Below are 139,253 nucleotides of genomic sequence, written 5' to 3'. Positions count from 1 at the left end.
AAAATTAAAAGTGAAACAAATGAATAAGAAATAAAATGTTAAAAAACAAATTAAAAAAGGGGAAAGAGCAAACAAAAACAAACCCAATAAAATAAAAGTGGAAACGCTGAAATAAAAAGTGAACAAAACAAAAGCAAATACGATGTATGAAAGTGACTGATGCAACAACCTGGAGCTCTACAAATTAAAAAATGAAACAAAGAAAATAATAAAATCAAAATGGAAAAATGAAATAGAAGCAAAGAAGGAAAAATCAAATCAAAAAAAGAAAGCGATAAAAGTGGGGGGAAATGAAAAAACAATAACAAATGAACAAAGAAATGAAACAAAAATACAAAAATTGAAATATTTTAAAGACAAAACTAATAATGTACAAATGTGTTATGTACAAAAGTGGTTTCCCCACTTCCAAACCCCACAATGTGAAGCTCTAGATATTCCTTACAAATAAAAGTGAAAAAAGAAATGAGAAAAAATAAGTAAAAGAACTGAAAAAGAAAAATAAACTATAAAAGTTTAAAAGCTGAAATAAGTGAAAAGCTAATAAGTAAAAATGAGAATAAAAGTGAAAAGTTAAAATAAAGAAAAAATAATAGTGGAGAAGTGGAAATAACGGGGAAATAAAAGGAAAAGAGAAAAAAGGAAAAGAAAAAAGTGATCAAAGAAACAAAAACTGATATAGAATACAATAAAACTGAAAGAAAACAAAAGTATAAAAGAAAAGAAAAAGAAAAGAACAAAGGGAAAAAGGCAAAGAAGAAAATATAAAATAAAGGCAAAAAAAAAGGAAACCGGACGAAAGAAAGGAAGAAACTGGCTCTGCGTCCCGCGCTCGCGTCCGACTGACCCCGCGCTCAGCCGGGCCGCGGAGCGTCGCTAGGTGACGCCTGGTGACTCTGACGCCACAGAGCTCGCGCTGACGTCACAGCGCCGGCGGTAACCCGGCCCCTGTCCCCCCGGCCCCGCCCCCCGCCCCCCCGCGCTCAGCCGGGCCGGGGCGCGTCGCCAGGCGACTCTGACGCCACAGAGCCTCACGCTGACGTCACAGCGCCGGCGGTAACCCGGCCCCTCCCCCCGCCAGGCGCTGAGCCGCGGGGCCAGCCAGTTCCGCAGCTAGGGGCGGGTGGGCCAGGCTGAGAGCGATGACGTCCCCACTTGGCGCTCTTGTGCTTCCCCCCTTCTCCTCTCCTGCGCAGGGACCAGGCCGGTCCTGCTATCACGTGGGACACGGGGGCTCGGGGGATACTTTTGGCCCCAGTGATGGCGTTTGGAATCTCCATGTGCGTTTTAAGTTGGAGTTCCAACTAGAATTTGTTGATCAGGTTGCTTTCTTCCTGCCTCCCTTCCTTGGAAATGGCAAAGTAGGAAGGAGAAGTTGGTTTTGTTGTTTTAGTTGTAGGTCTTCCCCCACCCCAGTCGCACGCTCAGCCTTTTCCTGACTCTGCATGGGCCTAATCCCGCCTGCACAATTATTTTTCATACCTCTGCTGTAATGAGTCATCACAAAATGTCGAGAAATAGAACCTCAGGGCTGGGGATCTAGTGCAGTGGGTAGGGAGCGTCCCTTGCACGCCCACTGACATCCCCGAAACTGACCCCTGAGTGCAGAGCCAGGAGTAACCCATGAGCACCTCCAGTGTGGCCCCCAAACAAAACAAACACAGCTCTGGTGGGGCCTGACCCCCTCCCTTGCAGTTGACTCCGACTGGACCTCCCACAGCCTGTGGTCCCTAAGAGCCAGGGGTGACCCAAATACCAAGTTAAAAAAAAAAGTCTAATGAGAAGAACGATATGTATTTATATACCGATGATGAGAAAGTTTCAAAATACACAGTGAAGACCTGTTGCAAAATAGAACCTAGGTAAGCTGCACGTGCGGCAAGCCCCTGCTGCTGTACTCTCCTACACCATATTCTTTTTTCTTTTGTTTTTGAGTCACACCCGGCGATGCACAGGGGTTACTCCTGGCGGTGCTCAGGGGACTATATGGGATGCCTTGACCTGTGCAAGGCGAACTCCCTACCTGCTGTATTATTGCTCCAGCACATACACCACATTTCTTTACCCACTCTGTGTCCATGGGTATTTGGGAAGCAGGCAGGTAGATAGGGGTTTTTGTTATTGTTGCTGTTTGTTTTTGTTTGGGGGCCACACCCAATGGTTACACACTCAGGGCTTACTCCTAGCTCTGTACTCAGCAATCTCTCCTGGTGAGAGTTCAGGGGACCATATGGGATGCTGGGGGATTGAACCTGGGTCTACCCAAGATACTGTTGCTCTGCCCCCCATGCAGGCAGATAGAAAAGGGGCCCTCCTCCATGTCAATGAATTCTCGGAAAGTGATAAACCAACGAGCCCTAAGGCTGCCAGAACTGATCTTGTTGGACACATAAACTAAGGCCTGATAAGACCTTCACCGTGCCAGCACAGCCCCAGACAAGGTGGACCCCTTCCTAAAGAAGCTCCCACAGGAACAAAGACCAGGAAAGAAATATCACGGTCCATCAACTGCTCCCACACCCTTGGAAGCCCTAGCAATAGACTCTTACCTAAGTGGGGCAGGTTGGGAAAGACCCGACAAAAGCCAACTCAACAAAGGAAGCACGCAGGCTGCCGAGCGCACGAGGGGCCGCATGTGGGCCCCGCATCTCTACGCTTGAGGGGCAGACTTCATACTGTAGTACTGGGGCTCCCTCCCCACCTGGAGAAGCTTTCCTTTCCCCTTGAGTGCATTATTCTCTCTCCCTCTTCCTCCCTCCCTCTCCCCCCACCCCCTTCTCTCTTCTCTCTCTCTCTCTCTCTCTCTCTCTCTCTCTCTCCTCAAAACTTGTAAATAATACCTGTTACACTTCACTGCGAGTCTCCTGAAACTCTTTTCTGAGGGGAAAGGCAGTGGACTCAAAAGGCCTGGGTAGGTCTAGGACGGACTTTCCTTTCCTGCAAGGGGCAAGACTCACTGCAGACTCTCAGCAGCCCTATATTGTCTCAGCTATTCCCCAGGGGGCAGAGGTGGACAGAGAGAAAACGGCAGATTCCCTGCTGGAGGCTGTGGCCCTCTCTCCACTGAAGTCACCAGAGACCCATCTGGGTTGTTTCTGTAAAATGAACTGAAGCAACATAGGATGTATATATATATATATATATATATATATGTATATATATGTATATATATGTATATATATTTTTTATTTTATAAAGTAGTTCACAATATTTCATTACATTTAATATTCAAACACCAATCCCACCACCATTACACCTTTCACCACCATATTTTGGATGTTTCCATCCTGAATCCCAATCCCTGGCCCAAAGCAGAACCAAAATAATGTATTTTGTATGGTTTGTTATGAAAAACCACTGAAAATGCTACAAAAAACTTTCCGATGTGAAGATGATTGTATTTTACACAGGAGCCATTAAGCCCTTCTATAAGAGATCACTAATATGTCATTAAAGGGTGAGCCTCGTGTGCATATATATATATGCATATACATACATACATATATATACACACACAGACACACACATCTGTAAAAAAAAATTCCCTATAAGATTGGTTGCCTCCTTTTTTCTTTTTTTTATTTATTTATTATTATTTTTCTTTATTTATTTTTAATTAGTGAATCACCGTGAGGGTACAGTTACAGATTTACTCATCTTTGTGCTCTTGTTTCCCTCAAACAAAGTTCGAGAACCCATCCCTTCACCAGTGCCCATTCTCCACCACCAGTAAACGCAGCATCCCTCCTACCCTTCCCAATCCCATCTCCCCACACCCTGCCCCGCCACTGTGGCAGGGTATTCCCTTTTGTTCTCTCTCTCTAATTAGGTGTTGTGGTTCACAATAAAGGTGTTGAGTGGCCACTGTGTTCAGTCTCTAGCCCACATTCAGCCCGCAACACCCTTCCCCCACATGGCTCCGACCACATTGTACTTGGTGATCCCTTCTCTGAGTTGCCCTCTCCCCAGAATGTGAGGCCAGCCTCCAAGCCATGGAGTCAGCCTCCTGGTACTTATTTCTACTATTCTTGGGTGTCAGTCTCCTACTCTGTTATTCTATATTCCACAGATGAGTGCAATCTTTCTATGTCTGTCTCTCTCTTTCTGACTCATTTCACATAGCATGATACTTTCCATGCCTATCCACTTATATGCAAAATTCATGACCTCCTTTTTTCTAACAGCTGCATAGTATTCCATTGTATAGATGTACCAAAGTTTCTTCAACCAGTCATCTGTTCTAGGGCACTTGGGTTTTTTCCAGATTCTGGCTATTGTAAATAGTGCTGCAATGAACATATAAGTGCAGATGTCATTTCGACTATACTTCTTTGCATCTCTGGGATATATTCCCAGCAGTGGTATTGCTGGGTCAAATGGGAGCTCGATTTCTAATATTTTGAGAAGAGTCCATATTATTTTCCAAAAGGGCTGAACCAGTCGGCATTCCCACCAGCAGTGTAGAAGGGTCCCTGTCTCCCCACATCCTCTCCAACATGGTTGCTTTTGTTCTTTTGGATGTGTGGTTGCCTCCTACTTTGAACCCCATCAAGTGTGGTGCGGTACCTTGGAGTATAGGTAGGTGTGTAATATGAAGTGTCATGCAGCTGGTGCAGGAATAGGTTCACTCGTGGGTAAGACTGGGCCTGAGCGTGTGGAGAGTGGCCGTGAGTGTGGCAACGGTAGAGTTCTGGAGGTTTTCGGCTGCTGAGGCTGGATCCCTTGGGGCGGGCACGGGTCTCACCGCCCCCCTCCGGGCGCCCTGAGTGAAACAACTGCATATATTTTTTCACCTAGTGTTTCATGCTCTTTGGATAGACACTTCAGAATAGAATTCCCAGCAGACCTTTTTTTTATAATTTATTTATTTTTAATTAGTGAATCACCGTGAAGGTACAGTTATAGATTTATACATTTTTGTGCTCATGTTTCCCTCATACAAAGTTCGAGAACCCATCCCTTCACCATGCCCATTCTCCACCACAAATAAACCCAGCATCTCTCCCACCCCCCCATCCCATCTCCCCCCACCCCACCCTGCCACTGTGGCAGGGTATTCCCTTTTGTTCTCTCTCTCTGATTAGTTGTTGTGGTTTGCAATAAAGGTGTTGAGTGGCCACTGTGTTCAGTCTCTAGTCTACATTCAGCACGCATCACCCTTCCCCCGCATGGCCTCCAATCACATTTTACTTGGTGTTCCCTTCTCTATCTGAGTTGCCCTCTCCCCAGAATGTGAGGCCAGCCTCCAAGCCATAGAGTCAACCTCCTGGTACTTATTTCTACTATTCTTGGGTGTTAGTCTCCTACTCCAGCAGACCTATTTTTAATGTACTGAGAAATCTCCATGCTGTTTTCCACAGAGGCTAAATCGATTTACATAGTCTCCAACAAGGTATAGGTTCCTTTCTCCACACCCCTGCCAACACATGGCTTCCTGCTGTGTTTATACAGGGAAAGTGGGCGTTACATAGCCCTGGAGGCCCTGGACTAACCCAGAGGATGCCAGAGTACCCTCAGTGGGCAGCAGACACTCAGAGCTGAACCCTGATCTCCAGGTCATGTTTGGGAGCAGCCATCCCAAACTGGCACTGGCAAATTTTTACCACGCTGCCCCTATAGCTCTGAAGATCCGTTTGTGGAGCAGTTCTCATTCGGAACAGGTGACTCCAGTCTGTCAGGTCACTCTCAGGGAGACTGGACTGCGGTACCACATTACTGGTCAGAAACCAGCACCTGTGAGTACTTGGTGCTCCAGCAGTTACATGGTAAGCATGCCCCAAATTCCGCCTGTCATCCAAATGCACACAATTTAATCACAGGAGAGTGATGTCATCAGTCTATTATGTTTGATTATAGCTGTTAATATAGTTTTACATCCCCCAACATTTGCAGAGGATGGCTCCAGGATCTTTCACAGCTACCATGGTTTAGCCTCCCAGGAGAAAAAGAAGCCCTTTAAACTTCTAACAGCCTCATAGCGCCCTTCCCTGACCCTTGCGGCCAAATTAGAGATGACCCGAGTGACCCTATGTCACTGCTGGGCACGGCCCAAGAGACGTGACTAAGGGAGCTGATGGAAGTGCAGAGAGACGTCCTCGTTGAGAATGTGCTGCCCCTTCACAGTGAATGCTCTGAACTTCTCTCTTTAAACTATTTGTGTAAACCCTTTTGTTTGAAGAAATAAGACCAACTTTCAAAGCCTGGCTCAGTTGCTTGATTCTTCTTTTTTGGTTTTTGGACACCTGCCAGTGCTCAGGGCTTGCTCCTGGTTCTACACTCAAGGGTCTCTTCTGGCAAGCTTGGGGTGGGGGTGGGGGGATAGGGGTCGGGGACTGCACCTGGGTGGGCTGTGTGCAAGGCAAGCGCCCCACCTTTGTGCTATTTCTCAGATCCCAATTGTGTGCTTTTTCTCTCCGGTGCTAAGAGCCCACTAGCTGAGATATTATTTCTATGCAGTATGAAGGAATTTAGCATAATCATTAATTGGAAAGTTAGGGTGAAAGGAAAATCAGAAATGGTGTTCAAGCTCTGGGCAGCTAGTTCGATAGAAACTGTCATTTCGAGGAAGGGAGGTGTTTGGGCCACACCTGGCTAGGCTCAGGGGTTACTCCAGCTCTAACCTCTAGGATCAGTCCTGGCAGTACTGGGGAACCAGGGATCAAGGCCGGGAAGGTCCCGGGCAAATGCTCCCCCTGCTGGTCTGCAGCCCGGCCTCTCAGTTCTTGAGTTCTCAGCCGTGGTCGTGCATTCCTGGGGCCTCTTCTCGGGATCCACCCATGCCCTATGGTCTGGAATTCCGCATCACACACACTTTCCAGTTTCTTTTTTGTCAGGGGCACTGGGTTGGTTTGGGTTCCAGACAGTGTTTTTCCCAGGGCCCTTCCCACGAACCCTGGCAACAATTACAATGAGCTAGAGGGGCTGCCCTACAATTGCTCCTAGTTACTAACAAAGAGACTAAAGCTCCAAAGGAGATCTGAAGGCTTCTGCTGCTATAAATTAGGGTCCTGTGGCACCGGCGCCCAGTTCGGGCAATCTGGAGCCGTGCATCTCCCTCTGTGGACAGTAGCTAGCGCGGCCCACCCAACGCTCCCTTCGGGGAGCCCTCCAGGGACCCCTCTCAGGGATCCCGAGAACGCTGGTGCTGGCTCCCTGGCACGTCAGTGTCCTTAGGAGAGAGTTAACTGAGTGCATGGCTCTCATCTAATTAGAACCAAGCTTTTCTTTCGGGACACAGAGGAAGCCGCAGAGGGACCGGGAGAGCATTCCACGGGTTTCCACAGAGGACACAGAGAAGTACGGTCAGTATTGACAGGCAGGGAAGCTCAGAAGTGCCGCCTGAAGATAAGGAATTCTCGGAATGCTACTAGGGCAGGCCTGGGCAGTGCCAGGCCGGGCTGCCAGAAACCAGGCCTGACTCCACTTTCGAGAGAAGCTTTCCTGAAAGGGGGGTCACCTGCTGGGGGTCACCTCAGAGCACAGGCTAGCCCTGGGGCTGGTGAGTGCTTTGTACAGATCTTAAGCTGCGAGGCAGAGAGAGGGAAGCGCCCAGATGTGCACACCTAACTGGGGCGTAAGGGGGTGAAAAACACTCCACTCCTCTCCTTCCCAGAAACCCACCCCCCACATCTCTCTGCCCCCACAGGTGGTGGCTGGGCCCTGCAACTGTCTGGTGGCCCCACTTGACAGTTGACTTAGCTGCCGAATGACCTGTAACAGAGGTGACCAAATAATGTTGATGAGTAGTCGCCAGGAGATAATCTCAGTGTCCTCAATCTTGTTTCATCCATCCTTTCAATCAATAAAGAAATGCTCACTTACCTTCTCCCAAAAGGGAAAGGTTTTGCCTTTCTCTGTTAGGGTCTGCAGGATACCCGCTCCCATAATCTGGGAGTTGTCCCTCCTCCTTTCCCTTCCCTTAAATAAAATCTTTCCTAAATTCAGCCACTTGATCTACAGTCCCTTGCTTTCTGTCTTGGCTGCTGGAGGGCAGGAACCTGAAAGTCTGCCGCCTGCAACACAGAATGCAGGCCCTCAAGACCAGGCGCACGGGGCCCGGAGAGAGTCCAGCAGGTAAAGGGCCTGCCTGCATCTCACAGGGGCCTGGAGAGGTAGTACCACAGATAAAGCACCAGCCTTGCGTGTAACTAATCCTGGTTCAATTCCTAACATGACACCTGTGTCCTGCCAGGTGTGGACCAACAAAACCTCAATGATTTTTAAGAAGGAAATGATTTTAAAAGCAATGTTAGGTAAAATAAAGATGAAAATGAAAATGTTCAAAGCGGCTGTGCATTGTGATTTAAAGGAAATATACTTTGGGCAGTATATTTACTAAAGAGTTAAAAGAGAGTTTAAAAAATAACCACTATTGACATTAAAACAATCTAACAATGTGCCAATTCTCAGGAAGGGGCTGTCCAAACAGTAAGCCTCCGGCCACTGTTCTTCATTCCTTTAATCCTAGACAGTGCAGGTATTTCAGCTTTGAAGAGAAGTAAGGGGGTGCAGAATTGTTGTTTCTCTTGATTTCACGTGAAATTTCAATGAAAATAGAATGGGGAAAAAAAAAACCAAAACAGAATGGATGAAATACATTCCTGCAACAAAGCAAACATCGGGCCTAGAGTGAGTCACACCTGCTGGAAATGAGGGTCTAACATTGCACTGAGGGGTATTTTCAGGTCTGTGATCGTGTGTTTCAAAGAGGTGGTACCCCCTGGGGCACTGGGACTGTGGCAGCTTCAGGCCCAGCCTGGGGGTGGGGCTCCTCTCTTCATTCACTAAGAGAAGGTGTATTTTGAGCGGTGGGATGGGTGTGGACCCCAGCACTGTATGGTTCCTTGAGCATCCCTGGGAGAGGTTTTGAGGCTGTTGCTAGAATAGAAAATAGGCCCTTAGGTCAGATAATTTTCTCGCCAGGAGCTATCTCCTTGTCTCCCTGAAAAAGAGGAATTCACTCAATAGTGACATTTTTTACTACGAAAAGAAAGGAGAGGAGCATGTTCCAGGGCACTGCTGAAGGGGTGGGCCACGTGCAGGAGCAGTCCTGCCAGTCTGCTCATTCCCCTTTGGCTGCGGGTGACTGATGAGAAGCAGGGAGAGAGAGAGCTACCTATAACTTCGCTCTCTACCTGGAATATGGCTGGGGAAATCTAGGACTGATGAAAGTTTGCCATGAGCCCCTCAAGCTGTGCCTGATTCCCTGGGGTGCCATGGAGTCAGGCAAGGAGGCTTAACCCTCACCCATCTTTTCGGGTCTGTCTCCATTCCCTCCCAGAAAAGAATTTCAGATGAGTTGTGAAGTAAAACTGCTTCATTTAGGTTTTATTTAGAGATTGAAAATGAAGAAGAGAGTAGGGGAGGGAGGAAGAGAGAGAGTGAGCTGACAGTTTATATCTGATAGCACACATCTCAGCTGGCGTTGGGGGTCCTCCTAAAAAGGGGGGGTGGGGGTACACTGCTTGCCATTGCAAAGTTGGTTTTATAGGTCTTCTCCCAAGCTGCCCCCAATCTGGAACTTTCTACTTGGTTAGAGCGCTGCTGTCCCGCTGTCAGGCTGCCTGGTGAGCTGGTGTCCGCCTCCAGGGCCCTATTCACAGCCTTCATTCCAGAGTCTCCCTCCACCTAACTGGTGCCAGTTAGGGCCTCATTAGGTCTCAGTTCTTGTGTCCCCAAAGGATCTGGGAGTCTTGCATGTAGTTGCTTCAGAGCTAGTGACCGAGTCACCGTCACTGTCATCCCGTTGCTCATCGATTTGCTCGAGCAGGCACCAGTAATGTCTCCATTGTGAGACTGTTGTTACTGTTTTTGGCATATCGAGTACGCCATGGGTAGCTTGCCAGGCTCTGCTCTGTGGGCAAGATACTCTTGGTAGCTTGCCGGGCTCTCCGAGAGGGATGGCAGAATTGAATCTGGGTCAGTTATGTGCAAGGCAAACGCCCTACCCGCTGCACTATTGCTCCAGCCAGTTACTTCTTCAAATCCCATTTTGGATTATGTGCCAAGAACTCACTGCCAGGGGCTCCCCGCCTACCTGCATGCATCACTGTGTTCCCAGTTTGGAAATAATTCTTCCTATGCTATATTGCATGTTCGGTGGGGGAGCCATGGTACCAGCTGTACCCTCTGGTCCTCAGGAAGCATTGGTAAGAATCTGGGGTTTGGGTGTTCTTGAGTTTGATCCCAGGATGCTTGGTTCTGGGAATTTTCTCTGATTGTGCAGCACTCAGCAGGGCCCAGACCCCCTAAATTGCTTCACAGCCCCCCTGCCCCCTACCTGCTCATGCCTGACTCCCTACTCTGTCCATTTCAGCAGAGTTGGAAATTATAAGAAAAATCAAAGACAAAAAAGACTCTAATGGCTTCTTAGATGCGACATAACTAAGGAAAAAATTGAGTTTGATTGTAGATCTGTTAAAAATAATTAGACCAAACAGAATTAAAAGTGTGCAACAAATTAATACAAACAAGCCTCGGGACAGAGTCAGAACCAGTGAGGACTAAAAGAACAAGACAGAATAATATCAGAAGAAAACAACTTTTCAAAATGGTGACCTATATAATTACATATCTGGGAAGCTGAGAAGACACCAAGCAGAATTACAGAACAGCAACAAAAATCATGTAGGTAAATAATTGTCTAATTGATGGTGAAGAAAGATGGGAGAAACATTAAAGGGAGCCAGAGAGGAAATAAGTTATGGATATTATGGAAGCTTTTTTTTAATAAAAAAAAACAAGATTGCTAAGCAACTCAAACAACCAAGGGGAAATTAGAGACGGTAGCTACAGGGTTTCCCTCTGTGACACTAAGCAACCTTTCAGTGATAACAAAAAGAGATATGATTGCACATACTCAGAACTCAGTCTCCTGCTCAAGGTAAAGGAAGGGGATGAGACAAGGGGTCTGAAATATCGAATATACTAAATAATTGGAAGTAAAAAGTGAAATCAAAAGTGATAGAACTAAAGAGCATGCTCTGAAAAATTAAACTCAGAGGGAATCCTTAGTAGCAGTGAAAGCAGTTGAGGAATGAAATCAGTTACCTCACTCATATTATGCAGAAAATGGACAGTGCGTAAGATTAACACTTGGGGATAAGGGGAGGGAGGCCAGAAAGATAGTAAAGCAGGTAATAGGCTTGCCTTACACATGGTCAACCTGGGTTCAATCACAGCACTACAATATGGCTCCCCGAGCACCACCAGGAGTGATTACTGAGCACAGAGCCAGGAGTAAGCTCTGAGCACCACTGGGAGTGGCAAAAAAAAAAAAGATAAGCCATACCAAATACCAGGTGATGTTTCAGCCCTTTAAAAACTCCTATAGACATTTTACGAGTCCTTTGAGCAGGTATGAACTTTGTGGCGCGAAAAAAAAAAAATGTGTGCTTTGAACTTGAAACCGGGACACCTGGGCAGGCTCGGGCCGGGGCTGGAGCTCAGGCTCTGGCCGAGATTCGACCCGGGTGCCCATGCCTCTGCACAGCCATGGGAATGCCGAACGAGCAGGAACCAGAGGCAGCTATAAGACTTGGGGTTCCAGAGAGTGCTTGCAACCATGTATCCAGACTGTGAACTAAGCTTTTGCTCCATGCTGCTCCAGGAAGGGAAATGATTCAATTTCCAACTTTAATCTCCCTCGATTTAATTACTAAAATACAGAAATTGTAAACTTTTTATCTCTTCATTCTCATCAGTGGAAAACTCAATATCAAATATTTCCTTGTCAATAGGGCTGTATTCTTGGGGGATAAATTCCAACAAAAATAGTGAGTCTGTGTTGAAACTCCAACAACAATAGTGAGTTTTGTGTTGAAATATGGAATGTAATCAAGGTAAAGAGAAGAGTGAAATTTATCAGTTACCCAGGCGGGGGTGGGGGGTGCGGGTGGGAGGCATACTGGGGTTTTTGGTGGTGGAATATGGGTACTGGTGAAGGGACCGGTGTTTGAACATTGTATAACTGAGACATAAGCCTGAGAACTTTGTAACTTTTCACATGGTGATTCAATAAAATAAATTAAAAAATAAAAAAAATAGCTCCGCCGAGATGTGATCCCGGAGGCCGCACACATGTGCGGCCTCTCCGCAGCTGTACAAGCGTGAATCCAGACCCAGCAAAACCTCTTTTGGTGTGAGCAACTCCTCGCAGAATGTCTCCAGCCTGAGAACTAAGCCTCGGCCCCGTGCCCGCCCGGGAGGGGAAAGGTATTTCTCTCTCTCGCCTCTTTCTCTCCGGGGATGAAGGGCGCGGTGGCCGCCATATTAAGACGACCACAGATGGGATTTACGACAAAAACTGCAGCAAAAGGACACGAGGGTGCTCTTGGGAAGGTGGGAGGCACCGGCCCCTCCCTCCGCCGAGATGTGATCCCAGAGGCCGCACACATGTGCGGCCTCTCCGCAGCTGTACAAGCGTGAATCCAGACCCAGCAAAACCTCTTTTGGTGTGAGCAACTCCTCGCAGAATGTCTCCAGCCTGAGAACTAAGCCTCGGCCCCGTGCCCGCCCGGGAGGGGAAAGGTATTTCTCTCGTGCGCGTGACCGCCATATTAAGACGACCACAGATTGGGTTTTCAAGCCTGCAATTATCTAATATCTGGAAGAAATCTCCCTGGACTTCTTGTTAAAGTACAGAAATTCAAAACCTTATTTGTCTTCACAGTAGGTCTGAATCTAGTGGGGTACTCCTAACAACAATAGTGAGGTTTGTGTTGAAATATTGAATGTAACCAAAGTAAACAGAATGTAAAATGAAACTTATCAGTTACAAGGTAGGGGGTGGGGGGGCGGGATGGGAGGTGTACTGTGTGGGTTTTTTTTTTTTTTTTGTGGTGATGGTATATGGGCACTGGTGAAGGGATAGTTGTTTCAGCATTGTATAACTGAGACCTAAGCCCGAAAGCATTGTAATCTTCCACACGGTGATTTAATAAAATAAAATTAAAAAAAAATAAATAAATAAAATAAAAAATAAAAAAAATAAAATAAATAAAAATAAAAACTCCTATAGGTAACTACTGGCCAGGACAGTAGCCCCCGGACAGGAAGCTGCCTGGCCTGCATCCGAATCGCCCCTCTCCTCTTCTCTGCTCTGTTGCTCTGCCCCTCCCCTGCTCAGCCCTTGCTGGAGCTTCCCTTCCCGCCTTAGTTTTCTCCTTTTCTGTGTCTCTGGCACCATGTGATCTGAACGCCTGCCTCTCCAGTCCTTCCTACCTCTGTCCCTGTCTCTAGCACTCTCAAACAAGCAAGGTCACACCTTATGGAAGTAAGATTTAAGGAGGCCAGTTAGGGCCTCTAGACTGCCTGCCCAATACCTCACTTCCACCGTAGCAGGGGAAGCAAGCGTGAGGGGGGCTGGAGCAATAGCAACAGCGTGTAGGCCTTGCACGCAGCCAACCTGGGTTCGATTCCCAGCATCCCATATGGTCCCCTGAGTACCGCCAGGGGTAATTCCTGAGTGCAGAGCCAGGAGTAACCCCTGTGCCAGGTGTGACCCAAAAAGCAAAAAAAAAAAAAAAAAAGATGTGAGGGGAGAGAGAAAGCGGAATGTGATGTGTTCAAAGAGAATGCAGGCAGCAGAAAAACCAAGACAGGCGAGCAAGGTACATGTTCAGGGGAGAACAGGGGCCTTTGATTCTATAAGAGACGAGAGAGGTGTCCATTATTAGACGAGAGAGGTGTCCACTATTAACTAAGTGTGTACTTTCTGTGTGCATGGGAAAAACCTAACTAGCTGAAAAGTTTGCCTCTTGCTCTGAGGGTTTTGTTGGTGCTGTCTCAACATGTCACACATATTTGTGATGTTATTTTTTTACAGTTTTTAGTCACTTTAAGAAATGCAAACCGCTCTCAACCTACCCCCAGTGTCATCTTCCCACACTCAGCAGTGAAGAATCCTGGCTGGCAGGCACACAACTCCGGAGAATGCTCCGGACCCCAAACTGAGCCAATTACACCGGGGTGCCCCAGGTGGAGCAGGTGCAGTCTCCCCGCCTTCTCCAGATGGAATCCTGGCGACCATGAGATTCTACTAACATGGCTCTGGTAGGTGAACACAGGACTATTTCTCCCAACCGCGCAGCCTCGACCTTTCCTGATATACAAAAAACGATGCTCAGGAACAGCTCCTCCTGAGTGGCCATGATCCCAGGGGCACACCAACCAATCTCGGAATGCAGCGGCTGCTGGCAGAAATACCTCTGGACTTAATTACTAAAATACCAGAATTCCAAAACCGCGCAGCTGCTGTTGCAGCCTTGCAACATCATATGTTCTTCATTATCAGCAATAGAAAACAAATGATCTAATGCCTTTTCGGCAGGTCTGATTGTTGGGGGGACACTCCAAATAATAATAGTGGGTTTTCTGTCGCAAATTGAATGTAATCAAAGTAAAGAGAGAGTAAAGTGAAAATCATCTGCCACACAGGCAGGGTGGGGGGTGGGAGAAGGGTATACTGGGGTTCTTGGTGGTGGAACATGTGCACTGGTGAAGGAATGGGTGTTGGATCATTGTATGACTGAGACTTAAGTCTGAAAGCTTTGTAACTGTTCTCATGGTGGTTCAATTAAAAAAAGAAAAAAACAAATGCAAACCTTGGGGCTGGAGCGATCAGGTTTAACAATGATCAGGGTTCTTAATGCATGCAGTTGCCCAAGGTTCCCCCAGGCTTGCCAGGAGTAATTTCCCGAGTGCAGAGCCAGGAATAAGCCCCGAGTACAGCTGGGTGTGGCTCCCAAACCAAAATCAACAACGAAAAGACAAGAAATGCAAAGCTTTCCGTCAGTTTTTTCAGATCATAGCTACTCTCCAAGTCTGTCCCATTCTACTGGGAATGATTTAATAACTGTTCCTTTATTTTAATCTTACGTTGTTGTTTTTTTTTCCTTTTGGGTCACACCCGGCGATGCACAGGGGTTACTTCTGGCTCATGCACTCAGGAATTACTCCTGTCGGTGCTCAGGGATGCTGGGAATTGAACCTGGGTTGGCCACGTGCAAGGCTAACGCCCTACCTGCTGTGCTATCACTCCAGCCCCAACAGCTGTTCCTTTAAACTGCAAAGGAAACTGATTTATTTATGAAGATCATTCTGGGCAGGAGAGATGATAGTACAGCAGGTGGGACGCTTGCCTTGCCTGCAGCCAACCTTGGTTCAGTTCCCTGTACCCCCAGGAGTGATCCCTGAGCTCAGAGTCAGGAGTAAGCCCTGAACACCTCCAGTCATGCCCTTTTCCACCCAAATCCCAGCAAAAAGAAATTATTCTAGCTGTTCAAATGGTTCTATTATAGGTGACACCTGGCTGTACTCCTGGCTCTGTGCTCAGAAATCTTTCTTGGTGGGGTGCAGAGAACATATGAGGTGGCAGGGGTGAAACCCAGGTCGGCCACGAGCAAGGCAAGTGCCCTACCTGCTGTACTATCTCTTCAGCCCTTAACCTGTCCTCAGACTATTAACCTCAGTCTTTTCCTTATAATAGCTGGAATTTAGGTCAACAAAAAGCTTTTGCTATAATCAATACAACACTGTCAGCAGAACACCCCCCCCCACACACAAAGTACTGGAGCTTTAGAAGTATTAGTAGTATTAGTAAAGTACTAGTCATTTTCTCAGATTTTCTGACTTGTACGCAGAAATGCCTTTACTCCAAGGAGAGTTATGTCCACTTCAAGTAAATAATTATCGACTCATTTTTGTTCTGATAAAATGTCAGCTGTAACCTACCAGAAATTACTTAAATCACAACTAGGCTTTCTCCCATCTCCTGAACTCAAATAAAAAAAAAAAAATTGGTGGCTTTTTGGGTAACACCTGGCAATGCTCAGGGATTACTGTGGCTCTGCACTCAGAAATTACTCCTGGCTGTGCTCGAGGAACCCTATGGGATGCTGGGGATCGAACCCAGGTTGGCTGCGTGCAAGGCAAAAGATCTACTCGTTGTACCATTACTCTGGCCCCGGGCCTCATAGCACGCTTCCTTTTAAAAAGTATTTTTGTTTTTGGCAGTCCCCGGAGGTTCTCAGGGCTCACTCCTTGCTCTGTGCTGAGGCCTCACTCGGGTTGGCTACGTGCACAAGAAGCTCCCGGCCTCTCTGGCCACCAGCGTGCTTCCTTGAGGTGAATAAACAGAGGTGAGATTAAAAAAAAACAAAAACAACAACAAAAAAAAACCACGCAGGGGGCTGGAGTGATAACACAGCGGGTAGGGCATTTCCTTGCATGCGGCCGACCCAGGTTCGATTCTCAGCATCCCATATGGTCCCCCGAGCACCGCCAGGGGTAATTCCTGAGTGCATGAGCCAGGAGTAACCCCTGTGCACGGCCAGGTGTGACCCAAAAAGGGGAAAAAAATACAAGGACTGAAATTTGCATTTGTCTTGTCACAGCATGTGGTATAAAATAAAAATTAAAAAACAAAAAACCAAGCAGGGTTTGCTACTCAGGAAAGCTTTCCAAGTCACAAAACTCGACTTACACTACGTAAGATTCTACTTCAATACAATTAGAAAGGTAGCTCGTGGTTTTTTTCAGTAATGTAGGAGTACTGCTATTTACTCAGCCATTGATTAAGCTGATTGAATTGGCATGAACTCCTCATTACTTTTTTAAAATTCTATTCTGAATGTTAACTCTATTTTATTATTTCATCATTATTCCCCCCTTTTTTTTGATTCACCATAAGATACAGCTACAAAGCTTTAATGTTTGAGCTTCTGTCATATAATCATCAAACACCCACCCCTTCACCAGCGCACACTTTCCACCACCAAAATCCACAGTATCCTCCCCAACCCCCGCCCCGTTCCAACCCTTCCCCTGCTTGTGTGGCAGATAATTTCCCCCATACTCTCTCTACTTTGGTTACTTCAATATGTCGATACCAGTCTCACCACCACTCAAACCTGCCAAGAAGGCAATGCTAGACAATGTTTTGTATTGCTTGTTATGGATATAATGTTCAGGAAATTCTGTGTCATTCTCTTCTGGGAGCTTTATAGTCTCTGGGTCTTAGCCATTGATGAGATTACACGGCACCAGGGGCAGTTTGTGGGTGTGACTGCCAAGCTACTGGAAAACTGAGGACCTGGGGGGAGGAGGCCCAGTCCTGATCCGAGCAGGCTTGGAGATCTCAGTCACAGGTTCCTGCATATCTGGGTTTTCCTGCCAGTCTGCTCTCTGGTAAGGTTCATCCCGTTTTGGGTGAGGCTCGTCTGAGCATGTGGAGAGTGGCTTTGGGCATGGTGGTGGCTGGGTTCTGGAGGTTTTTGGCTGCCAGGGTTCTGGTTGGGACAGGGAGGGAAACTCAACCCACCCCCCTCCGAGGTGCAGCTCAAGTTTTAACTCTTCCTTCTGCTTTACAGAAAGGCCCAAGCAGCCAGTTTAAAATCACTATTCAGCTTTTCACAGGCAGAGTATGGTTTTATTTCCTCTTGGCAAATGACTGTTCATCTATAGTCAACACAGCCTGCTGTATCTTTATAGATCACTGGCCAGGTGGAGCAGTTAGGAAAGTCTATCTGACTATAAAATAGACCCTGACGGACTTTTGGACATAAAAGTATAAGAGAAGAGAAAATGAACACAAATTACTTATTTTTTGGCTTTTGGGCATTACCTGGCAATCTTCTGGGCTGACTGCTGGTTCTGCAACTGGGGATCACTCCCAGGGGCTCAGCAGACTATCAAGGATTGGACCAGGGCTGGCGGCTGTGGGCAAGGCCAGTGCACTGCCTGCTGTACTACTGCTCTGGCCCAATCACAACAAATTATAAGGAAAAAGTTAATAAATATATTTGATCTAAACTCAATAATCAAAAAAGCAGGAGGTGACAGGATCAATCACAAAATGAAACTGAGGGGGCTGGAGTGATAGCACAGCGGGTAGGGCGTTTGCCTTGCACGCGGCCGACCCGGGTTCAAATCCCAGCATCCCATATGGTCCCCTGAGCACTGCCAGGGGTGATTCCTGAGTGCATGAGCCAGGAGTGACCCCTGTGCATTGCTAGGTGTGACCCAAAAAGCAAAAAAAAAAAAAAAAAAAGAAACTGAATCTTTGGCTAACTTCAGAAGACCAGGGAACAGGGGAAGAGTCAGTGCACCCTGTGGTCCCCTAATCTAACCCTTGCCAGGACTGAGCCCTCAGAACAGTCAGCAGAAGCCCTGAGCACTGTCAAGTGTGGCCCCCAAACATAAACAAAAGCAAAACTGAAACACTTCTTGAGATCCTCTTGACTTCCAGTGACAAAGATTAAAAGTAAAATCCAAACAATTCTATAGGCTAATGGTAAACTAAAATGGTAAATTTTCATCAGATTAAAAAAAAAAAAAAAGGACTGCAAGGGGTGGGAGAGATGACACAGGAATTAAAGCACTTGCCTTGTATTTGGCTAACCCTAGTTTGATTCCCAGTACACGTAGGGTCCCACACAATGCCAGGAGTAACCCCTGAGCATGGAGCCAGGAGTGATCCCTGAGCAAAGCATGGTGTGGCCTACACCCACTCACCCCTTCAAGCTAAAAAAATGTATTGACAAGAAACATCAAATATATTAAAGGAAAACATGAAATACCTGTGTAAAGCCCTGAAGAGAGACCTTGACAGCAGTATTCTAGTAAGAGGACACTTAGATTCCCACTGTCACCTGCGGACAGTTCAAGAACGGGGCTCAGACCAATGCGAGTCATACCTGCGGCAGACTGGTGAGTAGCCAGACCAAACAGGCCTAACTAACCAACACTGACAGCCTCTTTACACCCAAGAGCCAAATACACATCCTTTTAAGGTACACACAGAAAAAAGAACCATCCTTAAAACTAAACTCCTCAGCCAGAAGATAGTATGGCAGGAAGGGCACTTAACTGGCACACAGCTGACCTGGGATTGACCCAAACCTGGTGGGTGGTCCACCAAGCACCGCCAGGAATAGCCCTGGGCAACACTGGGTGTGGCCTCACCCCGCAAAGAGACTGAAAATAGCACTACCATATAATAATCAGCAATTCACGTCCAGGTATATGAAGAACAAGAAAAGACTAACTTGAAAAGCCACATGCACTCCTATGTCTACTGCAGCACTATTCACGAAGCCAAGATCTGGACCACTCGGAGTCCCCGAGCACTGGTCAGGAGCAGGCTCCTGCACTATCAGGAGTGGCCCCAAAACAAACAAAATGATACAGAATAAATAGAAATCTAATGTTTGACAATATGATTCTCAAAAAATCAGATATTGAGCTCCCATTTGACCCAGCAATACCACTGCTGGGAATATATCTCAGAGAGGCAAAAAAGTATATTCGAAACGACATCTGCACTTATATGTTCATCGCAGCAAAAAAAAAAAACCCGAATGCCTTAGAACGGATGACTGGTTGAGGAAACTTTGGTACACCTATACAATGGAATACTATGCAGCTGTTAGAAAAAAGGAAATCATGAATTTTGCATATAAGTGGATTGGCATGGAAAGTATCATGCTATGTGAAATGAGTCAGAAAGAGAGAGACAGACATAGAAAGATTGCACTCATCTGTGGAATATAGAATAACAGAGTAGGAGACTGACACCCAAGAATAGTAGAAATAAGTACCAGGAGGCTGACTCCATGGCTTGGAGGCTGGCCTCACATTCTGGGGAGAGGGCAACTCAGAGAAGGGATCACCAAGTACAATGTGGTCGGAGCCATGTGGGGGAAGGGTGTTGCGGGCTGAATATGGGCTAGAGACTGAACACAGTGGCCACTCAACACCTTTATTGCAAACCACAACACCTATTTAGAGAGAACAGAAGGGAATGCCCTGCCACAGTGGCAGGGTGGGGTGGGGGGAGATGGGATTGGGGAGGATGGGAGGGATGCTGCGTTTACTGGTGGTGGAGAATGGGCACTGGTGAAGGGATGGGTTTCCGAACTTTGTATGAGGGAAGCATGAGCACAAAAGTGTATAAATCTGTAACTGTACCCTCACAGTGATTCACTAATTAAAAATAAATAAATTTTAAAAAAAACCTAATGTTTGAATTCTTTACAAAATCATTCATGAAAAATATTTTAAAATATTTCATCTTATTTTTTAAAAAATAATACAAACTGGGGCTGGAGCGATAGCACAACGGGTAGGGCATTTGCCTTGCACACAGCCGACCTGGGTTCAATCCTGGCATCCCATATGGTCCCCGAGCACTGCCAGGAGTAATTCCTGAGTGCAGAGCCAGAAGTAACCCCTGTGCATTGCCAGGTGTGACCCAAAAAGCAAAAATAAATAAACAAACAAATAAAATAATGCAAACCATCTGACTTCATTTAAACTTAAATGACTAAATGATTATTATGGGGCTGAGGCAAGGGTCATGGAAAAAGGAGGTATGTCATTTCTCTGGGCCTGGGTTAGATCTAGCAAATACAGAAAAATTTAAAATTATACACGCAACAGCGTTTGACACACTATTATTATGAATATTCTTTATTTCTAAGTAAAAAATGAACTGTATCCAAAACAAAATGTTTTGCCTCTAAAATACTACTTTAAGCTTAAGGAAGAGAAAATCACTAAAAATAAGGAACATTTTTCATTATTTGATGTTTTTAATTTTTTATAAAGATTTTCATTGGCGTTCACAGTAACTAAGCAGTTTTTAAACAGACTTCATGATCAAAGGACTTCAGGATCCTTTTGACTTGGTGCTTTCACATGGAGTCACTTATCTTCAAAATACGACAAATTTCAGAATCCATTAAAAATCTTTTTATTCAAATTATGTTTTCCAAAAGAGAGGGTTCTGTGCTAGTCGCCTCTGAAAGTTTTCGTACCTACAGAAGAAAAAATACATTTATAAGAAAACTAAAATAGAATCATATAATCTTCCATTGACTTATCAAAAAGTAAACATATCTCATTTCCAAAAAGCTAAGATAAAGGGTCAGAGAGAGAGTTCAGTAGCTAAAGCGCACACTCTGGATAAAGGCAGCCCAGGTGCATCCGCGGGCCGGGAGCAGCCCCCAGCACTTATGTTAGCAGGTGTGGCTCAAGAACAAAGTGAAACAAGACAGAAAAGAGAACTAAGAGAAGAACGTGAAGGAGCCCGAGGTAGAAGTTTAATCGCTCTATATAAAGACAGCGAGCAAGCCGGAGAGAGGGTCCGAATGCTCAGTGCATGCTGTGTACAAAAGGCTGGGTCAGAGTCCCAGCACTCCGTGGTGTCCTGAGCACCAGAGCGAGTGAGCCTGCGCAGAGTCTGCCCACTCCCCACAGGCTGCCGGCTACGCATGGCCCAAACTGCTACCCCTCTCGAACACACTGGCTTAGGGGCTGAACTTGGCTCAAGGGCTGCGTGTAGGCTTTGCACACAGCATGCATATAGCATGCAAGAGGTGCTGGTGCGATGCTGGGCACTTGAGCCTGAATGTCTCCAAGAGTGATCCCTAAGCACTGTGCCAGAAGCAGCCCTTGAGTTCTGCCAGCTATGATCCTAAAACAAGCAAACAAAAATCCCAGGGCTGGAGGTACAATATGGTGGGTGGAGTGCTTGCCTTGCATGCAGCTGACCGGGTTCAATCCCTGGCATCCCACATGGTCTCCTGAGCCCGCCAGGAATGAACTTAAGTGCAGAGCCAGGAATGAGTTCTGAGCACTGCTGGGTGTGACCCAAAAGCCAAAAAACCCTCAACAAACGAAAAAACTCAAACCAAGCAAACAAAAAGCACCCCAAAAGACTGGCTTGTATCAGAAAGCATAAACCCTATACTATTTCACTCTTTGTCTTTTGCGAAACTGAGCACCAGAAGGGACGCTAGAGAAACATGAACTCTAGTCCCATCCGCATTTCAGAGACAAGAGTGATTGAAGCTGATATAGCACACTGTGACAAACAAACTCAACATATCCTGGTGCTGTCTATGCTCACCATACCATCACTTCCCAACTCCATCTTTATCCCACAACTAGGACATTCACAGTCACAAGAAATACTGAAAATAGAAATGTCGGGCTGCACACAAGATAGGGTATTTACCTTGCATGCGGCTGACCCAGGTTTGATCCCGGGCACCCCATATGGTCTCCTGAGCACTGCCAGGAGTAACCTCTGAGAACAGATCCAGGATCAAGTTCTGGAGCCCTGAGCACTGCTGGATGTGGCCCAAAAACCAGAAAAAAAAAAAAGAAAGGAAAAAAGAAAGAGAGAGGGAGAGAGAGAGAAAAAAAAAAAAGAAAGAAAGAAGAAAGAAAGGAAGAAGACAGAAGAATAGGAGAAAGAATGAAATGTAGAAAGCTAGGGGAATATAACAATTCATGTGCAGGATGCAACAGAAATCACTCAACATTTACTTTTTTACTCATGGTAAACAAGTACATGTGAAGAAGAACTTGCTTACTTATACTATGTACTTACTGTAGATCAAATAGCATTTACCTATTTTAGGGGGGACAACACCCAGCAGTACTCAGGGCTTACTCCTGGCTCTGCTCAGGAATCAATCTTGTAGAGATTGGGCCAACAAATGGGATGCCAGGGATCGAACCTGTCACGGCCATGTGCAAGGTATGCGCCCTACCCTACTGTACTATCTCTTAGGCCCTGTAAAACAAAATTTTTTCAAATTTTTAATTTGTTTGCTTTTGGGGGTCACACCCGGCGATGCACAGGGGTTACTCCTGGCTCTGCACTCAGGAATTACTCCTGGCGGTGCTCGGGGGACCATATCGGATGCTGGGAATCGAACCCGGGTCGGCCGCGTGCAAGGCAAACGCCCTCCCTGCTGTACTATCACTCCAGCCCCTGTATATTTATTTTTAAAGAAATTTTTATTGGTAATTAAAACCTCATATACTAAAACACATTTTGAAATACAATACCTAATTGCACGTTTTTTCGGTGGAGGAGGTGTGGGTAGCAGGTAGTTTGCTGGGCCACACTTGGTGGTGTTCAAGGACCTGCTCCTGTCTCTGTGCTCAGGGTCCCTCCTGGTGGGACTCAGCACATCTGACAGAGGTTGGCCACCACAAGGCCAATGCCTTAACCCCTGTATTATCTCTGCACCCCTCCTAGTTGTACTTTTTTTTTTTAGTGACATAAAATAGTTTTATTTAAAGAAATCTGCATGTTGTCATGTAAAGGGAAGAGAGAGAACACAGGAGGGACACACATCACAAGGCGACATGTGGACAAATCTCCAGGCTGGAAAACAAGCCCCCTAAAACAAGTCTATTTCCCTGTCTTTATCAATTAGTAATGGCAGAATACTCATACACTTAAAAAAATAACATGGCAATTAGGGTAAGAAACATTTCTGATCTGAACTCTATATAAAGCAATTTTTGTTTCTGTTTTTGGGTCACACTTTGCAGTGCTCAGGGGTTACTCCTGGCTCTACACTCAGGAATCACTCCTGACAGTGCTCAGGGGACCATATTCGATACCAGGGATCGGATCTGGGTCGGCTGCATGACCGCCAAGCCCCCTACACACTATACTATCTCTCTAGCCCTATAGTAAATACTTTTAAATATCATGTTAACATACATATTAGTGTACATTAATGTAGCCAATGAAATGCAGCCAAGCTCCCTGTACACAATATTATCTCTCTAGTCCTATAGTAAATACTTTAAAATATCATGTATTAATGTATATTAATGCCAACAATGAAAGAATGCTCTTAAATGTTAAAAGCTAAAAATCTACATGGCTATTAAAGTGTGATACTAGAGATACAAAGTGTTCCTTACCATTTCAGAACCACATTTGCTGGAATGAACATTTCAGATGGATTTGGTGTCATCTGGGCCTGAGAAATAGCAAATGATGAAGCAAAATTGTAGAAGTTGTCCAACATCTTTTGTGTGAACTGTAAAACAATTTTTGTGCACAGGTTAAAGGATAAATCTAAACATTCCATTTAGACGTTAATATCATAAATTTTCACCTATTTTTTGTTTATATATTTTTGGGCCACACTCGTTTGTGCTCAGGCTTGCTTCTGGCTCTGCACTGAGGAATCACGCCTAGTGGGGCTTAGGGACACACAGGGTACCAGATATAGAACCTGGGACACTGCGTGCCAGGAGAGTGCCCTACCCACTGTACTATGTCTCTGGCATCTTAAATTTTCTAACTGTTCCCCCGTTAGCTAGTTTAAACCTTCCTCAGTGGGGAATGGAGAGTACAGTGGCAGGGGGCTTGCCTGTACATACCCAGGTCTGATCCTCAGCATCCCATACAGTCTCCCGAGTACCACCAGGAGTAACCCCTGAGCATCACCAGGTGTGATCCAAAAGCCAAAAACCAAACAAACAAATAGTGCTAAGACTTTGTAATGCTAGAAGTTAAAGGAAATCAGAAAATAATATCATGGCACAAAAATCATAAAAATTCCTTGACAATTTTTATGATATCTCAAAGGATTTTCTGTAATTTTCAAATATTTTAAGTTCCAAACATTTAGTTGGGGAGGTGGAAAAAGTTGCTTTTTTTTGGAGGGGGGGGTCACACCCAGCAGTGCTCAAGACTTACTCCCGGCTCTGTGCGCAGCAATCACTCTTGGAGGGGCAGGGGGACCACATGAAGTGCTGGGGATCAAACTCGGGACAGCATATGTAAGGCAAGTGCCCTACCCAGGTTCTCTCTGTTGGGCCCAAGAAAGAGGTGTTTGCTTCCGAGTCTTCTCCCTCCGTCAGGGTGCGGTGGGTCACTGGCAGAATACTTCCTGTAGTGTCTTCTTGCAGCTCCTCCACTGTTCGGGTATTTTCTATTTTGTTGTTTTGGGGCCACACTTGGTGATGCTCAGGGTTACTCTTGGCTCTGTGCTCAGACATCACTCCTGGCAATGCTCAGGGGGCCACAATGGATGCTGGGGATCAAACCCAGGTCTCCATGTGCAAGGCAAGTACCTGACCTGCCAGACTATTGCGCTGGCTCCAAGCCCATTCATTTCCACTTCTGCATCCACCAGGGCCCTTTCCTCATACACTCTTCAACTTCCCCTGTAAAAACCTCCCAGAAATCTCTTTCTTGACAGAAAGATAAAATCTTAAGCATAAAAAGAAGCATGTAGCTCAAGATATCAATTATAAAGAAAAGTAACACCATATTATTTTCTCTATATCTTAGTATTTTTCTTTTGGAGGTGGGAGGGCAATCAACTGCTAAAGATAATACTACCTATCATTTACTCAAGAATAATCTACCCAGCATAACTCTTCAGAAATATAAAATCAGCTAGAAGGCTCCTTGCTGTGTCTTTTTTACGTAAGAGGAAATACATTTTTGTTGTGTGTATGGTTTATAAGGGCGGGTACTCGGGGGCTACTCCTAGTTGTGTGAATGGAGTGACTCCTGGTGGTGCTTAGGTACCCTGTGAGGAATCAGGGGCCAGGCCCAGGCCTCCTGCAGGGAAAGCATATGTTCCAGCCTGCTGAGCTATCTCTCTGCCTCATGAGGAATATCTTACTAGAGATTCCATTTTTGAATTTTTTGTATTTGGGCCACTCCCAGTGGTACTCAGGGGTTACTTCTGGCTCAGTGCGTGAGTCTCACTCCCAGCACTGCTCATGGGAGTATGTGACACTAGGGACTGTACCTGGGGCCTCTGCAAGCAAAGCATGGAATTCACCCTATGGTGCTCACTCCCTGGTCCATGTTTTTGTTAAGTAATACCTGGGTGGGGCTGGAGTGATAGCACAGCGGGTAGGGCGTTTGCCTTGCACGCGGCTGACCCGGGTTCAAATCCCAGCATCCCATATGGTACCCTGAGCACCGCCAGGAGTGATTCCTGAGTGCAGAGCCAGGAGTGACCCCTGTGCATCGCCAGGTATGACCCAAAAAGAAAAAAAAAAAAAGTAATACCTGGGTGACGATCTAAATGGCAGATTATTAAGGTAATTAAATTAGTATCAGAAGTCAACAAATTCACTAACTAAAATATCAATATATTGGGGGGATCAATAGCTACCCTCAATATGTTAACTTTAACATGATTCAATTCAAAATGCAAATCAAGGGCAGGGAGAATACTCAAGCGTTAATTCAACTGTTCAAAGATGCCAACTCACAGGAGTTAAGAAGTGGAAAGAACCTAAATACCCATCCATAAGGACAGACAGAGAAGTCATACATATAGATAGTGGAATACTGGGGCTGGAGCGATAGCACAGCGGGTAGGGCGTTTGCCTTGCACACGGCTGACCCGGGTTCAATTCCCAGCATCCCATATGGTCCCCTGAGCACCGCCAGGGGTAATTCCTGAGTGCAGAGCCAGGAGTAACCCCTATGCATCGCCAGGTGTGACCCAAAAAGCAAAAAAAAAAAAAAAAAAAAAAAAGATAGTGGAATACTACTCAGCTATTTCAACGGTTGAGGGCTAAGGATGTGGTGCAGTGGCAAAACACAGAGCTGAGCATGTGTGAGGCCCTGGGCTTCCTCCTCAGCACTGTAATGAATAATAATAAAAAAAGTAATGAGGGTGGCGAAAGAGACAGTACAGTGGTCAGACATCTGCCTCAAACCTGGCAGACCCAGGTTCAATCCCCAGCTCCCCATATGGTTCCCCAGCACTGCTAGGAGTGATCCCTGAGCACATGGCCAAAAGCAGGTCCTGAACTCTGCTGGGTATGCCCCTCACCCCTCCAAAAATTAAAATAAATGACATAACATAAATTAATGGGGTCTTATCTGCACTTATATGCTCATTGCGGCACTGTTTACAATAGCCAGAATCTGGAAAAAACCTGAGTGCCCGAGAACAGATGACTGGTTAAATAAATTCTGGGACATCTATACAATGGAATACTATGCAGCTGTTAGAAAAGATGAAGTCATGAACTTTGCATATAAGTGGATCAACATGGAAAGTATCATGCTAAGTGAAATGAGTCAGAAAGAGAGGGACAGACATAGAAAGACTGCACTCGTCTGTGGAATATAAAATAACAGAGTAGGAGACTAATACCCAAGAATAATAGTATACAATACCAGGAGGTTGACTCCATAGCTTGGAACTTGGCCTCACACGCTGGGGGAAAGTCATACCAAGTGGAGAAGGGAACACCAAGTAAATTGTGAGTGGAGATCCCGCGTGGTAAGGGAAATGAGCGCTGAAAGTGGACTAGTGACCGAACATGATGGCCACTCAATACCCCTATTGCAGACCACAACACCCAAATGGAGAGAGAGAACAAACTGGAATGCCCTGCCACAGAGGCGGGGTGGGGTGGGGGGGTGGGATTGGGGGGTGGGAGGGATACTGGGTTCATTGGTGGTAGAGAATGGACACTGGTGGAGGGATGGGCTCCCAAACACTGCATGAGGGAAAAACAAGCACGAAATGTTTGAATCTGTAACTGTACCCTCACTGTGACTCACTAATTAAAAAATAAAAAGAAAAAAAATTAATGGGGTCTGGTGTTTTGCAAGGACATTTATAAAACTTGGGGTGATTAAGCTAAAGCAAAGTAAGTCAGAAAGTGAAAGGCAAGCTACCAAATGGTTTCTCTGACATGAAAAACAATCAAAGCAAAGAAACTAACAAATCACAAAAAAGAAAACATCTCCCTGGTAAGAAAGGAGGAGGCTGGGAGGAGTGAGCAGAGGATGCAACCTGGGAAGGGTTGTGTACAGGCAGCAGTGTGTCTCTGAAATTTACACTGTATCATGGACCAATGGTGAGTCAACAAACTAATTTAAAAAAATTTTAGGAGCCAGAGCAATAGTACAGCTGGCCTCTGAACTAGCTGTACCTTTACCTAGATCAGAGATTCCAAATGTTATTGACCAACTGCTTCCTTCTCAGGAAAAACTAAAAAAGAAGCTACTGCTTCTCTGATCATTCCAGCACCACCTGGGGTGCGGTTTGGGGATATGCTGGGCTCCATCATTCTCCCCTTCCAGTCTTTGCCACACAGAGTCTGTGACAAAGAAATGGAAACAAGACTTTCCATGTCTATCCATTTATAATGGAATAGAGAAGGGATCACTAAGAAAATGATGGCTGCAGTTGGGATGGGAGATGCATGCCAAAAGTAGATAATGGACCAAACATGATGACCTCTCAGTGTCTGTGTTGCAAGCTATAATGCCCAAAAGTAGAGAGTATGGGGAATATTGTCTGCCACAGAGGCAGAGGGAGGGTGGGAAAGGGGGGGTATACCTGGGATATTGGTAGTGGGGAATGTGCACTGGTGGAGGGATGGGTGTTTGATCATTGTGTGATTGTAACCCAACATGAAAGCTTGTAACCATCTCAAGGTGATGCAATAAAATTTTTTTAAAAAAAAAAAAGAAAAAAAAAAAAAAGAAGAAGAAGAAATGGAAATGATCACTCTGGTTAAGAACTGCATGCTGAAAGTAGGTAAAGGAACAAACAGCATAACCTCCCAGTACCTGTGTTGCAAACCCTAATGCCCCAAAGGGGAGAGAGAGAAAAAAGGAAAGTGCCTGCTGCAGAGAAAGGCTGGGGGGCGGGGGGGGGGGCACAGGGGTGGCGTGAGGGAAACTGTGGAGACTGGTGCTGGGAAATGCACCTGGTGAATAGATGGGCATTGGAACACTGTACAACTGAAACCCTATCATGAACAGCCTTTTAATTGTGTATCTCATGGTGGTTCAATTAAAAAAACAGTCCTATAGAATTCCATAATAACAAAGACCTGAATGCCCAGTGCCTAGCACACTTAACTGAGAAAGGAAAAAAGAAAAGTCAATATTCAAAACCATCTAAGGGGCCAGAGAGATAGGATAGTGGGAGGGCACTTGCCTTGCATGCGGCCGACCCATGTTCAATCAACCACATCCACACATATGGTCCCCTGAGCACTTCCAGGAGTGAACCCTGAGCACAAAGCCAGGAGTAAACCCTGAGCACCACCGGGTGTGGTCCCCAAACAAACAAAAATTAGTAATTTTGAACTTTTCTCTTTTGTTATTTTGGGCCACACCAGCCCAATGCTTAGGGGTTACTCCCGACACTCGGGAATCACCCCAATGGTGTTGGGGATCAAACCCAGGTAGGCTGTGTGTCAGGCAAGTGCCCTACCTGTGCTGTACTAACTCTCTGGCCTCATTCAGCTATTTTTATGAGTATAAAACAGAAGTCTCTTAAAACATCAAAAAGTGCAAATACCTATAAAATAAGTAAAATATTTAGGAGTAAGCAAATGTAAAACATCTATGGATATCAATACCTTATGCCATTACTGTTCAGTTTTATTTCTACATTTTCTGGCATCAGACTGATTTTATTTTTTTTTTTTTTTTGGTTTTTGGGTCACACCTGGCGATGCACAGGGGTTACTCCTGGCTCTGCACTCAGGAATTACTCCTGGCTGTGCTCAGGGGACCATATGGGATGCTGGGATTTGAACCCGGGTCGGCCGCATGCAAGGCAAACGCCCTACCCGCTGTGCTATCACTCCAGCCCCTGATTTTAAACTATAAAATATGATGCTTGGGGATGAAGAGATAGTACAGTGGGCAGGGCACTTGCCTTGCATGTGTCTGACTGGGGTTCGATCCATGGACTCCAAATGGCCCCCCAAGCACTGCCAGGAGTAATTCCAGAATGCAGAGCCAGGAGTGACCCCTGAGCAATGCTAGATGTGTCCCCAAAACCCAAAATATATAAAGTAATTATATGACGCTTATGCTGCCTAAGAAAATCAGGAAATGCACTGCATCACCTGTGTGAACGAGTCCACGGAGGAGACAGCAGCGTTGCCGACAGGGGTCTGCTGAGCCAAACTATCCAGCAGTTCCACGGAAATCCCAATCTGAGCAACAGACGGAGTTCGAACGATATTCATGGCTCCAAAAGGGTGCTGGCTTCCTTCTCCTGAAAAAAAAGATGCGCCACACAGTCCAGTTTAATGTGCATGCATCCGTATCAATTCCTCTTTAACAACCTCTGATTTATATGTTAAGATACTTGGTCATGTGAAAGCTTCTCTTTTCAGATAAATATACAAGGAGCCAGGAAGATGGCTCAAACGCTGGACCCCTGGAACTGCTGGGTCCCCTGCGCTCCTGAGCATGCCAAATGGGGGAACAGGAAGGGAAGTGCAACGACCTAAGTTTTTAACCATACTAACAAAAAAGAACACTGAAGTGTCCATTTCCCAGCAGCCATTACTTTGAAAATCCTGTAAAACGGAGGGGCCAAAGCAATAGGGCAACAGGTCCGGTGCTCGCCTTGTCTGCGGCCGACCCCTTATGGCTCCTGGAACTCACCAGAAGGACCCCTGAGTGCAGAGCCAGGAGAAAGCCCTGAGCACCAGTGGGTGCTGTCCAAAAACTAAATAAAATGATTGCAAGTGGGAATGAAAAGTATGAAAGAGGAGCTGGAACAATAGTGCCATGGGCGGGGCAGCTGCCATGCACAGGCACCTGGCTTGACCTTGCCCCCCGCCCCCCACATCCCACACGGCCCCCTGAGCATGCTGGAGTGACTCATGAGTGCAGGGTCCATGCAGAGTAGGAACACCTGAGCACCGGCAGGTGTGGCCCCCAAACAAAACAAAACAAACAGCCGCCCCCACAATGGAAACAGAATAAAGGTTATACAAAAAATTCTGAACATTACCTCTAAGGAAAGATGAGTTTTCAATAATTTAGAATTAGTTTTAGCATTTTCTGTTAATTCCACTAAGGATGATCTTTAAGTGAATCCTGGGATAACTTGGGGGCTTAAAAGTGCCTGCTTTGCCAGGATGCGGCTGCAACTGTGATGCCTGATGTCACCCTGTGTGCCCAGCACTTTTGTGGACGACTTGCATCCCAACAGAGTATCTAATCTGTGCAAGCAGTGTGGCCAGGAGAGCAGCCCCAGAGACAGGGGGACACCACAGTGAGCCCTATGTACTCTACAACGGGAAACAGCAGCCCTTGGAAGCCCGTAGCACGGGCACCAGCACAGAGGAGACCTTTCCGTCACACCAACCCTGGGCATAGGCCCTCAAGACAACTCAACTGGCTGGCACGATGCTGTGACGCAGGAGGCCGGGCTCCCAGCCACTCGGTCCCTACGCAATGCCCAGCAGCCACCAAGCACCAGGCTGGGCTGGATCCTGGGACCACCAGGTATACGTAACAGGCTGGGGTACATGATGCTGCAGATGACCCCACTCAACACGTGGCTCTAGCATCAAATAAAGAAGTCTGCGGTCTTCTCATTTTTTCCTCTGGGAAAAAAATAGATCATTGAGGCCAGAGAGAGAGCTCAGTTCGAGGAGTGCATCAAAGAGTACTTTGTACGGAAAAAGGCAAACAAAGTTCAACACCCCAGCACCACCCGGTCTCAGTTAGGAGTGGCTGCTGAGCACCAACTGCCATGGCACTCCCCCACCAGGAGAAGTGAATTCAGCACACACCTGTGCCTCTTACCTGGAAAATATAAACCAATCTTATTACTCCATACAAGAAAACCAGAAGATTTAGTCTGATGAAAAAATAATCATACAACAGAGTTTTGGAATACCTGCATTATTCTATAACCGTGAATTTTGTTTTTGTGTTTGGGCCTCACCTGGCTGTGCTCTGGTTTCAGCCCTGTCTGTGCTCAGGGATCTCTACTGTGGTGCTTGGGGGACCACATAAGAAAACAAGGACCACCTGGGGCCGGCCACAGGCAAGGCTGGTGCCCTTCACACAGGGAAACAGACCAAGGCAAGTGTTGTACCACTGTACTCCAGTCCACTACCTTAAACATTTTTTTTTAATTTTAATTTTTTGAGTCACTGTGAAATACAGGGGCTGAAGCAATAGCACAGTGGGTGTTTGCCTTGCACACACCGACCCAGGTTCAATTGCTCCATATCTCTCGGAGAGCCTGGCAAGCTACCAAAAGTATCCTGCCTGCACGTCAGAGCCTGGCAAGCTACCTGTGGCATATTCGATATGCCAAAAACAATAACAACAAGTCTCACAATGGGGACGTTACTGGTGCCCACTCGAGCAAATCGATGAACAATGGGACAACAGTGAGATTCAGAGTTACAAAGCTGATCATGGTCGGGCTTCAGTCACAGTGTTCCAACACCCGTCCCTCCACCAGCACATTTCCCACCCCCAGTGTCCCCAGCGTCCCTCCCGCCACCCTCCCCCCGCTGTCTCTAGGGAAGGTACTCTCCACATCACAACAGTAAACCACATGTCCTGTTCAGGACTGGTTTAGGGTTACCGCAGGCTTTGTGTACGGTTACTCTCAGCACCCAGCAGTGTGCAAAGGGGTGACTTGGTGCCTGGAGCTTAACCCAGAGGGCTTCCCCTTCAATACATTTGAACTAACCCTATGAACTGGCTCCTTGATTCTAAGATTTTGGCAGTATTTTAAAATTTTAGTTTTTTCAACTATTTATAAACTTCCAGAATCACTTATTTCTATCAAGATGGTCAAAGCACACACAAAGTATGATTCATCTTTTACAATGCTCTCAAACTTGTTTTAAGATGTAATCGACTCAAAATATGGGCTATCTAAGGAAGTGCTCCATGTGCACTTGAGAGGAACGCGTATTCTGTTTGTGGCTGGTACAATGTTCACTCTTTGTTAGGTGTAGTTAGCTCAGAGCTACCTCTCTGGGTGCAAGGGGGATGGACACTGGTGAAAATGGCATGAATGGGAAGGGCATGGCACTAGACCTGGGGCCGCAGAAAGGAGGTCTGAGAGGGGAGCACAGTGGGAAAGGTGCTTTCAAGATTCTTCCCCACCCCCCCCCCTTAGGACCCTTCGCATCATTTTTCACTGAGGTTAAACTCAACAGTGCTTGAAGACTGACTTCTCCCTCACTCTCCAACACTTGTTATTTCTTATTTTTTGGTAGGAGGTGGTTTGGGGGCCACACTTGATGATGCTCAGGGGTTACTCCTGGCTCTGCACTCAGCAATTACTCCTGGTGAGTGAGAGACCCTATGGGATGCCTCGGTTGGCTGTATGCAAGGCAAACACCCTACCCTGTGCTATCATTCTGGTCCAACACATTATTTCTTGAGTTTTGCCTTATTTGGGGGAGAGGGGGCACACTCAGTGCTCAAGGCCTACTCCTGGCTCTGTGCTCAGGGGACCATAAGTGTTGCTAGGTATACTGAACCTAGGCCAACCACTTTTAAGCCAAGTACCTTACCTCTGTACCATCAATCTAGCATTGGGATGTTATTTGATTTGACTTATTTTTGGTTTTTCTGGCCACACCCAACAATGCTCAGGGGTTCCTCCTGGTTCTGCACTCAGAAATTACTCTTGGTGGTGCTCAGGGGATGCCAAGGATTGAAACCAGATCTGCTGCATGCAAGGCAAATGCCCTACCTGCTGTGCTATCGCTCCAGCCCCCCCAGGATTGTTTTTTAAAATTTCCTTTTAAAATATTAACAAGGCTGGAGCAATAGTACAATTAGGGTGTTTGCCTTACATGCAACTGATCCCCAGCACCTCATATGATCCCCTGAGCCCACCAGGAGTGATCCCTGAGCTCACAGCCAATAGTAAGCCCTGAGTACGGCAAGGTATGCTACATCCCCACCCCCCAATGTAGTAATAATACCCCAAAGTCACCTTTAATTAACATCTATGTTAACAAACACACATATGGGTTAGGGACTATCCCAGCTCTGTGTTGGAGATGAGGGGGACTCCTGGCAATGTGCACAGGACCATGTGGTGCTAGGAACTGAGAGTTGTGAGATAACAGGTCTAAGTGCATGTTTTCTCTCTGGTTCCTGGTTTTAAACACATACGTATACACACATACACATACATTTGCATATACATATACAACATCTATGTATGCACATTTTCATTTTATTTCTATAGCATATTAATGCATATAGTATATATTAGTGATATGTCTAGAAAGATATATTTTAGATACATATAGATCTATAATATATACATATGATATACATATGATATACTTTAGATACTTTAGATATATAAATACAGAAGTCCTGAACACTGACAGGTGTGGACCAAAACCCTGTATATAAAACTGTCACTGTCAAATCGACAAACAACAGGATGACAGTGAAACAGTGATACAGTGATACACAGGTATTCAGAAATATAGGTCTAGCATACTCTGCTATAAACATTTTAGGTGCTTCTCCATTTCTTTACTAATCAAATAGTGTGGCTAATGCTCTTACCAGCATACTTTTGTGACATGTGTGAGAATTTCCCATTATAGTTATGTAGATGATGACTGCTCAAAGGGCAGGCACACTTATAGGAAGAGGGTTTATGAATAGTGGTGAAAGGACAGTTATTTTGGTGATAGGAGTAATATTGTAACATGAAAAGAAGTGCAGTATACCCTAAAATACATAGTCGTGTAACCCAATATCACCTCATTTTCAAAAATGGTGAATATGCACATTAAAGATTCTAATAGGTACTGGCAAAATGCTTTCAGAAAGACCATATAAATTTATAATTTTCCAACAACGTTAGAAATTTCCCCCTTTCCATATATTCACCTGCACCAAAAATTGGCAACGTGTATTGAATTTTAAAGGAAACTTTGAAAAAATGAGTAAAAACTTTAAAAGATTAAATCATTATTTTTTTTCATTGGTAAAAATAAATAAATAAATACATAAATAAACAGAACTGTCACTGTCATCCTGTTGCTCATTTATTTGCTCGAGCGGGCACCAGTAACGTCCATTGTGAGACTTGCTGTTACTGTTTTTGACATATCGAATACGTCACATGTAGCTTGCCATGCTCTGCCGTGCGGGTGAGATACTCTTGGTAACTTGCCGGGCTCTCCAAGAGAGACAGAGGAATCAAACCCGGGTTGGCCACGTACAAGGCAAACGCCCTACCCACTGTGCTATTGCTTCAGTCCAATAAAAATGCATAAAATTAATTTAAAGACACACACTCAAAAGTCTTTTACCAAAAATTAGATTCAAAACACTCAAGATGGCCAGAGCAATAGTAGAGTAGAGTAATTAATTCTTGAGTGCAGAGCCAGGAGTAACCCCTGAGCATTGCCAGGTGTGGCCCCAAAACAAAAACAAAAAACAAAAGAGATATATCAAGAGACAGTAAAAAAAATTTTTTTAGAATTTTTATTAAGTATCAAAGCACAGCAAATCCAAATAGTCATTGTACATTTCTCACCATCTCCTGATTTTTAAGTTACAAATGGCCAAAATGGGTCACACTCTCTGAAAACAACTGTTCATCAACTACTATGAATGAATGCAGGTTATAGCCATCCTTTTCATCTGATTCCTGATTTTTCGGGTTTTGTGACCATACCTGGCAACACCGAGTTAGGCACTATTCTAGCTCTGTGCTGGAAGTGGGGGGCACTACTGGCAATGTGCAGAGGACCGAGTGGTGCTGGAGATGGGGGCACTCCTGGCAATGTGCAGGGGGCAAGTGGTGCTGGAACTGAGAGTCGTGAGACAACATGTTAAAGCGCATGCTTTCTCTTGGACCCCTGATCCTTGGGTTAGACACATGTAGATACTTGTTTATCATTATTTCTGGTTCTGTTTCTGGCTACTGTATTGTCAAAACACAGTATTTAAGACCATGAAATTGGACCCAGAGAGATACTTCAGAAATTAAGGTTATTTAATTTAGAAATTAAGAAATTAAATTACATGGGGCCGCCCCTGGTTTGAATCCCGGGTCCGAATGCTTCTCCTGAGCCCTGCCAGGAGTTATCCCTGAGGACGGAGCCAGAAGTCCTGAGCACTGACAGGTGTGAACCAAAACCCAAAATAAAAAAGAAACCATAAAATTTTGAAGTATTTAATGGCTAATAATTTGTTGAAAAATGACACTCTTCTTTGATCTATAAAACACTGTTGTTTTTTAATTTTACACTGAGATGTATCCCTCCATTGTTTCCCCACTTCTCTTCATGCTGCTTCCCAATCTTTGTTTGGGAGGGAGCGGTTTCCCACGCAGTGCTCAAAACGGGGACACTTCTTGCAATACTCGATCCAGTTCTGCTGACCTCTCAACCAAGGCCACCCTGGTGACATGTGGGGACTAAGTTGTACTGAGAGGTAACTAGGGCCTCCACATGCCAGGCATGCCCTCCAGCCCTCGAATTATCTCCTAGAACCCTTCCAAACTACCATCTTACGACCCGAGAGCTAAAAGTCATTGTCACACTTTAGAAAAATATGCCCCCAGGTGGCCCAGAGCACTGAAGATTGACTATCTTACCCTTTATAAAATGTTTGCCAACCGCTGCTCTAAGTAATTCCACCATTCTTCCATTTTCTCATTTCAGGTTTTTACTTATTGATTTTTGCATAGTTGAGAATAACTGATGAATAATGATGAAATAGTTCCTTGGATAAAACAGGAAAATATTTCAAGATATAGGAAATATAAGGTCATCAGGGCTGGAGTGATAGCACAGCAGGTAGGGCATTTGCCTTGCACGAGGCCGACCCAGGTTTGATTCCCAGCATCCCATATGGTCCCCTGAGCACTGTCAGGGGTAATTCCTGAGTGGAGAGCCAGGAATAACCCCTGTGCATCGCCGGGTGTGACCCAAAAAGAAAAAAAAAAAAGATATAGGAAATATAAGGTCATTAATATCCCCAAATGTATCTTAGATTTCTAAAATGGTCTAGCAGGCACAACGGTAACTGCATAGTAATTGCATTCCTGAGCAGACTTCTACAAAAGAATAAAATTCATGAACCATCAATCACTGTGACAATTATAAGTGCCTAAGAACACAAAAACACTGAAAGTAGGAACCGGAGTGACAGCACAGCGGGTAGGGCGTTTGCCTTGCACACAGTCAACCTGGATTCAATTCCCAGCATCCCACATGGTCTCCCAAGCACCGCCAGGAGAAATTCCTGAGTGCTGAGCCAGGAGTCAACCCCTGTGCAGGGCCGGGTGTGACCCAGAAAGAAAAAAGGAAAAAAAAAAGTGAATCTAATGACCAAAATATTGTAGATGTATGTGGTAACAAAGGATTACAGAAAACAGCCCTCCCCCAAATAAATAATTCCCTTTGAAGAGGCACCTGAATGCCACTTGACATATGCTGAAAAGCTATACAAAAAAAAAAAAATTCATTATATCTGCTTATAAATCTTAAGGGACTAAAGAGATAACACTGCGTTGCATGCAGCAAACTCCATGCAATCCTCAGTTCCAAGTATGATCCTCTAGGCCCCTTCAGGGGGGAATCTCTGAGGACAGAGCCAGGAGTAAGCCTGGAGCACACTGCCCCCAAACCCCAAAGCAACAGAAACCTTAATGTTGAATATAAACATCTAGAAATAAACTATAGGTATTTCTAAAAACTCTTTATTTCAATTGATATTTATTTATTTATTTATTTGCTTTTTGGGTCACACCCGGTGATGCACAGGGGTTACTCCTGGCTCATACACTCAGGAATTACTCCTGGCAGACCTCAGGGGACCATATGGGATGCTGGGAATCGAACCAGGGTCGGCCGCGTGCAAGACAAACAACCTACCTGCTGTGCTATCATTCCAGCCCCTTTATTTCAATTGATAACCTGACTAACTGGCCATCTTTTAATAATACATATTTTAAGAATGAAGTGAGTCCCAAAGACTTCAAACTATTTTAGGGGTGGAGCTGGAGAGGTAGCGCAGCAGGTAGGGCACTTGCTTTGTACTTGGCTAACCCAAGTTGAATCTTTGGCATCCATTTGGCCCCTGAGTCTGCCAGGAGTGATTCCTGAGTGCAGAGCCAAGGGTACTGTGCACTGACTACCAGATGTGACCCCCCAACAAAACAAAACAAAATTAAAAAATTCCAAAGGCCAGAGATACAGTGCAGCAGGCAGGATGCTTGCTTTGCATGCCAGCAATGAGTTTTCAATCCCCTAACCCCATACGGTGCCCAGAGCCCTGTCAAATGATCCCTGAGTGAAGAGCCAGGAGTAAGCCTGAACACAGTCGGGTATGGTGCAAAAACAAAAAATAAATACATTTAAAATAAGATAAAAATAACTTATTTTTTTATATGTTATCCAGAATTTTTTATGTTATCCAGGATTTGGATATCTGAGATGTATACTTAAAACAATATTTGTCAAATATCTGAAGTTCATGACAATGCCCACAGACTGTAAAGAACATTAGTAAGACACCAAAAGTCCCTACTATCAAGAAGCTTACCCTCTAAAGGGCAAGAAGTAAACTTTCTGAACTGTTTTGGGGGGGTTTTAAAGATTTCACCTTAGAGCTTCTGAGTTTACAAAAACTCAAGACCATTTCTTAAGCACCAACAATGTAGGAGGTACTAGAATGCATTTTGCACACATTATCTTTAATGTTCTTATAACACACTTGCAATATAGGTTGTGTCATCTCTATTCACACCTGAATTCTTCTTCAGTTATACTGGTGAGGTTCACACATTAAATAATGGAATTCACCACAGGTCACTGGAATTCACCACAAATCTATCAAGGTCCTGAGTCAATGCTCACAGTTCACTGTTCTAAGGTATGGATGTTTTATTGATTTTTATTTTACTTCACAATGTCATTCAAAATGGCAATTATAGGAATATCTGAAGTAAAAGGTCTTCCTTCTGGCTCAGCAGCTTCACTTCACGTGAACAAGCTAATAATCACATCGTGAACTTCTGTTGTTCTTTCTGATCCCTCTGACAAGTTTACCTCAGCATCATAAAGAAAACTAAAATAAATCAAACCAGAAAAACTGTACTGCAGATAAAGTGCCTGGATACAGCCGAGCTCAGTCTGAGCCCCAGAACCACCTATGGTTTCCTGGAGCAGGGCCAGGAGTGATCCTTGAGCAGAGCCAGGAGTACAGCTAGGTGTGGCCTAAAATCCAAAAGAAAAAAAAATTAAAAAAGAAAACTAGAATAAATTTGAAAACTTTTTCTGGTAACTTAGCTGCACTGGGGCTGGAGAGATAGCACAGAGGGTAGGGTTCGATTCCCAGCATCTCATATGGTCCCCTGAGCACTGCCAGGAGTAATTCCTCAGTGCAAAACTAGGAGAAACCCCTGTGCATCGCCAGGTGTGACCCAAAAAGCAAAAAAAAAAAAAAAAAGAAAAAGGAAAGAGATGATATACGTCATATGCAGAGAATGCAGAAACATTCAAATATGGCAAAGAGCAAATTTATGAAAAAAAATTGAAAGATGATTAAACTCTAATTCTAACATTCCTCAAAAATTCTTCTTTGGGACCGAGATACCAGGCCCGAAGGTCAGGCTGTCGTGTAGGCTGCAGAAATGGCTTCCTCCCCTGGCCCACGTGTGGGAATGATCTCTGGTGCAGAGCTAAGGGCAGCACTGAGCAAGTTGGGCATGGCGCCCAAACAAAACAAAGCACCACAGAGAATTTCTCCTGGGGGCTGCGGAGAGCACAAGAGGTAAAATACTTGTCCTGCACATGGCTGGCGGCCTTGACCCTAGGGGAAATCCTCAGCTTAGCATCAGCACCGAAGGCCATGGCCCCAAAACCAAAACCCCAGAAAAATTCCTTTCACAGGAGTAATTTTAATTAATGCCACTGTCATGAAAGATAAAGGCTGAACAAATGGTCAGAAAAAAGGGTAAAAAAATCTGGCAGGTAAATGCAGTGCAGGGTACTAAGCATGTCTGATATGAAGGGAGTACTGATATGGCATTAATGGGTATTGTCACTTAGAGTAAAATTGCTTTATTTGATAACTATCAGATCATACAAGAGATTCCCTTGCTCTAGGAAACACATGTTGATGTATTAAGAGAGAATGAGAAATCTGTAACATAGACTCAAAAGATTTAGGAATTTTATATTTAAAAAATTTATATTTATTGATATTTATATTTAAAAAAGATGAAATATAAATGTGACAACGCTACAAACTGGTACAGTGCTGGTGGTTCCCAGCACTGAGGCAGCGCTCTGCTGGGAATAGTCTTAATAAAAACAGATTTAAAAAAAGGAACAGGGGTTGGAGTGATAGCACAGCAGGTAGGGCATTTGCCTTGCACTCGGCCAACCCGGGTTCGATCCCCAGCATCCCATATGGTCCCTGAGCACCGCCAGGGGTAATTCCTGAGTGCAGAGCCAAGAGTAATCCCTGTGCATCACAGTGTGACCTAAAAAGCAAAAAAACAAAACAAACAAACAAAAACAAGAAACATACAGTAAAACTGAGGAATCTGGGAAAATATAAAGAAGTCTTTATTATGATATTTTTGATTTTTTCCAATTTCAAAATTACAGCAAAATAAAAGTTTTTCTAAATACCTAGAACAAAACCAAAATCAATTTTTAGTATCAGATCTAGTACCTTTAGGATTTCATCATTCAACATGCTAAGTGTTGCTAAAAAAAAAGGGGGGGGAGCTGGAGCAATAGCACGGCGGGTAGAGCGTTTGTTTTGCACACAGCTGACCGGGGTTCAATTCTCAGCATCCCATATGGTCCCCTGAGCACTGCCAGGGGTAATTCCTGAGTGCAGAGCCAGGAGTAACCCCAGATCATCACTGTGTGTGACCCAAAGAGAAAAAAAAAAAAAAAGAAAAAAAGAAAAAAAAGAAGAAGGAAAAAAAGTTAAACTTACCTAATTTAGTATAAAATTCTGAGGAAAAAAAATGAATGTTATCTCGAGAGTATCCCGCCCACACAGCAGAGCCTGGCAAGTTACCCGTGACATATTCGATATGCCAAAAACAGTAACAGCAAGTCTCACACTGGAGATGTTACTGGTGCCCGCTTGAGCAAATCAATGAGCAACGGGATGACAGCGATACAGTGACACTTAAAAAGAAATCCAACAAGCTCCACTATATTCATTATGCCATTTTATTCAGGTAAATATATAATCCCTGTACCTTGTTACACCACAATGTGAACTATTAAATTCTTTTCCAATCATACTAAAGTGCTAAGACATAATGAAAAATAGTTGTACTGTTTTAAATGTTTTTATTAAATCTGACCTAATGTCCTACTCCCCCACCTGCTCTTCCAATCTTGGCCTCTTCTGCTTCCCATTCTCCACATAATTCTCCACTGCAGATGTCACTGGAATTCTCCCTGACTGAGGCATTGAGCCATTTCCTCCTTGTCTCTTGAAACACTTTACAAATAATTAACCTACAGAGAAAAGGAAGGTTTTTTAAGGTGAACTTTGTGTGTATGAAAGTATATGTAGATGTGACTTAAACAAACTTATCAAATAGTATATGAATATACTTTTCAAATAGCATATGAACTCTACAAATAAATTTGTATTTGACAGATACATGTACCCAAACATACATAAGTATGCATAATATAAATTATTCTAGTTACAATCTATTTGGCTAGAGAAACTATTTCCACCTCCAAATTCAGGACCAAAATTGTTAAGATACTGTAGCTGTTTTTTATATAATATGAACCAAAATATCTTAACATTACATAATGTCACTCTATTATTTTTGCATAGGTAAAAATTGTAATAGACACACTTAGTTGTTCTAGTGAAGATTCCCAGATGCCCCCTTTAAAAACAAACAAAAAATGACTCTCACTAATTTGTGGTATAAGAAATAACCTGACAAGTAAATGGAAGGTGTCAAAGGTAGGCAAACCTTTGGCCCTAGATTACAGAAATGACTATGCTAGGGAAGGAGGTGGGATGCTAGAGGTGGTCTGGAGATATATATGGGCAAGAGCCTTGAGCTCACTAGCTGGTAAAGGTAGGGTGTCTGCATATATCTGAACCCTCTGAGCCAACACACTGCATTAAGTATAGGACCCAAACTACAATCATTACATTTAAAACCATGTTTGCCAAGAAGACAGAAGATGGGAGGGAACCTGGGCTCACTGGTGGAGGGATTGAAATTGCAAACACTGTATGCCTGAAACTCAATTATCTGTAACTTTGTAAATTAGTGTCTTAAAGAAATCACTCAGAAATTTCCTGAAAACCACTTCCTTTAAGCAAGCAAGCCAAGAAGCAAGCAAGCATCTTAAACCGAGGAAGATGCTATTGCCCACTCTGGCAAATACCACACTATGCTGAGGGGCTTTGAAAATAGCCTCTTAATCTATCTATAAATCTTAAAGTTCAACAGTACTAGTTCCACTTTGAGATCTCCAATAAGATGCTTCAAGGGAAATATCATGTGCCAGAGCAGGTAGGGCATTTGCCTTGTATGCAGCCAACTGAGGTTCAATCCCCAGCACCACATACTGTCCCGGGAGCCTGCCAGGAGTGATCTTGAGCGCAGAGACAAAAGTAAGCCCTGAGCATCAAGTCAGAAAAGAAAGAAAAAAAAGGGAAGGGAAGGGGAGGGGAGGGGAGGGGAGGGGAGGGGAGGGGAGGGAGGGGGTGGAGGGAAGGAAAGAGGGAGGGAAGGGAGGAAGGAGGGAAGGGAGGAAGGAGGGAAGGAGGGAAGGGAGGAAGGAGGGAAGGAGGGAAGGGAGGAAGGAGGGAAGGAGGGAAGGGAGGAAGGAGGGAAGGAGGGAAGGGAGGAAGGAGGGAAGGAGGGAAGGGAGGAAGGAGAGAAGGAGGGAAGGAGGGAGAGAAGGAAGGAGGGAAGGAGGGAGGGAGGGAAAGCAAAGCAAAAAAAGAAAGTCACAAAGCTGGGGAAAAATGTGACAGAACTAGAACTGTTGGGGCTGGAGCAATAGCACAGCGGGTAGGGCATTTGCCTTGCACGCAGCTGACCCGGGTTTGATTCCCAGCATCCCATATGATACCCTGAGCACCGTCAGGAGTGACTCCTGAGTGCAGAGCCAGGAAGTAACCCCTGTGCATTGCTGGGTATGACCCCGCCCCCCCCAAAAAAAACAGAACTAGAACTGTTAACTTTTGTGAGTGGTATGTAATATACAGTTACCATTTCTTTCCTTTTCTTTGTTCCTGTCTTTTGGGATATAGCTGGTCAGCTAAGCAGCTTACTCCTAGCTCTGTGCTCAGAGGCCCGCCCATCTGTTACCAGGAATCAAAGCAAGCACCTAAACCATGACACTGTCTCTACAGCTTTTAAAAAACTGTTTTGCAAAGTTAATATTCTAATGATTACAAGATACTTTATCATAACGACACTTGCATTAGTTATTATTGCTGCCACATCTCTAAGATTAGATCATATACAAAAGACCCACAGAATTTACACTTGCTGTATGTTTCACTAAAGGGAGTAGCAACTGTAACAGCTGCCAGGGCTGAGCATAGTGCAGTAAGGAAGGTGTTTCCCTTGCATGCAGACAACCCCAGTTTGATCCCCTGCATCCCATATGGTACCCCAAGCATGACAGGAGCGATTTCTGAGTGCATAGCCAGGAGTAACCCCTGAGCATCACCAGGTATAACCCAAAAGGTTCAACAACCCCCCCAAATTTTAAAAACCATTTTAATAGCTGCCAAAGTAATTAACACATTCCTTTTATAAAGACAATGTTAAAAACTGAAGATCATTAGCAGATGTAGTACCTTCCTCTAACACAACTGCTGACAAGATCCTTAGCATAAATATCAATGCTAAAAGCTAATTCTACTTAAAATTCTGATCATAGAGTCCAACAAAAACAAAAAGTTCAATAACCATAAAAAAATATAGAATACCCAAAGTCAGGGCAAACAGGGGCTAGGAAGGCTGGTTAGCGTAATCTACCCCAAGTGTGTGTGGGCCAGAGGGTAGGTAAGTAGTTAAGATAGAGAAGGGGCCAGTATGACAGTAATAGTTGGAAATGATCACGCTGGATAAGAACTGAGTGTTAAAAGTAGGTAAAGAGATATACATAATGTTTCAGTATCTGTATTGCAAACCACAACTCCCAAAAGGGGAGGAAGGGAGGGAAGAGGGAGAGGGACAAAGAGAGGGAGAAAGGGAGGAAGGGAGGGAGGAGGGGAGAGGGAGAGTGACAGGGAGAGAGGGAGGGAGAGAGGGAGGGAGAGAGGGAGGGAGGGAGGGAGGAAGGAAGGAAGAGAGGAAAGGAGGAAGAGAGGGAGAGGGAGAGAGGGAGGGAGAGAAACAGGAAAAGCACCTGCCATAAAGGCAGCCTCGGGAGTGGTAATGATAGGGAAACTGGGGACTGGTGCTAGGAACTGTACACTGGTGGAGGAATGGTTGTTGAAATACTGTATGACCAAGACCAAATCATGAAAGCTTCGTAAGGTTCTATCTAACAGTGATTCAATTTAAAAAGTACTTAAAAATATAATAATAAATAAAAAATATAATTCCCCTTAATCTGTGGAATTCAGAAGCTCCTAAAACATATTAACATTTCCATTCTGGGAAGCCAATGTTAATCCTAATAAAAGATACACTTAAAGAAAAGAAAAGGGGCTGGAGCAATAATACAGTGGGTACGGCGTTTGCCCTGCACATGGCCAGCGGACCTGGGTTTAAGTCACAGCATCCCATATGGAACCCTGAGCACCATCAGGAGTGATTCCTGAGTGCAGAGCCAGGAGGTAAATCATGTGCATCACCAGGTGTGACCCAAAAAACAAAAAATAAAATAAAATAAAATAAAATAAAATAATTGGTTAAAAGAAAAAAGTTTAATGACCAGTAATTCAGTTACTGACAGGTTAACAAAAGAGGATTACAATAATGACTGAACATCTCAAAGAGAACTAAAGACAGGTGCCTGTGGAGAATATATCAATCACTTGTAAGTGTTCTAATAAATTAGAGTTCTGCTTCAAAAAAAGACTACCTGATTCCAGATGAAAGCCTCAAATGGCATTTTTGGATTTTGCTAATTTAAAAAATTCATGTTTTTCTAAAACTTTCTTCTCTGGGCTTTCTAGATTTTAACTCCGCCAAAGGATTTTTTTTTTTCTTTTTGAGTCACACCCAGCAATGCTCAGGGGTTACTCCTGGCTTTGCACTCAGGAATTACTCCTGGCAGTGCTTGGGGGACCATATGAGATGCCGGGGATCGAACCCGGGTCAGCCACGTGCAAGGCAAAAGCCCTACCCGCTGTGCTATCGCTCCGGCCCCTCCGCCAAAGGATTCTAACTCAGCATCACTGCACTATGGTTCCAGGAGTCTGTGGCTATTTCTCATCACCACCAAAGATAATGTCTTCTGGATTTGGAGAGGGGGGAGAGCACAATTCTTCACCCTGGAAGATCTTCTGGAAAAGTGTTTCACCTTGTTTGACCTCATGTTCCCTTCCAAGACCACATTAGTCTGGGAGCAGACAGAAACCCTGGAAGGTGAGTCACTACCCAAGTTTCTCCTTCTTCTGGAATCATTTCTCGTGTTAAAAGAGCCCATAAGAACTCTGGGCTGTATGAGTTCTTTCTTATCTGTCTATTTCAGAATAGGGGGTGAATCATTTCTTCACCACTGATTTTGTCTTCTGTTGTTTTAGAAGATGAGCAGTCAAACAGGCACTGGTCATGCAGGTCCTGGCTGAAGAATAGAATTCAGTGAGTGACTGCAGTGGTCCAGGCCCCTGGAGACACTACGGCATGGAAATGCACTTTATTATCTGCATCTCTCTTAACAGAGCTCTGTACCAGCACTGCCACAAACTCTGCTTCTACTGTACACTGGAGTATGTTCCTCAGGAAAACAACTGTCCTCCAAAATAAAATATTTAGCACTCATTCTTTGATGGGCTGGAGCGATATAGCACAGCGGGTAGGGTGTTTACCTTGCACGCAGCCAACCACCCGGGTTCGATTCCTCAGTATCCTGCCCGCATGGCAGCGTCTGGCAAGCTACCTGTGGCATATTTGATATGCCAAAAACAGTAACAATAAGTCTCACAATGGAGACGTTACTGGTGCCCTCTTGAGCAAATTAATGAACAACAGCACTATAGCACTACAGTGCTACAGTGAACTGCCTGACATCTTCCAGACTCTGTCAACCCCAAGGCACTGTGCTTTATGAAGAGGATAACATCTAGAAGAAATGGATAAATTCCTGGATTCCTATAAGCTCCCAAGGCTGAACCAAGATGGAATACCTAAATAGATCTATTACTATCAAGGAAATTGAAATGTAATCAAAACTCTTCCCAGAAACAAATACCAGGACAGATGGATTCACTAGAGAATTCTTCCAAACATGTAAAGAGGAGCTATTGCCAGCTCTTTTCAAGCTTTTCCAGGAAATCAAGGAAACAGAAACACTCCCAGTTTCTATGAGGCACACATCACCTTAATACCAAAAACAAACAGAGACACCTCAAAAAAAGAAAATTATAGGCCAATATCTCTAATGAACATGGATGCGAAGGCCCTCAACAAAATATTAGCAAATAGAATCCAACAACTCATCAAAAAGATCATACACCACGACCAGGTGGGATTCATTCTGGGGATGCAAGGATGGTTTAACACTTGGAAATCAATCAACATAATCCATCATATCAATGAAAGAAAAGACAAAAACCATATGATCATATCAATAGATGCAGAAAACCATTTGACAAGATCCAACACTCATTCATGATGAAAACTCTCATCAAAATGGATATAGAAGGGACCTTCCTTAATATAGTAAAAGCCATCTACCACAAGCCTATAGCAACATTATCTTCAATGGGGAGAAACTAAGAGCCTTCCCTCTAAGATTAGGGACAAGACAAGGATGCCCACTCTCACCACTTCTGTTCAATTAGTACTGCAGGGGCTGAAGCAATAGCACGTTTGCCTTGCACATGGCCAACCCAGGTTTGATTCCCAGCATCCCATATGGTCCCCCGAGTACCACCAGGAGTAATTCCTGAGTGCAAAAGCCAGGAGTAATCCCTGTGCATTGCCGGGTGTGACCCAAAAAGCAAAAAAAAAAAAAAAAAAGACATTAAGGGCATCCAGATAGGAAAGGAAGAAATCAAGCTCTCACTATTCACAGATGATATGATACTTTATTTAGAGAACCCCAAAACCTCTACCAAGAAGCTCCTAGAAACAATAAGTCGCAGGCTGTCACTGTCACCCCCTTGCTCATCGATTTGTTCGAGCGGGCACCAGTAACATCTCTCATTGAGAGACTCATTGTTACTGTTTTTGGCATATCCAATACGCCACAGGTAGCTTGCCAGGCTCTGCCGTGCAGGTGCAATACTCTCGGTAGCTTGCCGGGCTCTCCGAGAGGGGTGGAGAAATCGAACACGGGTCGGCCGTGTGAAAGGCGACCGCTCCTACCGCTGTGCTATCGCCCCAGCCCAAGTCACAGGCTATAAAATCAATACCCAAAGTCCATGGCTTTCCTATAACCAAATAGAGAGAGAAGAAAGTGACATGAAAAGAGCAATCCCATTCACAATCATGCCTCAGAAAATCAAGTACCTCAGAATCAACTCAACTAAAGAGGTAAAGGATCTGTACAAAGAAAACTACAAAACGCTACTTCATGAAATAAAAGAAGACATGAGGAAATGTAAACATATCCCCTGCTCATGGATTGGGAGAATTAACATTGTCAAAATGGCAATACTCCCCAAAGCATTGTACAAATTCAATGTGATCCCTATAAGGATACCCATGACATTCTTCAAAGAAGTGGATCAAACACTCCTGAAATTCATATGGAACAACAAACACCCACGAACAGCTAACACGATTCTTGGGGAAAAAGAAGATAGGAGGCATAACCTTCACTAATCTCAAGCTCTACTATAAAGCGGTAATAATTAAGACAGCATGGTACTGGAACAAAGGCAGAGCAGTAGACCAATGGAACAGGGGTGAATATCCTTACACATACCCTCAGATATATGTCTAATATATATCATCTAATCTTTGACAAGGAAGCAAGAAATGTGAAGTGGAGCAAGGAAAGTCTCTTTAACAAATGGTGCTGGCAAAACTGGACAGCTATATGTAAAAAAATGGGCTCAGACCTCTACCTAACACCATGCACAAAATCAATCAAAATAAATTAAAGACCCCAACATCACCCAGAATCCATAAGGTACATTTAAGACAAGGTCGGCAAAACCCTCCACGACAGTGAAGCTAAAGGTATCTTCAAAGAGGACTCGCCACTTACCAGGCAAGTGGAAACACAGATAAACAAATGGGACTATCTTAAAATAAGAAGCTTCTGTACCTCTAAAGAAATAGTGACCAGAATACAAAGACAATCTACAGAATGGAAAAGGATATTCACCCAATACCCATGTGATAAAGGGTTGATATCAAGAATTTATAAGGCACTGGATAAACTCTACAAGAAAGAAAACATCTAACCCTATCAGAAAATGGGACAATGAAACAAACAGAAACTATCTCAAAGAAGAAATCTGAACGGCTAAAAGGCACAGAAGAAAATGCTCTACATCACTAATCATCAGGGAGATGCAGATCAAAACAATGAGATATCATCTCACACCACAGAGACTGGCCCACATCCAAAAGAACAAAAGCAACCAGTGCTGGTGTGGATGTGGAGAGAAAGGGACTCTCCACTGCTGGTGGGAAATGTCGACTGGTTCAGCCCTTTCGAAAAGCAGTATGGATGGACATTTCTCAAAAAAGTAGAAACTGAGGGCCAGAGTGATAGCACAGAGGGTAAAGGTATCTTTTTTTTTGCCTTGCACACCACCGACTTGGGTTCGATTCCCAGCATCCCATATAGTCCCCCAAGCACCGTCAGGAGTAATTCCTGTGTGCAGAGCCAGAAGAAACGCCTGAGCATCGCTGGGTGTGACCCAAAAAGCAAAAAAAAAAAAAAGTAGAAATTGAGCTGCCATTTGACCCAGCAATACCACTTTTGGGAATATATCCTGGAGATGCAAAAAAGTATAGTAGAAATGACATCTGCACTCGTTCATTACAACACTATTTACATACAACAGGCAGAATCTGGGAAAATCCCGAGTGCCTGAAAGCAGATGACAGGTTAAAGAAACTTTGGTACATCTACTCAGTGGAATACTATGCAGCTGTTAGAAAAGATGAAGTCATGAAATTTGCATGTAAGTGGATTAACATGGAGAGTGTCATGTTGAGTGAAATAAGTCAGGAAGAGGGGCTGGAATGATAGCACAGCGGGCAGGGCATTTGCCTTGCATGCGGCTGACCCGGGTTCGGATCCCAGCATCCCATATGGTCCCCTGAGCACCGCCAGTAGTAATTCCTGAGTGAAGAGCCAGGAGTAACCCCTGTGCATCTCCGGGTGTGACCCAAAAAGAAAAAATAAAAAGAAAGAAGTCAGGAAGATGGGACAGACGTAAGAAGACCGCACTCATCTGTGGAATATAAAGTAACAAAACAGGAGACTAACACCCAAGAATAGTAGAGATAAGGACCAGGAAGATTGCTCTACAGCTTTGAAACTGGTCTAACATACTGGGGGTAAAAGGCAGCTCAGATAGAGAAGGGACTACCAAGCAAAGGATGCTCCAAGGACCCGCTCGGGATGGGAGATGTGGACCGAAAATAGAGCACAGACTGAACATGATAGCCACTGAATACCTGCACTGCAGACCACAACACCCTGAAGGAGAGAGAGAGTGAAAGGGAATCCACCCACCACAAAGGCGAGGGGGAAATAGGGAGGGGACGGTGGAAGGGATACTGGGAACACTGGTGGTGGAGAATGGGCACTGGTGGAAGGATGGGTACTCGATCACTGTATGACTGAAACATAAGCATGAAAGTTTGTAAGTCTGTAACTGTATCTCACGATGATTCATTAAAAAAATTTTATTATTATTATTATTTTTTTTGGGTCACACCTGGCAATACTCAGGGGTTACTCCTGGCTTTGCTCTCAGGAATTACTCCTGGCGGTGCTGGGGGAACCATATGGGATGGTGGGAATCAAACCCGGGTCGGTTGCGTGCAAGACAAACACGCTACCTGCTGTGCTCTCTCTCCAGCCCCTAAATATTATTTTTTTTTAAATAAATTCAAGAAAAAAGAAAAAGAGAAGAGGACAACAGATTCTGCCCAAAACGGCACTCAACTGCAGGAACACTGGGAGTTTCTCCTTGGCCATACAAGGCAATAAAAAGGAGAGTTGCCTGCCATTCAGGACACTGAAGGAAGGTTACTGATCACTGACACAACCCATTGCAGCACAAGATGACTGATGTCATTGCAAATGAGTGTAGTAATGTTGCAGGTAAGGGGTTAATTTCTTAATTTTTAAGTAGTCTGAAAATAAACCACGAAAGCTTGGTATCCATCAGGATCTTGTTCAGTATAAACAAAATGTAAGAAATTGTATTAGCATTCTCTTTTCAAGTACAGTGAGTTTGTGCTATTAAATACACCAGCTCTGAAACAAGGCACCTGTTTTACTTTTCCTTCACAAAGTGCAAGAATTCTAGTGACAGTTTAAAATTCTATATAATGACTAACATTTGATTAAAAGATCAACTAGAAATATTTAAGAATATAGCAGCTTCAACTTCCTACCTTCTTTTATTATTTGAGCGTATGTAATTCTATTTCTCTTTGGGTAGTCCGTACTGTCTTACCCTGTAGATATCTTTCTTTTCTTTTTTCTTTTTAGGTCACACCTGGTGATGCACAGGGGTTATTCCTGGCTCTGCACTCAGGAATTACTCCTGGTAGTGCTCAGGGGACCATAAGGGATGCTGGGAATCGAACCCAGGTTGGCCGCGTGCAGGGCTAATGTGCTGTGCTATCGCTCCAGTCCTGACATTTTCATCCTTCATTTCATCTGAAACTGTATGTATACAGTTCAATCCCCAGTATCACATAGGAACCCTTGAGCTGAAAGCCAGGAATAAGCCCTAAACAATGCTGGGTGTGTTCCCTCGCCCTTCCCCAAAACAGAACCCCAAAAAGGGAAGGCAAGAATTTTACTTTTTGGGTCACACCTGGCGATGCACAGGGGTTATTCCTGGCTCTGCACTCAGGAATTACCCCCTTGCAGTGCTCAAGGGACCATATGGGATGCTGGGAATCAAATCCGGGTCGGCCGAGTACAGGGCAAACACCCTACCCGCTGTGCTATTTCTCCAGCCCCAGAAGGCAAGAATTTTAAAGTCATTTTCACAAACATTATCATTTCTACTGAATTTCTAGGAAAGACGTATACACTGAAAACTGTAAGCACAATTTAAAAACACAGAAGATGCAAAGAAATGGGAAAATGGCTCATGCACACGAAGAGTAAACATTTGTAAAATCACCATCCTACATACAAGACACTAGTAGATTTTACAAGAAAAAAAGCCTCTAACCCAATCAAAAAATGCGGAGAAGAAATGAACAGAAGTTTCCTCAAAAAAGAAATACAAGTGCCAAAAGGCACAAGAAAAAATTCTCCACATTGCTAGCCATCAGAGATGTAATGCAAATCAAAACAAGGAGACTGAACAAAAACTTTCAAAAGAACAAAAGCAACCAGTGCTGGCGTGGATGTAGGGGAAAAGGGACGCTCCTTCACTGTTGGTGTTGCTCAAGAAAGAGCAATCCTATGATCAAATGATTTCAGTCCTTGGCATTCATCCCAAGAACAAACAAAAAAAAATTTTTGGAGGACCGGAGAGACAGTATAGTGAGTACAGCACTTGCCCTGCACATGGCTGACTCGGGTTCAATGCTGTGCAACTTATATGCTCCCCTGAGCACTGCCAGGAGTAATCCTGAGCATCACTGGGTATGGTTCCCCCCCCAAAAGAAAGCCATTACTGGGGTCCAGGGCGAGGCCACGAAAGCAGTGATAAATGGGCTCTGAACATGAGCTATCGGGGCCACCTACCCTCGAGATCACGACCAGGAGCAATCCCAGGCATCAAGTCACCAGCAGCTCCAGCACCGTGGCTTACTTTATGTTCAGGCATCATTCCTGATAAGGTTTGCAAAGCAAGAACCTTGACAACTGTACTATCTGGATTCTTATGATCCTAGAATGCCTGTTGACATCTTGGGTATCACCAAAGAGTGAAGATACGGGTTGTTTTTGTTCCTCTCACAGGGAGCTTAGATTTATTGAGTTACTCCCACAACAGTGTGCTCAAGGCACACCCAATTCTACCAGGCACTAATAATCCTGTATTGTTTTTCTCCTTCCTTTGTGTCCTCTGCATGGTTTATTTAGCAATGTCCTTTTTGTACAGACACAGGAAGACAGTTGATGTTATGCTTTTGTAACCCCATGTTACATGTTAATTGAGTCCAAATAATATTTATTCCTGGGCATCTGTCATATTTACCTGACTTAAGCCTTAGTTGTCTTTATTTCCTAACACTCCTAAGAGGGGGGTCCCAGTGAGTAACAAGGATGGACCCATGGAAAGCCACAAGCTACCCTGGCATCGGAAAGGGACAAGTTAAGTGCCATAAGAAGTATATGTTAAGAGCATGGTCATGGAACAAACTCTGTCAAGATCCAAAAAGAAGTAACTAAATAAGGAACCTACTGGGGTTAGGAAAGACTAACCTGGCATGAGAACTGTGGTCTGAGATATATAGCGAGATGTTCCCAGGAAGAGTCAAACTTTAAGCTTAATATATCTCTTACCATGTTCATACAAAATGACTAGAAATATTCATTGTCATCACTGTCATCCCGCTGCTCATCGATTTGCTCGAGCAGGCACCAGTAATGTCTACATTGTAAGACTTGTTACTGTTTTTGGCATATTGAATATGCCACAAGTGGCTTGCCAGGCCCTGCCGTGCAGGCAAGATACTCTTGGTAGCTTGTCAGACTCTCCGAGAGGGGCAGAGGAATTGAACCCAGGTCAGCCGCGTGGAAGGCAAACACCCTACCTGCTGCACTATCGCTCCAGCCCACTAGAAATACTAGTAAAAAGTAAATTTACTATAACTGTTTAAATTAATTACTTGCTGAGAAAAGAAGAAAGCAATACATCCTAGATGGGATCCCAGACTTGAGAGGATCTCCTAGTAATCTGGAGTGCTGAACCCTCAGATGAGATTTTGTCCTTGAGTTAATCTCCTAGAACTTCCCCTGAAGGAGTGGCTTTACCTCTGTTGTTATAACAATGTTCAACCCCACCTATAGGAAATCATCAATCACCTGTCATGATTTCTATATAATTATGCTATAAGGGGAGAGATCTAATGAGGCTAGGGAAAAAGAGAAATTACTCTGCTGTAAGAGAGAAGCAGGAGAATGGAACTGTAAGAGAGGAGAGATGAGAATAAAATAAACCATCCTGATTACCAACCAGCCCGGAGCCCAGTTCCTCCACTTCCCATCCCCCGTTCCTTCATTCATCTGTCACCATCAACAGGCCTGGAGAGCTGGCTCTCAGCCACCGAACACTCTCATCCCTTGCACCCACACTTCACTGAAACTCACAGCCAGGGCAATACAAAAGGACAGGAGAATCCACTTTTTATTATTCCCAAAATGATGAACATAAGTGAAAAAGATGCTATATATCTTCCCTGAAAATGTTAGCAAAGCTGGAGCAAAATGAAGAGAGGGATTTTAATTTTTTATTTTTTGCTTTTTGGGGTCACACCTGGCGATGCACATGGGTTACTCCTGGCTCTGCACTCAGGAGTCACTCCTGGCAGTGCTCAGGGGACCACATGGGATGCTGGGAACGTAACACGGGTCGGCTAGGTGCAAGGCAAACGCCCTACCTGCTGTGCTATCATTCCAGCTCTGAAGAGAGGGATTAAACTGTCGATTTTACTGGTACGTCTCAAAAAAAAGGGCAAAAGTAACCAAAGGAAGGAATGGGTCTGGATGCACTGGTAATCAGCACTCATCATTATCAATGCTACCAACGGGTCTGCAGATGAAGGAGACCAGCACTTCTTAACCACAAACAGGCGAACAGCCTAGATTCAAACAAAGCCTACCACTCGGTACTGAAGCCCTGCTTCTCATGGCCCACTAGGTTCAATCCCAAACCAAAGACCACCTCTCTGTCCAGAGCATCTCTGTCCCCCAAATCAGTCACACCTCCTCCTGTACGCTGACTGCTAAAAATATTTACCACTATGTCCGAGCATGTCTTCTAACAAATAATCATAAATTACTATTAAAAGAGACACCTATAACATACCATCTCCTATTCTTTTTTTCCTTTAAATACTGGTACATACTCATTTATGCATGTTTAAATTTTATTTTAAAATTGAGTGCTGAAGTGTAAAATGAACATGCCTAATGATGACCACATTACTTCATCTTTGAACTCAAATTGTCCAACAGCAAAATATTCATTTGCCAAAAAAAGAAAAAAGCCAAGTTTGTTTTTATTTTTTACTTTTTGGGTCACACCCAGCAATGCTCAGGGGCTACTCCTGGCTCTGCAACTCAGAAATTACTCCTAGCAATAATGGGGCAACCAAATGGGATGCTAGGGATCGAATCCGGGGGTCTGCCTCGTACAAGGCAAATGCCATACCCGCTGTACTATCTCTGGCCCCAAACATTTTTTTTTAACTTCTGTATCTCCAACTAAATAAAAGTTACTTCAAATTGAATCACAACTGTGTATGTAAAAAACTTCTAAGAGAAAAACTCTGTGACCCTGGGTTAGGAAAAAGTTTATCAGAAGTAACACCAAAGCACAATATATAAAAGAACAACTGAAATATAAGGTACCATCAAAATTTCAAACTTCTACTCTATGGTGTCTAAGTATAGGGCACTAGTCAGTGTACTTCCAGTCACTACTGAAAGAGAGCATTAAGCCGGGGGCTGCGGAACTCATCCAGGGATCAGGTACCCTTGCCGGCAGCCCTGGCTTTATCCCCAGTGTCCCTGGGGCAGAGTCAGGAGCAGCACCCTGAGCAGCACCGCGTATGGCCCCCAGGGTCACACCAAGATTTGTACACCAAGACTATTAATTGAAAATAAATATATGTCCCTCAAACCCCTCAATATTACTGGCCATTAGGAAAACTCAAATTTAAGCACCATGAAAAATACTTCTATGAATGCCTAAAATGATCTTACCATGAACTGGCAAATATATGTGTGACCAGAATTTTCATACGCAGCCGGCTGTAATGTAAAACAGAACAGGGCCAGAGAGATAACTCAGCAGCTGGAATGCATGCTCCGTACATTTGAGGCCTAGTTGAAGTCCCACATAGGAGGTCCAGGTTCCATCCCTGGGCACTGATAGGAACAACTCCCAACACTTACCGTGGGGACATGGAACTACTCCTAAGACACTTGATCTTTAAGTGTGGCCTGGACTCAGAACTGTGGCTCTGTGCAGGCCCAGCATGATGGGGACATCAGTGCTAGATAAGGCAGGATCAGGAGGTCACACTATTTCCTTCTTAAAATTTTCATTTTTGAACATGTCCCCAGCATTGTTCTGGGCACCATGAAGTGATGGGAATTAAACTTGCACCTCCTACATGCAAAGCAGGTGCTCCAGCCCTTTAAACCCATCTGGCTTGTGTCTCACCCATCCTTGCCCAAGGAAGACCAGTGCTGTTTCTGCTGCCTTTGGGCATCTGTTATCCTCCCGTATTTTAATCCCACCTAAGAGAGATCATTGTGTGTCTGTCCCTCCCTTTATGACTAACTTCACTCAGTGCGATACTCTCCAAATACATCCATGGAGCAGAAAATTCCATGATTTCATGTTTTCTTATAGCTGAGCAGTATTCCATTGATTGTACATGTATCACAAGTTCTTTATCCAATCATTTGTTAATATACTTGGGTTGTTTGCAGAATTTTGGCTACTGTGAATAGTGCTACAATGAACATAGGAGTGCAAATGGCTTTTTTGAATACAGATTTGAGGGCCCTGAGGTAGATGCCAAGAAGTGGGACTACTGGGTCAAATGGTTTTCGAAGAATTGTCTACATTGCTTACAAAAAAGGCTAAGCCTCTGGGCACCACCAGCAGTGAATGAGGGTCTCTTTTCTTCCGCATCTTCACAACTGGCACTTTTTCTTTTTTGGTGTGAGCCAGTCTCACTGATGTGGAATGATGTTGCATCGCTGTTTGGATCTGCATCTCCCTGACAGGTGAGCCAGCGCCAAGTGTCTTTTTGAGAAAGTTTCTGCTCTCCCTTTCCCCACCATTTTTTCACGCGGTTGTTTGTCTTTTTTCTGTAAAGTTCCACTATTACTTTATATAGCTTGAACTTTAACTCTTTATCAGATGATGTTAGGAAAGAAAATTTCTCCTAGGCTGTGGGGTGTTTTTTCGAATCATTTCTTTTCCAGTATAGAAGTTTCTTAGTTTGACACCGTCCCTTTTGTCTATCTTCACTTCCACTCACTTGGCCAATGACATGGAATGATAGAAGATGCCTCCAGATTCAATGTCATTAAGTGTTCCACCTATGTTTTCCTCATATGATTTATGGATTCAGGTCTAATGTCAATGTCTTTAATCCATTTTGATTTGATTTTTGTGCATAGTGTTAGGAAGGGGTCTGAGTTCACTTTTTTGCAGTTTTCCCATTATCATTTGTTGAAGAGCCTTTCCTAGCTTCACTTCATTCTTCATCCATTTATCAAAGACAAACTGTCCACATACCCAGTGATCTGTCTCTGGACTCTTAATTCCATTCCACTGTTCTAAGGGGCTGTCCTTACTCTAGGCCCACACTGTTTGGGTTATTATAGCTGTCTGAGTATAAAAACTGGACCTCTTTAAGCAAACACAAAGCTCCCTAGCCAGTCGTACTCAAGGCCAAAATACCCCCTCTGGACCTTCCCCAGAGGGAGCATCAACCACTTGGGAAACTATGGAACAAATACACAATATCTAGTAACTATTTGTTTTTAGATATGATGACAATATTATAGCTAAACTTTATTTTAAAAAAGACTCTGGGAATGGAAAGATGGTATGGCAAGTAGGGAATTAGCCTTGTACACAGTCAATCTGGGTTTGCTTCCCAGCACTATAAATGGTCCCTGGAGCCTGACAAGGAGTGACCACAGACCATAGACCAAGGAGTAAGCCCTGAGCACCACTGGGTGAGGTCCAAAAACAAAAATAAAAATGACTTTCTCTTTTAGACACACATACTAATATATACTGTTATTTGGAAATCTGTTTCCAAGTAATATGAGCAAATTGAGAATATAAGTGAAATCTTATTATCTTAAAATGGCTGTTTTTGAAACTGGGTGGTGAGCAGAAGTGAGAAGTGGGTTTCAACATTCTAATTGGTCCACCTTTATTATGCCTGGATTTTTCTAAATGGAAAGCTAAAAAACAAAACAATACCTTCTTGGGGTCAGAGCAATAGTGACCCCAGTACAATGGACAGGATGCTTGCCTTGCATGCGACCAACCTGGGTTTGATTCCCTGGAGCCCTCTATGGTCTGCAGAGCCAGCCAGGAGTGATCCCTACATGCAGAGCCAAGAGTAAGCGCTGAGCACTTCTGGGTATAGTCCCAAAACAAAACAGAACATAAACAAAAAGAGATAACTTTCTGAATTCACTGTTTCACGTACACCAAACTTTCGGGGTGAGGAGAACACACTCAGAGAGCTCAGGGATCACTTCTGGCAGGCTCCAGAGACCACAGGTCTGATGGGGATTGAACCTGGGTCATAGCATGCAAGGCAAGGCTGTACCCACTCCGCAACTGCTTTGGCTCCAATGAATCTGTTGAATCTATTTTATTTTAGGCACCATGGGGTTTTTTTTTTTAGGTTTTTTTTTTTGCTTTTTGGGTCACATCCGGCAATGCTCACGGGTTACTCCTGGCTCATTTACTCAGGAATTACCCTGGTGGTGCTCAGGGGACCATATGGAATGCTGCGAATCAAACCCGGGTCGGCCACGTGCAGGGCAAATGCCCTACCCGCCGTGCTATTGCTCCAGCCCTGCACCATGGTTTCTGATACTGCTAATGGTAGTGTTTCATCATGAAACGTTCCAGCACCACATCTCCACCGAAGTATCAGCTTCCCTCAGCTACTGCCCCAGTGTCCTGCCCACCTTCATCCACCTGCTGTCAGTGTCTTCTGCGCATGGGCACAGGGTACTCGGTGCCCTGCATATGAGACAGCCCATTCAAAACAAACAGCCCTCACAGGGTCTCAGAAACAACAGGGAAAGCACTTGCTGTGTACACAGCTGACCTGGATTCATTCACTGGCACCCCTAAGCCCTGCCTGGAGTGATCCCTGAGCACAGACAGAGCCAGGAGTAAGTCCTGAGCACAGCCAGGCCCTAAATTTTAAAAAAAAGTACTTGAACTTTAAATCAATGGACCTGAGAGCTCCATGTAGCATAGAAAAGGATACTGTTCATTATTATTTTCTTATTTACATTAAATCTACTCATGGTTTTAATTATTCTTGAGCAGTTTTAGTATTTTCTAAGAAAATACTAAATTTTCAGTCAATTTCACTGTTGTCATCTCAAGTGTAATGGTATTAAACTGATCATGAATCTTAATGAGAGGCCATTTACTGTGCACGAGGCCAAACTGGGTTCCATATGGTCTATCAAGCTGGTAGGAGTCTTACATGAGTGCAGAGCCAGAATGTAGCCCCAAACCAAAAACAAAGAAAACTTACTGAGTCCCTAACGTACTGACAGTTCTGTCTCCATTTCTGTATCTTGGCAGGACTATTTGTGCTAACATTTTTTCTCAATGTTTAGTATTCAATGGCTCTTCATCATATAGTCCTTTTTTTTTTTTTTAATTTTTGAGCACACCAGACTGCGCTCAGAGCTTCTCCTGACTCTGTACTCAGGGTCAGTCCTAGTGGGGCTCGAGGGACCAAATGGGAGGCCAGGAACTGAACGAGTGTCGGCGGTACACAGACAAGCACCCTGCCCACTGCACGAGTGCTCCTGATCCCATCTTAACAGTCTTTTCAGAGTAAGATTCTAGGTTTCTTTAAGCCCTCCTATTTTTTTTTTGCTCTGTATCATTGCTTTCTGTACTTAACATTAACATTTTCTTATTTCTTCTGACTGCTAATCTAAACACTTAACTCACTCCTTTCACTGTCACTTTACATACATGCACTTAAGTCTGAGCTCATTTTTGTATTAGCACTCTACCAGCATTTGTAATATTTGATGTGAGATGTTTATGTTTTGCCTTCTTCAACAGCTTTATTTCTATGACAATTTCTTCCACTGGAATTCTAAATATAAGTGTTTTTCATTTGGGTCTAATTAAATAAGTAACTAAATGATGTTTCCATTTAGTGAAGGTATACAGTCAGATTTACCAAATGTTCTGTGTACTGGAATAATATGTACAATTTAGCTATTAGTTGCAGGATTCATGAGCTGGAGCTTATTCTTTTATTCAAATCTCTGATGTTTTGTGTTTGTGCAAAACCCAGCAGTGCTCAGATGCCCCCTCTGGCTCAACAGTCAGAGACTGTTCCTGGTGTTACTCAGGGAAGTATGTGGTACCAAGGATCCAAACAGAGCCTCTCACAGAGCACTTGAAAACAGCAACAATGTTATTAGTCGGAAAAAAAAAACAGGACTGGGGCTGGAGAGATAGCACAGCTGGTAGGGCATTTGTCTCGCACACTGCAGACCCCAGTATGATTCCCAGCATCCCATATGGTCCCCTGAGCACTGCCAGGAGTAATTCCTGAGTGCAGAGCCAGGAGTAACCCCTGTGCATAGCCGAGTGTAACTCAAAAAGAAAAAAAAAACCAAAAAAACAGGACCTCATATTCTATAAAAGATGATGCAATGTGCAAAGTCAGCAGAGAAATTAGTAAAATTAAGCCAGAGTGATAGTACAGCAGGGAGGGCACTTGCCTTGCACGCAGCTGACCCAGGTTCAATTCCTGACATCCCATATGGTCCCCTGAGCACCACCAGGAGTAATTCCTTAGTGCAGAGCCAGGAGTAACCCCTGTGCATAGCCAGGTATGACCCAAAAAATAAAAAAATAAAAAAAAGAAGAAACTGGTAAATGTACAAATAAATCTGTACAATTTGATTGTATAAAATGGCACATGAGAATTAGTAACTACCAGAAAATAGTGCATGACAACATAAGACATATAGTGACCGGAGTAGGAGCTTTCCAAGGTCCTGTTTAGCAACACTAATAACACTGATGCTATTTTCAAGTAATCGCATTAAAATCTAAGGAAACCTAAAAAAGAAAACCTAAAGAGAAGGCCCTGCGCAAAACAGTAATTGCAACAAAAGTTTTTTTTTGAAAAGAAAAATATATACATATATATTTTTGAAAAACAAAATTCTTTTTGATAAGCCGGGGCTTATCAGGCTGAAGCCCAGCATGTATCCACTAGAAGCCTGGGTTCTGTCTATGACACGCATGCTGGTGCCCAGAGCACACTAGGGGCTCTGAGTACTGTCCCCTGAGCACTGCTGGGGAGAGTCCAACCCTCTACCCAAAACAAGTTGTTAGAAATAATTTCAGCTAAATACTAGTTATCAAGATAAATATACTTAGAAAAGAAAACAAATTTTAGGATGAGATTTTCTTTAAGGTCAAGAATAGGGCTGGTGGGGCTGGAGCGATAGCACAGCGGGTAGGGCGTTTGCCTTGCATGTGGCTGACCCGGGTTCGATTCCCAGCATCCCATATGGTCCCCTGAGCACCGCCAGGGGTAATTCCTGAGTGAAGAGCCAGGAGTAACCCCTGTGCATCGCCAGGTGTGACCCAAAAACCAAAAAAAAAAAATAAAATAAAAGAATAGGGCTGGTATGGAAAGTATTATGCTAGTGAAATGAGTCAGAAAGAGAGACAGACATAGAAAGATTGCACTCATCTGTGGAATATAGAATAATAGATTAGGAGTCTAATACCCAAGAATAGTAGAAATAAGTACTAGGAGGTTGACTCCATGGCTTGGAGGCTGGTCTCTCATTCTGGGCAACTCAGAGAAGGGAACACCAAGTAAAATGTGGTCGGAGGTCATGTGGGGGAGGGGTGACGCGTGCCGAATGTAGACTAGAGACTGAACACAATGGCCGCTCAACACCTTTATTGCAAACCACAACACCTAATCAGAGAGAGAGAACGAAAGGGAATACCCTGCCATAGTGGCAGTTTGGGGTGGGGGGAGATGGGACTGGGGAGGGTGGGAGGGACGCTGGTTTACTGGTGGTGGAGAATGGGCACTGGTGAAGGGATGGGTTCTCGAACTTTGTATGGGGGAAACATGAGCACAATAATGTATAAATCTGTATCTGTACCCTCACGGTGATTCACTGATTAAAAATAAAAAAAAATTAAAAAAATATTTTTAGTATCTGAATTAAGATCTGTGGCTGCAAAACAAATAAATGAAACAAACAAACAAAGAATAGGGCTGGTATTTTATAAGGACCATTAAGGAGGTACGAACTTGGTGGCTTGGGAAAAGAAGTATGAACCTGCAACAGAGGGACGTGTGGGCGATCTTGGCACGGGGGTGATACTGGCGTGCTCTCTGCCAAGATGCGACCCGGGTGGCCACACATTTGTGCGGGCGCTCTGATGCTGATCGACCATGATCCGGAGGCCAGCTAAACTACTTTTGGTACCAGCAGCCGCTTGCAGTAATGTCTCTAGACTGTGAACTAAGCCATAGCCCCATGCTGCCCCAGGAAGGGAAATGATGCAATTTCTAACATAAATCTCCCTGAGATTTATGTTAGAAATTGCATCATTTCATTTAGTTACTAAAATACTAAAATACAGCAGCTGCGCGACTTCTTATCTCTTCATTCTCAGCAATGGAAAACTAATTATCAAAAGCATTTTGATAATTGTCAAATTGTCAGCAGGGCTGTTTTTTGGGGAGAAACTCCAATAACAATAGTGAGTTTTGTGTTGAAATATGGAATGTGATCAAGGTAAAGAGAAAGTGAAGTGAAATTTATTCAGCTACACAGGCGGGGGTGGGGGGTGGTGGGGTGGGAAGTATACTGGGGTTTTTGGTGGTGGAATATGTGCACTGGTGAAGGGACGGGTGTTCGAGCATTGTATAACTGAGACATAAGCCTGAAAGCTTTGTAACTTTTCACATGGTGATTCAATAAAATTAATAAATTATATATATATATATATATATATAAAAAAGAATAGGGCTGGAGAAATAACACACAGGCTAGAACACGTGAGGCTCCAGTTTGATTCCTGGTACCACATACTTATAATTAGCTTCATTTCTAAGAACTTTCCAGATAATGCTCCTTACTGATGCAGTTAGTTAAAGGGTTGTACTTAAGAAGCTCAGCCTTAGGGTGGGAAAAATAATACACAAGGCACTTGCCTTGAGCATGGCTGACCAGGATTCAACCCCCAGCCTCCAATCCAGCCATTAGAAATCTCTGAGGGGCTGGAGCGATAGCACAGCAGGTAGGGCATTTGCCTTGCACACAGCTGACCTGGATTTGATTCCCAGCATCCCATATGGTCCCCTGAGCACTGCCAGGAGTGACTCCTGAGTACAAAGCCAGAAGTAACTCCTGAGCATCGCAGGTATGACCCAAAAAGCCAAAAAAAAAAAAAAAAAAGAAACCTCTGAGCATAGAGTCAACCCTAAGCACAGCCTGTGTGGCCCCCAAAACAGAAAAATTAAAAAAAAGTAACACTGCCTCAAACTGAGGCTACCAAGCCTGAGTGGGGGTGGGGGGAAGCACAGAGCACACTAGAAGTGACACAGGAAAGTGTCGAGGGTTGGGGCTGTGGTACAGAAACTGTTTGTTTGGGGGCCAACATGGCAGTACTGAGAGCTTCCTCCTGGCTCAGAGATCACTTCTGGTGGTGCTCAGGGCAACATCTGGGTGCCAGGGCTCAAACCCAGTCGGCCAGGCAAACACCTTATCCGTTCTACGCGCTCTGGACTGGAATAGTAACTTTCGATGTCAAAAGCATCAACATTAACAATCGTACCTTAATAATAAAACTAAATCCAGGAAATTTCAAAACTCCCTATTTCTTTATCTGATAAACTACCGTTTATGGGCTCCTAATGGTGTCCAGGGGTCCGGGGCCACTCCTAGCAATACTTACTCAACAAGCCTCAGGATTCGGAGCATCTCCGACCTACCTGCCAGAGTACCAGGACCTGCCCTGGCGTGCCAAGGAGCTTTCAGAGCGCCTCCTAAAGCTGCTGGAGGACAGCAGTGGCAGAGATGCAGTTGGGCACACATACCCCAAAACCCTATGCTACCTACTGGTGCCATCACCTGATTCTTCGGGGTCACAGCAGAATTCCCAGGGGTTCCTCCCGGCTCGACACTCAGGAGTTAACTCCTGGTGGTGCTCAGGGGACCACAGGATCTGCAGGAACAGAACACAGACTGGGTGTGTGCAAGGCAAGCACTACCCACTGCACTCTCTCTCCAGGCTGATTTTTTGGGGGGGTTGGGCGGAGGGGGGTCACACCTGGCAGTGCTCAGTGGCTACTCTTGGCTCTACATTCAGAAATCATTCCTGGTGGTGCTCGGGGACGATACGGGATGCCGGAGATGGAATCTGGGTGGGCTGTGTGCAAGGAAGTGCCTTACCCACTATACTATTGCTCTGGCCCTGATTCTTTTCTAAGTATCATTATATGTTAGTTTACCAGTCAGAAAAAAATAGGTTTAATTATTTAATAATACAGAGATTAAGAAACCATTTTAATATATTATCCTTACCCGATTTAAGACCTGAAATCTTGAAGATGGCACTTGGCTTTCCATTGGTGACAAATCCTAGGAGCTGCCATACTGGCATTCCATTCGAGTCAGGGTAGGAAAAGTAGACAGATCCTCCCATGCCCTCAGGGAACGGGACTGTTCCCAGCATAAAGACCACAACATGGTTTATATTTTCATAATCAGGCAAGTCAAAAACAAATTTATCCTCTGCCACCTGCTGTGCAGCTGTTTGTACCTACAAAATAAGAAATTTGTCTTAGCTCATGGTCTGATACATTCCTATAATCCTTATAATACTGCTGTGACCCCTGCTGCCATTTACTACCACCTGTTACAGTCATTAGTCCAAGTATAACACTGGGTTAGTCTGATACTTTAATTAGGAAATTACCAAGGATAGTCAACTATTTTATCCCAATATATAATTAGCCTTAAGATGATCATTTAATGAATATGTAACAAAGGGGACAGGGTAGCTCAGTAAGAGAATGCTTGCCTTGCAATGTGAGACTCTGGACTCAATCCCCAAGGGGTGAGGAAGAGAGCTCACCTGTAGGACAGGTTTCAACCCCAGTTACCGCATGGTCCCTGAGCACCAAGATGGGAGCAACTCCTGGGCACCACTAGGTGTGGCCCCAAAGCAAAAAAACAAAAAACAAAAAAAACCACAAAGATAACCTACATTAGAAGCCCACAAGGATCCTGAAATGCTTTTAATTATATAAACGAATCACTAGTTTACAACCTTATGAAAGTTACTTAAAACAGGTACCTGAGTGATAGTATAGTGGGTAGGGCGTTTGCCTTGCACAAAGCCAATCTGGGTTCGATCCCCAGCACCCCATATGGTCCTTCGTGCACCACCAGGAGTGATTCCTGAGAGCAGAGCCAGGAATAACCACTGAACTTCACAGGATGTGAAAGTTACCTAAAAGTTACCTAAAACAGGGGCCTGAGTGATAGTATAGTGTGGTAGGGCGTTTGCCTTGCACAAGGCCAACCTGGGTTCGATCCCCAGAATCCCACATGGTCCCTCGTGCACCACCAGGAGTGATTCCTGAGAGCAGAGCCAGGAGTAACCACTGAACTTCACAGGGTGTGACCAAAAAGAAAAAAAAAGTGTTACCCAAAACACAGTACCAAAACCTTACGCTTCAATGGGGCTGGAGCAATAGTACAGCGGGTAGGGTGTTCGCCTTGCACACAGCTGACCCGGGTTCGATTCCCAGCATCCCATATGGTCCCCTGAGGACAACCAGGAGTGATTCCTGAGTGCATTGCCGGATGTGACCCAAACCTTCTAAGTTATTAAGATGGGTAAGCAATCCAAAATTACAGTCAATCCTCATTATTACAGATTCAATGTCAGATAGTGACAAATTATTAAACTCACTAAAATTTACAAACCCAAAATTTATTTTTAAGTCTCCAAATCAATTTTTGTTTTTTGTGCTTATATGTGGACATATTTGTATATAAAGCAGCAAAAAAAAAAAAAAAAGGAAAAAAAAAGAAAGCTATGTGATGTATACATTTCCCAGCTGAAATGGAACAAAACTATAAAATGCCTGTTTCATCTCTCTTAGGTAAACAAGTGCCCTTTCGGTTTCTTTGGTACCACATTTTAAATTTTTTTGTGGTTTTTGTTAGTGACTTTGCTGTTTAAATTGGCAAGTGGGGCTGGCTCAATAGTGCAGTGGAAAGGGTACTTTCAGGTTCAATCAGTGGATCTATCTGGCTGCGACAAGCAATCCTTAAGCAGAGCCCTGTGTGCCACCAAGGGTGGCACCAAAACAAAACAACAAAATAGGCATATCTGAGGGCCAAAGAGATAGTGCAGCAGTTATGGCGCTTGCTTTTATGACAATCCAGTTAGATCCCTGGCACCACATGATCCTCTGAGACCTGCCAGGAGTGATTCCTGAGCAGGCCAGGAGGAAGTCCTAAGCACTGATGAGAGTGATCTCAAAGCCAAACCTAACAAAATAAATACAAAAAGTTTAACAGTTAAGGGGCTAGAGCACAGTGGGTAGGGCGTTTGCCTTGCACATGGCCGATCTGGGTTCGATTCCCAGCATCCCATATGGTCTCCTGAGCACCGCCAGGGCTAATTCCTGAGTGCAGAGCCAGGAGTCACCCCTGTGCATCGCCAGGTGTAACCCAAAAAAGCAAAAATAAAATAAAAAAAGGGCTTTTCAGCATTGCGCTCAGGGTTGCTACTGGGGTGCTGAGGAGGCCGTGTGTTTCTAGGACAAAGCTCACAGATCCACTTCTTTTTTTCCTTTTTCTACTCTTTTGGGTTACACCCGGAGATGCACAGGGGTTACTCCTGGCTTTGCATTTAGAAATACTCCTAGTGGTGCTTGGGGGACCACATAGGGTGCTGGGGATTGAACCCAGGTCGAACACATGCAAAGCAAACAAACGCCCTACCGGCTGTACTATCACTACAGCCCCTCACAGATCCATTTCTTCAGACCAGAAGACTATTAATTAGTGCTAAATTACATATATTAACAAAATTCTAAGAGCAATCAAGCAGATTGGTTTGTCAACTTATGTAAGGTTTTTCTTTTCTAATATTTGCTGATTGTAACTAAAATGTTGGGGCTGGAGAGACAGTACAACAGGTCAGGTGTTTGCCTTGTATTGAAGCTGGCTCACCCAGGTTTAACCCCCAGCACCCCGTACAGTCCCCCACACTTCCAGGAGTAATTCTACCTGTGGGTAGAGCCAGGAGTTACCCCTGAGCATCACTGGGTGTGGCCCCAAACAAAAAAAAAAGTTATACATAAAAACCAAAATTTTTACTACTTTTTTTATGACTTTTCTCTATACTGGATTTAAGAAAAATATACTGAAGGAGGAAGTGCAGCAGTAGAGCACCTGTCTAGCACACGTAGGAGGCCCTGAGTGGAAACTCTGGGCACCAAAAAGAGAAAAACTCCAAGACAGCTCCAAGCGGGAGAGCACAGGCACCCAAGTCCTGCATGCAGTGGAACAGCCGCCCCCTCCCTCTAAGCATTGCCGAGGACTCTATTCCCATTTTTGTTTTGGGGCCACACTTTGTGGTACTTGGAGGATCATGCAGTGTTGGGACTTAGATTCTGGGTTTCTGCATGCAAAGCATAGCTGTACAGCACACTGAATCATCTCTCCCTTTTTAAAAAGAAGCCCTCCCTCTTGTTGGAAAAAGAGGAAGTGTCAAGATGACTTCGAGCTGGAGCGATAGCAGAGTGGGTAGGGCCTTTGCCTTGCATGTGGACGACCCAGGTTTGATTCCCAGCATCCCATATGGTCCCCTGAGCACCGCCAGGAGTAATTCCTGAGTGCAGAGCCAGGAGTAACCCCTGTGCAATGCCAGATGTGATCCAAAAAGAAAAAAAAAAGATGACACCTCAAGGGCTGAATTGAACCCTGGCCCTACAGTGTCCCTCAGCACTAAGCACAGAAAGCAGAGGCCCTGACACCGCAGGGTGTAGCCTCACCCTCTTCCCCCAAAGATGGCCTTAAAGAAAAATATGCCTTTTCGGGGGAGCCACTCCAGCTCTGCCTGGTCCTCATGCCAGGGAAAGAGCACAGGTCTGCAGTGTATGAGGCAATCGCCCTACCCACTGTACTATCGCTCTGGCCCACCTCTTTTAAGGAAAAGACTGAACCCTAGCTTCATAGCCTTAGGTAAGTGGATTTTTCTAGTAAGAGAAGAATGCAGTTAAATTTTGAGATGTCATTATTGCTATTTGCCATTCAGGGCTGAAGCAATAGCATAGTGGGTAGGGCGTTTGCTATGCACGCTGCAGACCCGGGTTTGATTCCCAGTATCCTATGTGCTCCCCCGAGCACAGCCAGGGGTGATTCCTGAATACAGAGCCAGGAGTAATCCCTGTGCATCATAGGGTGTAACCCAAAGAGTTAAAAAAAAAATCTATTTGTCCTTCACTTTGATTCATTGGTTCTAATACTCAAGAACTAAAGAGTCGCACCCAACTAAGAAATCTTCATAAGTAATCGCTGCAGCTAAGTTCCCCTGCACATCAGCTAAGTACATTGTGGATGTGTTTCAAGGCTGGTGCCCACTCAGTCTAGGCGGACTAATCTTCACTTTCCTCGCCAACAGCGGGCGCGATCTAGGATCAGCTCATCACCACCACCACCACCACCGAAAAGGGGCCTCCCAGCTTTGTCTCTATCTAATGGGCACACCCAGCTGTGCTCAGGGCTCACCCTAGAGGGGCTCAGGGACCTGTGCGCTCTGGGGCAGGAAATGCCCTCCTCCCAGCTGCACTCTCCCCGGGCTGGGGGCCGGGGCACTCTCCCCCGGGCTGGGGACTAGGAGCACTCTCCTGGGATAGGGGCGGGGGAGCAGTGTCTTCCAGGATGGAGGCAGGGGCACTCTCCCTGGGGCTGGGGACCAGGAGCACAGTCTTCCGGGATGGGGGCTAGGAGCACTCTCCCAGGATAGGGGCGGGGAGGGCGGGAGCACTCTCCACGGGGCTGGGGGACGAGGGAGCACTGTCTTCCGGGATAGGGGCGGGGAAGAACTACCCTGGGATGGGGGCCGGGAGCACTGCCTCCCGGGATGGGGCGAGGGAGCATGTCTCCCGGGATGGGGCCGGGAGCACTCCCCCGGGATGGGGTCAGGGCGCCCTGTCCCCGGGACAGCCGCCGGCCCCGAGCAGCCCCCGAGGGCGCCCGGCCCGCGCCCCGGCCCCGCCCGCCGGCGCTAAGGCCCCGTCCAGCGCGGCCTGGGGCCGGGCCCTCCCGCCGACCCGTGCCCGCGCTCACCAGCCTCCCAGCCACTAAGCAGCCGAACATGGTGGCGCCCGCGCTTCCGGCCAGCGGCAGAGCCGGCGACGCGCGAGCGGGCGGCCGAACAGCCGGGCCCGCAGAAAGAGGCGCAGGGCACCGGCCTCCGCTACATAGCGACCGGGCCGCGAGGCGCGCAGGCGACCCCTGACCCCACTTCCGGTCGCACGCCTCTGAGGGGCGAGCACTTCCGGGCCGTGGGCGCCGCCGCGGCCACTCCGGGAGAAAGGCGAAAGGCGGGGCTAGCGCTGCCGGCCTACAAGTCCCAGAAGGCCTTGCGCCGGTTTCCGGTGACGAACCCGCGGGAGTGCGCCCGTAGACATTAATAGGGTTGGTGGGGGCTTTTTTGTTTTTGTTTTGTTTTCGGGTTTGTTTTGGGGCCAGAGCCGGAGATGCTGAGGGGTTGCTTCTGGCTCTACTCAGGAACTAACTCCTGACGGTCCTGGGCGCACCATGGGGGATGCCAGGACCAGCCTGCGGGCCGCCCGTAGAGCACGCGCCAGCCCTTGGTACTCTAGGTCTGGGTCTGGAATCCATAGTTTCCGGAATCGACAGTTTGGAGGCCTCCTTCCGAGTACAGATGGGCGCGGATCGTGTGACGTTTGACAATTACACATCGATTGTCCTTTGTTACTACTGGGCGATTTCTTACACACTCTCCCACAATTGGCACAAGTATTTCTGAATAAATACAATGATTTCTTCAGGAATTTTCCCCTGACATAGCCAACAGTCTGTTTCTCTTTGACAATACTGTTACTCCTAGGTTGACAGCTTGGGGGAAAATTTTTGTTTTTGAGCCACACCCAGCAGTGCTTGCAGGCTCCATACTGTGCCAAGTTGAAATAGGGTGTGGAGGGGAGTGTCCTGCGGACAAAAGATGTGCCCCAATCCTTTGGTCCATCTCAGGGGAAAGGTTTTGTGTGTGCTGCTTTGACCTGCAAGCCATACCTGCAATGGCTTACTGCTGGCTCTACACTCGGATCAGTGCAGGCAAGCTCAGGGGACCATATACAGTTCCAGGAGTCAAACTCAGGTTGGTCACATGCAAGACAACCCACCTCCTACTGTACTCTCTCTGGCCTGGGAAATAAAATATTTTTATAAATTAATTACTGTTGGTTGTACCAGTTTTTTGTTTTGTTTTTTGATTTTTGTTTTTTTGTTGTTGTTGTTTGCTTTTTGGGTCACACCCGGCATTGCACAGGGGTACTCCTGGCTCTGTACTCAGGAATTACTCCTGGCGGTGCTCGGGGGATCATATAGGATGCTGGGAATTGAACCCTGGTCGGCCATGTGCAAGGCAAACGCCCTCCCAGCTGTGATCTCGCTCCAGCCCCTGTACCAGTATTTTTGTTTGTTTGTTTGTTTGTTTGTTTGTTTTGCTTTTTGGGTCACACCCAGCGATGCTCAGGGGTTACTCCTGGCTTTGCACTCAGGAATTACTCCTGGCAGTGCTTGGGGGACCATATGGGATGCCGGGGATCGAACCCGGGTCAGCCGCGTGCAAGGCAAACGCCCTACCCGCTGTGCTATCGCTCCGGCCCCCCCTGTACCAGTTTTTATTATGAACTTTCCTCCATTTTGCTGGTGGATTAACTAGTGGGGGGTGAGGGTGGGGCACAAGTTAAGACACATATTACAGAGAGAGATGCTGCAGATGATAATCCCAGGTAGGCCCGACACCAGCTGGAGATCTCTGGAGCATTCTGGGGATGGTGGTAGGCTCAGTTCATGCCCCACCAGAAGGTCCAGCACCCCACCCACACCTGACTTCGCGAGGATATAAACAGCCCAGCTCTGCCACTCATCTGAAGCCAAGCTGCTTTTAAATCATACCAGTTCCACACAGTGGCATATGTGGCCATACATCTCCAGATTTCACAGTACTGACAGCTCGGTGCACAGAAGCCCACTAAAGCTCAATGAGCAAGAACAGTAACACAGGAGGTTCAACTAGCAACAAACAGCTCAGTTTTAATAACATCCTCAATTTTAATAACACCATTGCGAGATATATGTTATTGTAACAAGCAATGTAAATTACTTTCTGCCTGAACCAAGGAGCAGGCTTGGTGAGGTGGGTGAGAAACGCGACATTAGTGGAGGGAAGATCACACTGGTGATAGGATTGATGCTGGAACACTGAACACCTGAAACAACTGTATTAGCAACAACTTTATAAATCAGTGTTTCAAGTTTCAAGCTTTTTTTCTTTTTTTAAACGTACATATTATATGAAAGTTACCTGGACACTGGCGTAAGCAGCAAGAGTTATGCTCTCACTTTGAACTACAACTTGAACGAAAAAAAGACAGGACTATTTTTCCTTTTAGTTTTATTTTGGGGGGTGAAGGGGTCAGAACACGCCCAGCAGTGTTCAAGAGCTATGCCTGGCTGTGCACAGGACTGACTGCAGTGGTCCTTGGGGGGGGGGGGGGTCAGGGGTTTGAACCAGGGCCTGCCACATCAAGGTAAGCACCTCACCACCTGTACTGGCCCAACACATGGCACTTTCAGAAAAAGGACAAACCAAGGATCTTATTTATTCCTTAGGTTTTCATCTTGTATTCCCCACATAAGAGGGGAGTACAACCACTGAAAGATGACAAAGAGAAAGGGGAAATATAAGGTTACTGAGTATATTTTTCTTTCCCTTCAATATGGAAATGTTACTGTGTTCACCAGTAGAGGCAAACTCAAAAGAAATTTGTTAATATTGGGGTGTCAAATTGGGGTATCAGTTTGTTACTGTGGAGTACCAAGAAGTGAAAATAAAATGGTTTCGGTTTTGTATTTCTGAGCTACGTGGTGGTATGCCCACGGCTTGCTCTGCAGTTGCTCCTTGTGGGTTCCATGTTGAGTTCCCAGGACTGAACTTGGCTGAGCCACTTGCAAGGCAAGAGACTTAGCCACTATACCAACTCTCCAGCTCCCCCAATGAGTCACTATGTTCATCTTTTTAAAATTCCTAATTCAGAGTTACAACGTTGCCCATAATTTTCAGTCATAGCACAGTGGGTAGGACGTTTGCCTTGCACAACCTAGGTTCGATTCCTCCGTCTCGTTTCTCTCGGAGAGCCCAGCAAGCTACCGAGAGTATCCCACCCGAGTGGCAGAGCCTGACAAGCTACCTGGGGCATATTGGATATGCCAAAAACAGTAACAAGTCTCACAATGGAAATGTTACTGGTGCCAGCTGGAGCCAAGAGCAAAATCTATGAGCCAGAAGACAGTGCTACAATGTTCCAACACCCAACCTCAACCAGTGTACATTTCCTGCCAGATACTTTCCTTTCTTTTCACCTTTTAGGCACTATGGTTTGCAATAGGTTACTGAAAGGGTACCATGCTATCACTTTACCTCAGATGAGTTACTTTTGTGCACCATTTCCACTGCACTGGTTAAGAGGCAAATACTGGGAAGGGGACTGAGGGTGTGAGACCACTCTCAACATGCCACTCCAAGACTGAGCACTATCCTCTGTGCTATCCAAGCACGGACAAGCACCCCAGCAAGCATCGGGGTAAACTTCAGATATCAGTACACTGCAACAGCTAGGACAACAAAAAAGGGGGTGGGGGACTGGAGCAATAGCACAGTGGGTAGGGCGTTTGCCTTGCACGCGGCTGACCCGGGTTCGATTCCCAGCATCCCATATGGTCCCCTGAGCACTACCAGGAGAGATTCCTAAGTGCAGAGCCAGGAATAACTCCTATGCATTGCTAGGTGTGACCCAAAAAGCAAAAAAAAAAGGGGGGGGCGCGGTGGGGAGTCTATGAATGGCAATTTCAATGATTCTATTTAACAGTATGTACAAATTCAGAATACAATATGAAGGTGAATAGTAAGATTCACGGCAATAATATGAAAACTTGGAGCCAGAGTGGTACCACACTTGCAAGTTAGCAGACCAGGCTAACTTCTGGTTGGCCAGCATTCCATATGGTCAGTCCTCTGAGTCGGCCAGGAATGAACCCTGAGTGCAGAGTCAGTAGAAAAGCCCTGAGCACCAGGACAAATATAATAAGCAAATTAGAAGATGAGGTGATAATTAAAATGCACGTAGGAAAACCAAAGTGTAGATAACAGGGACAAAAGTCTTGCATTTAAGTGGGGCTCTATCCCAAGGTAATTACTCTCTGGTCTCTGGCACCCTAATATATAGCAGATTGTTTCAACTGCCAGTTGCAGCAGTTGCTCGATTTCCTATGTGAATTACTTGACCAGTCTAACATTCAACTATTTTAGGATTGCCAAACGTGTAACATTCTGCAAAATAAGCTTAAGGAAACAATCAGACCAAGATGTGTACACCAGGCTATTTACCTAAATATTAAAAAAAAAAAGGGGGGGGAGTTAACATTTCCAAAAAGTTGCTATGCAAACAGTTTCTTTGTAAACAGTGAAAACTCTGTGCAGGCAAAACTCACAACTCTTAAAAACCTTGACTGGGGCTTGGAGAGAGGCTGTGCCTAGGTGGCACTGGGAAAAGCCTGCAGAGTGCCACAGCAAGCACGACCCCCCTGCCGCCCGACCCCCAACAAAAAAATTAATAGGGAAGGATGACAGAACAAAGGCCTGGCGCATATGCTTTGTGTATAGGAGGTCTGGGTTTAACTTAGCAGAACAGCCACTGACCCCTCCCCCCCAACCCAGCACTGCCTATGACCTCGGAATAAACTATGAAATTTTTGAGGTGGGGTGAGAAGGCCACAGTGGGCAGTGCTAGGGGACCACAGTGTTCTGGGACTCAAACTCTGGACTTCTATACAAAACATGCTCCAGCCCTTCAAGGGTGCTCTTTCCTGAGACCCTGTTTTCCGAGTCTTTCAGCACCATGCTGGGATAAAACCGGCAACAAGGCTTTCATCTGTGGGTCACTCGGCTGGCAGTACTCCGGAGTTACTTCTGATAGTGCTCAGGGGGACCAGGATCAAGCCTGGGCTGGCCGAGAGAAGTGCCCTACCAGCTATACACATCTCTCCAGTCCCCCACCAACTCTTAACCCCATGACATCCTCAGTCTACTTTTTTTTTTTTTAGGCAGCACCTTCCTGAAGGGAGAGTCTAACTCAGTTTCACGCATACATCCTCTCCGTATTTCTCAAGCCTCTGCATTTAAGTTTCTGTTCTCTCTCATGGCTTTAATGTCAACAGCATTTATTAAGCTGTAAAGATAGAATTCTAGAAAAAAGATATCTAGGAAGAAAATAGGCTTTTAGTAAATATAACAGATTATGCCATAGAAATTAGTGGCAACATAATCATTGTAATAGAAATTAGTAACAACAAAACCATAGAAAGTTGAATTTCCAAGGACTGAAGATGAAGTACAGTGGGCAGGGTGCTTGCCTATCAGGGGCCCTGAGCACCGTGGGGTGTGGCCCCAAACCAAACAAAATGCACTTCGGGTTTAGGGTAGATCAAATACCACTCTCATCTATTTATTCTTTCAATAACCCTATGGAGTGTGCAAACCCGGATTGGCCACATGCACGGCAAACTCCCTATCTACTGTAATATCCCTCTGGTCCTACAATGACATTCATTGGCCTAGGCAAACAGCCTCATTAGCAGAAGGATCTAGGACATATTTGTATCTTTAATTTTTCTTTGAAGTTTTGTTGGATCACCGTGAAGTTACAAACTTGCATGATTACAGTTCAGTCACACAATGCTCATGCACCCATCCCTCCAACAGTGCCCATTTTCCACCACCATTGTTTCCCACCTGCCACCCTCACCCCATGCCACTCCGTCTCTGTGGCAGGTACCATCATTCTAATTTTGGAATCAGCATCTTTTAGAACTGACTGTCCTATCTGTGAAGTAAGAAACTCCCAGGTACAGGAACTCCTGATTGTTACATGTGTAAACCCACTGTGTTGTAGAGATCAGATACTGCCTTCAATGTCAAACTCCTCAAATTCCACAGCAGGCGGCTCCGCGCATTCTTCCAGGCTCAGCCGAATCCCCAGCTTCTTCTGACATCTTTCTTTGCCCTTCCCCCCTGGCTGGCCATGGAATTTTATTTCCTCCCTCCCGACCCTTCCATACACTATACTATAGGTCACCCAAACCATCCCTGGAGTACTGATTCTGCATCCAGACTCGCTCCTCCAAACTCAGTCTTTATGCTGCAGGGCAATTTGTCTAGAGCCCGACTCTGCTCTCCTTTCTCAGACGAGAATTCCACATAGCAGGTCGGAGAAAGAGCTCAATGGGCTGCATCACACAGGGGAAATCCAGATTCCATCTCTGCACCACAAGGACCCGGAGAGTACCACTGAGGGTGACTCCCAAGCACTGGACTAAGAGTAAGCCCTGAGCACACTTGGGTGCCAAAATCTGACGCCCCTCCCCCCCACACACAAAAGAATAGCGCTGTATGGCTTTAAATGAAAACAAGAGTCAAATGCCATAGCTAATGCTGCTGATATTTTCAATTTGGTTTAATTTCCTTATGTCTTGAGTAATAGGAAAACACTAGCATTGTTGGCAGTGAACATTTTACCCCACAAAGGCCAAAATGGCCGATGCTGTCACCTATTAAACCCTAAGCTGCATTACACACAATTTTGACCCACCCAGAGATATTTTTTCATTTATTTTATCTCAAAGATAAGTCAAGGACTGGATCATGGGTAAGGTCTTACACCCAACCAACTCGGGTCAGCATATTCTCCCCCACACTGCCAGGGGAGGTCCGTGAGCAGAGTCAGGTGTCTCAAAAACCCAACACCTACATCCCATCCCCAGCCAAGATGTCAAGGAGAAGGTGACATGTGACCACCTCTATCTGCAAATCTTTGAGGCTGTTTGCCAGTGATCAAAGAATGTCACTGCAGGGCCAGAGGGATATTACAGTAGGTAGGGAGTTTGCCGTGCATGTGGCCAACCCGGGTTTGCACACTGCGTAGGGTTATTGAAAGAATAAGTAGGGGCTGGAGCGATAGCACAGTGGGTAGGGAGTTTGCCTTGCACGCGGCCAACCCAAGTTGATTCCCAGCATCCCATATGGTCCCCTGAGCACCACCAGGAGTGATTCCGGACTGCAGAGCCAGGAGTTAGTCCTGAGCATCACCAGGTGTGACCCAAAAGGCCAAAAAAAGAAAAAAAAAAAGAAAAAAAGAATAAATAGATTAGAGTGGTATTTAATCTACCCTAAACCCATACCTTAGGATGAGCCTCATGCATGAAGGGACTAGCAGAGGAACCCAGGTGTGCGGGACTAAGGGCTGAGATCTCCAAGCCTGCTTGGATTGGGAGTGGGCCTTCTCCACCCAGACCCCCCCGTTTTCCAGTAGCTTGGCAGCCAAACCCACAAACAGACCCCAGTGCCGTGTAACCCCACCAAAGGCCAACATCCAGACACTATCAGACCAAGCTCCTGGAAGCGCGCGGCCGCTGCCTTTTTCTCCTCCTTAGAGAACCTGACAAGCTACCAAGAGTTTACTGCCTGCATGGGAGAGCCTTGCAAGTTCCCCATGGCATAATCATATCCAAAATACAGTAAGAGATGTACACATACCTCTCGGAGAGCCCGGCAAGCTAGCGAGAGTATCCTGCCCACACGGCAGAGTCTGGCAAGCTACCAGTGGCGAATTTGATATGCCAAAAACAGTAACGATAGGTCTTATTCCCTTGACCCTAGAAGAGCCTCCAATCCTTGGGAAAGATGAGTAAGGACAAGCTGCTAACATCTCAGGGTTGAGTATAATAGAGATGTTACTGGTGCCCGTTCGAGTAAATCGACAACAAGGGGGATGACAGTGATACAGTGATAACCCTATGGAGATTATCATCCCTATTTTATTCACAAGGAAATGGAAATGGAAACATATTGAGATACTTATCTAAGACCACAGTAGTTGTAAAGTCAAGTCTTTTTTCAGATTTAAAAGAACTGCAAAGGGGCTGGAGGATAGCACGGCAGGTAGACCTTGCACCTACCGCTTGCCTTGCATGCAGCTGACCCGGGTTCGATTCCTAGCATCCCATATGGATACCCTGAGCACTGCCAGGAATAATTCCTGAGTGCAGAGCCAGGAGTAACCCCTGTGCAGTGCGAGGTGTAACCCAAAAAACAAACAAACAAACCAAAAGAACATATGAAAGAACTGCAAAATAACTAATTTTTAACATGACAAACTTTTATTGCTTGCAACAATTCATCACAATGAAAATAAAATACACAAACATTTATAAAAATAGTTTTTATTAAAAGCAGTAGAGTCTGAGCAGGAGACAGTACAAAGAGTGTAAACAATGTAAACATCACTACATTCAGCTCAGCCTGATTGAATGCCAAAAGACAACTCTAAATGTTCTATGTGCTCTTACTAGTAAGATACATAATCCATGGTACACAGAAAACATACTCTAATTTTCATGAGGAAAAACGTGTCTTATCGCAGACGGTCCCAGCGCCAGATGCTGGCGTCATCACACACAGCAATGAGGATGCTGCTGTCCCTGCTGAAACTGGTCTGCCGGATGGCCGAGCCGCACTTGTGGTGAGTCAGGGTTGTGCATCTGGCGGCGGAGGAGGAGAGAAAGGACACATAATGGCTTTTAGCACTCTTCATACAAGTCACTAGCATGTACTAAAAAACAGCAATTACAATAGCAGTGCTACAAGATTTACAGACAACTTTCGAAGGACCAGAGAGACGGCACAGCACTTGCCTCGCAGCAGTTGCCCCGGGTGCTATCCCTACACCCTGTATGATCCGAGTCCACCAGGAGTGATCTAAGATCAGAGCCAGGAGCGAGCCCTGAGCACAAGTGGAGGTGGCACGAATCCCATCTTCCCAAGAAAATGTGTGAAATATATTTCATCAAGAGTTTAATTTCAAAAACATCTGGAAATACTATTTTATGACACTGGACACAGAACCCAGGGCCTCACATATGCAAAACAGGGTCTGCCAGGTAAAAACTGTTTCATTCATGTTTGGATTATGGGGCCACAGTTGTTTGGATTATCTCTCACAGTGCTGAGAGATCACTCCCAGCCGTACTCCGGAACCACGCACACCAGGAATCAAATGTGGGCCTCCTACACACAGAACACTTGCTCCTGAATGCTAGTTCCTATTTTTTTGCACATGCAGTTTAAGAGGCACCATACAATTTATATGAAGAAAGTTAATTTGGAACTAAGGTACTCATAAAATAATTAGAATTTAAAGTACTTTAAAATAACACGAAAGGGCTGGAGTGATAGTACAGTGGGGAGGCCATTTGCCTTGCACGTGGCTGACCCAAATTCAACCCCCGGCATCCCGTATGATCCCCCAAGCACCACCAGGAGTAATTCCTGAGTGCAGAGCCAGGAATAACTCCTGAGTATCACTGAGTATGACCCAAAAAGCAATAAATAAAGAATAGTATTTTGGATAAAAAGGCATGATTTATGAACAGGAATTTCTAAATACTTACTTGGCTTTATGAGGATCTTCTACTTCTAAATCCCAGACATAAAGTTTGCCAACCTGATTGCCTAATGCAAGCATCTGTGCAAATAAGAAAATACAAAATCATCAAAATAGGCTATAATGTATAAGTGCATTCTAAGACATTTTTCTCATTTTAGAAAAATTTCAACTCCAGTTTCTGGCTATTGTTCTTAATTGTTCCTCATTCCTGATTTATAAATGTAGTAAAAACAGTATTACAGCCCAATTTTGCCTCCCATGGTGGTTTTAGTTATCCAAGATCAACTACATTCACGAAAGGTATTTTCTGAGAGCAATCACATTTCCATAACTGTTACAGTAGGGGTATATTTGTTCTAATTTGCTATTTTTAGTATGACTAATGTGTAAATTAAGATTTAACATGGTAAGGGGCAGGAGCAATAGTACAGCGGATAGGGCATTTGCCTTGCACATGGCCAACCTGGGTTTGATTCCCAGCATCCCCTCTGGTCGCCCAAGCATCGCCAGGAGTAACCCCTGAGCATAACAGGGTGTAAGCCAAAAGCAAAAAAAAAAAAAAAAAAAAAAAAAAAAAACACCAAAACAAAACCCAAAAAAGCAAAAAAGATTTAATATGTAATGCATGTCTAGTATAAATGGGTTTAGTGCTATCTGCCATTTAGGCATCACTGGGGGTTGGGAGACATCCCTGGGGATATGAAGAAGGGGGCTGTACTTCACAGGTGACTTCAGTAAATAATAAAAACATTTTGCAAATTTATGAGGAGCTTTACAATCTAATTGGTTAGTACTTTATTTTTGGTTTGTTTTTTGTTTTTGCTTCTTGAGTCACACCCGGTGTTGCACAAGGGTTACTCCTGGTTCATGCACTCAGGAACTATTCCTAGCAGTGCTTGGGGGACCATATGGGATGCTGGGAATCGAACCCGGGTCAGCCCCATGCAAGGCAAACGCCCTAGCCACTGTGCTATCGCTCTAAGCCCTGATTAGTACTTTCTTGTGTCTTAGCAAAGTATAGCCATGGTTACTGAAAAGCTCTTTCAAAGCTTTTCTTTTCTATTTTTTTTTTTGTTTTGTTTTTTGCTTTTTGGGTCACACCCAGCGATGCTCAGGGGTTACTCCTGGCTCTGCACTCAGGAATCACTCCTGGCGATGCTTGGAGGATCATATGGGATGCTGGGAATCGAGCCCGGGTCGGCCGCATGCAAGGCAAAGGCCCTACCTACCTGCTGTGCTATCGTTCCAGCCCTCTTTCAAAGCTTCTTATAGAATGCTATACACAGGTAATTTATTGCCACAAAATCTTTACATTCTATCTTTTAAAAAGAGGGTTAGGGTAACTAGCATTATGTCACTTCCAAATTTATTCATCTAGGACAGCAACATAAAAATATTAACACTAAGCAATAAATCTTAATAAACGAAGTTATGAAAACTGAAAAACCTCCTACCACAACATCTGTCAATTCCATCTACTCACAGATGGTGTGCAAAACCAAAAGTAGGATAATTCAAAGGTTAAACCATCACTGTATATTATGGGTACAAAAAAACCCAAAACTGTAACACTCTAAAATAATTTCAAAATAAAAAGATTTTACTACCTTTTGCCAGAAATCCATAGAAAACCTCATGTACCAAATATCACACTGGCTGTAATCAAACCGTCCGAGAATAGTGACATTAGATTCACTGGGTTTAATTTTATCTATGTCATCTTCCATTTTGCCAGGTTTCCAGCATACAATGGCATTTTCACAAGACTGGAAAGAGAAATGGAAAAAAAAAAAAAAAAGAAGAACATTACCTGCCAGAACTGAATCTTAAGTATCAAAAGTGCCTTTTCTTTATAATCACTTTAGAATCGACAGCTCTGAAAGTTGGGTTACCCATCTACCTACCATGCAGAGCCATATGCATTTGTTTACATTTAGCCAGAGTTCATATTTAAGAATCATTAGCCAGAGTTCATATTTAAGAATCATTAAGTCTCAATAACAGAAATTGACCATACAAAAAGTACAATACATGCTGAAAATATTAAAATAGTTTTCCAGATTGTTTGTAAAACATGAGTCTGAAAAACACACAGCCAAAACCAAACTTGGCCCTAGAACTCTGGCATTCAAAGATCTGAGGCGCAAAGATAACATTGTGAACATTTATTTTATTTGAACATATGGTCTTAATATGGCTTCGGCTTACTTAACTCCATCTTTCCCCATTCAAGTGCCACTTCTAATCCCATGTGCTCCTCTTCCTTTACTGATCTTTAATCCTTCATCCCCCATGTGTGTGCTATATGATAGGGAGGTGATCTTGAAGGAAAACTAATGAAGTCAAAGAAAGGATCTTAGAAACTGGATTATACAAAAGGCAATGAAAACAGTGGCTTAACATAACACATTGACATGGGAATGGGACTCAAAATTCAGTTACCATCTTTTCTATCTAGTGATATTTGCATACATTATACTTAAGCAGCAAGTGATAAAAAACACAAAAAATTTCACAAAAGGAGTATATTTTTTACAATATGCTCAGTTGGTCACCCATTAAAAATGTCTGAAAATGGTTTTCTTCATCTCCTGAATGTATACAGAAGCCAGTGATGTAGCTGTTGAACACCTGTGCAATGCCCAAGACAGCCGCTCCACAAAAAATCTCCAAATTCAACATGGACATAAGAGACCCTGACGAAGGGTGTATCCTGGAGCTGTACCGGACAGCTGCCATCAGCAGCCTTCACAGCAGGGGCACTAGCCCTAAGAAGATAACATTTTTTTTCCTCCATGTTTTTGGGTATACAAAACCCCAAGTACACATGTTACACAAATTCTTTTCTGCAAAACACTCCAGAAATCACCGAGTATGACTTAAGTGCAATTAGGCCAACCACCTAAATTCCAAGACTCATTTTGGCCCCCAGGCTAGTGAATCAGAAGAATTCTAAAATAGCTCTCTTTAAGGGCTTCTTTACCAACTACACCAATAAAGGGTCCTTGATTTCAGGAGTCCCCAGGGGCCGACGCAAACAGTACAGCAGGGTAGGGTGCTTGTCATGCATGTGGTCGACCCACGCTCGATCCTCTGCACCACATATGGTCTTGAGCACAGAACCAGTAAAAACTGGCTCCCCCTGAAACTACTGCGTTCAAGCCCAGCACAAGGGAATGAGGGAAGGAGCAGCTACCTGTGCTCTAGCTGTGTTCCAAAGGCATCGAGAGGGCCAGACTGGTACAGGGTAGGCATCTGCCCTGCTTGCAGACCCAGGTTCCATCCCCAGCATCCATATGGACTTCCCTGAGTACTGCTAGGAAGTAAGTCATTCCTGAGTGGGGCCAGAAGTAATTGCTGAACATGGTGTGATGCAAAAAGCTAAATAAATAAAACCTGAGAACTTTGAAACATTCCAATTTTCAGCTCAAGTGTCAGAGCAAAAGCTTCCCATATGAGAGTTGAGGACCAACCTGGGCACCACAGGAGTCCCCCCACAACATGGCTAGATGTAACCCCAAGTGGAGGGGGGACTGGGGTAGGGGGGAAAAAACACAACAAAGCTGGGGGAAGAAAACTATTTTGGGCCGGTGAGGGGTCAGTTTCCAGTCGATCCAACCCGGGCTAGAACCTAGGAATGAGTCCCATTCCTGAGAGCTGCTTCTCTAGAATCTGTCTCTCAGGGTGCATGAGGTCTGGAGGTGGGGGTTGATCTGCGTGGCCTGGCTAGGGTCAAGAAGCAGAAGATGGGCTAGTCCAGTTGCCCCAGTGAGCTTTGTGCAGGTGGGTGCTGACTCAGTGTGCCAGGGCAGAGAGTGCCTCAGCCCACTTGGAAGCCCTGTGGTGCCCATTCCCAGAGCAGCCCTTGGCACAGCCACTCAGGGGCGGGGGACGGACTCTCCCTATGCGTCCTTTCTGGAGAGTTTTAAATTTTGATCATTAAACACACAGCAAACTTAAGACTCTGAAGGTAGAAAGCAGGTGGTTAGGAATCTTGGGACGCAAAGAACCTTGGGACTTCTGCACTTCTCTCACCTGACTTTACAGTTCAGTGCTACAGGCAGCAAATGCTTCTCCTTTAAAGGGTGTAAACAGAATTCTACCTCCTAGTCAATGGTCCGGGAAACTGGCAATGCAGATGCAGCGAGAAAATTTTTCAACCAAATATTCCAATCACTTTCTTTTTATAAAGTTTCCTGTAGCCATGGCCCACCTCCCTACATAAACCAGGTAAGATCCGGTGGGAAATCCTTCTCATGTGTAACTGGGCATTCTTTCCCCCCTCAAGTACAAAAGGCAGTTCACCCCTTTTGTCAACACTGTCACCAAATCAAAATCATGTTCCTCTTCCGAAAGTTTGAAGTGCCATCAAGAGACACTTGCAGTAGATCAAAATTGGATCCAGTCTCATGATGTAATACCCCAAATATCCAGATTTCAGTAAAAAATATCCCATCACAGTAAAAACTGTTGAATTCAAAGTTACTGAGAAGAGACAATAGATGAACACTGAAATAGCACTGCACTACTGACAGAACTTGCAGCAGAGGTAGTTGGACGGGCTGAGCATGCTCTGCGCGCAGGAGATCTGGGTTGGATCCCTAGACACTGTTAGGTGTGGCCCCCAAACAGAAAATAATAGAAAAAGGAACTTAGAGTAGTAATCCCAAAGATGCTTCAATGAGTAATTATAAACAGTTAAAAACAAAAGGTCTCGGGCTGGAGAGATCGCTAGGTATACCCCACAAGTCTCAGTAAAGAAAGCAGTAGGAACAAATGGAAATTCTGGAATGGAAAGAAAAACCAAAGACCAAAGCTGAAGAATTGAGGGCTAAATAGAAAAAAGTGAAATATGCAAACTTTGTAATTCACAGTGCTTTCAATAAGATTTTTTTTTTAATCAGTAAACTTTAAAGTAATAGAAATTCTCAATCTAATCAAGAGAAAATGGAAACGACAGATATAGACACACACACACACACACACACACCCACCCACACACAAACAGCCAATATACATTCTAGACTTCCAAAAGAAAGGAAAGCAGGAAGTAATTATGGCATGTGAAGGCTCAAAACTCAGGGCAAATTATGCTCTCAAAAAACACATAAACCTGCAACAGATTCCAGGTGAGTGAACTCCAAAAAGATAAAATGGAAACTTCTTGAAGACAAGAAAGCATTTCCCCAGTTAAGACTGAAAGAACGCCTAGCCCACAGTGGGAAAATAACCCCAAACAATGGCAGAATTCTTCAAAAGGAGGAAACACAGCATTCTCTAAACCTTTAAGTGTCAACACAAAATCCAATACACCTCTGAAGAATGAAGGGGAAATGAGGACCATCTCACAGGAAGAGAAAACTAAGAGGATTTGTTTCCCACAGAGCTAAAAGAATGGTTACAAGAAGCTTTATAAAAAAAAAGAAAATTACTCCAGAAAGAGTACCTAAGGGGGGGCTGGAGCAATAGCACAGCTGGTAGGGCATTTGCCTTGCATGCAGCCTACCCGTTTCTATTCCCAGCATTCCATATGGTACCCTGAGCACCGCCAGGGGTAAATTCCTGATTGCAGAGCCAGGAGTAACTCCTGTGCATCGCTGGGGCTGGCACAAGAGCACATCGGGTAGGGCGTTTGCCTTGCAGTGGCCCACCAGGGTTAATCCCCAGCATCCCATATGGTCCCCTGAGCACCATCAAAAGTAACTTCTGAGTGCAGAACCAGGAGTAACCTTTGTGCATCACCAGGTGTGTCCCAAAAACAATCAAACAAAAAAGTGCCTAAAACCTGCCAGGAAAAATAGAAAAACCAAAATAGTAAATACGGTATTCTTCTTGAGTTGTTAAAAATTACAATACTATCTTAGATAGTTCTCAACTGTGAAGAAAAAATAAAGCAATTATAGACACACTTCGTGTGAAGAGGTAAAATGTTGACACAGTAGATATTGTGTGTTCAGAACAAAAGCTACACAAATACACTCAACTTACTGATTTTTAAAAAAGAACAATATGTGCAAGTACATATGAACTGAACACAGTACTTTATACACACATCTGTAAGAAATTCAACTTAGTAACATGCATCGATTATAATAAAAAGATTGGAAAGATGTGTATCATGCAATCAAAAAGAAGTAGGAACAGCTATTTTACTTCAAAGCAAGGGAAATCAGAGACAGTATTACTTCATAAGAACCAAGTCACTACATCACAGAAACATTAAATTTGCATATGCAACAGCTGCAAAATGTCAAGTGCTGAAAAGACAAAAGGAAAATTCACAACTACAGCTGCATACCAACTACTGTTTCACAGTAACTGACCCACTCAGGAGTAAAATACTCATCTATTCTCATCAAGCTCCCACAGAGCAGAACTGGAACACGATCATAAAACACATCTCAAAAAATTTAGAATCAAAACCACACATTATCACAATTGAAGCAAGTGAGACATTAAGACAATGATAACAGGCAATCTTCCAACACCTCAAACCCAACACCATAAATCACACAAATTTACAGCATCAATTGCAGGCAGTTAGAAAAGTACTGGGTAAGGGACAAGGCTTATTATGTGTGAGCCCCTAGTTCATTCCTTCTCGGCACCCACAAAAACCTTGGCTCAATAATATAAGCCCTCACATTAAAAAGCTAGTAACAGAAGAGCAGTGCAAAAGAACAGCAAGTAGGGCTCTTGACTTGCAAGCAAATGACCTGGGTTCAATCCCAGAGTAAGCCCACAGCCCTAGTGAGTGTGACCTCCCCCAACCCCATGAGTACATGCCTCAGGCTGGGGGCTTGCCTGTGTGTGACTCCAAGTCTGACTCCAGGACCTCACATGGTTTCCTGAGCACCATGAGGAGAGGTCCCTGACACCCCCTTCAAAACAGCACATTCTTCAAATGTCTGAAGACCACGGGTGGAGGCAGTGTGGGAGCGGAGCTAGTCGAACAACAGTACTGTCTCAAGAATAAAAAAGAAACCCTAGCCAAAACTGACAAAAAAGTAAAACCAAAGTAAAAACTAGAAAGATTACTGGTATGAATGGAACCATAAGTGAAACCAGATCCCTTACTATAAAACCTGCAGAAAGCAACAGACTAATTATCACGATACAAATGTTTACTTTAGATGGATACCATCAATTCAAGATAGTACAAACTACCAAAACCTATACAATATGACAAAGTAAAATATAAACAGCTTTTTGTTTAGGAACACTAATTTTAATTTCCAAACACCCATTCAAAATTTTTAGGTAACAAGAGCATTCTATCAACCGTTCAAAGAATTAACACCCAGGAGGCCAGAGTGAGAGTAAGGCCGGAGTGAGAATAAAGTGGGTAGGGTGTTTGCCTTGCACATGGCTGACCCGGGTTTAATCCACAACATCCCATATGATCCCTGAGCACTGTCAGGAGAAATTCTGAGTGCAGAACCAGGAGCAACCCCTGAGCATCACTGCGTGTGACCCAAAAAGAAAAAGAAACCTACTGAAGACTTAAAATGTCATTCTACATAATCTTTCAGGAGGCAGGCAAGGCTTCCCAATTTGTTTTACGAAGGATCATTAGTACGGAAACAAAAGTCAGTACAAAAGAGAAACCTTACTATCATACCCAGTGAATACAAACACAAAAATCCTTCCATAAACTAGAATTCATCAACATGGAGGAATCATAAAAGGTACCTACTACTAACACTGCTATTCAACACAGAAAACCAAGTCTGCCAGTGTGATTAGGCAAGAAAAGTGTGGCTTATGTTGGCAGGAACAAATGACTTTCATGTATGAGGTCCTGGATTGAATCCTCGGCACTACGTGGTCCCGAAGCATCTCTGGGTGCGCCCTGTATCCCCACCCACAGCACTACTAAATGTGGTCCAAAAACCAAGAGTACCATTTGAAACCACTTAAAAAAATATTAGGTATAAATCTAGCATAAGCATGCATAGGACTTACATGCTAAAAACCACAAATGCTGAGAAATTTTTAAAAAAGCAAAGAAGTTCTAAATAAAATGCCACACTTTTTAAACTGGAAGACTTTGCAAGAGTAAAGCTACACGATTTCAATAAAAACTCTCCCCACCCAAACTTCTATACAGACAAGATTAATCTAAAATTTGCAAAAGGCACTAATGTAACTAAAGTAATTTTGAAGAATAAGGAGAGAAATCACTACCAATTCCAAGGTTTATTAACTACAGTAATCAAGATCATATTAAACTGCACTCATGTGCACAGAATAGGAAACCAGAAACCACCTCACACAAATATAGCCAAATAATTGCACCATAGTATGGTGCAAAGGCAATTCAAATCTTCTAACAAATGCTGCCAAACAACTGAATACCTATAGGCCAAAAAAAAAGAGCTACTGAGTCAAGAGAAACCGTACAGGAATTAAGGCACTTGCTTTGCATACAGTTGACCCAAGCTGATCCCCAGAGCCAAATACAGATAACCTTAGCACCATCAGGTGTGGCCCAAACCTCTCACCAAAAGAGAAATATGACTGGCATTTAAAATTAGCAAAAATTAACTTTAGATGGAGCACACACTTGAAATAGAATACAAAACAATGCAATGGACATTTATTTAAAGCAGTTTCTTCTTACAATGAAGAAAACGTCCTACGGAAGTGTCTTTAGTAAATGTAGCTCTTTGTACCCTCAGCAAATAAAAAAAGTGCAAAGTTCCACTATGGATAATTGCTTTAAAAACAAACAAACAAAAAAGACATACAAAAAACCCCAAGTGCTTGGTTAAGAGGTTTTAAAAAACAAAGCATGACCCAGAAAATGTTCTTAAAAATCAAATTTTATCCAAATTAAAAATGTTTTGCTTAAGTCCTTATTAAGAGGATGAGAAGACAAGCTATACTCTAGAAAATATCTGCACACTAGTTACATTTAGAACTCTCAAAATTCAACAGTAGAAAAACCAACAACAAAACCCCAGTCCAATCAGAAATGAGTAAAAGATATGAAGAGACAATACTGAAAAGGATATATGGATGGTAAATAAGCACATGAAAAAGATGTTCAACATCACTATCCATCAGAGAAATGCAAAATTAAGACCATGATGATATGACACACCTATCAGAACAGCTAAAATAAAAAATAGTGACAATACCAAATGCCGGCGAAGACTCGAAGACACTGGATCTTTCTTACATTTCTGGTGGGAATGTAAAATGGCACGGCCACTCTGGAAAATAGTTTGGCAGTTTCTTAAAAAACTAAACAAACTTAACCATGACCCACCAATTGCCCTTTCTAGGCATTTATCCCAGAGAAATGAAAATTTAAGTCCACATAAAAACCTGTACACGAATGCTCATTTGCAGCTTTGTCATAGCCCCAAAGCAGAAAGGACCAAAATGTCCTAAAACAAATGAATAGTTATTGTGATGGTGGTCCATCCATACATGGAATACTACTTAGCAACAAAAAGGGAGAGAATCACTGGTACATACAATAAGGATGGCACTATGATAAAAGAAAAGAACAAACTTCCTTTTTTTACTGCAACTTTCTGAATGACAATTTCTATGTGATGACAAAGAACTAAACACACATATTGTACAAAGGTAAATTTTCTATCTGATATTGTATTATAGTTATTTTAACCAATGGGAGTGAAGGACAAAATAGGACCTCTCTGCACTATCCTTCAAACTTTGACTCTTAAGATTTTGGGGAAGGAAAAAAAAAAAAAAGAGTGGTGGTTAGGTGTAAAACTACTCGTGAGGCCAAGAAAAAACTAAATTCGCTTCTGCCCAAGAAAAGTGCCCTGAAATCCACACCAAGAAAAGGAACTGAATAGCAATTTCTGCAAATTTGTCAATGCTAAATGTTCAGATGACAACATCTTTATCAGCAAAAAGTGTATATTTACATATATGATTACAACAACATGCATGCTACAGCCAGGGTTGGCCAATCACAGCCCATAAGCCAACTTAGCCATCTCTTTGTACATACATTTACTGAAAGACACAAACACACACATATACCAAAAAAAAAAAAAAACCAAAAAAAAAAAAATACAAAAACCAAACATCATTGGCTTTAGATATTACTTATTATACATTATCAGATAGCAGGGGACAGGATCATATTACAATTTAACAATTTACACCTCACTCGGAACACAAAAATAACTCATCAGGACGGTTTATGCCTTAAACAAGTTTCTAAATCTTTAAAGAAAATTAAAAAAAAAAAATGAGAAAAAAAAAAATCAGACAATCTCCCATCTGCCATCCAATTACCAAACAGCAAAACAGCATTAAATAAACTATTCTCCCTGCAGTTCCAACTCACACAATGGAAGTACAGCTTAACAGCAATTACCATACCTTGGAAAGTATCAAATCACCTAACCATCGCACACAATCCACATAATTCCTATGTATGTCTCTGGTAGAAAAGTCAGGAAAGTGAATTTTCTGAGAAATAAATGGCCTGAAATGGAAATGTCAAAAGTTAAGAGGAAAAAGTATAGTAGAACCACAGTGATTTTTCATTTTTGGACTTATAAAATCGTGAAAAAATAAAATGACTAGAAAACAAAGTACCATCACACATCTACTTGCAAACTAGTACTTCATTCCATTTTTTATTCCATTTTCAGCTCTCAATAGTTCATCCTATACACTGAAAACTATCATTTACAAAAATTTCAAGTTTCTTACTATTAGATACACTTAATCATTTCTATACTGGCTATCCCAACCAGTGATAATCAAATATATCTGATTATAGCACTTCGAGTTTTCGCACAGAAAAAAAACTATTAAAACCAAGGAACAAAGAAATATGTAATAAATCTGAGCAACAGGGATGAGCTTGTAGTTCAGCAGCAGGGCACAAGTCTTGCCTGTATGAGGCCCAAGATTCAGTATCAAGTACCACAAATTGGAAAAACAGAATACAAACCCAAATAAAATCAAGCAGCAATTAATGGTCTTTGTTAAGTCAACAGATCTAATTGCAAAAGCTATCGTTTCAGGAATATTTCAAAGTTTGCTAAAGTTTGAAAGATAAGAGTTCATCTTTTATCTAGTTTCTGAAAAGGGAAAATGCTTCTGATATGAATTTGACATCAGAACTTTTTCTGTATTTAGCAAAATAGAATGTCACGAACATTGTCTTTAAAGAGAAAACTGTAAGTAATAGATGCTTCTATTCATTCTATGCTTAATGTATAATGTTTCTGATTTAGATACAACTATCATGGTATTATGATATGCCATGATTTAACTATGTATTGAGCAATTCACATTCCCTTTTTTACAGATTTCCCTCACAGGAAGAGTAGTGAACTAAATAATCTCTAACATTACTTCCAATTCAAATTCTATAGCATTAAAACATTATTAAGGATCTGAATTTCCCCCCTAATTTTGGGGCCACATTCAGCGGTGCTCAGGGGACCAAATGGGAAGCTGAGGATCAAACCCAGGACATCTGCAAGACAAGCACCCAATTGCTGCACTACTGCTCTGGCCCATCATATATATACATATATATATTATATTGTGTGTATACATATACATACATATATATAAGCAAACACATTATCCGCTGTACTATCACTCGAGTCCCCCAATATATATTTTTAACTAGCATGTTAATTCGTTTCAAGCCAATTACACAAGTGCTGTGTAATTCTCTACTGGAAAAGACCTGCATTATTAAATGCTATTGTTTCTAAGTAGTGAAACATAACAGCTCTGTTTATAGGAAGAAAAAATTAGTAGCTCCTTGTGTTTTCAAATACAAATGTGAAACCTAATTTTTAAGAGATTTTTCTGGGATTTAATGAATGTTAGTGAATCGAAAGTGCAAAGTTAACATACAGAGAAGATGCTAACAGTTTTCTACAAGTCAGAAATAGGGTCGGTGAATAAAGGAAGTATTCAAAGCCACTGCCTTATACCCCTTAAGTCCAGTCCCAGAATTAAGTTATTCAGAATTACATTTTAAGTGAGGCTGGAGTGATACTACAGCAGATAGGGTGACTGCCTTTCAAGTGGCTGAAACAAAACATCCCACGGGGGATGCTGAGGATTGAACCTGGGCGCTCACACAATAGGCAGATGCCCTCCCTGCAGTACTTTCACTCAGGTCCCCTAGTAATGTATTTTGACAAATCTTTAATCTCATAATAAACTTAAGAGGCATAACATTCTTATATTGAAAGGCCATGATCAGTGATACAGTTCAATGATTAAGAATATGCCTCCTCAAATGTTAGGTGTTCAGTTTGGTTCCGTGCACCCACACACAAAATGCCATGCATGCACCTAAGCTGTAAGTGAAATGCACGCCAAGAGGAAAACAAAGAGGATTTTGAATACTAAGAGATGGCCATTAAAAATCACTAGTGGTGACTACGTTATGGTCTAAAACTTACATAGTTATTAAAAACACCCTCTAATGTTGGGAGTCATAAGAGGAAAGTGTTGGAAACAGCGAAACACCATCTATGCCATAGTGTAATAAAAAAAAAGTTGTTATAAACACCACAATGATTACCTGTTTGTTTTATTTGGGTTATAATCATAAGATTCCTTAATTGCATTTATCATTCTCTTTGAATTGATTCTCCAAAGTTTAAGCGAGTGATCCATACCACAGGACATTATTTTTTCACCCAAAAGATCATAATCCTGTATGTAAAAAAGAAAAGCTTAAATCAAATATATAAATCGATCAAGATGTGAAACTGACAGCCGTATCTAGAATCACGATGAGTCCGAGTCCTTAAGCTTTTGCGGGACTTTGTGACTGAGAACTCCAGGTTCAACAGGACTGGGAACGGAGACCCTCTACCCATATCATCCTCTCTGGCAACTCAGCAGTCACGCCATAAGCCACCTCTGGCTGGTGCCAGAATATCTCATCGGCCACCATCCAGATTGCATGTCCTTCTCTTCCTGAAGGAAGCATAACATGACACTCATCACAATCATGCCGCCGGACCCCGAGCTAGGCTGTTTCACTCTGGGCACCCCGTTGGGGGTGGGTGAGACCCCTGCCCACCCCAAGGGACCCAGCCCTGGCAGCCGAAAACCTCCAGAACTCAAGCACCTCCATGCTGTCAACACACTCGGCAAAGCCTCACCCATGAGAGAACCTATTCTCTTCATACTACATACCCTACCCATACTCGAAGAGTACACAACACATTTGATGGGGTTCAAAGTAGGAGGCAATCCGGGCTGGAGCGATAGCACAATGGGCAAGGCATTTGCCTTGCATGAGGCGACACGGGTTCAATTCCCGGCATCCCATATGGTCCCCTGAGCACTACCAGGAGTAATTCTTTTATTTTTAAATAAATATAGATTTATTGTGATTTTCCATGCTTTGGGCAGCAAAATGTTTGCACACTATAGTTTAAAATAACTAAAATATTAAACTACACATAATCATTGCAATTTTTGCCCTAAATCATCAGATTCTTTTTATAATTTATTGATTTTTTAATTAGTGAGGGTACAGTTACAGATTCACACATTTTCGTGCTTGTTTTTACCCTCATGCAATGTTCGAGAGCCCATCCCCCCACCAGTGTCCATTCTCCACCACTTATGAACCCAGTATCCCTCCCACCCCCCATCCTATCCCCCCCACCCCACCCCGCCTCTGTGGCAGAGCATTCCAATTTGTTCTCTCTCTCTCCTTTTGAGTGTTGTGGTTTGCAATAGGGGTATTGAGTGGCCATCATGTACAGTCTCTAGCCTACTTTCAGCGTGCATCTCCCTCTCCACTCGGATTTCCAATCACATTTTACTTGGTGTTCCCTTCTCTATCTGGGATGACTTTCCCCCAGCGTGTGAGGCTAGCTTCCAAGCCATGGAGCCAACCATCCAGGAGTGATTCTTCAGTGCAGAGCCTGGAGTAACCCCTGACCATCGCCCAGTGTGACCCCCCCCAAAAAAAAAGTAGGCAACCAATCTTAGAGGGAAATAAATTTTTTACACACACACACACACACACACAAAAGCACATGGCCTCAATCTTTAACATGTCAGTGATCTCTAATGGAAGGGCTTAATGGGGGGCTGGATCGATAGCACAGTGGGTAGGGTGTTTGCCTTGCATTCGGCCAACCCAGGTCCAATTCCCAACATCCCATATGGTCCCCCGAGCAACGCCAGGAGTGATTCCTGAGTGCAGAGTCAGGAGTAATCCCTGTGGATCGCCAGGTGTGACCCAAAAAGTTAAAACAAAACAAAACAAAAACCAAAAGCCACAAGGGCTTAATGGCCCCTCGGTGAAACACGACAATCTTCACACTCTTTCCTCTAAGGATACATTTTTTTGTTACAGTTTCAGTGGTTTTTCATAACAAATAATACAACATATATTACTCCAGTTCCCTTCTGGGGCAGGGATTGGGATTCAGGATGGAAGCATCCAAAATATGGTGGTGGGAAGGTAATGGTGGTGGGATTGGTGCTTGAGTATTAAATGTAATCAAATATTGTGAACTTCTTTATAAAATTAAAAAAAAATTATTTTTAAAGTGAGGTTTCCCATTACCCACATATCTAAGTCAAACTTTTAGCTCCACTGGTTTTCAGTCTTTGTGACTCTGAAAGTACATCTCCTGGCTAGAAAGAACCAAGGGCTTGGAGAAAAGCTTTGCAGGCCACAGCACCGCCTCCCAAGCACAATTTCAGCATAGCAAAACCAGAGTTGGATTTACAGCAGTTATTTTCCCGCTAATGTCATGGCGCAAGCGCGAGGCGGGGGTGGGAGTGAATGCAAACCTAAACTCCTGCATGAAAAAAGCATGTATGTGTGCGGGGCTGGAGAGATAGTGCAGCGGGTAGGGCGTTTGCCTTGCATGCGGCTGACCCGGGTTCAATTCCCAGCATCCCATATGGTCCCCTGAGCACCACCAGGAGTAATTCCTGAGTGCAGAGCCAGGAGGAACCCCTGTGCATCGCTGGGTGTGACCCAAAAACCAAAAAAAAAAAAAAAAAAAAAAAAAAAAAAAAAAAAAAAAAAAAGCATGTGTGCCCTGAATGGTCTCCCTGGTCCCCAACATGCCAATTTAGTCTTTGAGATTAATTCAATCTCAAGTACAATTTTGCAATAATCTAAACATTTAAAATTTGGTGCTTACTGAATTCATAAATCTGCTCCCTACAACTTTCTTAATTACCTCATTGTTAAGGAAAACAAGACACTATTGGAGTCAGCAGTCCTTATTATATAAAGATTTTCTCTTTGCGGGGCGTGTGTATTTGTGTGTGTGTGTGTGTTCCTATGATCTTCCCTTTGTGGAGGTGTGTGTGTGTGTTCTTATGATCTTCCCTTTGCGGGTGTGTGTGTGTGTGTGTGTTTTCGTTCCTACATCTGAGTCAAACCTGGGGTGCTTGGGGATTGCGCAGCAATGTTCAGAGGTCCTGAGCCCTGGTCTCCTGCACTGAAAGAGGGCTTATGTCCCGTATCCACCTAATATAGATACTGATAATACATCCATAACGCCACATTACAATTTCTGGAAAATTCAAATTTAAGTTTAAAGACTCAGTAACGTACTGCCAAAGAGCTAGCTCAAAGGGCTGGAGTACAGAAATCTGGGTGTGAGTCCCAGGATGTCAGTCTCTGACAAGAGTGCCCAAGCACAGAGGCAGAGTAATCCTGGAGTACCCCGGAATGTGTCAAATCAAGCAAAGCAAGACTCAGTAATCTGAAGTGTTTGCCTGGCAAGCTTGAGGTCTGACTTCAAACTCTTAACACCATTTGAACACACCCACCCAGAACTAAGGTGTTCCCCACAGTTACTGTGAGGAACTCCAGACAAAAGGGACAAGAAGATGGCTCTAAGCGTCAGAACCATCTAGAGTATGTAGTAAGCTGCATCAGTAATGCCTCTGTTTCACGTGTAAAGGGATCCTGATAGCACCATGGCCTGGAACCCCAGAAATAGGAGAACAGAGAGCTGTGGAACAGGATAAATGGAAAATAAGTTGTAACAGTGTGAAAAAGTAAACCTGACTAAAGATACTTAGTCCTTGCAACATACCAACAGATCTTAATACATAAAAATTAAAACACACCATCAGAAGTCATTTAAAACAGTGTGAACACAAAACACTTACTAAAAATACGTATTTCAACTTACAGTAAAAATATTTCTGAGAAAAGAAAAAAAAAAAAGAAAGAAATATTTCTGAGAGTCAGTCTCGGGCTGGGGCTGGTACCGGCTCCGGCTTGCGCTCCGCCGAGATTCGAACTGGGTGGCCATGCGTTTGCATGGCCGCTTTGATGCTGAACGACCAAGATCCAGAGGCAGCTAGATTACTTCTGAACCCAGCAAGTGCTCGCAGCCATGACCCCAGACTGTGAGCTAAGCTTTTGCTTTATGCTGCCCCAGAAAGGGAAATGAAATTTCCCACTTAAATCTCTATGTACTTAATTACTAAAACACAGAAATCCCAAACCGCGCGGCTGCGTGACCTTTTACCTCTTCATTCTCATTAGTGGAGAACTAATTATCAAATGTTTCCTTGTCAATAGGGCCGTATTTTGGGGGGGAAAAACTCCAAGAAGAACAGTAAGTTCTGTGTTGAAACCCCAACAACAACAGTGAGTTTTGGGTTGAAATATGGAATGTAATCAAGGTAAATAGAAAATGAAGTGAATTTTATCAGTTATGCAGGTGGGGGTTGGGGGTGGGAGGTGTACTTTTTTTTTTTGGTGGTGAAATATGGGCACTGGTGAAGGGATGGGTGTTTGAACATTGTATAACTGAGACATAAGCCTGAGAACTTTGTAACTTTCCACATGGTGATTCAATAAAAAAAATTTAAAAAATTTTCTGAATATTTTTAATTCAAAAATATTCTGAACTCCTACCTAGTTAAACCTTCTCCTTTGTAATTAAGCAAAATGTAAGGTAATGTTTCCAGATTAATAAAATATTCAGCTGGTAGTAATATTTCTGAGAATATTGTGTATGGCTTATAAAACATAAAAAGACTTCATTCGGGAGAAACAGCCAAACGCCATGTCTCCAAAAACATGATCACTGTATCACTGTCATCCAATTGTTTATCATTTACTCGAGTGGGCACCGGTAACATCTCTACTTTCCCAGCCCTGAGATTTTAGCAGCCTCTCCTTACTTGTCTTTTCCCAACCACTGGAGGCTCTTTGAGGGTCAGGGGAATGAGACCTATCACTACTGTTTTTGGCATATCGAATACGCCATGGGTAGCTTGCCAGGCTCTGCCCATGTGGGTGGGATACTCTTGGTAGCTTGCCGGGCTCTCCGAGATATATATATGTATTTCATCACTGTCATCCCGTTGTTCATCGATTTGTTGAGCGGGCACCAGTAACGTCTCTCATTGTTACTCTTGGTAGCTTGCCGGGCTCTCCGAGAGGGGCGGAGGAATCAAACTCAGGTCGGCTGCATGAAAGGTGAACGCCCAACCGCTGTGCTACCGCTCCAGCCCATATATATTTATATATATATATATATATATATATATTACATATTTAATAAAATAAATTAAAATAAATACAACACACATACATATATATTACTCTATGATTTGTTGCCTACTGTCTAACTCCACTGAATACGGTATGGTAATTATGGGAAATGGGTAGGAAGTGTCTTATGGCCACACGGTCCGGAAAGCAGCCTGGAGCTTGGCGGCAGTTGAGTAGTGGAAGTTGGCTGCCGGGGCTGGGTCCCTTGGGAGGGGGAGGGTTCTCACCTGCCCCTCTCTGGGGTGCCCCGAGTGAAAACAGCCTGGTGCAGAGTCCAAAAACATGATATTGCCAATTTTTCCACGGCAGACTGGTCTGGGCTGAGAACTCAGGAAGCCTCGGAGCGGAGGGCAGATTCCCGTCTGCCTAAAGCCAGCAGCCCACAGCCCCAACCAACACGCTCCACAGGCGCACCTCAAACTGCCAGGCCACCAAACTGTTCCAGGTCTACAGCTCCTGGGTGGCACACCACCTCAAAATCTCATAGTCCTGTCGGCCCTATCCTGCAAAGCTTCACAGAAGCCCCGGGCAGGCGCTGGTGCTGAGAGCTCACCTAATACCAAGCAACTCTGCACATCCTCAACGGCTTTGGCAAAGTCCTTGTGACTTAGAAAAATTGTATCAAATTGACTCTTGATAATCCTATTTACTTTTGTGTTGTAACGAACAATGAGGCCAATTTGTACCTCACAGGGTCAGGGTGGGGTGGAGAGTGGGAAACTGGGGACACTGGTGTAAGGAAGGTCACACTGGTGTTGGAACTTTTTTTTTTTCTTTTTGGGTCACACCTGGCAATGCACAGGGGTTACTCCTGGCTCTGCACTCAGGAATCACCCCTGGTGGTGCTCAGAGGACCATATGGGATGCTGGGAATCGAACCCGGATTGGCCGCGTGCAAGGCAAACGCCATACCCGCTGTGCTATCACTCCAGCCCCAGGTATTGGAACATATAAGACCTGTAACAACTATTATGAACAGCTTGGCAAATCAAGGTGTTACAATAAAATTTTAAAGATTGTTTTTTTCCTCCACATTAAGATGAAATTTTTTTTCGCTTTTTCTTTTTGGGTCACACCGAGCAATGCACAGGGGTTACTCCTGACTCTGCACTCAGGAATCACTCCTGGCGGTGCACGGGGGACCATATGGGATGCTGGGAATCGAACTCGGGCAGGCCTTGTGCAAGGCAAATGCCCTACCCACTCGCTGTGCTATCGCTCCAGCCCCTAAGATGAAAATTGTAACCAACTGTTCAGCAAGCCTTCCCCCAAAAAAGAAGAAAAGCTTTCTTATAAGGGAAACTTACAGCACTCAAAACTTCATCTCTGTGTCCTTCTACACCTCCAAATATTGCCACAAGAGTGTCTGTTTGAATATTCCATAATCGCAAGGCATGATCTAGTACAGACAAAAATGAAGATGAACAAAACTTGTTTAAATATGTAACAGCTTCAAAAGTTTGTACATAAAAGACCAAGATTGGAATCCATATTACACACAAACAAAATATATAACCTACAGACTTCCTAAATATGACTTCACTGTTATGAATAAGACTGTATACTAATAAGCATTTGATTCCACTACAAGATTTTTGCAGCAAATCCAAAAAACTGTGCAGGATAATTTTAGTTTTTGAGAACAGTCAAGCCATCTTATTTTTCATTAAACTAAAACATTACAAGGCACAGCAGTATTACTTGTAAAAAATGCCACATACAGTTCAAAATGTAACAATGGACATTAATATTACATATTACACAGGTTATAAAGAGACAGTAATATCAGCAGTGAAAACCAACAATAGTATATAATTGGAGGGGTATAGCTGGGTCTTGAGCCACCTCTGGTGGTGCTGAGACACCCATGGCGACAGGGATACCGTCAGGACCAGCTGCGCTCAGGGCAAGCACCTAAGCACTGTATTCTCTCTCTGACCTGGAACAGTTTTCTGGCATTGGAGAGAGCTCAACAGGAGCAGCTGGTTTGCAGGAGTCCTGGATTCAACCCTCGGCGCCACACGGTCCCTGAGCATGGCCAGCAGCAATCCCAGAACACTGAGGCAGAGGACCCTCCACTACTGGGCATAGCCAGAAAAAGATCTTCATTACATTTCTGTGTGTGTGAACACTAGTTTCCATTCTCTTCATAACAGGCAAATCTAAAATTGTCAGACCATTTTTCAGCTGTGGTTACATTTTATATTCACACTCTCAATGTATGAGGAATTCCTCTGTACGTGAGGATTCCAATTCCCACATCCTAATTAATGTACTTTCAGATTACAGCCAAGCTAGTATGTATGAACTGGTACCCCTGCTTTCCATTTGTACTTCCCTAACAACAGGATTATTTTGCAACTTTACTTTTGCAAAACATTAGACTCCACTACTTGGGAAGATACCTTTTCCAAACCTGTCCATTCTTCAGGGTACAGCACACAGTGAGTGGGGTGTTTGTCTGGAGTCTGATCCCCAGCCTGCAATGTGGCATCAAAGCACAGGAGGGTGATGCCTGAGTTCACAGTCAGGAATAAGTCCTGATTTGTGTCCAGGCTGTGTCCCTTCCCCCAAAGCTTCTGCCCACTTTCAACATTTAATGTTGAATTCTATGTCCCTTATGATAGATATAAGACTTACAAATATTTCCTTCTATTCTGTAGGTTATCTTTTCAATTAATGCTAATGTTTGTGTTGCTGCTATGGCCCCAATCCCCTCCCCCCCAAAAAACAACAATACTGTTTGTGGTAAAGTACTGGTTCATTTCCAAAAACTTTTATTAAAAAATCAAAATCGCCAGCATTGCTAGGATGTGGAGATAATGGGAACCCTCATTCACTGCTAGTGGGAGTGTCAACCGACTCAAACTTTTTGGAGAACACACATTGCAAATTAAGAACTGAGTTTTAAAAAAACCTAGCAATTTTGCCTCTTGCTAGTTACACTAAAGGTCTTTTAAAAGTTCTTATTATTACTTTATTATTCTTCTTTATGTTTACTTCTAGCAGTGCTCACAAGGGTTTTATTCCAGGGGCTCCTGGGACCATGTGTGGTGCCAGCCAAATGCCCTGCCCTTTACATTACCCCTCAAGGAAAAAAAGCCCCTCAATTCTGAGAAGACATTCAGACTCAGATGTTCACTGCAGCACTAGCCAGAACATAACAAACCAAGTGTCCAAAATGAGTAAAGTAACTGGCATCCACACAATGGAATACTATTCAGCTATCAGAGAAGAAAAACCATGTGATTTATACCATGTACACGAACTCGGAGAGCTAAGCTGAGTGAAGTTAGCCAGGAGGCGGAAACACATGTGTGTGGGCCATAAAAAAACATATTAAGGGAGAAACAAATGACCAAAGAAATGAATCTCAGATTGGTATGCAGAATTGAGCTTGCCACAGGGGGTGGGAACGACCGAAAATTATAGAGCAAAGTGGACACTGAAGTTACATATGGATGATTATCATTAATTGCATTGTAAATTGGTGTCTTAAAAAATAGTAATTATGAAATAAAATAAGAAATAGCAATTATGAAAGTCCCGGCACATTGAAATTCCAGGAAGCAACTTTAAAAAGTTGTGCTATTAGGACATTTGAGGCCCCTTTTGTTTTTACCTTAGGTAAAGGAATAATAGCTAAGCGTCTACTTCCTATTACCAAAGCAGAGAGGGGCAGGGAGCAGAGCAGGCGGAGCACACACTGCGCACTCGGGGGGCCTGAGTCTGCTCCTGAGCAGACCGAAGGACCACCCCAAGACACAGGCACAGAGTGTATGTGATCAATTGTTCTACACCTTTGGTTCTGGAACTATCCCAGGCAGTTCGGGACTCCTGGGTTGGTGCTGAGAAGCACAAGCAGTACTGTGGCAAAGCATGCTCTCTACCACTTAAGCACTGCATTGGTCCTATGAGCTCTTTTGAAGTGTTTACCACCAAATTTAAGGCTTGGTAGTTTCAAAAAACTTACACTTAAGCATGTTCAAGAGGGTTTTCTTTTGTTGGCTTTTTTTGAGGGGGGGGTCACACCAGTGATGCTCAAGGGTTACTCCTGGCAGTGCTTGGGGAACCATATGGGAAGCCAGGGATCAAAATAGGGTTGGGGGCCTGGAGCGATAGCACAGCGGGCAGGGCGTTTGCCTTGCATGCGGCCGACCCGGGTTCGATTCCCAGCATCCCATGTGGTCCCCCGAGCACTGCCAGGTGTGACCCCCCACAAAACAAACAAACAAAAAAAAAAGCAGGGTTGGGCCACATGTAAGGCAAACGCCCAACCCATTATACTACTGCTCCGGCCTCCTAAAATCATACTGGAGCATGCTTTAATGAGTTTTAATGAGAACATCTATGAGTATGGGCAATATGAGTAGACTATAGCTTTAACAAGCTTTCAACTATAAACTTGACTAGATAACATGAAGAAAGCAAGGATAAATTGTAAGCAAGAAAAAATGCAGTTCAGAAAGCGCAAAAATGATTGAGAATTAAATGGCATTTGTGAACTATTTTTTTTTTTTGAGTCACACCCAGCGATGAACAGAGGTTACTCCTGGTTCATGCACTCAGGAATTATTCCTGGTGGTGCTTGGGATGCTGGGAATAGAACCCAGGCTGGCTGCTGTGCTATCACTCCAGCCCCCATGTGGCATTTCTGAACCAGTTAAAAAGAATATGCCAAAATAGGGGTGGAACAAAGCAATGTTTCTCTTTACAAGAAGAATTTCAAAGAGCTGATGCTGGAGACCGAATCTTAAGTAGTTCTACAGGAAATCGTTTGTAAAACAAAACTTGGTAGGCCAGGCTGAGCTCAGTATTGAACCACTGGTCTTGTATGTATAAAGCCCTAGATTTAATCTCAGGCACTGCACAATCTGTTGTTATCAAAAATCAAAACCATGAAGAAATGATTTTCAAAACCATCTGTAAAACTTAAAAATTGTTTTGCTGATATACAATTTGATGAAGCTCAATACCTTATTCAATTAAAGCCAAAATTCTAGATCAATGCAATATAGTAAAGAATAATACCTAACCCAACCCTAAGTACCTTGGGTCCCTTTTTCTTAGGAATGACAAGGTAGTCTGACATTTTACTAAAAGTTACCATTTCAAATTTTTGGCTCCCCTACCTTACAACAATTGTGCCTATAAGAGGAAAAAAATCATTTCTAAAAAAAGTATGACTGAAGAAGCATTTCCTTCTCTTACCTTTACTTACAGACAAGAGAAGATTTGGATCTCGTGGATGGAATTTCAGTTCATTGATAGCATTTCCATGGCCAACGTAGTGCTGAAGGGGGAAAAAAAGCAAGTCTCAGATCTGTCAGTAAATTCTTTTTCCATTAAATGAGTGGAAAGTTTTTGTGGTTATATTTTAAAAAAAACTAACAAATTTGTAGGGCAACAAAAATGCTCAAGCTCATCTACAGATATTGTACTGAAATTAAATCAGGCACACGTAAGGGTTTATTTTTATATACCGTATTAGATTAACTCAGGCACGGGTTCTTTTGGGGGCCACCCCCAGCAATGCTCTCAGCTCTGCACTCAGAAATCACTCCTGGGGGTGCTCAGGGAACCCTATGGGATGCTGGGATAGACCCCAGTGCCCTACCCACTGTACTATCTTTCCAGTCCCACAGATAAGGATTTTTAAAATATCCTGAGGGGTCAGAGAAAGTATACTGGGTTCAAAGGATCTCCCCTTGCACGGCCAGCTGGGTTTGATCCCCCACTGGGTGTAGTTGCCAATGCACACCCTCCTGTCTAAAATGATGCTCACAGCTGGGATATGCCTGCTTTTCTTCAGGAGAGGGGAAGTGGAGTGCAAGAGCACTTGCCTTCCTGGTCACGGTGAGGCTTTGGATTCAATTACCGGCACCAGCAAAAAGAAAAAAAGGAAAATATCACAAATAAAAACTCTCCACAGAAGGGGCCTGAGTGATAGTACAGCGGGTAGGATTTTTGCCTTGAAAGCAGCCAACCTTGGTTCAATACCTGGCATTCCAAATGATCCCAACTACTACCAAGAGTGATTCCCGAGTGTAGAACCAGAAATAAGCCCTGAAATACCAGGGTAGCCCCAAAACAAAAAATATTTCCACAGAGGCTGGAAATGTGATTCGGTCGTGGAATGCATGTCTCTGTAAATGGGAAGAAAAAGTGGGTGTGTGTGAGGGTCACACCTGGCCGTGCTCAAGGTCAGTATTCCTGGCTCTATACTCGAGATCATTCCGGGCGCATCAGGAGGGACAGCATGTGGTGCCAAGGATCAGACCCAATTCAGCTACATGCAAGGCAAACCCTCTGCCCATCTACCAGCTGCCCTATCTCTCTGGCTCCCAAAATCCCATTTCTGGGGCTGGAGCTACAGCACAGTGGGTAGGGCATTTGCCTTGTATGTGGCTAACTCAGGTTCAAGCCCCAGCATCCCATACGGTGCCCCAAGGAGTGATTCCTGAGCGCAGAGCCAGGAGTAACCCCTGAGCACCTCTGGGTGTGACCCAAAAAGCAAAAAGCAAATAACTAAATAAAAAATAAATAAAATTCCATTTGTTTTTTCTATGCTTTTGGGGCCATACCCAGCAGTCCTCAGGCATTACTCCTGGGTCTACACTCAGAAATTACTCCTGGACGTACACGGGGACCATATGGGATGCCAGGGATCGAACAGGGGTCAGCCACAAACAAAGCAAATAAATGCCCTACCCCCTGCACTATTGCTCCAGCCCCAAAAGCCACTTATTTTTTTTTAATCTGTATTACCAAAATATGACGAATCTTTAAAAAACCTGTCCGTAGATACAACAAAGCAATAAGCAACGTATAAATTAAATGACAAATGTTTACACTGTTGGGCTGAAATAACAACGATGAGAAGACACTCTGCATGCTGAAGCTCAAGTCTGATTGCTGGCACATAATGGCCCCCAACGCACCAGAGCAGACGATGGCGCAGTTGGGAGGACCCCCTGAAATCAACAGTGTAGCCTCCAAAAACAATTTACTAGTTTTAAGTTCATATAAAAAATTTTTATATACATGCACTTTAAAAAATCTACAAGTTTGACCATTAACCCACCTTTATACACTGCATTGTTATGGGATTAATTATCCTAATTATGCCTCTGGATCCAGCCACAGCTAGCAGAGGATGGCTTGTATTGCTATCATATGTCCATGCGCAAGTATAAAAGTTTTCATCAGCCTAAGAAATGCTAGTTAAGAAATACATTTTTGAAAAAAGAAAAATACATTTCTATAGGTAAGCAAGTCAACTATGACCTTCAAAGGACCACTAAAATTTTGACATAGCAGTTCCCATTTTCCTCCGTATCTGACAGATTTCAACAATCGGTTATTTAAAATCTAGACATGATGAGGCAAAATTTGGCCCCCACTAAATTTTAATTACCCTCTTAATTTGCATAACCACTCAACTGAAGCAGAAACCATAGCATGTAAGTGAACGGGCATAGCCGTGTGCCATAAAACTATTAGAACAGGTGACAAAGGGCCAGAAGGCTGAGGCTTGCGCACAGGCGCTGCATGTGGAAGCCCCAATGTGGCATGGCCTTGGAGGAGCCAGGTGCGGCCAATCAACAATCAGATGCCTGTCCTGAGGCTTCAATTTGATTACTTACTCCATCACAATCCTTGGACTATGTGCCTCTAGAGAAAGAGAACCAGTTAGTTCCCCGCCTTCTCCTAAGTGAGACATCAATATGGCTCTAATTAATCACTATCTATGCAAGGATAAATGTTCTTGCTTTTTCTTGATTTTTCAATGGCATCCTGGAAGAAACAGCCTTTCACCAAGTTTGTTTGTTTTTGTTTTTGCTTTTGCTTTTAGGGTCACGCCCAGCAATGCTCAGGGATTACTCCTAGTGGTGCTCAGGGGACCATAGGGATGCTGGGAATCGAATCCTGGTCGGCCGTGTGTAAGGCAAACACCCTACCTGCTGTGCTATTGCTCCAGCCCCAACCTTTCACCAAGCTTTGACTGCATTTAACCCATTGGCTTTTAACTGTTCAGGAACCGGGGCTGGAGCAATAGCACAGCGGGTAGGGCGTTTGCCTTGAACGCGGCCGACCCAGGTTCGATTCCCAGCACCCCATATGGTCCTCTGAGCACCGCCAGGGGTGATTCCTGAGTGCAGAGCCAGGAGTAACCCCTGTGCATTGCCAGGTGTGACCCAAAAAGAAAAGAAAAAAAAACTTTTCAGGAATCTATATCATGCAGTTTTGTTTACTAAACAAATCACAAATTTCATTTTTGCACTGAAGGCCTTGTTATCTAATATTTAGTTTAAGTATCAATCAATTCACATCTTGTAATCAATCTAAGTACAAGGATTAGAAAAATAAAAAGCATTAGCTATGTTAGAATCAAAGTGCAGCAGCCATTTTAGTTATTAGTAGCCATTTTGCTATTCTGTATGATTATGTAACAGACAGCTGTACCAGGCATGAACCGGAGATAACATCTTGGAAAAGGAAACAGAATAAAATTCACAAAAATTCACAAAAAGCTTGCCGACAAACAAAATTCACAAAAAGCTTGCCGACAGTGCCAGCCAACCGATAAATATAAAAAATCCAATGGTCAGTCAGGCATGGAAAGAATAGAACAAAGGGTACCATAGGTGGTACTAACCTAGCAGCAAGTAACAAGTGTCTGAAGTCCCTTGTACCGTGTTATATAATGCTGGAAGATAAATACCCCCTGCTTTTGTGACAGGCAGCCGCTCGCTCCAAGGAAGCTGCCGCTATGTCCGTGAGCAGAATGGGGTCCCTAGCTCGAGCTAGCCAATAAAGATCCTTTGCTTATTGCATTTCAACTTGTCTTTGTGTTGAGTTCTCTGTGGAGATTTCGACCCGGTTTAATAGCTACTACAAGAGTAGTTCTCTACTGCCAGATTTCCAATGTTCATCTCCAGCCACCTCACCTTCCTCTATATCCACCCTACAATGAACTTCTAAAAATCAGGAAAACTAAGTTTGGTAGGTATCAGGAAATCCTTGGAAGATAATCAATGAAGGAACAGTATTAGCTGTAGTTCAGAATGAAAAATACTTCAGGGAACTAATTAAATTTACAAAAGCTTTGGTGTATTTATAGAAAATCCAAATATTTAGCCCCAAATACTGAAAACCCAGGAAAGGATACATCAGCATCCACATAAGATTGCAACAACCGGATTTCTCCTTGTGAGTGGCATTCATACAAAGTAACCTAGTGAAAACAAAAACACACATCTCAAATGCAGATCACCCTATATTTTTTAAGCATTTTAGTTACAACCATGTTTTAAAAATCCTACAGAAACTCCTGCCTTAAATGAGTCATTTAACTTAAGGAAATCATTATAAAATTTAACCTACTACATAATTACCAGAGTATATCCAATAGTATGTTAAGTTTCTACTTCCAATGTCTCAAACATGTATTTCAATTGTACCAATTCTTTAAAGATTTAATACTATGAATTACAAACACTTCTCAAAGTTGTGGCATAAATTAAGTTCTTAAAGGATATGTATAATTTGCTCAATGATTTCTCTACTGGCTAAAGCACATAAATAGCATTTTTCGGTTTTGGGTCACACCCAGCTATGCTCAGGGCTAATTCTCGGCTGAGGCATCACTCCTGATGGACTACAGGGGGTGCTGGGGTCAAACTGAAGTCACATGCAGGGCAAAGCACCCTATCTGCTAAGCTATCTCTCTGGTCCCCAAAGAATTTCCTTATTTCTTATAATCCAGGCCAACAACCTATCATTAATTTTAGTAAGGAACAAGAATTTTATGAAGATCCTATAAAACTTATATCCTCTAATCTAAAAATTCAAACAGCAGAAATTTTAGCAACTCAAAAACTTCAATGTCACTTTAAATGAATAGGGATTTTACTGGAAGCCTGAAATACTGCTCTAGTTGTGAGGTATAATTTTGGTATGAACATGATCAAGCTGGTAAGTACAGTATTAGGACTACAGCAGTATCTTAAGAATTTAATTAGACTGTTCCCAGTTGGAAAACAAAAACAAAAAACACTTCAATCTTTTCTGAAACTCCAGCACTCTGGGCAGCAACATCCAGCTGCTAAGGCGCTTGCCTGCAGGCATCCAGTGACCGAGTACTGCACATGGCCTCACAAGCACTGCCAGGCATGATCCCTAAGCAAGTAAGCCTTGAGCACCTTGCATGTGGCCCAGAAAACAAACCCAAAGACCCACAGAACATGAGTTTAGGGCCAGGTGAAAGCTGAGAAGGCCTGCTCCCTGAGTTCTGCCAGAAGTAACCCCAACATAACAAGCAGCAACTGAGTGTGACCCAAAACCAAACTAAGCCAAACAAAGTCAAAAGTCGATCACACATACTATCACTTTTCTTCTGGACTGTTTTCAAAGAACTAGACAGCTACTAACAGGACATTCTTGTCTGAATGTCTAAACAGGTATCAACCCATGTTTGCAAGGAATTTTGGAACTAGACAACTATCACAATCTACATCTGACTGAACGTCTGAACAGGTATGAGTTGTTATCAACTTTAGAAGAAAACTTCAAAAATGTCAGAACTTCAACGACTAGGCAAATGTTTAATACAAATAATTACTTTTTAATAGCTCCAGACTTATACTTTGCATTTACATAAAGACATTTAAGAGTTTTAAAAACATCACACACATTTTACCTTAATCTGAATGACAAACTATTAAATTCATTCCAGAAAAAATTGTCAGTTTTTGCAATAACCCAAAATATCTAAAAGCAAACAAAATTCTAAGTACAAACTGCTTCATGAACAACCGGAAGAAACAAAAATTATTTTAGTCATTAATACTAGTTTTTATTAATTTCTACAATGCTTCACTTTACCAGGGAAAAAAAAGGTCAAACAAGGCATAATCTTTACATCAAATGATTACAGTAACACTCACTCTGTTACTTCCTACAGTTGCAAATACTAATGGATCTCCTTCTTTACTGTGCCAATTAAACTGAACTCCAAACAACGGTTGGTTATGATCTTCCTATTTAAAAAAAAGAAAAATATAAAATAATTTACAAAGTATTTTATAAAATAAAAATTACATAAGCCGAAAAAGGTGTAAACTACTACCGCAACCTCTTCCTAATTTTCCAAAATGCTAGCTACTATTTGCATATCTAATATAATCCAAGGAAATCTCATCCCATTTTAATTTTCAAATATTGGTGTGATTATTTTATAAAGACACCAAGAGGTTGTTAGATCAAGAGTACTTATGTTGAAAGTACTTTTACATTTGACTTTTCTCCCCCACCCGCCACCCCTGTATTAGGGACCAATCCAGGAGCAGTCTCATGAGTATGCCCTCATTAACACTGAACTACATTCCTATCTTCACTTTCAAAATAAAAACTTCCAAGGGCCAGAGCGATATACAGTGAGTAGGGTGGTTGCCTAGCACACAGCAGACCTGGGTTCAATGCCCATATGGTCCCCTGAGCACCCCAAAAGTAACCTGAAAATCACTGGGTGTGACCCAAAAAAGCCAAAACAAAACACCAAAACCCACTATGGGGCCAGAGCAACACTACAGTGGGTAGGGCACTTGCCTTGCATAAGACTGACCCAAGTTTGATCCTTAGCACCCTAAATGCTCTGCTATGCCCACGGCCCAGCGCCAGGAATAAGCCCTGAGCACAAACTGTTTATCTTTTTTTTTTTTTTTCGCTTTTTGGGTCACACCCAGCGATGCACGGGAGTTACTCTTGGCTCTGCACTAAGGAATTACCCCTGGCGGTGCTCAGGGGACCATATGGGATTCTGGGATTCGAACCCGGGTTGGCCGCATGCAAGGCAAAAGCCTTCCCACTGTGCTATCGCTCCAGCCCCCAAACTGTTTATCTTTTGAAAGATCAGTTTTATGCTTCTGAAATATTTCACCAAAATATTTAAATAGCAGTAAAATAATCTAATTTACACGACATATTTGCCTAGTATAGACAAACCGCAACTCAAAACCCACACAAAGGGGCCAGAGACAGTGCAGCTAGTTCCCACAGCCGGCCCACAGGAAGGCCACAGTGCAGAGCAGGGGGAAAGAGAGCCCGAGCACTGTCAGGCGTGTCAAATCAAAATAACCCACAAACAAACCCCCAAATTAAACTAAAACTGTATGAAAAAGAAAACATTCAAAATGGCAACCAGTAATTCTTTTTATAAACAAAAACTATTGAGGAAATGATTCAAATAACCTCAATCCTTTGTATTCTCAAGTACTAAGCATTCAGGGGAACAAGAATGTTTAGTGGTAGTACAAATTTCTCATGTATTATACCCGGGCTTCAATCTATAGCACACAAAATAATTTTTTAATCTTTAAAAAATTAAAAGGCAGGGGGCTAGAGCCATAGCACAGCAGGGAGGGCGTTTGCCTTGCATACGGCTGACCAGGTTCGATTCCCAGCATCCCATATGGTTCCCCGAGCACGGCCAGGAGTGATTCCTGAGTGCATGAGCCAGGAATAACCCCTGTGCATCACCGGATGTGACCCCCCCCAAAAGGGAAAAAATAATAAATTAAAAGGCAAAAAATAAGTTCTATTTTAAAAACTATATAAAGGTGTCAGCTTCAATTTATACCAGCTCAAAGTCATGTTCAATTTTTTTTATAACAGATACCAAGAAGTGGCTCAAGTCTAAGTTGGGACATGGTCAGCATATGGTTCCTTGATCACTGGTCTGATGAGCCCAAAGACCCAACAAAGCAGTAACTTTATTGTTTGTTTACCACTGAACAGCATAGTGGGTAGGGCATTTGCCTTGCACGCAACGGACAGGAGTTCCTCTCTGAGAGCCAGGCAAGCTACCCCTGGAGTATTCGATATGTCAAAACAGTAACAAGTCTCAAAATGGAGACGTTACTCATGCCCACTTGTTGACAGTGCAGTGACAGTGCTACCACTGAAAAATAATTCTATCTTTGGCCACATACCTTGAGGCTATTCACACATCTGAAAGAGTATTTGCATTTCTTTGACTTCCATTTTCCCTTCCCCCAACTTTTCCTTCCAGGTGCATTTGGAGTGTTCGTAGGTGTGTCAGGGCGTTCAGTATTTGTTCCACTTTCTATACTGACAGCATCATCCTAAAAGCAAAAAATTTAGCAAAGCTTACATCAAATACTGTATTTAGAACAAGCCATCTTCTATCCATCAGGTAGTGGAAAGAACTGCTAGAAATGGGAAAATTACCTGTCTCCAAATAAAGTTACAAGAACAAACCAGCTACAAACCAGATTTACAGGTACTTGGCAATTACGCAAAAATAAAATTCAAAAACGGTAACAGATGGTAATGATGTAGGCAGGCAGAAAGACAGGGAAAGAACCCATGGCAAGGAAAGGTCTAGTTAATAAAGCCCCTGGGTGTACACTGAAATTTCTGGGATGTAAAGTCCTAAGGCTGATCCACCTTATGGATCCAGAAAGCAAGACCTGAAAATATCTTCTCCAGCAGTGGGCTCCAGGGCTGGACCCCTCCCCAAGGAAAGGGCCTAAAGGAAAATCCTCCAGAACCCTCAAGCCTCTCCCTTAATCTGATTAACCCTTGCAGTTGAGCCCAAAGACTCCAGAGCATTCCAGACCAAGGCAACAGAGGATATCCATATAAGTCAGTCCAAAGTCTCTGGCCCTTGAGCTCAAAAGTCTCATCCTCTGGAGCTGTCATTCTTTCCCTTCCACAAACCTCCAAACAAAATCTGTTTTACTTCACTGCTCTTCTTTTCTCCTGAAATTCTTTTCAGTGAGGCATAAGCCCGGTAACCCTGAGGCCTAGGACTTGCCTTTTCCTGCAAAGAGCAAGTGCTCACCCCGACCTGAGTCCCTGGCTCCCCAGAAATCTGGTGGTGGGAAGACGCCCAGGCTTGCCTCAGGCCCTGCTGAGCAGAGGCTCTGGAAGAATGGGTCTGGGGTGACTGTCTCTCTCCTCCCCGCCTCCCACAGAAGCCACCTGTGGGGACCCAGGGCCTTCAGTTAGACATTTTCACATGTCAGCCACTTGAATGTAATCCCTGTCTCTTATTCACAGAAGGCACAGCTGGGGAGGGAGGAGTTCTAGAGTCTGTGGCCTCTCAACAAGGTGGCCTGACGCACAGCATAGGCTCAGGTGAAGGCCAGGCCACTGGACTGCTGAGCCTGGAGGCTCTGTAGCTGCGTGTGGGGGGCTAGAATAGAGATCAACATTAACGTAGTTTTAGACACTGTTATTATTTCCTGAACACATCAATCTGAATTTCTTAAATCGTACATAAAAGTCTGTGCTACATTTTAACGAAATCTGACTCAAAACTCAATGTCACTCATGTAAAACTCAAGTGATGACAAATGTACTGCAGGAAGCCTTCCACCTCACTCACAGGGATCTTCAGTGCTAGTACCAAGTGCAGACATTTTCTGTCTCAGTAGAGGATTTCACAACCTCATTTGATGATATAGCACAATGTTGTTTGAAAAAGAACAAAATTGGAGCTGGAGAGAGCACAGAGAGGAGGATGTGAACCTTGCTTGCAGTTCATGTTCAATTCCCAGCATCCCATGTGGTCCCCAAAGCCCCACCAGGAGTAAGCCCAGAGCCCCCAGAATAAGTCCAGTGGCACCAAAAAATAACAAAAGAACCCCACAAAAAATAGACATTTAAACCTTAAGGAAAGTGACCTTAAGGAAAGGGTCATTAAATTCATTCCAGGAAAAGCTGTTTCATTTTAGAACCTGTTGCTTCTCAAAGTTGGTTTTGCGTAATCATGTACGGTACAAAATCACATTATGAATTAGGCCATTGTAACCATTGTTACCTAGGTCACAGTAAAAATTACTGTGGCCACAAATATATGTATACACATATATACAGAAATACACACACACAGAAAGCCAAAGTGATGATATGCAGGTAGGGCATTTACCATGCAGGCAGCCAAGTCAGGTTCAATCCCTGGCATCCCATATGGTTCCCCCAGCACAACTAGAAGTGAACCCTGAGCAGAGCCAGGTATACTCCCTAAGCATTGCTAGGTGTGGTCCCACTCAAAAAAAAGTGACTAGGTGGCAGAACATATTCTAAATAAATATCTTAATTTGGGGGGGGGGGCACACAAATAGTTCTGACCCTTGAATTATTTATTCCTAAATATACCTATACCTATTTTAAACATATACTTTGAAAAAGTATATAGTGTATTTTAAATTTATCCAGGAATCACTCTTGGCAGTACTTAGAGAACCATATGGGATGCTGGGAATTGAACCCAGGTAGTTCACGTTCAGGGCAAACGCCCTACCTGCTGTGCTCTCGATCCAGCCCACACAAAGTCTTTGTAGATAGAAAGATGTAAAACATCTAAAGTTCAGGGGCTGGAGTGAGAGCAAAGCGGATAGGGTGTTTGCCTTGGATGAGGCTGACCCCGGGTTCGATTCCCAGCATCCCATATGGTCCCCTGAGCATCGCCAGGAGTAATTCCTGAGTGCAGAGCCAGGAGTAACCCCTGTGCATCACCGGGTGTGACCCAAAAAGAAAAAAAGAAATCTAACGTTCAGTCTATCTATGAAAGCAGCATTATTTGTGGCACTGGGAAGGCAATATAGAGGGGCTGGAGAGACAGTGTACTGAGTGGATAAGGCGTTGGCCTTGCAGGTCATGGACCTATATTCGATCCCCAGCACTCCATGTCCCCCCAGACCCAAGGTAACCTCTGGGCATCTTCAGATGTGGCCCCAACAAAGCAAAACCAAAATAACCCAGAGTGGAATTTCATTTATTTTGATTTTGGGGCCACAGACCGAGGTGCTAAGGGGCTAGGCCCAGCTCAGTGTGTAGGGGTGGGGGTGGCTCCAGAGGGTACTGGGGAACCATGAGGTGCCAGGGAGCAAGCCTGGGCCTTCCGTATGCAAAACATGCCACTCCAGCCCCAATCTCAAACAAGCGGAACTCTATCTTTTAACTTTGGAATCACACCCGGGCATGATTATTCTTTATTCCTGCTGAGTGCTTGGCGGCTGCTCTAGTCTACACCAAGGTCTGGGCCAGGGCGAGGTGGCTGGGTGTATTGATCTGTGCCTCTGGTGTCGGCAGGCAGGGAGATAGGGAAGGCCCCCTCCCAAGGCAGCAGCAGGAAATTTCCTGGGTTATAGCCAACCTTGTGAAAGTTGTGAAAGCCAACCTTGAAGAAAACAGAAACTAAGGCCTGATAAGACTCTCACTATTGCCAGCAACAGACCCAGAGAAGCTGCAGCAGAAACAAAAGGCCAGGAAGGGCATTTCAAGACCATCACCACTCCCAACAATTTCCATAGCAACAGACTCTTACCTAAGTAGAAGCCCTAAGTGGGGGCAGGTGGGAAACCTCTATACAAAGGCCACCGTGGACAAAGCAAGGGCTGCAGATGCTGTCCGAGTCCATGTGCTGCTTGTGCCCACGTGGCTGCATACAGGTGTCGCCCACATCTCCAGTCTTGAGTTGTGGACTTTCATGCCTTCGTGTCTAATGCTAGATAAGTCTAAGGACTCTCTCCGCTCTTGGAGGAGCCCGGGTTCTCTCTCGGCAAGTCACTCTCCACTCTCCCACTTTCTCTTTCCCTTCAAAACCTCCAAATAAAATGTTTTACTTCACTGCTTGCCTACTCCTGAAACTCTTCGAGGCGAGACAAGAACCCAGTAACTTTGGGTCACAGGTAAGAGCTGTGTATGCTGATGGGTGGAACCCTGGGAAGGAAACCATGGATTAGGGGGTCATGTCAGGAAAAAGGCTGGGAAACACTGCTTTAAGTTGAGGCTCTACTGTATGTTCCTTCTAGAACAGCATGAAGACTTAGTTAATTTGACAGGCCCCAGACACGTTCAGCTGTTTGTAGTGCATGCTTTGCCCGGTGGAGGTGATGTCAGTGGGCCCCACTGGTTGCTTATGTGAGGCGGGGAGGAGAAAGTCACTTTCTCCCGATCCTCCTCTGCACCTGGGACCGTGAGGGTGGGGGGCACTGACCCCAGGGCCCTCTGGCTGAGGAACAAGCCCTCACTCAAAGGGCTGCCCGGAAACTGCTCTTTTCTCAGTCTGACTCACCGGGGACTTTCTACTGCTAGGACTGGATGCTGGGGATAGGTGATTCATAAAATAAGCAAATCAGATACACGCCAACAACAAAAAAACCCCACTTTTGACCTTCATTTAGTCATATTTGTCTATAAGAATACAACGCATGCAAACATCTATACTTCCTCCATTGCTTCCCCTAGCCAATGTCCAAGATCTGAGATCCCTAGATGTAAATTACAGAATCTGTGAACAAAATTAACATTTTAAAATAAACTTACATGGGGCTGGAGTGATAGCATAGCGGGTAGGGCGTTTGCCTTGCACATGGCCGATCTGGGTTCGATTCCCAGCATCCCATATGGTCCCCTGAGCACCACCAGGAGTAATTCCTGAGTGCAGAGCCAGGAGTAACCCCTGTGCATCGCCAGGTGTGACCCAAAAACCAAAAAAATAAAAAATAAAATAAAATAAACTTACATGGCAATTTCCACCACTGTAATAATTTATCACTTCTATTACAATGTAAATTTTTAGCTGTGACTTTATTTTTTTTCTTTTTGGGTCACACCCGGCAATGCCCAGGGGTCATTCCTGGCTCATGCACTCAGGAATTACCCCTGGCGGTGCTCAGGGGACCATATGGGATGCTGGGATTCGAACCCGGGTCGGCCGCGTGCAAGGCAAACCCGGCAGTGCCCAGGGCTGACTCCTGGCTCTGTGCTCTGTAACAGTTGCAGATTTCAATTAGACCAAGTGCTAGAACTAATGTACTAGGTAAGCACTGTATCACTTTATTAAATGCTATATTTAAGCAAATTTATCTTATTTTTCTTTTTCATTTTGGGGGTCACACCTGCCAATGCTCAGGGGCTCTGCACTTAGGAATTACTCCTGGTGGTGCTTGAGAGACCATATAGAGTACCAGGGAGTCAACCCAGATCGGCTGCCTGCAAGGCAAGCGTCCCACAGGGTGTACTATCACTCCAGCCCCTCATCACTCTTACTTAAAATTGGGAGGAGCCTCCTGTACTCAAAGTCAGCCCTCCAACGCCTTCAAACCATCTCCCAGGGAATTGATCGCAATAACTACACCGGTGATGGGTGGAGCGCTGGAATTATGTGCGTGGGAAATCGTCATTAACGGTAATGGAAATCACAGAACCTCAGTTAAAAAAAAATCTATCTCCCAACCCGGGATCCCCGTTTTTAAGATGAGACACTGAGGCAACTAGGTCAGCTCACAGTCAAGAAACAAGCAGTAGGAGTTTAGCTTCTCGTTCGGGTGTGTGCTCCTGTACACACAAATATCAACCGGCAAAATTTTTAAAAAACGTAGAAGTAAAATTGAGTTCAAGGACTGGAATGATGAAGCTGAAAAAACAAAACGGCAGTTCCCACTCTATGACAAGTGGGCGGCTGGGCAGTATTTGAATTAACTCTGCAGGGCACCCGAGCTCCCCGGCAGCTTCAGGGACCAGCCCCACCGGCGCGTTCCCCGCAGCAGCAGAAAGCCTTCTCCGTCGGAGCGGACTCGGCGGCCCCGACTCCGCAACGTGCGCGCCCAGGCAGCCACTGAGTGCAGACCTGGGCGGGGAGACCATCTACCCCCGGACCCGCGACACCGCGCAAAGAAACTTACGCAGGCCCCCGGGCTACGTGAGCGACTGTTTGGGATGAAGACTGCGAGGACACTAGCGGACGGCCGTCACAACCCTTACACGGGCACGGTCTCGGTCCCATCCTACTCCCGTGTCCCAGGGCCCACTCAAGGCACCGGCTTCACCGCTGGGCCCGAGCACAGCAGCGCGAGGCCGACTCCGGGCGGGCGGCGGCGGGACACGCGGAGGGGGCGGCCGGCCCGCGAGGCCACGTGCGCCCGCACCGCGCCGAGTGTCCGCGCGGCCTCCCACGCCCCGCGCGAGGCAGCGCCCTGGCACCCCGCTCCCTCCGGGCGCGACCCCCGCTCGGCCCGGCGCAGGGAGGAGCGCCCTGCAGCCCCGCCGGCGCCCCACACGCGGAGCCCGCCCAGCCACCCGCGGGGCCGGGCCGGGCCGAAGACGCCCCGCGCGCGCCCCCGCCCCGACTCTCCAGCCCCGGCCCGCGCCCGCGCCCCCCGCCCCGACTCTGCAGCCCTCTCCGCCCGCGCCCCCCGCCCCGCGTGACTCTCCCCGCCCGCGCCCCCCGCCCCGACTCTCCAGCCCCCACGCCCCGCGTGACTCTCCCCGCCGCGCCCCCGCCCCGACTCTCCAGCCCCCGCCCGCGCCCCCCGCCCCGCGTGACACGCTCCAAGCCCCTCCCCCGCCCCGGCACGCGCGCGGCGCTTGAAATATTCTTCGGAGCAACTTTCCCCGGAAGTGAGTCCCGGCGAGGACGGCACTCACATTCTCGTCGCCGGAGAGGTCCGGGTTGCTGTTCTCGTCGCTGCTCAGCTTCTGCTTCTTGGCCGCAGGCATGTCGCTTCCCGCCGGCGCCGCCGCCACTTCCCTCTCGGACATATTCCTCCGCCTCCCCGCGGGCTCCTGCCGCCGGGGGCGGGGCCTCCGCCACACCGCCGTCAAGCACGCCCGGCCGGAGCCTGCCGCAAAGCTGCCGCTGCCGCCGCCAGCTCCGCCGCCACCCCCACTGTCGCAAACCGCGCCCAGCCGCCGAGGCGGGCGTGCGTGCGACCCCGCCACACTGCTGAAAAAGGGGCGCGTCGCGCGCCCTCCCGCGTGGCTTCCTGGCTCCTTCCCTTCCCTTAAGCCCGTCTTGCCCCTTTCCCGCCGCCTTCCCGGCAGTTTGCGCGGAGAGGGGCGATCCGTTGGTTTTCTAGGGTAGCGTTTCGTACACTGCCCTTCCTCACTACCACCTCCTCGAAAAAGGAGAGGCGGAACTCGGGAGATATGCTCCCACTTCCTTCTCCCAAAGCCGTTTCAGCCGCGATCGGCCCAATCCTACTATCCCGGACCCGCTGCAAGGACTCGAAAGTCTGTGGAATGGACTAGACCACCGATATCTCGGGAGACGGGGAGGAATACTCGAAGTCACCTCTTGCCCTAGCAGTGCATGCCACCTTTCCTGCCTCTTACGCTCGGAGGTGCATGCTCTCACCTTAGACGTAGAGCTTTCCGCAACCCAGCGACGTCTAGAGCGGAGAAAACCTAAAAACGTGACTTCTTCTCCCTTGCCTCCCCCGCTTAGCGAGTGGAAGCGGCCCGCTGAGTGATGCGCATGCGCTGGGACGTGCTCTCGCGCTGCCTCGTCCTGCCCGCCTACCCGGCCCCGCCCCTCCTTGGGCCGGCCCCCGCCCGGCCCTGCCCTCCTCTCTAACCGGTTCGGGGTCCCTTCCCCTCCAGACCTTTGGCGGCTTCCAGGCAGGCTTCTGGCCATGGGTCTGTTGAATACTCTTAGCGTCTGTGGGTATTTGCGGGGTCTGAATCTAACCCATGCCTCGTGGTTGTAAGACATGCGCTTTTCCCTGAGCCTTACCCCTCGCCCACGTGGACTGGATTCTTAATGACTATTTTATTGATGAATGTTTATTTCGTTTTTTTTTCTTATCAGTTGGGTGTCAATATTGAAAAGGTTAGGCAGTGGGGGTGGAGGTGGGATGTTGGAGGGTGGCAGAAGGGAAACGGGACATTGGTGGTGGGAAATGTGCATGGGTGCTGGATCATTGTATGAAACCCAATCTATAAATAGCTTTGTAATGTTCTGCCTTGCATATAATCAATTACAAAAAAAAAATTTTAAAGCTAATGTAGAATTCATGCCCACTTCAATCAGCTTAATCAGTGACAATAAATAGTAGTACTTCTACATTTCAAAAAAATCTGATATTCTAGATTTCCTTTAGGTGAGTTACAGCCAGAAGTCATCTTTTGAGCTGTTGCTCTCTATTACTATTGTTTCTTGAGGCTATAGGGGGGAGGGGGCGCACCTGTCTGGACCACATGAGTCCTGTGCACCTGGGCGGCTTGCTGCCTCCCCCACCTCCTGAGCTCTAGCCTGTTGAGCATCTGGTACGCATTGTCAGGTCCCTGAGCAATAATCTCTCCCACGTTCCCACGTCATATAGACTGTGGAACTTAAACTAAGAATTTTTTTTGTTTGGTTTGGGGCCATCGCTGGTGGTGCTCCAGAATCACTCTCTGTGATGCTGGGGTATTGTAGGATATCATTGGTTTGTCCTGTCTCCCTTGCCACAAAGAGTTTAGGTAATACCCATCACAGTGCTCCTGAAGCACCTCCATTCCTCTGTGTTTATTGGAATGTAGCGCTAAACATTTTAGGACAACATTGATATGTCCTGTTCCCTTGCCACAGGAAGCTCACCTTTATTACAGTGCTCCTCTGGCACCTCCATTCCACTGCATTTATCTGTAAACTCCTCTCTATGCTCTCTTCCCCAACAGATCTATCACCTTTACCCCCTAGTCGGACTCTGTTAACTTGTAAGGTCAGATTCCTCAGAAATCTATGATTTTTTAATAATATTTATGAGTGAAACATTACCTTTCTCCTCTCCTTGTCTTTTAAATAGTTTAGTTTAAAACAATGTCCTTTTTGTATGGACAAAGAAAAACAGTTAATATTATGCTTTTGTAACTTGGGATTTAATTGGCTTCAAATATTGTTCACTCCTGGGCATCTGGTTTCTCAACTTAAGCCTCAGTTGCCTTTAGTTCCTAACACCCCAAAAGCAGGGTCCCGACAAGGAACTGAAAGGACCCAGGGTAAGCTGTGAGCTACCCTGGCATAGGTATGGGCCAGGCCAAAGAGCCATAATTCTTAACTGTAAATTAAGAGCTTGATTATGGACAAATGCTGTCATGATCCAAAAGCAACGACGAGACTAGGACCTTGCTAGGGATAGGAAAGACTACTCTGGCCTGAGCACTGTAGTCTGAGATTGAGATGACCCCAGGAGAGCAATTCTATAAGCTTAGAGTATCTCTTACTATGTCCATACAAAATGATTAATATTATGAATGCTTATATGTTTGTTGGACAAGGAGAGGGGAAACACCCATGGGATTTCACTCTTAGGTGGGTCATCCTGCTACAAGAGAATCTGTCCTAGAAGCAGGATCCCCTGAGGGAAAGAACTTTACCCCTATTGATTGTGACCACACCTATGTGTAAGCCCCAACCTCTCATGCTGGGGGATTTAACTAGGCTGTAAGAGTGGGCCCGGGAGATCCAGGTCTAGAGTGAAAAGGAGAATGAAGTAGCATGGGGGAGGGAGAATCAGAGGAGAATGGAGATGGGAATGGAATAAACTGCAACTGAGACCAACCAGCCTGGCCCTCTTTCCTTTGCTCGCCTGCACATAGCCATCAACCTCCCCAGGGTGGGGGAAGTGGCGTGAGACTACCTAACGTGGGTGGTGGGAGAGATAGAGCCCCACTGCCTCTTTTTGTGATTACCAGGGTACCCTGTGTGGTGCCTGGGATTGAACTCAGGTCAGCCTGTTTCAAGGTTGTACTATCCTCCTATAACTAACATTTATTTGGACACATTAGGGGAAGCCAACAAAACTCACATGTTTCCAAAATGCTACCATACCTGGAACCCGTGCCAAATATATCATTGCCACAAGAAAGAAGACAAGAGGGGCTGGAGCAACAGCACAGCAGGTTTGTCTTGCATGCGGCCGACCTGGGTTCGATTCCCAGCATCCCATATGGTCCCCTGAGCACCGCCAGGGGTAATTCCTGAGTGCAGAGCCAGGAATAACCCCTGTGCATCGCCGAATGTGACCCAGAAAGCAAAAAAAAAAAAAAAAACACAAGAAATAATAAGTCCCAACCCACCCCCTATTTTGGGGTGGTGTGGTTGGGTCATACCTGGCTCTGTGCTCAGGGATTACTGCTGATGAGGCTTGGAAGACTGGTTTGCCAGGGATAGAACCCCGGTCCCATGTGAAAGGTGAGCACCCTGCCTGCTGTCCTATCTCTTGTCCCCTATCCCCTATTTTAGAATTTAATTTTTTTTTTTTTTTTTTTTTTTTTTTTTTTTGCTTTTTGGGTCACACCCGGCAATGCATAGAGGTTACTCCTGGCTCTGCACTCAGGAATCACTCCTGGCGGTGCTCAGGGGATCATATGGGATGCTGGGAATCGAACCCAGGTCGGCCGCGTGCAAGGCAAACGCCCTACCTGCTGTGCTATTTTGCTCCAGCCCCTAGAATTTAATTTTGACCAAGTTTTGTCTACCACATGATGTTCATATGTGAAAATGAGGTGTAGCTCTGAGCTGTAGCAGTGCACTGTAGCACTGTCATCCCATTGTTCATCGATTTGCTCGAGTGGGTACCGGTAATGTCTCAATTGTGAGACTTGTTGTTACTGTTTTTGGCATATTGAATACACCATGGGTAGCTTGCCAGGCTCTGCTGTGTGGGCAGGATACTCTCGGTAGCTTGCCGGGCTCTCTGAGAGGGACGGAAAAATTGAACCCTGGTCGGCTGCGTGCAAAGCAAATGCCCTGCCCACTGTGCTATTGCTCAAGTCCCCTGTAATAGTAAATTAGGAAAAATGACATTAAACAAGCAATACTCTAATAGCAAGAATTGTATGGAGCAGTTGCTGGTCCGTCTAAAAGTAATAAGTCCTCCAAGAAATGAAAAAAATTAGGGGGTAGGAATGTATCTGAATGTAAGAGCATATATTTCATGTATAAGGACCTGACACACACAGGAAAAAACATTTTTATCTTCTAAAGATTTTGTTAAATGTTTATTCGTGAATCACCGTGAGGTATAGTTACAAACTTATGAACTTTCATGTTTGGATTTGGTTTACATCCCTCCACGGGTGCCCATTCTCCACCAATGTTCCCAGTATCCCTCCCACCACCCCCACCCAACCCCCACCACCCCACCTTGCCTCTTCTGCAGGGCATTCCCTTTTGTTCTCTCTCCTGTTGGATGTTACAGTTTGCAATAGAGGTATTGAGGGGCTGGAGTGATAGCACAGTGAGTAGGGCATTTGCCTTGCACGAAGCTGACCCAGGTTCGATTCCCAGCATCCCATATGGTCCCCTGAGCACTGCCAGGGGTAATTCCTGAGTGCAGAGCCAGGAGTGACCCCTGTGCATCGCCGGGTGTGGATACTCCCAAAAATAAATAGAGGTATTGAGTGGCCATCATGCTCAGTCTATAGTCTACTTTTGGTACACAGTTTTCAACCCGAGTGGGTCCTCCCAACATTCCCTACTAGGTATTCCCTTCTCTATCTCAGCTGCCTTTTCCCTCAGCATCTGAGGCCAGTTTTTTAAAAATGTTTTTTTTTAAAAATGTGTTTTAAAAAGCTACATATCAAAAGGTGTAGATATTTCAGCAGAAATGTTTTAAAAGCTACTTTTAATGGCAAGAATGATACTGTCTTTAAATATCTTGACATTGGACTGGAGAGATAGCTTAGGGGTTAAGACACTTGTGCTGACCCATACAAAACTTAAAAACCACAGGGAGAGGAAAAGGACAGGAACACAGCAGGTAAGGCACTTGCCTCACACACTTCCAATTTGGGTTAAATCCCTGCTGCTGCGTATGGTCCCCAAAGCACCTCCAGAAGGGCTCTTTCATGCAGAGCCAGGAAGAAACGAGCTCTGAGCAAGCAGGTGTGACCCCCAAACAATATACCAACAAAACCTTTGGGAAAGGATAGTGATAACACAAGTGAAGTAGGCAGCCTCAGTTTCCCTTGCCAGAGAGAGAGGAAGCCACAGTTTTCTCTAGCCTGATACTTCATTTCTCCCCCATCCAAGTCATCCTCAAGAACCTGTCTTAACATTCCAGGAATTCCTCAGGACCATAAAATTCTGCTCGGAAGGCAAATGGTTAGAAAGGCAAACCAGTAACTTTTTTCTATCCTCTGTAACATTTGCCAATTGATAAATGTAAAGATCCCAATTTCCACCTAGAAGTGTCTATAGGAAGAGCCTTTTCCAGTAACTCCCTCGCATCTTCATTACATTTGTTGATTGATAAATTCAATTAACCAGACAGCCTTTAAAAGGGGTTACACACAAAACTCCCTTTTAACTAGTCCTACAGTAAGTTCCTCCCCACTTGAGGAGCTTCTTTTCCTACTCTTCTACTTTACAATAAACTTCTCTACTTTCCAACTATGAGTCTGAGCATCTTTATTATTCAACATTTTCAAGATTAAAATTTTTGAGAATATTGAATCACCTGGGAATCAAGAACAAGCAGAGACCTGCCACCACCGCTTCATCACAAGGCAATTGCCTTGCCTGCAGCCTACCTGGATTCAATCTCCAGCACTATATGGGGCTCCCCCATACCATTAGACACGGCTCCTGAGTATAGGGCCATGAGTAAGCTCTGGCCCATGTGACCCAGAACCCCAAACAAACAAAACTTTGCTGGTATAGATTCCCCAGACGGTGTGAGCCAGTGTTTCTTAACTCTCTTCTTACTGTGGCCCCTTCTGATGTTATTTCCTTCTTGTTTTCTCCTGTACTGCAGGCTAGCCCCTAGTCTTGCGTGGTGTCACCAGATTGCACCTTTGATCCCTTTGGAATGTGTTGAGGGGCTGAGGGGCATGGTTGGGGTAGGGGGGATGGGTGTCATGTGGCTCCCAGGGGAGAAAAAAACCATAGACTATTGAGACCACCCAGAAACACTGATGTGCAAGGGTAGCCATTGGGGTCTACTATGTAAGTGCCATATTTTTTTGGGGGGGAGCAGGGCTCAGGGGACCCCGGGGGTGCTGGGGATTAACATGGTGGTGGGACAGGGGTGGGGTTGGGGGATGGATGGGAATTTGGGTGCGAAAGATCTGCTCCAGTCAGTCCTTTGAGGATCTCCCAGGTTCTCTATAGAAGTTTTTTAAATTCTAATGGCTTAAATATTAAGCAGAATTTGAATAATAATACGGTTTTCAGAAAATACACATTAAAGTAGATATAGCTACTAAAATAACTAACAAAGAGGAACTTTGCAGAGGAAATTTATTTCAGAAGGCGTCAACTGGGGAGAATAATGGACTATAGCTTTTAAAACCAAAACAAGACCGGAAAGAAAAAAAAACACCAGAAAAACATCATGTTTCTTTGAACAAGAAGTTTCTAAGGGGCGTGAAAGGGACCAGGTGTTCCTCATAAAACTGCTCTTACGTCAGCTAAATTGATGCACTCATTCTGGTCTACTTGATTTCACTTGCTCTTAATTCACTGAGCCCTCTGGATTCCAGGAAAAAAGATGCTAAGTCAGACCACCTGGCACCACTGACTTGCTACAGCTTGGTGCTTTGCTCCATGAAAAGTCAACCAATTCAGTAGGAAAGAATGTGGCTTTCCCTTGGAGGGCTGGAGCCATAGCACAGCAAGGAGGGCATTTGCCTGGCATGCGGCCAACCTGGGTTTGATTTCCAGCATCTCATATTGTCCACCAAGGACCCGCCAGGAGTAATTCCTGAGTGCATGAGCCAGAAGTAACCCCTATGCATCTGCCGGGTGTGACCCAAAAAGCCAAAAGAAAAAAAAAAAAGAATGTTGCTTTCCCCAGCTTCAAGGGAGAAGCAACCAATGGAACGGCAATGCCAAGTCCCGGCATGAGTTTCTGATTAACACCAACCCTTCAGCCTCAAAGGCTACTCATTTCCATGCCGGAGAGACAGTACAACGGGTAGGGCTTTTGCCTTATACACAGGTGACCTGGGTTCTAGGTTCCATCCCTGGCGTCTCATGTGGTCCCCCAAACACCGCCAGAAGTAATTTCTGAGTGGAGAATCAGGAGTAACCCCTGAGCATCGCTGGGTGTGACACAAAAAGGAAAAAAAATGTGCGGCAAACTATGAGGACTTGTAGCTTAGATCTAGCAGTCACAGCTTTTGGGTTGAATTCCAGAAGCACTAAACTGAACTGATTAGGATCCCTAAGTTACACTTCTTTACCTAACAGGATCCTGCATGAAAATGAAATAAGTTGCAGTGTCAGTGGCTGGCACAGCTCAATGTGTTGATATCTATATTTTTTGTTTGTTTGGTGGTAAGGCACATCCAGTGGTGTCCAGGGTCGCGTCCCTTGGTGTACAGTGGTTTATGTAGTGCCAGAGATTGAACCGGATTGTCTGCACACAAAATAAACGAAAGTGAACACACTGGGCTATGCCATGTAGATAATTGTACTCTGAGATTCACACAGTGGTGGAAACACCTAACAAAGCTTCTCTCACAATGAATGCCACTTATGACCCTAGTTAAGGTAAAATTAGAGCAGTGAGATCAGGTTTCAAGAGTGACTGATTCTCTCTAAACTCCCTAAAGCTTCTGGTACAAATGGAGTAGGTAGCTGCAGACAGTGTCCAGGACACAGGTGCAGTGGAATGAGTGCTTGCTAAGGCCCAGAGTTTGGTTAAGGAAAGAAACTTTGTTAAAATTTGAAAAATAAATAGATAAATAAATAAATAAATAAATAAATAAATAAATAAATAATTAAATAAATAAAACTTGACATACAGGGACTGGGGTGAAAGTACAGTGAGCAGCCTTTCGTCTTGAATGCCAGGAGTAAGTTCTGAGCACTCCTGGGTATGGCCCCAACCCTCCAACTCTGGAAAAAAAAGAAATTCTTTTTACATTCATAACTAAAAGACCACAGGTGGGGCTGGAGCCATAGCATAGCGGGTAGGGCGTTTGCCTTGCATGCTGCCCAAAAAGCAAAAAAAAAGAAAAATAAATAAAAGACCACAGGTTTTTTGGTTTTTTTTGTTTTGTTTTGTTTTGTTTTGCTTTTTGGGTCACACCTGGCGATGCACAGGGGCTACTCCTGGCTCTGCACTCAGGAATCACTCCTGGCTGTGCTCAGGGGACCATATGGGATGCTTCTGATCAAACCCGGGTCAGCCGAGTGCAAGACAAATGCCCTACCCGCTGTGCTATTGCTCCAGCCCCAACCACAGGTATTTTGAATGCTATATTTGTGGTGCTTATTAATACAAAAGACAAATTACCTATGAAAAACCATAGATCTCTCCACACTGAATTCTCCAGGATTTTTCAGAGACGCTTGGGGCTGAAGCGTTTCTATATATGCCATGTTTTGCATATATGCCATGTTTTGCATATATAGAAACTGAGTGTCATTAAATTGTTGCCCCAACACACAAATCTCCTCAAAGTGACAGAGACAGGAATCATAAACAAGTCTGACTAGAAGAAGAAAGTCAAAGCATCTTTGCCTCATGATGAAAGACTGTAGCAGCTCTGATTTATGTAATTCTACTCACAGAGCTTGATTTCTAGACTTCTCAGCCTTTCGTACACTGTCAAAGAATATTAAAAATCCAACCTACTTGAGACAAAAAGGTTGTAACTAGACACTGCAGCACTGTCATCCCGTTGTTCATTGATTTGCTTGAGTGGGCATCAGTAACATCTCCTTTGTAAGACTTGTTGTTACTGTTTTTGGCATATCAAATACACCATGGGTAGCTTGCCAGGCTCTGCCATGCGGGCGAGATGCTCTCAGTAGCTTGTCGGCCTCTCTGAGAGGGGCGGAGGAATCGAACCCTGGAACCCAGGTCGGCCTCGTGCAAGGCAAACGTCCTACCCGCTGTGCTATAGCTCCAGTAACTAGAGAGACTGAAAAAAATCCAAATAGAAACTTGGTTATATATCAAATTTATGTTGGATGGTTATGTAGCAACTATGTAGCCAATAGCTACCTATCTAACTCAATTTCTTAATTTGGATTAAATGGCTGGAGCAATAGCACAGCGGGTAATGCGTTTGCCTTGCACATGGCTGACCCGAGTTCGATTCCTCTGCCCCTCTTGGAGAGCCCGGCAAACTACCGAGAGTATCTCAGTGGCATGGCAGAGCCTGGCAAGCTACCCATGGCATATTCGATATGCCAAAAACAGTAACAACAAATCTCACAATGCAGACGTTACTGGTGCTCGTTCGAACAAATCAATGAACAATGGGATGACAGTGACAGTACTATGATAATATAAGATGTTGACAGTGGTGGAAATTGGGTAGAGGTAACCAAATTCTCTATGCTGTGTTAATTTTCTTTCGTAACTTTTTAACTTTATATAATTCCTCCCCCCCCCCATTTAAAAAGAGCTTCTACTAGGGCTGAATCACACAGTCAGGGGTAGGTCACCTAGCAGACAGTCGTGAGGCCCTAGTTGAGATCTGGTACTGAAAGGGAGGCCTCAGTTTCCCCTCGCCAGCTGCTGTGAGCAGGCCTGCTTTTGGCTGGCCCAGCCTACATTTTTGATTCCCTGCAAATTCCTGGGCTTTTCTGATGAACAGGCAGTTAACATTTGTTTATCTTAAAATCCTGCCCCAGAGCTTCAGCTCACAGGGAGGCTAAGATAATGAACAATACCCGAGGCAGATGGCAGGAAGGCTCAAACCAGCCTGACCACCAGGTAGATTCCCTGCATTCTCTGAAGTGCAAGACCCGGTCTCCTATAAAAACCCCACAAAAAAGAGGGGCCGGAGTGATAGCACAGCGGGTAGGGCGTTTGCCTTGCACGCGGCCGACCCGGATTCGATCCCCGTCATCCCATATGGTCCCCCAAGCACCGCCAGGAGTAATTCCTGAGTGCAAAGCCAGGAGTAAACCCTGAGCATCGCTGGGTGTGACCCAAAAAGGTAAAAAAAAAAAAAATCCCACAAAAAGAGCTGTAGCTAACTTAGTCCTACACTAAGTTCCTCCCCACGTGGGAGCTCCTTTTCATTTCTCTTCTGCTTTCCAACTCTCAGTCTGAGCATATTTATTTTAGAACCTGGGTATCGCGAGGAGCAGATACCGCCACACTTCTGCCTCAGCTGCATCAGCACCACACAATGTGAGTAAGGTCCTAGTTTCCTGGCAACCTAGCCAAGTGCACTGTCCTAGGTTGTAGGGAGCCATTTTACAAGCCTGGCTCTTATCTTCTAGTCAAACAGAGGCTTGCTTAAAATTCCTGTAACAAGGTTGCCACTATTGATCTTACTGATCTTATCGTTTTGCCATTTGTTTCTCACTAGCTGACGCCCATGCCTGATCTGCACTTTTCTGCTGTTTGTATGGGGATCCAGATACGCATACCATACCACCTCCTCCCAGCAGAGAGGTATAAGTACTGTAACTGCCAGTGAAATAAACTCTCTCTCTCTCTTCCTCCTTCTTGCTCTGTGTCTGTTCATTCGGCTGCGTCCCCTCCTCAGCCCCACGAAGGGTCCTCCCTGCTGGACAGGATGGGACCCCCATACTAGGTCACTGCAATAACAGAGAGAGAAGAAAAAAATGTTTATTTTTATAGAATCTATCTCCTATTGGACTAGAGCAATAGCACAGCGGTTGGGCATTCGCCTTTCTCGAGGCCAACCCGAGTTCGATTCCTCCACCCCTCTCAGAGAGCCCGGCAAGCTACCAAGAGTATTGAGCCCGTGCAGCAGAGCCTGGCAAGCTACCCATGCGTATTGGATATGCCAAAAACAGTAACAATAAGTCTCTCAATGGAATACTATGCAGCTATTAGGAGAGATGAAGTCATGAAATTTGCTTATAAATGGATAAACATGGAGAGTATCATGCTAAGTGAAATGAGTCAGAAAGAGATGGACAGACATAGAGGGACTGCGCTCATTTGTGGAGTGTAAGGTAGCATCACATGAGGCTGACACCCAAGGACGGTAGATATAAGGGCCAGGGGGATTGCCCTATAGCAGGAAGACTGCTTCATGTGCAGGGGGGAGAAGGCAGATGGAATAGAGAAGGGATCACTAAGAAAATGATGGCTGGAGGAACCACTTGGGATGGGAGATGCATGCTGAAAGTAGATAATGGACCAAACATGATGACCTCTCAGTGTCTGTGTTGCAAGCTATAATGCCCCAAAGTAGAGAGAGAGTATGGGGAATATTGTCTGCCTTAGAGGCAGGGGGAGGATGGGAAGGGGGGTTATACCCGGGATATTGGTGGTGGGGAATTTGCACTGGTGGAGGGATGGGTGTTTGAGCATTGTGAGATTGTAACCCAAACATGAAAGCTTGTAACTATCTCACGATGATTCAATAAAATTTTTTTTAAAAAGTCTCTCAATGAGAGACGTTACTGGTGCCCACTCGAACAAATCGATGAGCAACGGGATGACAGTGATCTCCTATTAAATTGCTGAGAAATCTAGGCCGAAAATTCCATTAGCTTTCAAAATAAATGGTTGATCTGTTCTGGAAAACTTTCTTTTTTTTTTTTTTTGCTTTTTGGGTCACACCCGGCAATGCACAGGGATTACTCCTGGCTCTGCACTCAGGAATTACTCCTGGCAGTGCTAAGCGGACCATATGGCATGCTGGGAATCGAACCCAGGTCAGCTGCATGCAAGGCAAATGCCCTACCCGCTGTGCTATCGCTCCAGCCCCCAAAGATCATTTCTTGAGAAAGGAAATTGATAAAATCCAGACTCCTTTAATACCGATTTCTAGTATTTTCTATGCTTTATATAAGGAAATGTGTTTGAAAAGCTAAATTAAATTTTTTCCCTGTTTCAATTGAAGTCTGCATCTCATTCATTTGACATTTTTTGTCTTGTCTGCTTCGTAAATAGCAGCTGTTCACTGCCACTAATGCAGTGTGTAATCTAATGTTTGTAGGTATAGTTTCCTATGAACAGAACATCATAAGGCTTCCTTGAACGTTTTAAAAATCAATCGGGAGTTACTACATGCTATTATGTAAAAAGCAGTAAGTGGGGGTAGGCAATAAGAGATAAGAGGAAAGAGGACACATTCCTTTCCTTCGCTTATTTAATTTTTGGAGGGGGTTTCTTTAATTTATTTCCCCTTTTTGGCCACACCCAGCTGTGCTCAGGGCTTGATCCCGGCTCTGTGTTTAGGGAGCACTCCCAGCAGGGAAGGATTGAACCCAGACCTGCTGTGTGCAAGGCCAGTGCTCTACCTATTGTACTACCTCACTGACCCTACAGTCCTTATCTTTAAAGTTTAATATTCTTCCATAATATTGAAAAATGGGGAAAGGATTGTTCAAATCATACAGAATTTTGCTGACACTTTAAGATCCCTGGGTAAAAGTATATCTCTTCCTGATAAAACTTAAACAGACAAACTAGACTGCTAGAATGACACTTTAAATTTTTGTCATTATTTATATACAATGAAGTGCACAGATTGTCAATATACAATTTTATGAGTTTTTGTTTTATATTTGTTTTTCAAAATTGTTTGTTTTGGAATCGCATTCAGTAGTGCTGAGGGCTTACTCCTGGCTCTGCACTGGGGGATCACTCCTAGTTGTGGACTCAGTGTGGGTGCATGCCTTCTGTGGTCGAGAGCCACCTCCCACCAAAGCGGAGAGATGATCAAAGTGGCCCGTTTAATGCAGAGTTGCAGGCATACTGGAGAACATCTGAGGGGAGTGAGGGATAGGACTGCACATAGTTTGGTGGATCACATACAGAGATAAAGCCTAAAGCCTGTGGTGGAGGCAATTCCCTTGGGGGGATTATCTCAAGGAGACACCCTGTCTCCCAGCAACGTCTATATTGCTTTTCTCTTTCCCTTTGGTTGTACATATTGAACAATTAGGTTTACTTTTTATTAATACTAGCAGTTATTTGGATAAACACAGTAAGAGATACAGGTTCCAAAGCTTACTTCTCTGGACTCCAAGGGTAAACTCAGCTGGCTTTACCAGAAATCCCAGACTATGTCCCCAGGCCAGTAAGCACTTTCTTGACCCATTTTAACAAGCAGGAAACTGGCTGGTTAGGCAGGGAAAGGGGAGCAATGTTCCCAATCGGCCAACAGGGCTTAACTTTGCCCTGGGGACTGCTCCTTCCTTTCTCAGTCTATCAGTTTTCTCCCCGCCATTTTTGAAGGGTCAGATGGATCAATCAAATGCAGACATGTGCACATGTAGTGGTGTTTTTACTCAGTTCATTGTCTGTCTCTCTATGTGGAACACTTGAACTTGAATGTTGAAGCCAGAGTGAAAATCAGTAGTAAAAATTAGACCTGGGGAAGCAGATATCAGAGTGATAAGCAGTCCAGCAATTTAAAGGATCTACGAGGTTTTGGAACTTGTTAGACAAGGTTTAAACAAAGATTTCTTATCAGAATGTTGAGCCTACAGAGAAAGCAAAATTCTCAATCTGGATTTCTTATTGGAAGAACATTAATGGCTATTAACAGTTGTAATTCTTCTGAACTTCAGAATCTGTACTATCTAGGAAGAGCTGCAGAAGTAGTGCCTAAAACTAAAGTGAAATAAAGCATTCAGAGGATGCAAGGCTTTATCTTACAAGACTCAGCCAATCTTAATGAGGAATTTAGCCAGTTTACAAACAGAGGTACAGAAGCCATCAGAATAAAGTTTTCTTATGTTTCCATAAACATTGACAGTCCAAGTATTTTTTCTATGCTATTATCAAAGTTTAGTTAAAAAAGAAAAAAGGGCTCTTTCTGTGTCTGAAAGCATGTTTGTATTGTGGAATTGTTAGTTAGAAAGCTTATGATTTGAAATAACGACGGTACAAGAACTATTGAACTTAAGCCAAAGAAGGTTTACTCATGTTTCATAAAAATTGATGGTTTAAAGGTCTTGTGCTGTTGTGTCAATGTACATATGCATCTGCATTGGATTATTAGAATGTGCGCTGAAATAATTGTGGTAAAAAACAAGTTCAGAAGGCCATGTGGGAGAAGGGAGTTGCGGGCTGAATGAGGGCTAGAGACTGAGCACAGTGGCCACTCAACACCTTTATTGCAAACCACAATAGCTAATTAGAGGGAGAGAACAGAAGGGAATGCCCTGCCACAGTGACAGGGTGGGGTGGGGGGAGATGGGATTGGGGAGGATGGGAGGGATGCTGGGTTTACTGGTGGTGGAGTATGGGCACTGGTGAAGGGATGGGTTCCCGAACTTTGTATGGGGGAAGCATAAGCACAGATGTGTATAAATCCGTAACTGTACCCTCATGGTGATTCATTAATTAAAAATAAATAAATTTATTAGAAAAAAACAGGTTCAGAGAGTAGTTAAAACATGAATTTCTAGAGTTATAAAATTGGTTGCAAAATTTATTCTACAAGTGTTTTATTTGATCTCAGACTTTTGGTAACTAAAATTTCTAGAGCTACTAAGCAAATAATTATAATAGATTAATCTCAGTTGTCAGTCTGATAGTCTGAAGCCACACCATTGTGCCTTGGTTAAAGTTTGAGATAAGAATGGAGAATTTCATGGAAAATGTGGGAAATTTTACTGACTATTGTTAAATCAGTCTGTCCAGTACATGAAAATGCATGTTATTATTCTGATAACTTGATTCCATGCAAAGCTTTGTCACCGGGTACCAACCTAGTCCTGACCATCAGAGACCTTTGTACACAAGTATGAAATCCTTAATGTTTTATGGTAATCTATGAGTGTTTTAATCTTTATATTTGTGTTTTCCTAGAAATCAGAATTCTAAGATGTCTCCTGGTTAATTTCTAATGTGAAGTGAACTTTTGCCAAGTGGATATATGTTGTAAGAACTTTCTAAACCTTTTTGAATATCTACAGAACTGATAATGCTTTTGAAATGGTATGGCAGAGTAGTTTTGTCATGTTAAATGAGATGATTGATAACTAGTGTCCAAATTTTGGAAATCATGTTGTACTGAGTTCAGTAAAATAACAGTTTAAATTTGTGGGACGACTATAAGGAATATAGATGTATGCCTTAAGTCAGAAAGATAATGGATGCAGATATCATCAGCTAGAAAAAGGAAAGGAATCCTGTTAAAGTGAAGTTGATTTTGAAATAGGTTGAAGGAAAGTTACAGGACAGAATGAATATAAAGGAAAGTGTAGAAGGTTTGAGGTTGTGTTTGAAGGAAAGAAACTGATCACTGTTTTAAGAAACTCTTTAAATCACATGCAGAATTGTTCTAGTACGTTTTTTGGTAGGATCTATGGAAAAGATATTGAATGGATTTTCTGGACTCCTGTTACAGTGCTCTTAGATAATTGAATTCTTCAAAATTTGCGGAAAATCAAGGGTTTTTTAAGTGGGATTAAATGAATTAGACATGTTTAACTGTACACTGGACTCCCAGTACAGTGCTCTTATTAATGGGAAGTCAAGGTTTTCAACATGGAATTGAATGGGTTAAATATGATGTCAAATTGTACACTTTCTCTACAGATTTTAGCTTCTTTGGCTAGGACCTACAACAAATGGGTGTGTTGCATCTCACTGTGAGTAAAGTGAAATGTTTTTCTCTTCTTTGTACCTTCGGTGTGTTTTTGATGCTTCATGGCACTATGTTGGTTTGCATAAATCCAGACAAAAGTCTTTCCTCTCTGTAATAGGGTCTACCCCTCATGCAGATAGGAAAATCAGTTATGGGACCCCAAAGCCCTCTTTCAGGGAAACAGTCAAGGGATTGGTCTAAATGACAGGAGCAGGTATTTAATAGGTACTGTTTCAAGTACCCTACAAACCTCAGGGAGACCCTAGAGGCGGGCCGGCTCAAAGAAAGAATGGAACTCACCAATGTATGGAGAGTGAGGAATCCGGGAATCTGTGTGACTGACACAGCCTGGGCCTACTCTCAGCATCAAGAAAAACCCTGGAAACCAGGATCTCTCTCAGCCCTGAAGAAGGGAGGGGATGGCCTCCTTTCTGCCAGGATGCATCTATGGAAAATGAGGCCCAAGGCCACCTCCAGTTCAACCTGAAGGCTCGAGACCATCCAGTTCATCGTGGGACATTTATGGCCAGGCCTGGGTAACTCTGACGTGCCACATAGATTTAATGCCATTATTGGTGTGCCTCCTGTCTTTAGCCAACCCCCAGGACTTCTCAGTAAATAACTGGGGTACCCCAAATGGAGAGTTCTCCAATCTTGCTGTATTTATGCAAAAGAACAAGTCAGATTTGTTAAGCCATCAGGCAAATTTTAAAATGAAGGTGGAGAGAAAACCATGTTTCTGTAACTTGCTTTTTAAAGAATCAGATTCAAATTCTACAGAGTGATCTAGTAAATGTATTCTAATCTTGATCTAAAAGGTATCCCTTTTGGGTAATTCAGGTAAAATGTGTTTTACCAACTGTAAAATAAGCAGCCTAGTCTTTAGGACTCAATGTTGAACATGCTGTCACTAGTCTGACCAGGGTATTGGAAGCCAGAGCTTTAGCGGGGGAACCTCAGCTCAAAGTGCAGAATTAATTGCTTTCCCCCAACCTGTCAATTGGCTACAGTGCCAAGAGTGGACATCTAAGTATTCACTTTTAGTTCTATGAACACAGTCATTTGGAGAGAACTAGAATTTTAACAGCTCTTAATTCTTGTTCCATCATGGGATTAATACCCCATCCAGAGAATACTCATCTAAAATACTCTGCAAAAGAACAATAGGCATTGGAACAAGGTTTTCAAAAGGAAGTTGATAAAGGGTTCCACTAAGCTTCCAACACTAGTGAAAGACATCTTTCATGGGAAGGAACTCAGAACTGTGCTTTCTGTTTCATTAATGAACCTAGCGGAAATTCTGGGCCTCCTTTCCTAACACTTGTAACTTCAAGGAACTTACCAAGGAGAGGATTGGCAGCTTGACATGCAAATGATCAAATGCTCATATTCAAGGTATAAATATCTACTGGTTCTAATTGATAGCTTCAGTGGATGGGTAGCTTTTCCAACCTGAGAAGTGGCTTGGTGCTTCTAGGCCACTAGAAAAATCTGGACATAGAAAGTCATTTTCTAGCAACCAATGGGTGAAGCAGTTATTCTTTTCCATTGTTTTTATGACAGAAATGGATATGTCATTAAGTTGCTTTGTTTTCTGTTGCTTTAACTCTTATGTTTTCTAAGACAGCAAACTATTTTGTCCTTACTAAGTCAGAAAGGACCTTCCGCATCTCCAGAGTCTAATCATTTCAAAGTGCCATCCCTCAGTCTAATTGATCTGATCTTTTCTTTCAGATAACTTCAGGAACCCAACCAGTTCATTGTCTGGGGCCCACTAAACTAAGGTAGCAGGCTTCACCCCTTGTGCAGGCAGGGCCAGGGCCCCTTTGTCAGCCTGAAGTAGCTTCAGAAGATGGACCTTCAGCCATTTTCCCTTAAAGATTCAAGGTGGTGAAATCTCTAGGGGGGAATATGATGTAGGCAGGTTGATAGGGAAAGGTCCTTGACAATGAAACTTAGATTGATAAAGTCTCCAGGAAGGAGAATCCTGAGACTGACCCACCCTGTGGATACAGAAAACAGACCTGATAAGACCTTCAGTAGACCCTGAAGAGGTTGGACCCCTCCCCATGAAATTCTTCGAATTCCCTCGACCTCTCCCTTAATCTGATTAAAATGTGATCCAGCCTAACCCATTCCCAACCTCCCTGGTAACCTCCTTAGCAACGGACTTTTACCTGGGAAGAAGCCCCAACGTGGGGGCAGGTTGAAGAGACCCTATAAAAGACACCTTGAACAAAGGAAGTGTGCGCATATGCTGCCTGAGCCTTTGTGCTGCCTGTGCCCACATGGCCGAGCACATGTGGTGTCTGAGCACATGTGTCGCCCGCATCTCCCCCCTTGAGATGTGTACTTTCGTGCTTTCGTGTCCAGTGCTAGGATGTGTGTAGAGCTCTCTCCATCTTCGGAGGAGCCCACGTTCTTTCTTGAGCGTGTTACTCCTGCTGTTATTTTTCTTTTCCACTTATCCCTTCCTCCTTCCCTCAGAAACCTCTAAATAAAATCTGTTACTTCACTGCTTGTCTACTCCTGAAATTCTTTTCCGAGAGCGAGACAAGAACCCAGTAACCCTGGATCCCGGGTGGTAGAGGCGGTTGGAGAGAAAGTGACCGTCTTCCTCCTCCCCGATTCACGTAAGTCACCCATGGAGCCCACCGACATCACTTCCCTGGACCCTGGGGTCCTCTCTTTAAGTTATAATGGCTTGTATCAAGACAGTGCTTTTCAGTGGGTAGGGCATTTGCCTTGCACGCTCCTGACCCGGGTTCGATTCCCAGCATCCCATATGGTCCTCTGAGCACCGCCAGGAGTAATTCCTGAGAGCAGAGCGAGGATCTCAGAGTAACCCCTGAGCATCACTGTATGTGACCCAAAAAGCAAACAAACAAACAAACAAACCGAGACAGTGCTTTTATGCTTTATAGACTGGCCCATTTTGATGTCGGGGTAGCTTTGCCACTTGCCCCGGGGTCCATTCAAGTCCCACTGCAGGATCTCCCTTTGTGGGGTATTAGGAACTACAGCAACTGAAGCCTAACCCAGGTAATTATGGCAGATGCCCAGAAGTAGAGTAGTAGATCTATTTCAGGCAATCAACTCCCAAATACTAGGAGCACAGCATTAACGGTCTTTCTGTGTTTAAGCAAGGAACACTGCTCTGTAGTAAAATATTAAAGGCTATAGGGGAAATAGGAAAGCAAGTAAATCACTGTTAACACAAAGAGTTCAGAAAGTTTGACTTCCAAGTAATGAAGACTGACTTGGGGAGTGTGAAAATGAGAGGTAAAGCACAAAGGAAAGGTTAAAGATAAACTCGGGATTAGAGGTGTTTATAAGAGCACTGTAAGCTTCTTTTCTTTTTGTATTTGTATGATTTGGGTCCATACCCGGTGGTGCTCAGGGGTTGGTTCTGGCTCTGTGTTTAGGAACCACCCCTGGTGGTGCTTTGGGGACCATATGGGGTACTGGGCATTGACCCAGGTCAGTGGTGTGTGCCAGGCGAGCATCCTACCCACTGTCCTATCTCTCCAGCCTCAAGTGTTGGTCTTTTCTTTTTTCTTTTTTTTTGGTCATTAACTTTTCCAGTTTTCTAGAAAATAATGTACTTTTCCCCTTTCTCTTTCTTTCTTTCTTCTGTGCCATAGTGGGTACTCAGGGCTTACTCCTGGCTTTGTGCTCAGGATTACTACTAGCAGGGCTTGTAGTGTTGGGAATTGAACCTGGGTCAGCATGTGTAAGGCAAGTGCCCTGCCCACCATATTGTCACTCTAGTCTAAGAGAACATTCTTTTTTTTTTTAAATTTTATTGGATTACCATCAGATAGTTACAAGCTTTCATGTTTGGGTTACAATCTCACAATGATCAAACAACACCCATCCCTCCACCAGTGCACATTCTTCACCATCAAAATCCCGGGTATACCCTCCCTTTCCCACCCTCCCCCTGCCTCCATGGTAGTCAATATTCCCCATACTCTCTCTCTACTTTTGGGCATTATGGCTTGCAACACAGACACTGAGAGGTCATCATGTTTGGTCCATTATCTACTTTTGGCACACATCTCCCATCCCAAGTGGTTCCTCCAGCCATCATTTTCTTAGTGATCCCTTCTCTGTTCCATCTGCCTTCTCCCTTCTGCTCATGAAGCAGTCTTCCAGCTGTGGGGCAATCCTCCTGGCCCTTGTATCTACTGTCCCTGGGTGTCAGCCTCATGTGATGTTATTCTATACTCCACAAATGAGTACAGTCCTTCTATGTCTGTCCTTCTAAGAGAACATTCTTTTGATTTTTCTGTTTTGTTTTGGGGCCACCAGGCTGTGCTCAGGGGCTGCCCCCTGACCATTGTTCAGAGATTGCTCCTGGCAGTACAGGGAAACAAACCCTGGCCTCCCTCCTGTGTCCAAGGCCTTGAATTATCTCCCTGGCTATCTCCCTGATTCCAGTAATAATTTTAGTGCTAAAAATTATGGTAAAGAAATATTCAACACATGGGGTTGGAGCGATAGCACAGTGGGTAGGCATTTGCCTTGCACGCGGCTGACCTGGGTTTGATTTCTAGCATTCCAAATGGTCCCCTGAGCACTGCCAGGAGTTATTCCTGGGTGCAGAGCCAGGAGTTAATCCCTGTGCATCGCCGGGAGTGACCCAAAAAGAAAAAAAAAAAGAAAGAAAGAAATATTCAACACAGAACATAGTATATGTCAAAGAGGGTAGGGGAGAAAATAATTTTAACTTAGTGGAAATATGGGCATTTCATAAAGAGGTGGTAATTAACTTGGGAAATAAAATCTTATCTGTGTTTTTCTAATAGATTTTGAAATAGAAAAACCAGTGAATGAAAAAACTTGTTCCAAACACTGGGAAAGAATACTATACTGGGGATAAAGAAAATTTTATCAGAATCAATAATGGCCTGAATTTCCCTCACACACCAAGTACTGCCTACTGATGGTCAGCTCAGATTCTGCTTTTCTTTTTTTTTTTTTCTTTTTGGATCACACCCGGCTATGCACAGGGGTTACTCCTGGCTCTGCACTCAGGAATTACCCCTGAGTGCTCAGGGGACCATATAGGATGCTGGGAATTGAACCCGGGTCGGCTGCGTACAAGGCAAACGCCCTACCCGCTGTGCTATTGCTCTAGCCCTCAGTTTCTGCTTTTCTTAAAAGGATGGACATGATGTAAAGATATTTGTATTAAAGTCACTGGAGAAGCCTACTCCAAAGCATAAGACATAACTTTAATACTTGGGTATATGGTTTATAAATTAAGATTTTTTTTTTTTGGTCACATCCGGCAATGCACAGGGGTTCTGCACTCAGGAATTACCCCTGGCGATGCTCAGGGGACCATATGGGATGCTGGGAGTCGAACCTTGGGTCAGCCGCGTGCAAGGCAAACGCCCTATCCGCTGTGCTATCACTCCAGCCACAATAAATTAAGAATCTTATTCATTTGGAAGGGGCTAGATCATGAAAAGCCTGATATGATTGTTCCATAAGTAGTGGGCTTTCAAAGGGCAGTCTTGTCTTCGATAACTGTGTGGAGGGGAAGCAGGGAACCGAAGATGTTGGGGGAAAATTTCTCTAACTAGTGCATTCTTTCTTTGCGATGTGAAAAATAAGTATGCAAAAAAGACCAGGATGGGTGGTTTGTTTGTTTGTTTTTGGTATGTTTGCTTTTTAAAAAAAATTAAAATTTATTTATTTGCTTCGGTTTGAATTAGGTTTGAGAGCCATAGATGGCTGTGTTTAGGGGCTACTTCCTGCTTTTAGGGGTTGCTTCTGGCAGTGCTCCAGGGGCCATTTGGTGCTAGGAATAGACCCCAAGTCTCCCATATGCAAATCATGCGATCAGCCTGTTATCTCTCTGACTCCCCACAAAGCCAGGTTTTTTTCTCCAAGCCAAGGACTATATGAAAGTTTAAATAGGAGAAGTCAAGACCACAATTAACTCACATAGCAAATGGCAGGTCTCTCAAAAATGGCACAGTAAGTCCAGACTTTTATTCCTTTCCAGGTTGGGTCATACCCAAGTAACAACTTAAGACTCCCGAGGTCACAGGCACCTAGGAAGTGAGCTACAGGTACACTGCGGAGACCGGGAGAAATGTTAAGATTCAAAATTCCTGGTTTCAATTTCTTGCCTTGAGTGGCAGAATAAGAGACCAGATTTTTATTTAATTTTATTTTGTTTTTTGGACCACACCCAGAGGTTCTCAGAGCTTACTCCTGGCTCTGTGCTCAGGGATCACTCCTGGTGGGGCTTGGGGGACCATTTGTGGTTCTGGGAATTGAAGCCAGCTTGGCTGTGTACAAGGTAACTGCCCTACCCACTATATTATCTCTTTGGCATAAAAACATTTACTGGGGGGAGGCGAGGGCTAGGGGAGTGTGCACAGCCATGAGTCTGCAATGAGGGATCACTCTTAGAGGGGTTGGGAGATCATATAAGGTGCTGAGGATCAAACCTGGGTCAGCTGTGTGCAAGGCAAGCTCCCTGTCTGTTGTACTATCTATTCAGCCACCTGAGACCCATTTTTTTTTTTTTTGGCTTTTTGGGTCACATACAGTGATGCACAGGGATTACTCCTGGCTCATGCACTCAAGTTTTAAATCCTGGCGGTGCTCAGGGGACCATATGGGATGCTGGAATTCAAACCTGGGTTGGCCACGTGCAAGGCAAATGCCCTACCTGCTGTGCTATCGCTCCAGCACCTGAAACCAAATTTTTATAAAGGAACTTTCCATCTGACCTAATGTCTAAAGTCTAAAGCACCCTGGACTGTGCCTGGACACATGATAAGGGATAACAAAATATTCTTTTCTGACTGCATTGATTTTGTTTTGCCTATTTGTTTTACAATGAGATTGTATTATTTTTTGCAGCTTCCGAAATCCTTGAAAAAGAAAAGATAGGAAAAGCATGAAAGATAAAAATGAGATGTGTACACACACACACACTCACTCACACACACACACACACACACACTAAAATTACAACATAGTCATTGTCACTGTCATTCCGTTGCTCATCGATTTGTTTGAGTGGGCACCAGTAATGACTTTCATTGAGAGACTTTGTTACTGTTTTTGGCATATCCAATACGCACGGGTAGCTTGCCAGGCTCTGCCGCGCGGGCTTGATACTCTCGGGAGCTTGCCCGGCTCTCTGAGAGGGGCAGAGGAATCTAACTCGGGTCTGCCACATGAAAGGCGAACGCCCAACCGCTGTGCTATCGCTCTGGCCCACAACATAGTAAAACAGCAATAATACTAAGTCATTGACAATGGGATGGAGTTATTTTTAGAGATATTTAACTAATATCTCTAAACTATAATTAACAGGATTCATAGATTATGAGGAATAAAGGGAGAACTACGTAGGATGACTTAGGATATCTTAATTCTTGGGGGGTTGTATCTCTAATTAAGAAAGGAAGAAGTAGAAAAAACAGGCGGAATTTTTAGTTTTTGCTACTGAGATTGAGTGTAATTTTACTTTTCTTCAAATTTAAAAGATCAAATGTAATTTTACTTTCTCCAAATCCAAATATAGTTTTCAAGAGCAAATGTAAATGCAAATGATAGATGATAGTGATCTGTCATGAATCTAAGTTACCTCACTAAATAGAAAATTTTTTATGCTATTTTTTGTTGTTTTGAGTCACACCCAGCATTACTCAGAGCTTACTCCTGGCTAAGTGCTCAGGGATCACTCCTGGTGGGTGCAGGGGATCATTATGGAGTGCCAGGGATCAAACTCAGGTCAGCCACATGCAAGGCAAACACGCTACCTGCTGTATTATTGGCTCAGGCCCCACCTTCTTATTTTTTTTTTTTTGGAGGGGGTCACAACCCGGAATGCACAGAGATTACTCCTGGTTCTGCACTCTGGAATTACTCCTACTCCTGGCATTTTTTTTTTCTTTTTGGGTCTCACCCAGCAATACACAGGGGTTACTCCTGGCTCATGCACTCAGGAATTACTCCTGGCAATGCTCAGGGGACCATATGGGATGCTGGGAATCAAACTGCCGCGTGCAAGGAAAAAATCCAGCCCCTCCCACCTTCTGTCTTGTTCTTATAAAAGAGTTTTGAGGGGCTGGAGTGATAGCACAGCGGGTAGGGCGTTTGCCTTGCACCTGGTTGACCAGGGTTCAATTTCTAGCATCCCATCTTGTCCCCTGAGCACTGCTCAAACACCCACCCCTTCATCAGTGCACATGTTCCACCACCAATAACCCCAGCATACCCCCCTCCCACACCCCCTCTGCCTGTGTGGCAGATGATTTTCACTTTAGCCTATCCTTACTTTGATTACATTCAATTTTCGACAGGAAACTCACTATAATTATTTGGAGTTTTCCCCCCAACACTTCAGACCTGTCAGAATGGCATCATTAGATTGTATGTTTTCTATTGTTGGTAACAAAGAGCATATGATGTTGCACGGTTGCAAAAGTGGCTGCCCGGATTTGGAATTCTGATATTAAGTCCAGAGGTATTTCTGCCAGCATCCGATTCATTCCGAGATTGGTTTCTCTGGCACTGGGATAATGGCTGTTCAGAAGCGAAGGAACTGTTCATGGGCGACCGCTCGGGGTTTCATTTGGGCAGGAGGCAGGGCTAGTTCTGCCTCCCCCATTGCAAGATTCCCCATGCGTCCCGTCCCATCACTGCAAACTCCTACCTTTCTGTCCAGTTGGTTCTTCGCTCCCTCCTTTCCCTTCCTC

General features: G+C 44.3%; 2 protein-coding genes across 4 annotated transcripts; both read right to left on the bottom strand.

The window, feature by feature from the left end:
* Positions 1-20,453: 20,453 nt before the first annotated feature.
* On the bottom strand, positions 20,454-68,426 carry HIKESHI (heat shock protein nuclear import factor hikeshi). 2 transcript variants are annotated; one of them, XM_055138328.1, is made up of 5 exons: positions 68,227-68,426; positions 63,439-63,676; positions 29,677-29,828; positions 23,734-23,792; positions 20,454-20,816 (listed from the first exon to the last, which is right to left on the bottom strand). In XM_055138328.1, the coding sequence occupies exons 1-5, from the start codon at positions 68,254-68,256 to the stop codon at positions 20,762-20,764; spliced, it is 534 nt and encodes a 177-aa protein (XP_054994303.1). In that variant the 5' UTR covers positions 68,257-68,426; the 3' UTR covers positions 20,454-20,761. The 2 variants fall into 2 exon arrangements, with proteins under 2 accessions (XP_054994303.1, XP_054994294.1); XM_055138319.1 differs by having other exon boundaries at positions 23,734-23,852; positions 68,227-68,425.
* Positions 68,427-76,382: 7,956 nt separating this feature from the next.
* Positions 76,383-115,214, bottom strand: EED (embryonic ectoderm development). 2 transcript variants are annotated; one of them, XM_055120076.1, is made up of 13 exons: positions 114,688-115,214; positions 108,219-108,371; positions 106,176-106,268; positions 104,399-104,464; positions 102,311-102,436; positions 100,438-100,519; positions 96,534-96,625; positions 90,244-90,377; positions 88,062-88,167; positions 86,834-86,908; positions 79,298-79,456; positions 77,695-77,768; positions 76,383-76,785 (listed from the first exon to the last, which is right to left on the bottom strand). In XM_055120076.1, the coding sequence occupies exons 1-13, from the start codon at positions 114,799-114,801 to the stop codon at positions 76,659-76,661; spliced, it is 1,401 nt and encodes a 466-aa protein (XP_054976051.1). In that variant the 5' UTR covers positions 114,802-115,214; the 3' UTR covers positions 76,383-76,658. The 2 variants fall into 2 exon arrangements, with proteins under 2 accessions (XP_054976051.1, XP_054976057.1); XM_055120082.1 differs by lacking the exon at positions 86,834-86,908.
* Positions 115,215-139,253: the final 24,039 nt, after the last annotated feature.

Source organism: Sorex araneus, chromosome 1 (genome assembly GCF_027595985.1).
Source record: "Sorex araneus isolate mSorAra2 chromosome 1, mSorAra2.pri, whole genome shotgun sequence".
NCBI lineage: Eukaryota > Metazoa > Chordata > Mammalia > Eulipotyphla > Soricidae > Sorex > Sorex araneus.
This window is presented reverse-complemented; position numbering and strand designations above follow the sequence as displayed.

What these genes read in the sequence shown, in the direction of transcription:
- HIKESHI (XM_055138319.1), bottom strand. Translation starts at nt 68,256, where the DNA reads ATGTTCGGCTGCTTAGTGGCTGGGAGGCTG. An exon ending in GATTTCAGGTCTTAAATCGG is followed by an intron (nt 29,829 to 63,438) that starts GTAAGGATAATA and finishes CTTTTTTTTCAG; the next exon opens with GAGAAGGAAGCCAGCACCCT. An exon ending in GCAAATGTGGTTCTGAAATG is followed by an intron (nt 20,817 to 23,733) that starts GTAAGGAACACT and finishes TTTCTTCTGTAG; the next exon opens with GTACGAAAACTTTCAGAGGC.
- EED (XM_055120076.1), bottom strand. Translation starts at nt 114,801, where the DNA reads ATGTCCGAGAGGGAAGTGGCGGCGGCGCCGGCGGGAAGCGACATGCCT. An exon ending in GATGTGTGAATAGCCTCAAG is followed by an intron (nt 106,269 to 108,218) that starts GTATGTGGCCAA and finishes TTTTTTAAATAG; the next exon opens with GAAGATCATAACCAACCGTT. An exon ending in TCTCTTGTCTGTAAGTAAAG is followed by an intron (nt 96,626 to 100,437) that starts GTAAGAGAAGGA and finishes TGTCTGTACTAG; the next exon opens with ATCATGCCTTGCGATTATGG.